This window comes from Mesocricetus auratus, unplaced genomic scaffold (genome assembly GCF_017639785.1).
Source record: "Mesocricetus auratus isolate SY011 unplaced genomic scaffold, BCM_Maur_2.0 Super-Scaffold_100023, whole genome shotgun sequence".
Taxonomy (NCBI): domain Eukaryota; kingdom Metazoa; phylum Chordata; class Mammalia; order Rodentia; family Cricetidae; genus Mesocricetus; species Mesocricetus auratus.
Window position 1 is genome coordinate 23,523,415 of NW_024429204.1, and position 144,179 is coordinate 23,667,593.

The following is a 144,179-nucleotide window of genomic DNA, read 5'->3' on the forward strand; positions in this document are numbered from 1 at the left end:
TTTTCCTTAAACTGCAACTCGAGTTTTTGGAATTTTTGTCTGTTTGTTTTGCTATTGTTTTTAGAGTTTCTTGTCCATTGATGCATTAAAACATTCTGTTCAAGAACAACTTAGGAAAAGAAAGGATTAATTTAAACTTACACATTATGGTTCATGGTTGAAGGAAGTTGGGGCAAGAACTCAAGAAGATTTTTTGAAGCAGAAATCATAGAGAAATGGTGTTTCCCAGCTCACTCAACAGATTCCTTCTTAGCTAGCTTTCTTATACAACCCAGGACCATCTGCCTAGGGAATATTGCTGGTCTGGATCCTCCTACATTAATTAACAATCATGACAATCCCTCAAAGAAGTACTTATAGATAAATCTTATTTGAGTAATCCCTCAAGTGAGACCCCTTTCTCAGGAAACTCTGGGTTGTGTCTAATTGACAGTTAAAACTAACTAGGACATGGGAGAAATGATGAGTTATCACAGGCAGCCATTAACAGCAAGTGTTGGGCAGATTTTTAATGAATCACCTATGAGATTGAGACTATGTCTCATTCTTAGCTTAGAGATAGGACTTTGTCCCTCATCTCCAAACATACATTTACAGTTTGATGTATGTCTATGCAATGTCACCTGTCAACAATGGTAACTGAGAAAGGAGAAAATTACTGAGATTGCTTTGTGTCAACATAGCATCTACATATAGCATATGCAAAAATACATTGTCAATTCTTTGTGTAAAGGACAAATTTTAAGAATAATTTATAAGGTTTTTTTTGTAGTATTGAGCTCAAATTCATCTCGGTAGATAAGGATTATTTTTCCATAACACTCAAGTCCTAACTAGTTAATCATCTCTTCGTGTTCACACTTGGCACTTGAACAAGCAGGAAAAAGTTTCTGTCTTCTAAGCTGGAGCAGCTGGCCAGGAGGAATTCGTATAGAAAGGAGAAATGCAAAGCTATGCTCTGGTCCCCTGCAGTCCTTCTCTGTGGAAGACTGAAGGGTGAGCTATGAAGAGTATTATCAAGCCAGGTGGTTTTGGCGCATGCCTTTTATCCCAACAATCGGGAGGCAGAGGCAGGCTGATCTCTGTGAGTTCACAGCCAGCCTGGTCTACAGAGTGAGTTCTAGGACTGGCTGGCACCATAGATCCTGATGAGAAACCCAAAAACAAAGTGGAGTATCAACAGTTGAATTCAAAGCATTAGTGGTATGAATGTTAAGAAAGTCTTTAATAACAAATAGTTATTGCTAGAACATTTGTTGATCCTTGAGAATAAATTTTAACATCATGTTGGTCTAAGTTTCCATAGTAGAATCTAGTAGTATTGGTAGCAAAATTTGATTATAGAGGAATATAAGTATTTTTGATTAGCCTGTATCTGGTAGTTAGTCAGAGATAATAGAATTTTAATTTTAAACTTCTTTTAATTGCTCTTAACTATTATTCCTAGTGAAATGAAGAGTTTCACATAAAGGTATGACATTTGTGCATATGTAACTACATACATTTTCCTATTATTAAAATATGGAAGTTGAGTTATAAAATTAAAATTTATATTTTAGAACTCAAAATTTAAAATGTATGTATGCTAGCCTTCACAGATAACCATGAATGAATGAATGAATGTGTGTGTAACTGCACAAATTATTGTCTAATGGAGTTGAATACAAGTGACACCCTTATTGCCACCTGGTGGCAGCATACCCTAATTGAAAATTGATTTTTTGAGTGAAGCGAAACACCTACATCTATAAAATGATAGAAGTCACACTAGGAGATACACAACAGGAGATAGCAGATGGTCCCAAACCCACTGGGACTTGAAGGAAATATCTGAATTGTCGCTGTCCATATCAAACAAAGAAGAGAAACACAAGTTTGGGCTTCATCAAGAAATATGCTTTAGTTCTAGACATACTTCCTGCAGGATATACCAAAAAGTATTTATTTAGTTAGTCACAAATGCATTTTTCTCCTAAGGTAGTAGGACCATATCCAGTTAACAAACTGACTAAAATGGTAAGAAAAGATTCTGTGTTGTTTCCTGTTTGTGGTTATAGTGTATTGGAAACAATGGGTATTGGTGTACACCAGCAGTGTGTTCTATGGTTAACGACCTTACCCTCTAAAATTCTCTTATCTCAATTGATTCGTGTAATATTTTATTAAATTGATCTCATCAAAATAACTACGATGCAGGCTAAGTCCTTGAGAATCTCTGGAGATGGAAACATCCTTGATATTTTCATTACACGTTTCCCATGGTTGACCGTGTGTGGCCAATGTTAAAAAGCCAATGAACTAGAGGATAGAGAAAGTTAAAGTGTATGCAATGGAAAAAATGGTTTTCCTATTTAAAAATCAGTCAGATCCATAGCAAATAAATCTACATGGAAAATTCGAGCATACCTGAATATACACAACTAAGACATCAAGATGGCATCACCATGTAGTCTCCAAAATTGTTGAGAATCGCTGTACAAGTGAGCTAGTTTTAACTGATACCTTCATGAACAAATGCTTCCTGGACACATTTTATTTAGCATACATTCATGTGCTAAGTCACTTTATTGTCTCTCTGCTATTTATGGTTTCACAAACTTAGCCAAAGAGTGATTCACGAGCATCAGATCATGTGAGTTGTAAGCAGCACAGCATGATTTAAGCCTAAGCTTGTCTGACTTCAATACCTAAGGATGTGTCTTAGACACATCTCCAAGTTCAAGTTTCAAATTAAAATGGCTATCAGATTTTCAGGTCTTTTAAAATTCATGAGCAACTACTGTTAGTATTGAGGCATCTGCACTGGCCTGCCCTTGGGGTTCTGACAGGATACGTCCTCAGCTGCAGCCACTAAGAGCACCACCTGTGCACATTCACTGTTACCTTTTAAAAGGGCCCAACCACCTCCCATCCTTCTGCCTCTCTCTCTTTCTCTCTGTCTGTTCCCCCTCTCTCTTTCTCCCTCTTTCCTCTCTCTCACCCTTTTTCTTTCTCCTTTGCTCTGCTGCTCCTGTCTCTGGAGCCTGGTCTCCCTTGTTCCCTTTCCCATTTTTTTATGGTCCCTTTACATAATTAAAAAAAAACACTCTGCTTGAAACCTGTCACAGGGTGCCTTTCTTTCACACACCACTTTTCTTAAATTACAACAACTACTTTTCATCCTTGCAAACAGTTTGGCTAAAGACTTCCCACTTGTGACCTCACCAGGCTCCAAGCCAGTGGATATAAATGATTTGGCAACAAGAGTGCTTTTACTTTTCATTTACATGACCCCAGATGTGAGACCATTTAAAGATCCACCCACCTTTCCCTGTGTGTGCCTCCTTAGTGGCCAGCTAGCCTATTCAAGGAACTCCAATTCAAGAGTCAGGTCGGAAGAGGCTGCCAGCTGATTTGCAATCAAAGGTGTCAAAGACAGATTTTCAATGGAAAATTTTGGTAGGAAGAATGACTTTTTCAACAATGAACAGACTCCCTCCAAAGTTTCAGACTGGAGTGGACTGAGGTTTGTCCCTCTGAGCCTTCTGTTTACTTCCTTTGACTGGGCCATTTTACTTCCTTTGACTGGGATAACCTTGATGATCCAAACAGAGAAAATGATAAAATAGAGTCTGCTGAGTTTCTGCCATATGTGCCACGTAGATTCTTTGAAAGCATTGCATTGCATATGAAATAATGAGTTTGCTGAACTCAAAGTCATCTACACACACAACCAAGTTTAATCAGTTCACTTTCTAACCTAATTTGTCTCCAGTGTCTTTCTCTTTTACTTTGCCTAATTTGGGCCCATTTTTCCCCCTCTAAACCAGGGGTTCTCAACCTGTGGGTCATGGCCCCCTTTGATGTCACATAACAAGTATTTACATTATGATTTATAACAATGGCAACATTAAAGTCATGAAGTAGCAATGAAATAATCTTCTTGTTGGTGGTCACCACGATGTGAGGAACTGTATTAAAGGGTTGCAGCATTAGGAAGGTTGAGATCACTACTAAACCATTACATATTATCATTTCCCTAACCTTCTTTTCTTCTAATGTCTTCCTCATTCTCAGTCTCAGCTCCTATAATTCCCTTGGTCTAGCAATAAATAATTTCCATGTAATAGATTGCTATTAAACATCAATCATGAGGGCCAGATTCTGTGGGCTGCCCTTAGTCCAACTGGGTTTTCTGTTATCACTTTCATAGTGCCAGGGTTCTGGGTTGGGGATACATGAGTGAAAATGGGCATGCTCATTAGGGCAAGCCCTAAACTACTGAGACTCCATCAGATGGCAATACTCTTTGAGAACACCGATTTTTCATCCACTGAGAGGTTAGACTAGACTTCTTTGCCTGGTATAAAACCTTCCAGGAGAACCAGAGAAGTTTACTCTGCTTTCCCAGTCAACAGAAGTTACAAGGAGAGTCAGGAGAGTCCAGACTCCATGATAGAGAAACTGGCTCTCTTCTTACTGTTTTCCTGGTTGTGTTCTACTTGTCATACCAGCTGACTGTTAATCATGATCCAGATGTTGGTTCTCATATCTCCATTGTACCAGCACATGTGATCAGGTTTTGTATGACAGACTCTCAAATCCCCTCTCCTTGTGGCACCCATTCTGATTTGTAAGAACTATTTGTTCATTTTGTTATTTCAATAAGATGGTTGAAATGGAAGGATCACAAATTCAAGACCATCCTGGTCTTTGACAGAGTGAAACTCTATCAAAGAAAAACATCCACTTTCCTTCTGAACTATGATCTCCAGGAAGCAGGGACATGGTTTATAACTTGTGTCTTTGGTGATTATCATACAGCCTGGCCAAGGGCACCTTTCAGTGCACTGGACACATGAAAATGACAGCAAAATGATTTAGAAAATGGAACTAAACATATCACTTCCTAGCTCTGTAATGGACATTGAGCTGCTTTACCACTTCACCTACATGCAATTTCTATAATAGAAAACCGATTGTCCCTACATAGTAGGTAGGTGCCAGTAAGTGTTATCCAAAGCAATATGAGAGAACATAAATATACATTTCTTCCTCATATATTTTATTGTGTGACGAAAAGTCATATTAAAATCAGGTGTTAACTTCTACATTGATTAATATAGACACATTTATAAACATTTATATAATCTTATGTCATCTATGTTTGAACAAGAAGTTGAGGCCATAGGAACAATTGACAGTCCCATAACCACCCAGTTAAAATGGTCCTTTTTTCCATCAGGTAGAAAATTTCCCAAGGCACTTCAATGTCTTCAAAGGCACTCATGATTCGTCAGTTAAGTCCCTGATATTTTTAGTACTGGAAAAATCTGTCAAAATGACCAAAAGGACTCATATCTCGTAGACTATGAGAAACAAAACCATGGGGGTAGACTGAAATGAAACACAGCATTGGATAGCACCTTTTAGGTCAACTTCTCTGTTAAAAATAAGAGAGAGAGAAAAAAAAAGAACCAAACATGTTTTTTTAAGGTTTTCATGACAATCATCAGGGGCCCTCTTTACTTTGTACTCTTTGAGAGTCAAAAATATACCTACCCATTTCCTGCTGTTGTATTTGACATACAACTTTTGACATATGTGAGTTACTCACCAGGCTGACTTCTTAAAGAAAGTTTATGAATTTAAAATAGTTGAATTTTTAAATTCAGTGTTCTGTTACACATGACAGAACCTCATATATTCCCCAATGGAAAAGACAGTGTTTTGAAAATCCTGATCTAACAATTACTTTTTCTTCTTCTCTGATGGTTTCTCTCTCTCTCTCTCTCTCTCTCTCTCTCTCTCTCTCTCTCTCTCTCTCTCTCTCTCTCTCTCTCTCTCTCTCAAGGCGTACACAGAAGGACTCCAAATGCCCTGCATAGACAAAAGATGCTTCAAGGACTATGACAGTCATATCAAAGAGAAATCTGCCAGTGTAGATTTTGGTATACATACTCTTAATTTCAGCATGAAGCAGATTAAAAAAATACTACTTGAGGATAAAGCTGGATAACAAATACACTCTAACTAATGAGTGGTCAGCACAGTGGTTCCATTGTATCAGTATGTATTATCCCAAGAAGGCTGTCAATAATGTTTGTGTTGGACTAGGGCACTTTGCCACACAGGAACTAAGGAGTCTGAGCTGGTAGGAATTCAATAATCAGAAACATGTGAGTCCTGTGTACAGTCATATACAAGTGACAAGCATGTAGAGAAATCCACGTGGGAGCTGTCCAGAACAACCATGCCAGCCCATTCATTCATTCCCAAGTCCACAATTAATGGCAAGAGGAGCTGGGGACTGTCATGTCTATAACAAAGGAAGAAGATGAAAGTGGAATGGGACTAAGAAGCTCTAAAACCAGAAGAATCTTGGAGTTCAGTAAGAGGACATCATTCATCCAGATTGTAGTCTATCATTTTGTTAAGTAGGGTTCTCTTTCCCACTAGACCTCCTTTCTCACTGTCTCCATCTGCTCTTCCTGTCTCCAGTTTCCTCCATCTCTCTCTTCTTTGGTCTGTGTGGTGGTCAGGACCACAATTCTAATAACGTTCTTCAACAACCATGTTTGTCCTATGGTGAAGTAGTGTGACAGTCAGTGTGCAAATTCCTCCCTAATTCAATCCTCAGACTCTATGAAGTAGAGCTTAGAAACACAACTCTACTGCCAGAGTGTCTGTTACGTACATTTTGTTTTCCCAGTTACTGATTATCTTATACCGAGAAAGAGATAGATGCCTTTAAGAAAGTTCCTTATTTATAAAATGAGTATACTAATGTCTATTTACTGAAATATATATGTGAATTATTATTAATTCTGTAAACTTATCTTACATGACACTATTGGATGCATCCTCATTCTGATCCATAAAGTATCAAAAGCAGCAGCAGCAGCAGCAGCAGCCACAAGGAAATTGCAGCCATGTAAAAATCAAGTTTTATGGGCCAGAAATTTTATGATAATAAATATCTCAAGCCACTGAAGTTGGGTTTGTTACAAAGAAATTGATAAATTTGGGGGAAAGTTGTGTCTAGCTTAACCTTTGTAGTTTCTTAGAATTTTTTTAATTTATAAAGTAGTGGCAATTTCTGCTTGACGCAATTGTTATAAAAATTGCATCAAAGCATCATATTAGATTAAATTGTATGTTACAAGAGATAGAAGATATTTAATATCATTTCTGGTACATAGCAGATTTTCAGTGAGCATCCACATAGTCTTTGCACCAGCATAGATCACTGTAGCTCTCTCCTCACTACGAGCTTGGATTTCTAGCAATAAAATTACTACCTTTTATGCATCATTACACATAATTATCAGATCCTTTATAGCCAGTATCTGAAAAATTTGGGGATGGGGAAACGATTTTGTAGACCAATGCTCAACACGCCTCAACAGCTGAGGGAGGAGGCTTGCCTCCCATCTCCTGTCACACCCCAGGATTTTAATGTCTCTTGTCTAAGAAACCATTCCAAACTGCAGCAAATGCCTAAGGATTTGGTACATTAACAACAAAGGAGATGCAACTGAAATGTGCGAACTCAGGAAGAGTGAAAACTTGAGCTAATAAGGGACTTGAGATTGTCATGAAATGGTCCAGGGGTTCCCATGGGCAGCGTTTAAGAGGGTATGCAGAAGTAAATGCACAGAGCAGTGTACTGTGTGGGTTTCTCGGGGTGACTTTTGTTTTGTAACTGGGAGGGAGAAGATCCTTGATGTAATGACCTATACTTCAAAGCTTCAATAACAAACATTGGGGTGATTCAGTCAATTCATAATTGACTTTGTGACTTGAACAATTGGGACTGGCTAGTTTGGAAGGTATGGATGGGGTAGAGAAGTGGGGAGAATAAAATGAAAAAATGAGGGAACTGGAGCACAGAGAATTAAACACTTTGACCAAGACTGGGAATAAAGGGATTGGGTAGCCATCGCTCTGGCTTGGGCATTCTCATCTAAGCCCAGCCTCATTATCCAAAATAGCATATATTTAAAAATTCAGTAGCTTGGAGTGGGAGTTAAAAGCCAAAACACCAAAAGCACTCATAGCAGATAATGTTTCTTTTCAGTGTTCTGTCTCCTATTCTGAGATGACACTTCATAGTTGGAGAAACAGATGAGAAGAGACTGAACATCTTGACTAACATCAGTGTATGAAGTGTGAGGTTTAGGAACCATGCCAGCCATCGAACTTGCCATGCTGGGGGAGTTACTTCACCTACTAAACTCCTCTAAACCAATATCTTAATCTACAAAACTTCTGAGCATAAAAATTGTTCTGCCTAAATGTCAGTTGTTAGACCATCAAATGAGGTTAATCCATAAACACTTAACATTTTTGTGATTTTAACAAGGACTTATCATTAAAATGCTGATATTTTTTCCATACTGGAAAGCTAGAGTAAATAACTCTTCAACTGAATTTTGTCTAAAGCACATTACCTACTCAAGTATACTGAGAAATGCTTTGTGCCCACTTTCTTTAGATGCATACCCATATAGGGTCTATAATGCTAGACTTTGCTAGACTTTGAAGGAAGGAAACCTAACCAGAATCTGGGGAAGTTGAAAGGAGAAGTTGCACTTTATAAGCACTTTTCTTCTTCCTCAGAGGTGAGTGCCAAATGATTTGTGTGTGTTCACATATGCCTAAGCAGTGCTCAAAATTAAAATTCTTAGAAGGAGCCATTGAAAAGCAATCATTCAAAAAGCTTTAGAAATGACACCTTGAAGAGCTCCTCCAAGCTAATTCATCAACGGCTCTGTTGTGATCGTTCATTCAGATTTCTTTCCCTCTCAGCGTTAAGTGCCACAAAGGTTCTGCAGTATGGCAATGAGTGGAGTTGGCAGGGTGAGCAAGTAGCAGAACTCCACCATGAAGCATCCCAGTTTTCTTAAACAAGGTAACAAGCAAAGATCCCGGTGTCTGGGGAAGAACCACTATCCATCTGACTTCTCTCCCAACAGAAAGCTGCACAAAATTTATGGCGAATCTTCCCGTATCACTTCACAGAGTACTTCCACCCTCACTACCTCACCTTACAGAGTACTTCTGCCCTCACTAACTCACCTTACAGCGTACTTCCGCCCTCACTACCTCACTTCACAGAGTACTTCCGCCCTCATTATCTCACTTCACAGAGTACTTCTGCCTCACTACCCCATGTTACAGAGTACTCCCCCCTCACTAACTCACCTTACAGAGTACTTCTGCCCTCACTAACTCACCTTACAGAGTACTTCTGCCCTCACTAACTCACCTTACAGAATACTTTTGCCCTCACTACCTCACTTCACAGAGTACTTCCGCCCTCACTATCTCACGTCACAGAGTACTTCTGCCTCACTACCTCATGTTACAGAGTACTCCCTCCTCACTAACTCACCTTACAGAGTACTTCTGCCCTCACTAACTCACCTTACAGAGTACTTCTGCCCTCACTACCTCTCCCTGCTCTTCCCCCATGCTGTTCCTACATTCCTATTTTATACATGTAGGACTTAACCCAAAAGATTTACTGTGAGAAGAAAGAGCAAAATCGCCTTGCTTCTACACCTTTAACATATCCAATTCTTTACACAGTCCTTAGTACCTAAAGCATGTTTAAAGTTAATTATTAAAAAAAAGTTAAATAAGAGATAACAGGGAAAAGATTAATTATAACCTACCAATAGAAAATAAATATCCTCACATGAAGTCTAAGGATCTTCACTTGGGCCCATCTATTTATAAAATAAAATAAAGAGGTTCAAGCAACACTTTGCATTGGACATATTCTGAAAACAGTCCAGAGGTTGATATGAAATATGAGGCCCTGTCTTTGCTCATAGGAACAAAATACATAACAAAGTTAAAGTGGCAAATATAAATCTAAGGATAAATAAATAATGGTGTATGGAAATTAGTCATGACTAATTAAGTCCAACTTTTTCCTAACACACAAGCTGCCTTTCTAGTGCTTCTGGGTTTTAATTGTTGCTTTATCTACACAAGTTAGTATAAGAAGAGTGCTGTGTGATAGGATGGCATTCTATGAAGGAAAAGTCATCCCCTTGTAGAAATCACAACATGCAATAGTTCATCCCAAGTCTAAAGTCATTGCAAAACCCTCAAATTTATAGTTCATGGATATAGGCTCTTTCACATAATGAAAGTGTGCAGAGAAAATCCTGAGACCAAGTGCTACACAGTTGTAATCTCAGTAATTTGGGAGAGGGAGGAGGCAGGAGGATTGTAAATTTCATTATAGGTTGCAGAGTGAGATACTGTCTCAAGAAACAAGCAAAGAAAAACCATAAAGATTAAAAAAAAACGAGAAAGACAATTTGTGAAGCCTCAATGGGAAATGCTAAAATGTTCTTCTAGGACACTAGCTTTTTTTTAAAATAATATTCGTGAATGATTGGAAATAGTATCACAATTACATACACATAGTTAATTTGATTCTAATAATGAGAAAGAAACTACATCTGAAGGGAGAAAAAGAAAAATGGAATGTAAAGAAGCATTTAGAGAGCCCATTGTGAACACACTTCTTTATGTATTTGAGAAACAAAGACATCTATTGGTGTGACTTTGAGCATGTATTTATCAGAAGGCATTTCAAAGACAGGAGAAATGTCTGCAATATCCAGTAAGAACTATCCTTTATGTGCATGAAACAAGCTAGTAGTAGTAGTAGCAGCAGCAGCGGTGGCAGTAGTGGGATTTTCTTAGAGATGAGGAGAAAAAACATATAAGTAGGGCTACTGTCTGATTAAAGTATCAGTGAGTAGGGCGAACAGCAATAAAAGGTCTGCACTTACTTTTGTAAAATGCATAGAGGCACAGGGCAGTTCTGATTAGCCTTGGTCTCCTGGCTTCATTCAGCCCCTCCAGTACATAATCTCCAGGGAGACACAACATTGTCTACTCATTAATGCTGTTCTCTTGGTGCTTAATACTGTGTGTACAATGGGGTATGTCCTAACTGAATTCATTGTACATGAAGCATGGATGCTTGATGTATGGTTTCTCACTGTAACCTTTTCCCTTGGGGTTTTCAGTTCATTAGTCCGATTTTCCTCAAGGCTATAGAATGACTGCTATTAGTTTTGTTTAACTAAGCATTTTCCTTCTCACACCTGTGAGAGACAGACTACTTTTTCTCTAAATACCATTTTTTTCCTTCCTCAAAGGCACTAAGCACATCTATATTACCAGTCTATCTTACAATTAGGTACCTAGGCACTGTGTTCTAGCCTGTGAGAATGGGCACAATGGAGATAGCTAACTTCATGCCCGGCACATAAGGGCTCTCAGACAATGTCTGTGCTCTTCCTTTGACCTGCTTTATGCAGTGAATACAAAATCCCTGGTAGCTAAAGCTTGCTGTTAGCAGAGGTACTGTGTTTACATCACTGAACAGGTGGAGTTTGGTTGTCATTGGAGTAGCTTCTGTTTCTGTTGCTAAACCACCTTACTTTACCTTACCTATTAATAAAATTGCATTAGAAAATGGGACGGTAGATTATATATTAGAAAACATTGTACTGAATTCATGCAGAGCAAATATTTTGAAATTCAGTTCATTTACACTAGTGTAGCCTGTTTCAGAAAGGAGGGAAAGGAGTGGTACCTTCTGATCTGCCATAGATGCCAGAAGTTAAAGGCAATATGTGGAAAGGGAACTTACGTTCAGTCTCATTCTGTATGCACCCCTCCTTGTGCTCAAAATTAAACACGGGAGTTGCTTTGTGTTAAAACTGGATGATATGCTACAAAGTCAACCCTGGGTTTGAGTCTCTGCTTCCCTTGAACCTCATAGGTATCCAAGCAGAAACCAAATAGTATTGGCAAGAAGAGAAAGTCTTAGAACTGCAGCTGCAGATTTCTATTGCATTGGCAAGCTCCAAGTCAGAAAGAGTATTGCATCAAGGAATTTGAACGGTATTTGATAGGCCGTTGAAGGTTGTTGGCATATTTTTAAGCGAAAGTGTAACATTGTCATATTTCTCAATTATAAAAAGGATTTGCATAGACAAAATTGTATAGAATAGTAAAGTAACAGTTATGCACTGCCTATTATGCTCAATCTAATGTCATGCTTCATTCAAAGTTTCTTTGAAGTAGGGAAATTATCTATATATAGCCAAAACATCCTATGTTTTTCACTCCTAATATATTCCTCTCTTTCCAAATGCAGCTTCTTTCTCAATTTGTACAATTATCATTTGTGAGCAAACTTTAATACTATCTCTGAGCTTAAGTAAATGTTAATAATACATAGAACATTCATGTTTTCCCTTATATTAAATGATGCCAAATAACTCAAAGATTTTTTCCCTGCAACTTCTTCTATCTGAAAACCAAGCATCCAAGTTTTCAGATTTTGACAGCGCTCAGTTTGATTTGAATGTTGTTTTTCATTTGGTGAATATGACACAGCCCATTTGCATTCCCCCATAAATGATCATGTGTATTGTTTGCATGTTTTTACTGTTAATAACAATGCCATTCAGAACATTCTTGCATGTGACTCATTGTGTGAATGTGCAGAAATTTCTCAAGTGTGTTCCAGTGTGTGTTTCCAGCACTAATGTCAGTCCAAGTAATCGACTGCCTGCATAGTATCAAGTCAGATATGTATTACCAGTATGCATGTATCCATTGCCATGCATGCTGTAGATTCACCTTCACGTGGAACATAGAGTAGTATGAGCTGGGTTGACTAGTAATTCCCAAAGCCCTTGCAAAAAAAGATTAGGCTTACAGATACATAGACAAGAAAACAAAGTGAGAGAGGAATGGATCTAACATATTGGGCAAGAAAATTCATAGGGTAAAATGACTGAGCATGAAGAAATAGGTAAGGAACCAATAATGGCTCTAAATTTCTATCTAGAATACAAAGAGAAGACATTGTGTTGTAAGATCATGATTTGGTGAGCAACATATGGAAACCAGAACTACCATAGCCTGGGTATGTGGATGTTTTGGACTGGGAAACAGATGAAGGTAAAATGAAAATTATAGATCCTGTAGCTCTTACACAGGCAAAGTATGATGAATTGGAACAGGAAAAGTACTTACAATCAGAAGAGATGTGAGATGAAAAGACATTTCTGTGAGGTGACAATAGTCAAAGAAATACAAAAGGAAAAGGAGGTTGTGTAGGGAGACAGAGAGTAAAAGAGAAGCCAAAATGTGTCATATTGTGGAAGATGGAAGAGTAGAGTTTCCGGTAGCAAGAGAACAGTATTCAATGACAGGTGATGCAGCAAGAAGTCATGTGATAAACCAAAGGAAGTTCAGTATTGGTGGTTTGTTATGATACCTACTGAAGATGGATTCAATGGAATAGTATCACGATGAGTTAAGGAATACCATAGAATCACAAATGTTGGTAAGTATTTTTTCAGTAGTTGTAATTTCTGGAAAAGTGCGATGAGATGCAACATGATACGGTGTTTCATGGAATTCAACACATGCAGAAGCAAGGAGAAGGACTACAGGAAATTTGGCCCTAAAATCTACAAATTTAAACATTAACATCCCAACTCTCTGTTCTGACGAGGAAAGTGTAGAGTTTACTCTGGATCACTAGAGTTCAACTGATCAAATCCACTCATTAGTTTGTTCTGGCAACATCAATAAGGAAACTGAAAGGTTAAGAGAATAAAGAACACAAAGGAAATGTCATAGTCACACACTCTCACTTAGAAATGTCTGAAGTGTCTTGTTTCTGCAAATGGAGCCATGACTGTGTGCCTTTGTAAGACCTGTGATGTACTTATGAACTCTGTTAGAGGAACTGAGACAAGACTGGACTTAAAACAGAGATCGATCATGTCATATTCCATATTTTTATAGGATTGTCATGAAATTAAACTAAATTAACATTCCATCAGATTCCAGTTCACCAAAGTCAAGCTGATACACAATGGCATGCATTATGGTAGTTCTGAGTCTCCTTACTTATCAAGGATTCCAGGAGAGGAGCAAGGCTGCCATGAAGATCACTAAATGCTGGCCCAAGAAAACAGAAATGAATCTGGGAAAGATGTGTTGTGTCTAAAAGAAAGCATAATTAACTTTTGTCAACTTTCTGAGTTTTAAAATTGAAAGCTTAACTTGGCTATCAAGGGGCATGCCAGTTGCTAGCTGGGCCCCCCAGGAGGAAGTCAACTATCTCCCACCACATCTAAAAGCACCTACTGCTTGCAGCCCTTCCCCTAACAGTTTCAAACTTGGCTCTTACATGTTCTAACTGAGGGAGGATGAATGGGTAAAAACAGGAAATTATTTTCCTTCCTTCCTAAGGATGAAGTCACTGGATACATTATACAATGTCACACAGTCATTGCTTGTATATGTTGTGCAATAACATTATTCCCAATAGACAGATGAGGACATCAGAGTTCAACAGTTACTCCAGACTTGATGTTTGGTAGGTAAGAAACCAGAAATCAAGGTCATATCTGCTTGAATCTCACATCCCTGTTCTCTAGGAAGTAAATAGTCTGGATTGGACAAGTGCTGTCTCTTGGATCATATTTCCCCAGGAATCCCCCCTCATGGTTCTCCGTTTTATGTGCAGTTTTTATGTTCAACTCATGCCTGGGTTTTCCTCTAGAAGTTTGCAGTTTATGAGCAGAACTGGATCTGAAGAAACAATGTCAGATGGTAAATACAGTGCTGAAGTAATAGATGGCTGAATGTGAAGCACAGAGAACAAGTGTTAACGAAACTCAACAAGAGGGGCTATTGCAACTTTCTGAGGATGGCTTCGAGTTCAGAGTGCAAGAAGCATCCAGCCAAACGAAAAGTAGGAGTATTCCAGAGAAAAGAGACAGTGAGAACAAAGGCAAAAGGGCGTGACTGAAGCTAGACTCTTTGGAGAATTACAGACCGTTTGCCTCAATAAATAAGAAAGCATGAGGTGAACAGAGGAGAAATGAAGTCAAAGAGAAATAAAGGATTGATCTCCTCAGGGTCTCAAATAGACCAAATTCCAAACAGTACCATCAAAATATAGGGAAAGTAACTGTTAGACATAAATATCTAGCATCAACAAAACACAAAGCATACTACTCCCCATGGGATACTAATGAGGAAAATTGAATTATACACTAGTTCAGCATGTTTTGCAGAACAATATAACGGGGAAGGAGGATGCGAAATGTTACAGAAGATATTGCCACATTCATCGTATATTTCCAAAGGTTTTGTTGAAAATGTGATACCCAAGCACACTGTCGAAGGTGATATTGGAGTTGGTTTAGCAGAAAAATATTCCAGGATCAAGGACTGCTCAGGTAAAAACAGAGCAGGGAGGCATATTTCAGAGTGTCAAAGAGGCCAGTATGGCTAGATCAGTATCATCAAAGAAAGGGATGATAGGGAATAAATTCAGAGAACTGTAAAGGATGGGTGCTTTTTAGGTCACTTAGGTTTTCCTTGAGAGGGACAGAAGCCACTGGAAGGATCTGAGTAATGTGTGATCCCACTTAGACTGTAACTGAACTATTTCCCAACGTTAGTAGACCAAGAAACCAGAAGGAGATGGCAATTATCTTCACAAGTGCACAGTAGTAGCCTGGTGTCTTAGTCTTAGAAGTGGTATGTTTTGTCTGGAAGAGTGACTAATCTCAGTACACGAGGAAAGGTGAGGAGAAGGGAATAATGTCAAGGATGATGCTGGCTTTCAGCCTAGACAACTGAAGAGAAGACAGGGGAGTCTATCATGAATTCACTTATTCTCTTTGCAGTTTTGCTTTGATGCCTTTTAAAACTACTTGGAAGATCTATACCTTTTAACTTTACTAATTTTTCCTACACGTTCTTATGTTTCTCTTAGTTCCACAGAAAGAGTTAAGAACTGAGGCTTCCTTGATATTACACACTGTAGATATTTTATTGGCACTGACTGACTTTTTAGTTCTTCAATGTTCTTTTCCATTTTAAACAATACATCTATTTTTCAGGTCTCAGATAGGCTACTGAAAACCTCCTGATGCTCATCAGTGTGGCTACAATTCTCTGCCCAGCCTATCTTCACAGAATCTACAGTTTAAGGCTTTCAAAATATAAATCAAACCAAAAATATACATTTTCAAGTAACATAGTTTGAGTAATAAATCTTACACCAATCATTTCATTTAATCTTTATAACCCTGAAACGTAGGCATTGCCGACACAGGAATGCTTCCATGGATTTGTCTCTGATCACAGCTCTGTAGTAAGTCAGCCAAGATTTGAACACATTATTCCACCCCCAATGTATTATTGTACTCTCTTCACCAAATCTGGTGACTTTAGAAACACCTGCGAATTTTAGGGAGTGCTTGGCCCACCTATGTGCCTGTAGAACACCATTGTCAACAGGGAAAGGACAAGGAGGGTAAACATTTTCAAGTCAATTAAGCTATTTCACAATGAGTAACTGTCCTGATTAAGGCTGAAGTGAAGCCACCTCTACAGTTCTGCTTGGTTTTGCTTTGGTTTGTGTTTTTTTTTCCATTTTCACCACATGTAGTGATGAAGAAACTGAGAGTTCTTTGGACTTTATCATCATATATCTTTGTTTCTGCTCTTTGTATCCCAGGTGGCTACTGCCAAGAGCTGGCTGTAGGAGTCAGATCCCACTGCTTGGGTTTTAGTTGAGACTCTGGACTGCCCTGATGTCAGCAGGAAATACTGCTCAGTGTGAGTGGAGAGCAGATTAACACACGATAATATTTTTCTTTAAATTGATCTGGCAAAAATATGTACACAACATGTAAAACCAATAAATAAAACATTTTAGAAGATTTCTGAATGAACATTTGGTACCAAGTCAAAGAGCAAGAGGTGAAAGCCCCTGGGGCAAGACAAAACTCTAATAAAGGTATTCTTCTAGGTTATGAAAGGTTAAGGTCACACATGTAGTGGATGGACCGTTCTGAACCTACTGCCTGGTCATGTTCTTAGCCTGTCTAGGGACTCCATTGTGTCTCCTTCATAAATGATGTGTCAGAAAACCCCATTTGTAATCCTAGTTTGGTCATGTGAGTGTCAGTGATGTGTATCTAGTTACATATTTCTCTGAGTTTCAGCCACTGTATCTCTGAATACAGGAAATTTCAACGCTGAAGCCTCTTCTATTTCCTCCAGTCATTGGTGTCATATTTGCTTTGTACATATTTGATGGGAGATGTCATTCTGAAATCTGTCTCTTATTGGTTGTTGAATAAAGCACTGTTGGCCAATAGGGATGCAAGATAGGTGGGACTAGGAGTCGAGGAGAATTCTGGAAATGAGGAAGGAGAAACACAGGAAGTCATGATGTAGCTGCCAGAGGGATAAGAAGTCTGGACCCTTTCTTCAGTAAGAGAAATACTTAGATTAACAATTATGGAGTAAATACTTAAGTCAGAGATAGCCAGTAAGAAACCAAACAAACGGCCATCAGCTTCATAATTAATATAGCCTCCTGTGTGTTTATTTGGGACTGATGCAGCTCTGGAACCAGGCTGGCAGGAAGGCTTTACCCAACACATATTTTTATTCTATCCTAGGAAAACTGTAGGCAGGTGTTTCTGCCCTGAAAGCCGCTCCCAAGTAACCACACAGAGGTTTAATACTAATTAGAAATGCTTGGCCAATGGCTCAGGCTTTTCACTAGCTAACCCTTACCTTTAAATGAGCCAAACATTCTTATCTATGCTTTGCCTGCCTTTTCTCAGCACGACATGCCCATCTTGCTTCTCTCTGTATCTGTGACTCATCCAACTCTGTCCTTCTTCCTCCCTGCATCCTCAGTTTGTCTCTCCCACCTAACCTTTTTTCCTGTTCAGCTATTGGCCGGACAGCTTCTTCATGGAACCAATTGCAATGTAAAGGAATATTCCACGGAAGACAAATTATCTTGTACTTACATTGTTGCTGAACCTGTTGCCTTTAACTCTCTGGGCTGCTTCACTTTACAAGGTCTACCAGATGTATTAGGAAGGTTCCGGCACTTCCCCAATGTCTTCCACTCTTAGATCTGTAGGAGGAAGTCTGTATGCAGCCATTAAACATGTGACTTATTAGAGGCGCATACAGATGAGGTAATAAAAGGGCGGTTTACCACACCGCTAACCACACCCACTTTAGGCAGGACTAAAGACGTATACGGCTGGACGTAAAGACGTATACGTACGTAGGCAGAACTACGTCACTAGCCAGGCCCACTTTTGGGCATGGCTAGGGGGCGTTACGGGGGAAGGTATAAAAGACAGCACACAGGAAGTCTTGGTCTCTTTTCCTGGAGTTCGGCTTCCGGTTCGGCAGCTGAAAACTGCTTCGCTCATCTGGGTTACTTGTTTGGTATCTTGTGAGTAATTTCTACAATAAATACTTAGTTTTACTTTCAGTAATTGTGTGTCGCTTATTGTTACAGCATCCGTTGGAGCTTACATTAGATCCACTGGGCATCTGAAGTTGTGGAACTGTCTGCCACCCTATGCCAATTTCATTGGGCCCAGATAAAGTGTAACTTTAATGAGATGGGACCAAAATACAAAAGAAAAATCATCTTTATTTGCTCAGTTTGGCCTGTGTTTCAGCCTGAACTTAGCCACTTACTGCTTGTGTAGCACTGCTGACCCCGGGCCTTTCTCAACCAGGCCTGCCAAGGCCTCCATACCCACTGGGTTTGCATCAGTGATAAAATCTGTCATAGTTGATGTCTATCAGTATATAGTAGGATATGTAGCATGTTCATTGAGAGAGGATATTGAATTACAGATGTTTGAATGTAAAATCACTTAATTTTTTCCTGTTTCAAGCTTAGCTATCAATGCTGTGATAATATAAAGTTCTCATGCCAAAAGCAGGGAAAGGATGTCAAGTACTCTCCAAATGACCAGACACCACTGCAATGTTAGACAGCACAGCTACACTCTGAAGTGAGGTAAAGAGCACATCACACTCCCATACAAGGCCATTCCCTAGCTTCAAACCTGATGTCAGAAGGGGGAACGGAGGAAGGCCTGGAGCTTGAAAGCCCCTGAGGTATTCCAATATCTGTGTGCAATGGAATGATACACCTTGTTGAATGTCTGATTGGAAGCCTGAGTCTCCAGAGGAGGGAAACAAGGTCCTGTAACAGCAAGGCTCATTGATGCTACCTTGAGGGTGCTTTGTTCTTTTTTTTCTGTGCTGGAACCTTGGGGCCATTGCTGTGAGAAGAGAAAAGTTGCTGATACCCATCAGTGCTGAGAGCTAGAAGATGGCCTCTTCCGCTCCAAAGCTGGCTTCACTGCTGTTGACTTGCCGTGAGCAGACAACACCCACAGAATGGAGAAGATGAATCTGCAGATTGCCACGCACAGATACGCATCTAGGAGAGGTGGCACCCACTGCTGATGTGGCTCCCCCATCTTTGCAGAATGGTCATGTCTTCCTAAGAAGGGGCTGTTGCCAGCCAGAGGCTACAGGGCCCTGACCCACCACGGCACAGACACAGGCCAGGCAGCTGTCCCTCCAATGAGCAAGTCAGTGGTGGAGAGGAAGAGAAACAGAGAAGTGGCCTGGTTTTGCACTATGGAGAGAAGCGGGACTAGAGATGGGATGGTGGTATGGTTCCTCCTGATTTGAGAGGTTGCACTGCCACTTGAGGCCAAGGTGATGTCTATGCCTGTGCTGCGACTGAGGGGCATGTGGTTCCATGACCTATACAGCAGCAGGGGTCTATGTTGATGTCAATGGCCATGTTAGCATCAACAGTCAAGTGCTCTGTGCTGCACCCTAAGGACATATTGATGACCCAATGCTGTGCTGAGCTGGCCCCACTTCCTCACTGACCACTCCATGGTAGCTCCAGCAGTGAGGTGAGCATGGGAGAGCTGTCCCTGCCCTTCACCTGGGCAGTTGGGGAGAACTCTTCCCTGGTGGCCCTAGTGCAGGAGAGATGGCAGGCTGATCAACTCAGCTACCACCCAGGCCCAGAACCAGGGCTTTGAGCTGGCTCACCCCAAAACCTACCCTACCCATGAGGTACTAGAATGTGTGAAGGGGATGGTCGTGAAGAACCAAACCTGCGGGATCTCCACAACTCAGAGCAACAGCAGGATGTCCAAGAGGAGTCTCAGGGTTGATGTAGCAGAAGCCAAGGGGCCTCACACCAGACCAATGACTCTTAGCAACAAATGTTTGCAAGAAAAGCTGTTTGAACAAAAGGCATATACTGTGTAACACAACTGTGCTTCCACAGATAGATTTATTATGATGATTACTATTATTATTATTTATTAGGTTCTATTTACTTTATTTTTTTCTTTAATTTTAAATTTTTGATTTTTTTATTTTCTTTGGGGAGGAGTTTACAAGGGTTGAGGGCAGACATGGAAGGACGGCCAAGTGAGTAGGATTGGGATGCCTGATGTGAAATTCATGAAGAGTCCATTTAAAATTCGGCGAAAAAGAAGTGACGGTGATAGAGCATCTCTGAGGGGAAGGGTTCTTCCGATGACACCTCGAGTCAGTCAGATCCAAATGCATCTTCAGACTGGTTGCCAGCTCCTTAGAGTCCAGCCAGTGCTCTCACTTGCCAAGAGGCCACAACATCTCACACATCTCTTTTCATTCATTGAGCAAGCTGTCAGCAGATACCTGTTTAATAGATCATGGGCTAGTCAAGATACGGGGATACAAAATATGATTGCTGTGAATGCCTACCATCAAATGATCAGACTTGCGAAAAAGAAAATTGTGTGGGTAATTAATAGATTTAACACCAAGTTTAAAAATGTGTATATGTGTGTTCATATACATATAGGTATGTATATGCAGAACACAAACTTTATGTACACACACCATGCTAGTGGTCTCAAAGGAAAGGGTAAATAAACTCTTGTGTCTTTGGGAGGAGGTGAAAATATTTGAGTGGGATTTAAATTGGTGCTGGAATTTGTCACATAGAATAGGCACAAGAGAGTATATGAGGCAGAGAGAATGTTCCAGGGCAGAGAGTCATTCAGTTGCATGGTATGATTCCTATCGCGGATGTACTGGATAAGTTTTCAGGGGATTCTCAAGGAATGCTTTCTACCTCAGAAGAGATAAGTACAAGATGGAATGCTGTTGTCCTTCCTTCCTTAAATATACTTTGGGGGAGGGAGGCTTTACAATGTAACAGTGGCAGGAGTATTAAGATCAGAACTCAGTGGCCCGAGGGTGACTGACAAGAACGACAGAAAACCTTTGGGTCTTCAATAGCATTTTTTGCTGCCATAATCCTAAAATTAAATACCTTGAAGCTTGTTGGGAGGTGGTGGCACACGCCTTTAATCCCAGCATTTGGGAGGCAGAGGCAGGCAGATCTCTGTGAGTTCCAGGACAGCCTGGTCTACACACTGAGTTCCAGGACAGGCTCCAGAGCTACAGAGAAACCCTGTATTGAAGGACCAAAACAAAAGGTATAGGGAGGTACCTGGTCTCTCCCTACAATCTTCCCACTTACCATGCCCCAAGGGGGTGTGGTCAGCTGCTGGTACCTGGTCTCTCCCTACAAAAGTAATCCCATCGAGCTTCTAGTTAAATGAGAAACTTACATAGATTTTAAAAATTATCACACACATATATGTTTGCCTGTAATTGGGTATGTACATGGGAGTGTAGGTGTCCTCAAAGCCCAGAGGTTTCTGATTCCTCTGGAGATAGAGTTACAGGAGGTTATAAGCCAGCGTGTATGAGTGCTGCGAAATGAACCCTGGTGTTCTGCAAGAGTGAACTCTAGCTGAAAGAATTGTGCTGGTTTCAGAGGATTCTGGAGGGAAGGTACTTCATGGTCTGATCGTGAAGTCACAGTCACAGGGCACTGGGGAAAACCCTGACAGAATAACTAACTCAGCCTTGGGTAATAGAGATGTTTTAATGCAACCACAGGTTCTAAAACCAAAGCAAAAGCCTTCCCTAGAGAAAGATTCCTTTCCCCTTACCTCAATTATAGAATCAAAGAATGTGGGTTTGGTTCCTTCTCTTGCAGTATTTTTCATTCTATTTTCCTTTCATGAAAACTCGATTTTCCTTATCATCATTTGTCATTAATTTATGCAAATTGTGCTAAGTCAATAAGACAAGGAAAAAATAACAGGCATACAGTTTAAGAGGAATAAAACTCTCTTATTAGCTACCATCTTGTTGTATAAAAAGAAAATCCTCAAGAGTTTATAAAGTATCAGAACACATAAGTAAATTTGAAAAACTCATTGAATATAGTGCTTATATGAAAAACTAATGGATAGTGGGATCACAGGATCATTAATGCAGCACACACTTATTGGCACAAGAATAGACTAACCACCTGACAGAATTGAAGACTCCAGAAACAAAATGGCATATGCCAGGTCATCTGATTTACTACAACAATACCACAGTAATTCAGAAGGGAGCAATAAATTTCTATATCCACAGAGCTCTTGGGTAGCTGAATGAGAAAAAATAACTCTCAGCTTTATTTCATATGCTATATAGAAATTAAGCTCAGGTGGATTATGTATCAAATATAGTAGGTAACATATCTTCTTAGAAAAAAAAGATGTAATTTCACACATTGAGATATACAGGGTGTCTTTTCTTTTTGCTTAAGTTTTTCAGTTTGATTGTGTGTGTGTGTGTGTATATGTATGGGGAGTGATGATCATGTAAATGCAGGTTCCAGGGGAGGACAGAGGTGTGGGATTTCCCTGAGGTAATTGTGAGCTACCTGATATAGATGCTGGAAATCAAATTCAGGCCTTTTCTAAGATTAGTCCATGCTCTCAACTGCTGAGCCATCTCTCCTGCCTGTAGATACAAGGTACTTCTTAAAGGACATAAAAAGTAAAAAGGTAAGTCATGGCTCCAGAGGAGGCTTTTGCCATCCTGTATGTACTTGTTGGATTAAGGATTCATACTAAGAATGCATTAAGGACTCTTAGAAATTAAGAGGATAAATAACCACTTTAAATATGACAACAAAAGCTGACATTATGTGTAGATCACTGGTCATGAAAATGGGTTATAAAACTACCGTGATTTTCTGGGTGTGGTGGCTTACTCCTATAATCCCAGGACACAAGAGGCTGGGCCTTGAAGATTGCTAAAAGGTAAAGGCCAGGAGAGACTTCATAGTGAACTCTTGCTTCAAACACCAAATCAAAATCATGTCTGGTGTTCTGGTGTGAGAAAGCTAGCCAACTACCCAGGGCTAGTGAAGTAATGGATCTTGGAAACGAACTTCCAACCATCATTTTACTAAACCAGGATAACCCTTAACTACATTCTAAGTATTTGTCCTTATATTCACCGATAAGTGTTGTCCTCACCCTGTGCCAATGACCCTTCCCTTTGTAACAGCCCTAGACCACTAGAACAACAAACACAACCACCCAAAAGACAGACTTGTGGATCCGTCTCAATGGACGCATCTATAATATAACTCTCACATTTAAGTCTTGCATTCAAGGCCCAGGAAACATCTCAGAAGAGGGGGTAGAAATAATATGAGAGCCACAGGATCAGGGAGTTTCCTCTGGGCTTTGTTTCTTGGTCATGTTAGAAGCCACACCCATAACATCTTGTCAACATGACTGCATAAACATGATCTGAACAAGGGCAGCAATAATAGACATACCAAAGTGGACAAGGGGAAGATCATGAGGCCTCAACCAGACACAGAGAGCTATAGAAATCCTAGGTGTGTTGAGAGTGCTCTTCCCCAGGGACAAGCATACCAACAACTGCTATCTAATTCAGTGACCAGCCTTAAAAACAGACACACAAGTAACATTACACAGAGTGGGGAAGTTGTACTCATGTATTTAGGTGAAAAAAATGCATATGTGACAACAATTAATGAAAAAAGATGTCATTAGTTTTAAAAAGAGAAAAGAGGGGTATATGGATGGGTTTAGAAAGAAAGGGAGGAGGAAATAATTATAAGTTCAAAAAATAAAAGAAAGAGGTTTTAACCACATATTTATAAGATTTGCTAAATTTTTTAAATGGTTGAGAGCTAGTAAATACGAAATGTAACTGGGTCTCATAACTAATTGTGCATTGTGTGTGAACTGGTTTCATTCCTTTGAAAACACCTAGAGATGGCCCATTGCAGTTAAATATTTGCCTATGTTATTACGTCGAAACTCCATTCCTGGGCATATACTGATAATAAATGTATTAAAAGTCATGGCAATATGTTCATGACTACTTTTATTTTAAAAACTTAGCTGAAAGCCTTTCAAATATTTATAAACTTGGAAAGGACAAATGATTATGGTCTATTTAAACAAACTGTCTTACTAGTTTGGATACGGATTTGAGAGGGAGCTGTAGCAGAGAAGAGCTTGCCAGCAGTGAATGCTCATCCAGGCTGCTTTTGTGATTCAATTCTGCTTATACCTGACTCTAGGCTGAGCCTGTGGCCCTGAGGATCTCTGAGTCTTTACAGAGACAAGAAGTGACTGAAATAACAGCAAAAATTAATCATATCTATCATGAGTGACACTATCAAAATTAGATGAAATCAGCCACCACAATTAGGAAATATTTCGGTTAACACTTTTCTCCAAGGGAAGGCAGAGTGAGATAGGGACAAGTGAAATGGTTAGTGGTGGTACCCTTGTAACTTTGCTTAAAGTCTTAGTGAGAGCAGTCAGGAAATACTGATTATGAGCACTGTGCAAATCCTTGCAATCTGAGTCATGCGTGTGTGCTTAAACAACGTCTAAGGACCCAACTATGAAAAGTGTCCATATACAGACCTTCTATTAGGGAAAATTATGTTCTGTGATGCCTTCACAATTTATAATAATGTTACACCAGGGAATGGGAATTTTTTAAAGGCCAGACAAACTCTCAGTCTCAAGTTCCAGGAATAGTTATTTTCAAAGAAAAAGTAGAGGAGGAGGAAGGAATAGGAGGAGGAGGAGGAATAGGAGGAGGAGGAAAGGCTGATGAATATTTTATAAATATTTTGTCTTCTTCTAATGCCATCCAATAAATCTCCATTCACACTTTTATGTAGATCATGCCTTCTGAAGACCACATACCCTATATCAAGGATTGTAATGCAAGTGCATCTCCATTTTGCCACTCACTTGATGGAGGGAGCACCTCCATACAAAAGTAATAGAAAGAGATTAAAAGGGGGGACACAAGCAGCTATAGCCAGCAGGACCTCCTGTTTCTTTCAAAAAACGAAAAATCTACTTATACGTATATGGACGTCTAGATATTTTGAGTCTATTTCCCAATCCACAAGAGGAAAAGACATATCACTAAGTGCATAGAGAATTCCATAGGTGTCTATTTGGTCTTATACATGTACATATAGATGGGTTTCCTAATGTTTGGCATGCAAGGATGCAGATATGTATGTGTGTGCGTTTATAGGAAGGCATCCCAGACTTTACCTTACTCTAAAAGCTAAGTAGTATCAAAGTATGAGTCAGAAAGTATAAGGGTTAACCACTTCATGAATAAGGAATTCATTCAAAAGACTGGTTTATAACCGGTGAGAGGAAGTTTTGAACAATTTCTCGTAAAGTTACAATAGCCCAAACTGCAAAGGAAACCCTGCCTAGCTTGGAATTCCAGAGTGTTTTCTAGAGTTTGAAAGGTGGCCAAAAAATGACCAAGCATTTAAAAGAGAATGGGGAACCTGGAATCAAGGGTATTAATTCACCTTCCTTTCTCCTCCTCTGGTCCTCTCTCTGCCCATCAGAGTTTAAGATGTTCATTACTCTGTTAAGGAAGCCAGTGGACCTCTGCTGTGTATACTCGTTTCTTTCAAGCCCTCTCTTTCGTTGTGGCCCCACGCTTGGTTCTCGAGAAGGCTTTAATCCCAGACCGTCTTCATTTCTCCTCATTTAGTCATTTGTCTGCTCTGTCAAATGGGTATATTGTCTGTTCTCCTAAAGCAGTGGCTATGAGCATTCAACAGCAATGACCTAATAGGGTTATTTAAGGCTCTGAGTTCTATGGAAATAGGAAACATGCCTGGATTTTCAGTCTTCCTTTATGTGACACAGCATGCTTGCTACCCAAAATATTGTTTCGTGAAGAAACATATAAAAGGGAGGAAACTTCTAAGTAAATGTTTAAATGCTAATATAAACTATTTTGTGATAAAAGGAAAATAGGTCAGGAGGGATTTCTTTCATGTGAGCTCCACACAGATTCCAAGGAAGGGTAAAGAAAAGCCACCGGATGGAGTGGGTGGGAGCCGAGGGCCAGAAACGGCAAGACGGCAAGAGAACAATCGTGATGTAGAGGACAGCTGCCCCTTCATCTTTCTGCATCTCAGTCACAACCCAGCTCCCCTTTTAAGACCTAAAGCCTCTGTGTGTTCCTGCAAGCCTGAAGAGGGCACCAGATCTCATTATAGATGTCTGTGAGCCACCATGTGGTTGCTGGGAATTGAACTCAGGATCTCTGAAAGACCAGTCAGTGCTCTTAACTTCTGAGCCACCTCTCCAGTCCCAGACCAAAGCAAGCACAAGTCCTGTAGTGACCAACAGGGGGCGCCCCTCCTATGAACTTGATGTTGTTATTGTGCTCAACCTACACAGAGAAAAACAGACTACCAGTGAGGCAAGCATAGTCTTATCTTCTTACCACAGATTTGGTAACCATGAGACCTCAATTGGTAAACTTATGGTGAATTTGCCACTGTTTATTTGTTACAGTTGTTTTGAAACAGATTCTCACATTGCCCAGGCCTCAGACTCTACATATCTGGGGGCAGCCATGAACTTCTGATCTTTCTTCCTTCATGTCCCAAGAACTGAGGTTACAGGTCTGAGTCACCTCTCTCTCCTTGTTTTGATTCTTGTTTACACTAAAGACAACTGCATTCTCCGTGTATGTTTTGACTTTCAAGCCACTTAATGACTTTAAAATACAATCAGATCAGTGCCCCCAAAGTCCTTCAAAGAGCTCCTCTTCACATCTACAATCAGTCTGGCATGTTTTCAGCCAGAGAAGCAGGGTTGACCAGAACTCTGGATCCCAGAGGACCCAGGGAAATGGAAATGTAGGGAAATGAGGACACAGGCATATGGATGACCTTTGCTAGGTTCCTGATACTTGACAGGAAATGCAGTCATCTTCACTAGCTTGTCACGACCTGTGAAGCAGGGTTTGAGATAACATCTTGTTTTGTTTTGCTTTGTTTCGTTTTTGTGGGTTTTAAGACAAGGTCACCCTCTGGTGTCTTGGAACTCACTATGTATCCCAAGGTGGCTTTGCATTCTGGGTGAGTTTCTGGCCTCCACCTCTCAAGTGCTGACACTACAAGTGTCAGCTTCCAAACCTTACTAAGAAAATTGGAGTCATTGGATTCCAGGTGTGGAGGGATCTTAAGAAGTCACAGGCACTGAGATTATAGACACTGAAGCTGCCCATCACATCATGTTTGTGTGGAAAAGATGCAGTCATTGTTAGACATTGCTTTCCTTTTCATGTTCTCTATGAAGATTATGTAGTTTCAGCTTTCTTACCTGCCACATTATGTGATTGCAGAGAAATGACTGTCCACGACACCCTGAAAACCAATGTTAAGCACACAAGAATGCTGCCTGTACCTGGCTGGTAAATTATTACATGAAAAGATCTGTAGTTGTCCCCACTTATGTCATCTCCATATGTTCAGCTCTTGGGAGTCAACGTCCCCTGTCCCAGCTCCCCCCATGAAATCCCCGTCGAAAACAGAAACTAGAACTACGAACTAAAGTGAAAAATATCTATTTGAATTTTTCTTCTGGTGAACTGACTTAGCTATTTTAGGATGCTTTCTTGGTAGGTGAAGCATAGCAAGCAGATTTATGTTTCTTTCCCATAGAGACCAAATGTCTTCGAATAATCTATGAAAGGGCACATGTTTCAGGGAATTTACCACAAGATACCAAAACTACTACAGGGAGTGAGACTTGGGGAGCTGGGAGAGGTAGAGGAAGCATCTCTCTGGGGAGGTCGTTCTCATGAGTTGTCAGGTGGCCGCAGAGGCTCATGTGTGGGAGAGTGGGATCTCTTTCCCATGCTAGCCTGTGACTTCTGGAAATGGGGTTGGAGTAAACACAGGAAACACTGAATGTTACCACCTTGAACTGCAGGCCTGATTTTGTGAGAGTCAGGGTATTTCAGGCAGTGAGGAACTACGCAATGTTCCTCACTAATGAGCTATCTGATTCCTACAGGGAGCTGCACTGCAGGCCCGGAGGACAGATGAGACAGCTTTGACCAACCTCAGTTGATGGCTTGGTATAAACCATGCATTTGGAAGACTAGGAAACTATGGCTCAAAGGGTCTAGGCATCCTCTCACTGTCCAAAAGCTACTTCCAGGGGCAAGCTTCAGATCATCGTCTGTGGGAATGAATCTTTTTTCCATCATCTCACATGCCTCCTCCCCTCATGTGTAAGGGATGTGACGTGTATTATGGCCAACCCTGCATAAGGTGTGGAAAACACAGGGATTCCCCAGCCACTCAGCCACCTTCGAGAGGCACTGCTCTGAAACTGCAACAGACCATTACCCTCTGGGACTTTGCTTTGGGACTTCCTAATTCTCAGAGAAATGTAAGCAAAGCAACACACTTTGCATGGCTGAACTCGGGGCAGAGTGAAGTCAGAACACCATGTCCAGTTTCCTCTGTAGCCATGTATTTTTAACTACTTCTTTTATACTCAACATTGAAATGAAACATAACTATAAACAAAATGAAAGACAAATATATCGTTTCTTTAAAGAAATATATGATTCTACAAATGCAAAAATTACCACCAGTATTCTCAAACAAGCCAGATGACACATGTGTTAGTCTTTGGGGCCTGCGGTCTCTCGGGACACTTTTCAATTCTTTTTTTCTGGCATGAAAGTCTCCGTAACTGACACATCAAAATGAGAGTGGCTCTCAAAGCAGGTGACAAAGTTGGGGTTGGCCTGTGGACCACTGTTTGCCATTTCCCAATGTAAAGAATTAAATTGTTTTCTGTATGTATAATATCAGATGGACAATAGCATATTATGTCTTTTTATCTTCATGTTAGATCATATCTATTCTTCAATTTATTCCGGGCTCCCATGAGGGAAACTTTTTTGTTGTCCATCCCCACAAGGACACCAAATGCCTCCACTTTGCACTATAGGGTTGATTTGATAAGATCCAGGGTGTTTCAGCATTGGGAAGCTGAGCACAGGGTCCTCAGGTCCCGGAGCCCCCGTATCTGTCAATTCCTCAGGCCAGATGGCCCTCCTCACCACTCCCAACTCGGACCCAGCTCCAAGCACAAGGCCGAGAGTGGAACCCATTATCTGTCGCCCTGCTGCTCCTCTCTTCCTGCACTCCTCTCATCTGGATGGAATGCGAAGCCCCTGACTTCCTGCTCCTGTGCTTACAGAAGGCCGCATTTGTCCATTTTAACTCCCGTCACGTTTGTGCTTTTTCTTTCCCGTTGCGTCCCCCTCACTTTTAGTCCAGAACTTTGCCTGATAACGTTTTATTAGGTAAACATGAGTTTTATTGGGCACTGCTTATTTAAAACTTCCCGTCCTGTGTGTCTTTCTTTGTCACCTGCTCGGAGGCAGGCCATTTTACAGGAACATAAAAGAAGCCAGAAGCTTTGTGGGTAATAGGGAAAGATGAGCGTCTGTGGTTCAGACTCTCAAATTCAACAACTAACCATGCAAAGAAGGTAGTAATAGGTTAGTATAGATTAAGCCTGTTTAGTATCTTTGCCTTGCCTGCATCCAGTTAATTTGTCACTTCCATCCAGTGCAGTTTTTGTATTTTTCCCAGATACACGAGCCATCAGATTAGGCTCAAATTATGGCTGTGTAGCTCAGAATAAGACCTAGAGGATACCATTACCTTTTGTAAACCTCTACCTCATCTGTAAAATAGAACTAACGATTTTTTATGGGTCTAAGAAATAGGATTCTGAGTGCTCTCTCTCTCTCTCTCTCTCTCTCTCTCTCTCTCTCTGTTTCCCTCTCCCTCTCTCTTCCCCTCTCCGTCTCCCTCCCCCCTCACTGCCACAGACTTAACTCGGACTGAAACTCTTCTATCTTAAGTCCTCTCGTGTTGTCTCCCACTGACAGGTACCCCAGGACTTCACAGAAAGCCATTTAAAGTCCTTCATTGCGTCTTCACTCTGCCAACTGTAAAAGCAACCCACCTCTAGCTCTTACTTGTGGTCTTCATATTTTTCTCAGCTGTCTTTTCATCTCTCAGAATTGTCTCTGAAATGCCCCCCCCTCCAAACATCATTCTAACAGCCATTCAGTGAATAGTCCTTTCCCCATGACTGCCCTGGGGTACTTCAGTCTTTGGAGTAGTTTAGATAGTCAGGATCCCCAAACACTGGATGGCCAGTGTATACTGATAATGGGGAATGGAATAATCTCTGGGAGATAGGGGTCTAGTCAGGGGAAAAATTAGGTCACTGGGGCAGGTTCTTGAGGAGGATAATGAGTTCTCGTTCATTCCTCTCTCTGTTTTACTTCTTAGGTACTGTGAGATGAGCAGTTTTCCTTCCACCCATACTGTGACCACCATTCCAAGCAACCAGGCCAAGTGATCATGGATCAAAACCTCTGAAAGCATGAACAAAAAGATACCATTCTTCCTTGTACGCTGATTTTGTTCGATATATTTTCACAGCAGCAGAAAGCTGACTAGCCTAGGCCGCTAGTAAATGCTACTGGATTGGCTTACTAGTGCATTAGGAGCTGGGTTAGACACTTGGGAACAACCTGGATCAAACAAAACCAGCCATTCTTCTATGGTAACTTACAATCTAGCTTCTGATTTGGACCTTTCTATTCATTGGCAGCCGGGGGCTCTACTCCTAGATTAAATACCTTGAGCGCATCTCTGAGCCTTATATGGGACACAGATCAGCAGCAGAAAGGGCATTATTGTGGAATGACTACATGTTGGGATTCCTACAGGAAGCAAGGTCCTCCTTGAGGACAGATAACATCCGGTTTATGAGTATACCCCATGTGCAGCTTATAGAGAGTTTAATACCATAAAACCCAAGGAAAGGAATATGGCAGGAAACTGACCTGCTTTGCCTAATGACCCTCCATCCACAGCTTTTCCTTAATTCTCACCAAAGACAACAGAATTCAGCAGCAGCAAGGTAATCAGCAGACGGTAGGAAAACTTGAATATCACTATGAGTGAGGAATATTCTAGTCTATTTCCTGAAAGAACTGAGGTCACAAGTTACTAACATTGGTGTGTTTTAGCAATGATTAATAATAGCCACCACTGCGGAAAGCCTGTTCACATACTCATCATCTGTCAACTGAGGAAACTTGGGGGAGGAGAGTAAACACTTCTGAGGCTCAGTTTCCTTTTCAGTAGAACACAGCACACATTTCATATCGAGGGCAGCTAAATTAAGTAAAGAGCACCTCGATTCAGTATGTAAGAAGTGACAGGCTTTCTTCTTCTGTAATTCTTCCAATAATCCAGTATGATAACAATAGTAAATCTTCTTTAATTACAGTGTCTATTTTCCGTCTAGTTAAAAATCACAGTTTCTCATTTTAACAGTGGCATACCTCAAGGAATTCTGAGCTCTCTCGATGCATATTCTGATATGTAATAGGGGACTGAGGGATGCTACTTAAGAATGCTAATTAATATGTGATAAGTACTCCTTGGTAGGATTTTTTTTCATTGACCAATATTTATATAGGCTGGCCACATACCATATTGAAGAAGGGATATGTCAGTGATCAAATCTCTGCCTTCATGGAGCTGGGGTTCTACTGAAGGAAAATAACTGAGTGAAAAATGGAAGAAAGCATACACATGAAATGAAAGGGAAAATGATGGAGGGAGTAGAGAGGAGGTAGCATGCTAAGAGGCGATGGTAAGCTGTGCTGGACCACGCTATCCATCTGCTCCAGACTCTCTAGTGCTGAGATTGAGCTCTATGCCACATCAGCTGGTCGCTTGCTGCTTTCCTTTCTGTAATCTGTGAAAATTTTCATATAGGCATGCAATGTATCCTGGTTACTGATTGAGAATTTAAAACCTGAGTCTAGTGTGTTTTGATTAAAGCCACTCCCTGCTCTCAACATTTCCCTTCCAACTTCATGTACCTTTTTAAATCCACTGCATCTGGTTAGTGACTCCAGTGGAGTGCACGGGTGTAGGACCAACATTTTGAGTTGGCAACAGCAGAACACTCAGCAAACTGAGAGACCTGTAAGTAGCAACATCCTGTACATCATCAACATACATTGGACTCCAGTCCTGATCTTGAACAAGTTATTTGGCATTTCTCTGCCTCAGTTTTCAGGTGGAAAGGGACTGCACACTCAGAAAAAACTTTTTAAAATAATGTTTTGACATGTAGTATTGACTGGGTGGTCTGGTGCTCTTACATGTCAAGGATGTCTTCCAAAACATGTCTCAGCCTCTAGGGTGCTGGGATTATAGGCCTGTATCACTGAAGCATCTGACCAGAAAAGGGATCTATGCAAGCCGTAGTTCCTGTGTTGAGAAGTATAAAATGCCATTTTTGTACCAAAATACTTTGAATTAAGAGATGGTCATCTAAGCCACATGGAGTCCTAAAAGTGGAAGGTTTGCTCAAGCTTGAAGAACCTTTTATAATCTAATAGAGTCTAAAAGTTGTATATATGTGTATACAAGTATCTAGGATGGCATTCCTTCTTTGAGAAGCAACCTAGAGAAATTATTTTAAAGTTGTTTGCCACTGTTCATAAGGGTTAGGGGCCATTGACTTGAAATGAAGGTAAAAACAACAATTACTTCTAGGGAAGCAATAATATTAACTTATATATTATAAATCTCTTTCTATTTGTGACACGGCCATAATCCATCTCATTTGGGCTCAAAACAAGCAGCTACAGTAGGCAGAGTACAGCCCAGTGTAACTCACTAACACTGTGCTTTGAGCCCTTACCATTGGAGGGCATTACTGTTTGCTGTCTCCACTTCAAGTGCACAAATCAAGGGCAAGGACCAAAGCCTGACCTTAAACTATTCAACTCCACTTAATTACCCATTGTAGTGGAAGCACATAAATACAGGATGTCCCTTAGCTCTGCCATTCTGCTTTGCATCATTATCAGAAAGACAAATGCAATTCATGTCCAATTACTCACTCACCGCAAGGTCAGAATATTTATTTTTATCGTACTTGTGATTTTTAGGATTAGCGATATCAGTATTTATTCATGGCTAACCTAAACCAAACATCCTGTTGATATCTATGAATTGCCATATAGTTATTGTCGCAGGTATGCTGAGTCACAGAGCAAATAAGAAGTTTATGAGTTGACAGGGAAAAGGCTGCAAGGAGGTAAAGATAAGCTTCCCCTGGTAATCACTAGTGTCTTATGAAATAGACGCATTGTTTATTTATATTGTCCATTTATTGAACATTGGGTGCTTGGGAAACTGAAACTATCCCAGCGAGTGAGGATTAAACAAATTTCACACTATTAATTTCAAAGTGTGTTGCTGGGGCATTTTGGTTCAGTTTATGAATGGCTTGTTTTAGCAATCATTTTTCTCCCACTAGTAGAGAAGAGCTTCATCTAGCTCTCAGACAATGACAGAAGTAGAAGAGGTGGAAAAATAAAGGAAACTCTTGTGGGCAGGATTAATTTGCTCAGAAATCTGGAGGAGCATTAATGGGTGTCCTACCAGATTGCTCATCATCAGTTCCTGAAATTTCTTTAGAGTGACAGCTTTGAAAAAGAGAACCAAAACCATCTGCTGTGGCAATATACACTTGGTTCATTTCTTTTTTAATTCACATCCAGCCAATCAAATACATTTTATTAACTTTGGTCATCGTCATCAAGACAGTCTTATCTAACTGCCTGAAGATTTCACTAATCCTTAATCTTCACATACAGCATTGTTATAGGTTGCGCCTGCTATTCAGGTCATTTGATTTTTCTAGCTGTTTGTGATAACAGAGTGAACAGGCATGGGTATATGTTCGTGTGTGTTTATGTATATTTCCCTTAACTGGTTTCCTTGTTTCTCTTAGTGTCTTCATACATATCAGTAGTCTGCAAGACAGCCTTCTAGTCGAGGCTCATGATGAGAAAGTAGCTATTATAATTGCACAGTGCTTTTTCTCTGAGCAAGTGTTCTTGCACATATGAAAAGAGGACATAAAACAACTGGTTCTGTAGTTCCTTCCCATTCACCCGTCTACAATCCACTAAGATTCTACTTCAAGAGGGTGCGCTGCCATTAACTAATGTGCAAGGCAGCTCTCTCTCCTTATCAGTATGATAAACCTAAAATTGGTGCAATGTGAATAAAATTTTAAGAATCATTGTTTGAGAGAAAATGAAATAAGAATCCTTGATGCAACATTGTCTCCAAAGGACTAAATTTGATGTTTGAATGCTTATATGACAATGCATTAGGCTTTAGGTCTCTATTCTCATAGACCAAAAGGCATTGAGGAGTTAGGAGAGTGACTCCAAGGATAGAGTACCTGGTACACAACCTGCTGACATGAGCTTGGAGAGTTCACATCCACCGGAAGATGATCAGGGAAGTAAGTGTCTCTAAACTAGCTGTGGGATTTGGGAGGGATGTAGACAAGAGGACTCCAGGGAATTGCTGACCAACCAGTCAAAGCTACACCGTGGGTTCCAGATTCAGCAAGAGACCCTATATCAGAAAATAAACTGAACAGTTTTGTACAAAAGAAGACATATAGTCATTAGGTGAGCACACACCAAGCTAGGAGAGGGCTTACAGCTAATGGGAAAAAATTAAAGGAAATCTTTACTTTACGATGCCTGCCTTTGAAATTAAAAAAAATTTACATGAAAAGGATACAATACTTCTGTATATGTTAAAATAAAAAGATGTAGTAGTGGTAAGAGTTGAGAACACCCCTGAACTGGACATTTTTTTAAAATTTAAATTAGAAACAAGGTTGCTTCACATATCAGTCCCAGCTCTCTCTCCCTTCCCTCCTCCCATGCCCTCCCACCCCACCCAGCCCCCCACCTAATGCACACTTCCTTCCCCAGGGAGGGTGAGGCCCTCCATGGGCAATATACATAGTCTGTCATTTCGTTCATGGCAGGGCCTAGAGTCTAGGCTGAGAGAACATCCTTCATTGTGGGATGGGCACCAAAGTCCATTTGTACACCAGGGATAAATACTGATCTACTACCCAAGGCCCCATAGATTGCCTAGGCCTCCTCGCTGACACCCACATCAGGGGGTCTGGATCAGTCCCCTGCTGGCTTCCCAGCCATCAGTCTGGGGTCCAAGAGCTCCCCCTTGTTCATATCAGCTTTTTCTGTGGGTTAAACAAGCCCAGTATTGACCCTTTTGCTCATCAGTCCTCCCTCTCTGTCACTGGGTTCCAGGAGTTCACTGAACTGAGGATTCTTAACTCTGTATGAGGAAGTCCTTCATAGACGGTGCTATGGAAAATTTGATTGGGCCGTACCAGCTGGTGTGACATGCCCTTGACAGAATGCTCGCCTGGGAGCTGACAAGTGACTCAAGCAGCACAGAGTGGTGGGTGTCACCGGGGGTTTTGTGTTACCCAGAGGACATCTGGTAATGACTGCAAGAATATTTGGTTTTCACAGTTCCCAGAGGCCAGAGGGTCCTCTGATGCATGAGAGAGTTCCTCACTAGAAAGTAACAGGGCAAAACATGTCAAAGTTGAGAAACTCTGAAAAGTTTGGTAAAGATGTTTAACTCTTCACAGCATTAGGGCTGCAGGGAGAATTTGAAATTAACCTAGGCAAACAAGGACTGTATAAGGAATTGCCCTTCAAATAACATTATCAAAGAAATTCACCAGCAACGGGGTTGGGGGATCAAGGGAGTAGAAAAGAGAGGTGATTAAAAAACAGCATTAATGTTACATATACATGGAAATGCCAAAATAAATCCATTATCTTGTGTGGTAACCTAAAAAAATTAAAGAGAATTAAATGACTCTTAATGGCTTGTCAAAATATAAATTTAAGGAAAAGCAATACTAAATGTGTATGAAAAAGAATAAGCATATCAATGCATTATAATTGTATGGATATATAAGAGTGGTTATAAGATCAGTGAATCTACTTTTGTTTTGCTTTACTTTATAAGTTTGAAGTTATTTTTTCTTTATTTACTCAACAATTTCAGCCTATAGGTAGTATTTTTAAATTCAGAAGCAGAAAATAAATCTAAGTTGAATTTTTAAAACCTGCTGCTCTTGAGGACTGAAGGGCACATGATAATGAGAACAACAGTGTTAACGTCAGTTTAGCCAGCAAGCATAAGGAGAGACAGACCTACTCACTCACTCCCAGGAAGAATGGATATTGTTATGACCTCTTTCAAAGACAATTTAGCAGTACAACAGCAGAGCCTTAAAAATATTCATAGCCTAGGACCCACTCATTCTAACTCTGAGAAACTAGCCTAAGGAAATAATAAAATAATAGGCACAAAGATGTTCATTTAAGCATAATCTACAGTGGTCAAAAATTGTGTTATAATGACCATGGATAGAAATAATCCCAAGTGACTAGAAATAGTTGAATGCTATATTAAATTGTGCTAATTCCATACAATCCAATACAAGGTCACCGAAGATAACACCTATAGTGATTGTTGTGCGATATGAAATTTACGATACACAGCTACCTTTATAAAAGGGCCTAAATACGTGAACTGGCATATGATGGATGCAAAACAAATAAGCTTATTAAAGAACCTAGAAACTTGGAAAGACATATGGTAAAATTTTAACAGAATGCAAACATCTTTTGAATACAAAATGTTAGTAGCTTTTCCCCTTTCTTTACATCTTACACCTTATCTAATTATATTGAATGTAAAGCACAATTCTTACATGAATAAAAAGTACAATTCTTACAGTCAGACAAAAGCACTGGATAGGCATAACAATTCTAAATCTCAGTCAGATACATTTATCCATTTGGGGAATACCACCTCATTTAAGCCAGCAATCATTTTGAAGAGATAAAACATCAAGATCATTTTGAAAGGTGAAAAGAAAATCCCAGGCCTGATGGTCTGCCTTTGTTTACTTCATATGTCCTCTCTAGCCATATGCTTTCTCTGAGTTCCATCATGTTTTTGTGCATGGTGTATGCCAAAAATTATTTGTACACTAAATGAATGAATAGATAAATGAGTATTTTATCTAAGATGAGCAGTGGAGTCATCCTGGTAGGTTCAACTTCCAAGCCGGTGCTGACAGTGACTGTTCCAGATAAAATGTAGCAAAGGCCAAAGTCCATCCCTCAGCACTTGGGCAGTGTCTAGCCTGGAAGTTATATATTTATCCAGCCGTAGAGGTGTGAGTGCCTTCAAAGAACAGCATGCGGCTTTGTCTGTGAACAGTTTTTCAGTGTTCAACATAGCAGCTGGTGCCAATTATGACTGCTGTTTTCCTTTGAATTTCCTATTTGTTTACTCACCAAGGCATCACTACTCTGGAATAAGGGAGTGGATGAGGAACTCCATTTGTAAAAGGGAGAGCAGATATTGACAAGAATCTGAGCTCCATGTAGGTGATAGCGTTTCTACGAGGTTCTGTTCAGTTGGGATGATTTAAAAGGAAGCCTTGGCTGGCTGGCCATAAAAGGGGGCAGATTATAGAGGGGATTTATGCAGCCATTACCACGGTCTTTGCCAGTGGGTTACAATGCTCTAGTGGTCCCTGGATATTTAAGATTAATTTCTGAATCAGCAGTGTTATTGTTACAAGATACCTAGGTGATTGGAGTCATTCGATATGGGAATTTTTAGCCCCTTCAGAATGTAAAACAGTCTGCAAGAACACCATATGACCATTGCTTGAAGCTGCTCTCAAAATAGGTTGAACATCACGTTAATTAGATTTTTTTTTACCTTTGACAGCTGGGATGTATAAATCAGTATGGAGACACCTTCTCTCACCTAGCTAACTTGACCAAAATGGGGATTAAGCACATCTATTCATTCATTCAGAAATGAGAAACTAAAAAATCACCAACCTAGAGGAAAGCAAATAATCACAGAGAATCTACTTTGTAAATGACTTCTTCTTCAATCAAGGATGCAATTAAGGGATTTTCTACATACTAGAAAAACAGTTCTACAGTGTTCTATGCAAACGGTGTGTTTCTTCCTACATGCTTCTATTGGGATCGGTGATAGATTAAGGAAGTGAGGGATTCACTTCTAAGCCTGTACCAAATTAACTTGGTTAATCAGAAACTCCAGTAATCACATGAGGATGGTGTGAAGAAGGAAGACAAAATGATTCTTCTAGTGAGAATGTTTTTCAGTCCAAGACAAGATTAAATGGTGGATATGTAGAAACGCAAAATTCTCCTCAAAGGAAATGGTCAAGGTGGGCCTATTAATAAAATAATTTTGAAAACAAAGCAGTCCAGGCAATAGGATCAATGTCTTAATTCTTCTTCCTTAAAATCTGAAAGATGAAATCATAGTCCCATTTCATCAGAGACAATACAAGGATCCAGATATGGGGAGGAGGAGGATGGTTGTCTCAAATATCCCAAATGACCACATGGAACATCAAGGAATTCATTAAGACAAAAACTCCCTCTTGAGGATATTATTGAAATTGGGAGGCTATTATAGACTGTTGGGATGTTTAGCCATGAAAATGTGCCAGAGAGTAAAGAAATCATGTATGTCATCTCAGTTGTTGTTAGACCTCATGCAAAACAGACAGGACTACTATATGAAACTTCTTTAATTCTCCAGACAGACAGTTTTCTCTTAAAGGAGAGAAAAGATTATCAGAAGAAGGGGGTAGTATATCCCCTGGAGCCGATTAGAGTAGTGTAAGTCGTGAGAGATGGGTGTTGCCAATTCAGGTCCACTAAAAGACCAGCAGCCTCTCTTTCCCACTGAGCCTTTTCTTCAGCTGTGGATATTGCCATTTTGAAAGTAATAGCCACATTTACCCAGAAACTAAGTAAACCCTTATGGCTCTACCTCTGTGGAACCAAGTGGCATCCTAAACCTTGAATGCCTAAGTCAATCCTTCTCCCTAGTGAGAATTGACAGACCAGAAGAATAATGTGGGGATTAAAATTCTAGGTACCAAGAATTAAAATTGGCACCAGGCCAATGTCACAAGTTCAGAAAGACAAGCATAAGTGAAGATATAGATGACCTGATGGATTATTATTACATCATCATATAGACATTTGCAAATCATGACAGATAGTGCTAGGTTTCATATTTGGTAAAGAGTCAGGAAGATATCTGTGGCCCAAGCAGATTATAAAATAGAACTCCAAAGGAAGGATATAAAAACAGTTCCCAAGTTGTAAATGCAAAGTGGAAAGAAGTAAAGCATAAAACACTACAACATTTCTTCAGCATTTACAAATACAAATTAAAGGTTATGATAGTGTTTGGAACAAGAAGCATAATCATAGCCAAAAAGTTAATTTATTGTCTCTGCAGAAAGAGCCTTACACTTGACATTCAATCTCATCCTCATAAATGGGAGTGGTCAGCAACACGAAGTGATTAATTTAAGATTGCTAGCCAAACAGAGCAAAAACTAGCAAGAGGAAAAACCATTTGTCATCAAGCCCTGTTACAAGCACTTGGTGTATCTGCTAAGTCGGGGTGACATTTTGCTGGGTGGAAAGGTTAGAATTTTGGCAAGTGTCTGGGGTCGCCTGTGTCTTAGAATAGTAATTTTGAAATCCACTGGGTCTACCAGATATTGTGGTACATGCCTATAGGTCCAGAACTTGAGCAGTTGAAGTTGATGCAAGAAGAACACAAACTCAACAGCAGGCCTATAAAGGGAGATCTGTCTCAAAAAGGAGGGTTACACCCATGCTTCATTATTCACTTGCCTGTTCTCTCTCTCTCTCTCTCTCTCTCTCTCTCTCTCTCTCTCTCTCTCTCTCTCTCTCTCTCTGTGTGTGTGTGTGTGTGTGTGTGTGTGTGTGTGTATGTGTGTGTGTGTGTGTGTGCCTGTCTCTGTCTCTCTCTCTCTCCAACATTCCAGAAATAGGGATATATACAGATATACAGTCTAATTTGCCTGGTATGAAATGGATGTTACTGAATTTCCTATGGTGTATACTTTAATGTATAATAAGTATAATTAACCACATCTTAGAGACAAGAATGCTGAAGCTTGGAGAGAAACATTCTGTATCCTGAAAGTGGTCATGCTGTATTTGAACTCAGCTGACCAAAGGCTGTCCTGTCAATGATTGCCTCATCCTCCCTTCCAAGCACTCACCCAGGTCAAAGACTAGCTGAGTAACGCAGGTTATCTGCTTGTCCCTCAACGACACACTGCTTGGTAGCAGCCTTTGGTCACAAATGAAGCTGGACATGACCTTCATGAGTGAAGGTCTACATTCCTTTACTGAGATTTCACAAGAGGAAATGATGAGGCATTTTTGTGAGTGTTGAAACTGGTCTCTTTGTCCATGAACATCGGCACCGACCAAAGGAATGCTTTGAGAAATTCCTCAAAGGTAAAAGGTAGGCTTTCTTCTTCTGAATTTCTGATGTAGTCCCAAAAGGAAAGAGAAGCTTGCGTAATTCAGGCCCAGGTGACCCTTCTGTCTGTCTTAACTGCAAATCTGGGCCACATATTTTTTCTTTACTAATTAGTTAAATACTTAAGCTTCTGAGTCACTTGGTCGTCTACCAGTCGCTGCTTGTTCTCACTCTTCCACCCTCCAGTGGAACTTGTAAGGAATTAGGCCCTCCAAAGATCCCACATTCAAGTGGTGAAAATGAGCCAACATTGAAATCAATCACCACGGAGAAGGGTGGACAAGTGAGAGCCTTAGGAACTACTAATGCTGAGTCAGGACCCTCGGGGAGGCTGCCAACAGACAGAAGACAGGAGAGCTTCACATGTTCATTTGTAAATGTAACAATTCATCTGCCAAAAGTCCAGATGTCACCCCGGTAAGATTCTGCATTTGTTGTTGCATTACGAAGCACAGCTGCGCTTAACCTGCTCTTTGGGAATGCAGCCAGATTACTCTAGGCACTGATGGAGCCAAACACCAAGCCAGGTATGTTTTCTAGGTGGTTAATGGAGAAAACAGAAATTGTCAAAACCTGGTAGCCACTGAGAATCAACCATACAGTCCTGGAGGTAACACTGGACTTGAGCTATAAGGGCACTCAGAAGGTGGGTCACTGCTATGTCTAGACAAGCACTGTCTGCAACATAGACTGTTTCCTCTTCACAGTACTCAGAATCATGCTTAGTCCCAAGCTCACTTCATAACTGTCATGTCGATCTCAGGATAAAACTTAGGTCTGCTAATGAGAGAGAGAGAGAGAGACAGAGACAGAGACAGAGACAGAGACAGAGAGACAGAGAGACAGAGAGAGACAGAGACAGAAAGACAGACACAGAGAGAGACACAAAGAGAGAATAGATGGATAGAGGATAGGATAGATAGACAGATGATAGGTAGGTGTATATATATATATACATATATATATATATATATATATATAGGTTATAGGTAACTGATTTATATTATCTTACTTTAGAAACAAAAAATGGTGAAAGCCAGGAAGAGATATGTAAACAAAGGTGACAAATTAATAGTTATGCCACAGATAGTGGTGACAGGCCCTTCATTCCATGGAAGAATGAGGAATTTAGTTAGGGGGCTTGCCTAAGAAACAAGCATAAGCTGAGCTTCTCCATTGTGCACCCAAAACTTATTTTCAGGTACACAACAGGCAGGTGCTGTGTCCCTGGCAGCTGTCACCATACTTGTAGAACATTGACACTTTGGTTAAGGGTGACTAAGAGAGAATGCCTGTGTTGGTTAAAAATTAGTCAGATGGCATTTCCTTAAGCTTTGCTTTCATTTCTCAGTGAAAGGTTGATGCATTTGGTTTTCCTGTCGTATCACTTCAGTAATCACCTGTGGTTAAAGCATAGTTTCTAGGAGCCGTTAACACAGAACTATGTAATGAACACTGGAATGTAAGTGGCAGGCCTTCCATATGGGTTATTAGGAAATCTCCTTATGAGTCCTAGGTATTGACTTTATTCCATGTGAAATGGGGACTTTGACTAAGTATGCCCTGTGCACCCACTCTACCCAGAATTCTGAAAGTCTCTATGTCCTCTTGTATCTTTCTGTGAACCCATTCCTCGACTGTCTCTGGTGTACTTGGCCTTGAAGTTTCAGTAGTCTAATAACTAAAAACCTAGTGTTCCAAGTTACAAGGACCCAATTATCCAGACCAATAAGATCACAAGCCTGTTTTTGTTCTTATCATCATGGAATTATTAACTAGTGGAAAACACAAATGATAAATCTTTGGACGACACATGTCACAGATGTTACCAATGATTATAAATGTAGTGTAAACATCAGAGTATAGGAAGTTTAAAAAACGACAATAACAACAAAAAACACAGGGTGTTGGTTGACTCATCTAGAATGCTCTTTATGTCTTAAAAGGAGGCTTCTGAGATGGGAGTTAAAGGCATGAAAAGGAAAAAATAGCTACCCAACTGTATGAAGATTATAGAGATCCTCACAGAGAAAATGAATAAATTCCTTATAGGAATCATGGAAAACATAAGCAAACAACTGTAGGAAACAAATAAACCCCTTAAATAAAGCCAAGAAAATGCAAGCAAACAGTTGAAGGAAATAAATGAAACTTTTCAAGACCTGAAAATGGAAATTGAAGCAATAAAGAAAAGGTACACACACATACGCCATGTCCTCCACCACCACCAACAACAAATAACAGGAATTGGTAATTATTGGTCATTGTATCTCTCAATACCAAGAGTCTCAATTCCCTAATAAAAAGACATAGAATAACCGAATTGATTTGGAAATAGGACCTATCCTTCTACTCCATTCAAGAAACACACCAGAACATGAAGAATAACTACCTCTGGGCAAAGAATTTGAAAAATATATAATAAGTAAATGAACCTTAGAATCAAACTGATGTGGCCATTTTAATATCTAACAATATAGACTACTGCCAAAACTAATAAAGAGATAGGGAAGGATGCCATATATTCACCAAAGAAAAATACCACCAATATGACATTTAAAATCTTAACATCTATGCTCCAAACCAAGGGCACCCAAGTTTATAAAAAGATAAATAAAACAAAACACTACAGTTTAAATCACATATTGAGCCTCACACACTGATAGTAGAGAGATTCCAATATCCCACTTGTTAGTACTTAGGCTTCTGTATACTGGCCTGTCCTTGGGATTCTGACAGGATACAACCTCAGCTGCAACCTCTAAGAACACCACCTGTGCACATTCACTACAATCTTTTTAAAAGGGTTCTTCCCATCCTCCCTCTGTCTCTGTCTCTCTCTGTCTCTCAGTCTCTCTCTCTTTCTCTGCTTCTATGCCTGTCTCTATGTCTCCCCCATTCTCTGCCTCCCTTTCTCTTCTACTGCTCCTGTCTCCAGAGGCCAGTCTCCCCCATCCCCCTCCTCCTTTTTCCATTCCGATTTTTCCTAATAAAAAATCCCCCCATGTGAGCTCTATCACATGATCTCTGTCTCTCTTGTGACACTTTATAAATTACAACATCACTCACACCAATTGACAGGCCATCCAGACAAAAGCTAAACAGAAACATACTGGATCTAACAAACATTATAAGCCAAATGGAACTAAAAGATTACAGGACATTTCACCAAGACACAAAGGAATATAGCTTCTTCTCAGCACCTTACAGAACTTTCTCCAAAATTGGCCACATTCTCAGACACATAGCAAGACTCACTAGACAGAAGAAAATTGGAATAACCCTGGCATCCTATCAGACACCATAGATTACTGCTGGATGTCAACAACAACAAAAACAGCAGTGAGTTTACAAGCTTGGGGAAACTGAGCAACTCTCTGGTGAACCAAAAATGGGTCAGGACAGAAAAGAATAAAGAAATTAAACGCTTCCTAGAATTGAATAAAAACGAATACGCAGCAAACCTAGACTAATGGAACACAATGAAAGTGGTCCTAGGAGGGTAGTTCATAGCACTCAGCGCCTTCATGAAGAATTTGGTGAGATCTCACAATAGCAACTTCACAGTACACCTGAAGTCTAAAGCAAAAAGCAGTGAGCACACCCAAAAAGAGTAGACGCCAGGAAAAAAAGTCAAACTGAGGGCTGAAATCAGTAAAATAGGAAAAAATGAGAACAAGATGAAGAATCAGTGAGACAAAGAATTGGTTCTTTGAGAAAATCAGCAAAACAGACAAACCCTCATCCAAATAACTAAATGATAGAAAGAGAATATTCAAAATTAACAAAATCAGAAACCAAAAAAGGGGGGACAGACACTGAGAAATACCCAGCGAATCATAGAGACATGCAAAATAAAAAATAGATAATTTTCTCACTTACTAAAGCTAAATAAAGATCAGATAAACAATTTAAATAGACCCATTGTCCCTCATGAAATAGCAGTCATTAAAAGCTTCCCAACCTAAAGGTTTTAGTACAGAATTCTGCCAGACATTCAAAGAAGAGGTAATGCCAATACTTCTCATTGTTTTTTACAAAACAGAAGGAACATTGCTCAATTAACTATATGAGGCCACTGTTAGTCTAATACTCAAACCACATAAAGTTGCAATAAAGAAAGAAAATTATAGACCAATTTCTCTTAGGAACATAAATGCAAAAATACTCAATAAACTACATGCAAATCATCATTAAGTGGGATTCATCCCAGAGAGGCAGGAATGGTTCAAAATATGAAAATCAGTAAATGTAACCTACCATATAAACAAACTGAAAGAAAAATAGCTACATGATTGTCTCATTAGATACATAAAAGCTCTTTGACAAAATCCAATATTTCTTCGAAACAAAAATCCTAGAGATAGTAAGGATACAAGGAACACACCTAAACATAATAAAGACAATTTACAATAAGCCTATAGCCAGGTCATATGACAGTATACATTTATGAACCTAAAAATTCCACTAGGGGATTCCTACAGCTGATAAACACTTGTGTCATGATACAAGATTCACTGCAAAACATCAGTAGCCCTTCTGTACACACATGATAAATGGGATGAGAAGGAAATTAGGTAAACAACACCCTTTAGCAATAGCCTCAAATAATATAACATATCTTGGGTTAACTCTAACCAAGCAAGTGGAAGATTTGTATGTTAAAATATTTTAAGACATTGCAGAGACAAATTGAAAGATATCAGAAGTTAGAAAAAACGCCCATGATCTCGGATCAGTAGGATTAACATAGCAATAATGGCCACCCTACCAACAACAATCTACAGATTCATTGAAATTCCCATCCAAATTCCAACCCAGTTCTTTATTGACTAATGCTCAACTGTAGATGGAAAAACAACAACAGGATAGCTAAAACAATTGGGAACAGTAGAAGAATGAATTGAGGTATCACCATCTCTGAGTTCTAGGTGTACTCCAGGGATATAATTGTAAAAATCCCATGGTAATAAGATAAAAATAGACATGTATAGGCACCTGTTCCTGATAAAGAAGCCAGAAATACACACTGAAATAAAGAAATCATCTTCAACAAATGTTGAAGGTCAAACTGAAGTCTGCATGTAGAAAAATGCAAATAGATCCATATGTATAACCCTGCACAAAACTTAGGTACAAGTAGATCAAAGACCTCAACATAAAATCAGATACACTGAATCTGACATTAGAGAAAGTGGAAAATAGTCTTGAACACATTAGCACAGTAGACAACTTCCTGAATAGATCACCAATAGTACAGGCATGAAGATCAACAATTAATTAATGGGACCTCATGAAACTAAAAAGCTTCTGTAAAGCAAAGGAAAACACCAATTGGACAATTCAGCAGCCTACATAATAGGAAAAGATGTTTACCAACACCACATTTAATAGAGGACTAACATCCAAAACATATATTAAAAAACAAAACAAAACATATAAGAAACTGGGTGTCAAAAATCCAAACAATTTAATTTTAAAATGAGGTACATATTGAAACAGAATTCTTGATAGAGGCATATCAAATGACTGAGAAACACTTAAGGAAATACTTAGCATACTTTGCCATCGGGGAAATGCAAATCAAAATGACTCTGAGATTCCATCTTGCACCTGTTAGAATGGTTAAGATCAACAATACAAGTGACAGCTCATGTTGGTGAGGATGTGGAACAAGAGGAACACTCCTTCATTGCTAATGGGAGTGCAAATATCTACAACTGCTGTGGAAATCCATGTGGAGGTTCCTCAGAAAACTGGGAATTGATTTACCTCAAGATCCAGGTATATCACTCTTGGGCATATATCCAAACAATGCACCATCCTGCCACAAGAGCACTTGTTTAATCATGTTCTTTGTGGCTTTATTCATAATAGACAGGAACTGGAAATCACCTAGACATCCCTCAATAGAGGAATGGATAAGCAAAATGTGCTGCATTTACACAATGGCATATTACTCAGCTAAAAATAAAAAAAAAGACACCATGAAATTTGAAGGCCAATGAATGGATATAGAAAAGAATAATCCTGGATGAAGTAACCCAGACCCAGAAAGATAATTATGGTATATTGACTTGTAAGTGAACATTAGCCATTAAGTAAGATAACCAAGATACAGTCAATAGGCCCAGAGAGGTTAAATAAAGATGAGGGCATTAACTTGAGACAGTTAACTGTTGTGTGGTATTTTGATCACATTCTGACAATAAAACTTGCTTTGAATCAGAGGGTAGAGATAGTTACTAGTTGACCAAAATTAACCATAGGGGTTTGGGAAGACTGAGGACAGATAGAGAGATAGGAAGTAGTAAGGCAGGACTTAGAGAGGGTTTCCGTCCTTTTGGATAGAGGAATGGAAACTATAGGAGGTTACTGGTTGTTTTTCGACAGCTTCTCTGATCATTCAGGTTTTTACCCAATACCTGACTCCCTATCTTTCATTGACAAAAGATAATTAGATAATTGCATTAGTGACCCCAGCACCTCTGAGTTGGCCCTGGTGGTGTAGGTGAGTCAGCCATTTGGACTTGAGTTTTGTGAGAGTGTTAGAGCAGGAGAACTACCCTAGCCTTCCCCTGCTGCTTGCTGCACAGGGATGCTGTAGAGATCACCCCGGTATTGAGGATGAGGAAGACCTGGCAAGCTGACCAACCCAGCAGCCAACCAGGCCCAGAACCAGGGCTATGCGTTGGGACATCCCAACAGTCATCCCATCTATGAGCTGCTGGAGCATATGAAGGGGGCCGGTCCTGCAGACCCAAAGTTGAATGGTTCCTAAGACACAGAACAACAACAGGATATACAAGAGGAGCCCCAGTGAGTGCCCAGTATGAATAGTGAGGCAGACACCAGTGACCTCGATCGAACCAGACCACTGGTTCATTGCAATGAATACTTTCAAGTAAGATATAGAGACTAAAGGGTATACTCTATGACGTACTGTGTCACACTACAGCTTTCATGAGATTTTTCTTTCAAATTTTATTTTGTTTTATCTTGAGGAGGAGACTGCAAGGGCAGATGGTGGATGAGAAAGGACAGGTAGATGAATGGGATCAAGATGAACCAAAAATATCAATAAAAAGTTGAAAGAAGATGAGGGTTCTGCGGGGGACTCACGACTCTCCCTGGGAAAGGGAAATGGAATAGATTTTATGGGTGGACAGAGAATGATGGGAATGGGAATGGGATAGCTCAGGCTGGGGTAGAGACAGGGTACAAGGGGAGAATGTGGGGAAAAACCACTGAAATTGGGAAGCATTTAGGGATTTGTGTGGAAACCCAAAGCGTTGGAAACTTCCTGGAATCTCTGAAGGTTATCCTAACAAGGACTCCTAATAAATAGGGATATGTAACCTCAGGTGGCCATCTTCTGTAGCCAGACAAGGGTTCCAGTGGAGGGATTTGATTGCATTCAGTTGACTTGCTGGCCTGGAGAGTTCCATGAAAATCCCCCAGCAACCAAGGCTGATGCGAATTCAAAGGGTTGCTTTCAACAAGCTGGCAGCAGGGCCCTATTGCTGGGGACAACATTCACACAAGTCACTGACTGAGAATGAGTGGACACTGACTCTTGTGACTGTTCTCAGGACTCTTCTCCTCCTGCTGGGTTGCTGTACCAACTTTAATATGATAGTTTTTTGCTTCATCTTATTATATTTTATTTTAGCATGCTTAGTTGTTTTCCCTTAGAAACCTACTCTTTTCTAATGAGAGAGAGAAATTGAGTAGATCAGAAAGAGAGGGGGTGTGGGGAGGAACTGAGAGGAATAGAGTGAGGGAAAACGATAATCAGGATGTATTATGTGAGAAAATAATCTGGTTTTAATAAATGGAAACAAACAGCAAATGGAAAGTCCAAATTCCTGCTATTAGATAAATAAAAATATGTAAAAAAATAAAAAGCTTAAATTTTTAAAACACCTGAATTTTTATTTTCAAGGATATATTTTGGTGTATGGGAATTAGTTTTTTCATTTCTATATTTTTTGAAATATTCCTTTTATAAAATAACTAGAATAAATTATCTCTTACAAGCTTAAAAAAGAATGCATGCTAGATTTAGGAACCATGAGTATGGGTGAATTTGTAAAACAGTGTGGAAGAAAAAGGTATTTGATAATGTAAGTTGAAGCCATATCTTGGGGGAGTCAAAATATTGTGGAGGACCAGGGCTTATTAAGAATAAAAGAGAAATATAATCAACTGAACAATGATAAAAAATTATTCTGTGAATAAGAAGCAAGTAGATGTAGGGTTAACCCAATTGCAAAGTGATTTGCAATTGCAATTGCTTACACATGACTCTGGAAAACCCTGTTATTGAGATATGATGAGGTAGTACACAAGACTTTTCCCATACCTGCATTCTTAACTACACTAACAATGAAATGAGGAGACAAATTAATGCCAAACAATAACAGAGCACTTGTCTGTGTCTGGTATTCCTTCAAATGCTTTGTGAATACTAACTGACTTTCTCCTAACAACTGTATTTTGAGGAGTGACAACACAGGAATTTGAAATACATTGATTTGAGGTCACAGCTCATACCATGACATTTTTATAACTCCGGACAAATGTGAGATGAAAATAATACCTTCACTCTGGAAAACATTACATTGGGGAATGGGTTTATTATACCTATGAGCATGTAGACTTTCCAAGTTAACTCCCAGAAGTAAGAAAATGTGTTATGCCTTGGGCACAGTATAATATCCCAATGAAGGCCATTTCACAAAAAAATTTCCATAGCCCAAAATAAGAATGAGTACGTGCTGTCTATGAGCATGCCGCCTGTGGGTAGGTAGTAGATCTTGAGAAGACTAGGTTGTATTTGTTTCCATTCTCATCCCACACTCCTAGACCATTTTAAGTATTCAGGGAAATGAGTAAAGGGTAGGAGCAGGAGTGGGAATGTGATAGATTTTCCACATGGAAAGGAAAGCCAGGAGAAAAGGAGGCCGATCCTTTCCCAGAGCATCTGTCATCCACCAAGACTGGCTGACGTAAGAATATGTCATGGGTTGATGCCACAAGGAATGATATGCTTAGGACTGAAATTATGTCAAAGGAAAAATCAGCCTTTATGATGTTTTCGGTTCAGATTAATTGCTATAATCTTTAGAGCCACCATTACAAACAGTCACTATCTTCTGTTAAATCGTAGATTTCCCTCTTTAAAAAATCCTGTACAATTATCACCAAACAAATTTATTATTTGTATTTGTTTTGGTATAGTCATCAAAACCTAAGGCATACATGAAGTAACATTCATGTTTTTGTTTGTCAAAAAATATCATTTAATATGTGGTCATGTTATGTAATTTCAATATTATTCACTATCTACTAACTAATATTAACCAAGTTAATTTTTATATTTTTAGTATTCAACTTTTAGCATTTTTTTGGTTTTATGAGACAGGGTTTCTCTGTATTGTTTTCGAGGCTGTCGGTCCAGCCCAGCCTCGAACTCACAGAGATCCACCTGCCTCTGCCTCCGAGTGCTGGGATTAAAGGTATGTGCCACCACCACCCGGCTATTATACATATATAAAATCTTTAATATAAACTAGTTATTATGTAAGCTATTCAGTTATCTACTTAAGAAAAAAGCAGAATTGAAATGGAATTATCTGTGCAATACTCTATAAATACTTGCAGTTCATATGTACTACAAAATGTAAATGTTAAGGATCAAGGAAATTTTAGAGTCTTCCTTTTCCTCTTCTTCTCCTGAAGATCAGGAAGTTACCAAAACAAGCAAACCAAAATTGACCTAATGGCAACTGGTGCTTTTATACTAAAGAATCAAAGGAAATTTAATAATGCATGGAAATAAAATAAGCCTCTGGTGCCATACAGCCTACATATTGGACTAGAAATATGGCTATACAATAAACCCTAGCAGCAGGATTTTAATGTTCAGTGACATTGATTACAAAATAACTAAAATACAGAAGTTTAAAATTCTTCCAATACAAGATTTCTCTGTGGAGCCCTGCCTGTCCTGGAACGTACTCTGTAGATCAGGCTGACCTCAAACTCAGAGATGTTCCTGCCTCTTTCTCTTGAGTGCTGGGATTAAAGGCATACACCACCACATCCCACCTCACTTTTTGAAACTGTAATGGAAACAGTCCTCTGAGAGTCACTCTCAAACACGTGGTATTTGGTATAGTTAATCAAGAAATTCCCCTTATGCTTCTGATGTTGATGGAAATGAGATGACACAAGAGGGTGCTTCATTTAGCCCTTTACAGGGAGTATGGTTTAATTCTGCCACCATACATCATAGTACTTGTTATTGATAGGAGCTAGACATTGATAGCAATCACTAGCCAAAATGATGAACTCTTCCTTCTATAAGTTGATTTCAGTCATGGCATGTCATCACACCAACAAAAAGTAACTAATACATAACCCTTCTAGCATGTGTCATTGAGGGAGTGGAGCTTTGTGTTATGCATTGGGTGACCAACTGTCGTGGATCTCAGATAGAATGGGTCTCTGGTGATGTAGCATCAGTTCTAGGGGCTGCATGATTTAGAGGAGACACCAATGGATGTGACCTGCAGCTTTCTGTGTCTCTTACCAATGCTAGATCTGTGCTTCTTTGTGTGTGTGCACACGTGTGTGTAGGAGGTAGAGACAGAATAATTGTCCCTGTCGTATCTGTATTCCCCTTTTCCTGATAGTAGACTATCGTTTTCAGCCTTTGGTTGAGAAACACTGCTGCCAGTTACTTCCCAATCGTGAACATTATACATTAAACAGTTTAACACTGTATCTTATTAATAATTGTGCCTCTACCACTTAGTAAATACGTTATTTTGACAAAGTTACTTCATCCATTTCAAGTCTGCCATTGGAATAAGAGGCTAAGACCTATCATTTAAGGATTAGGTAAAGAATAAATGAAATAATCATTGTGAAAAATCTTGACATCAAATAAGGTCATATGGTATACATTCCTCCATCTCATCATAGTGTTTTTGGAAAACAACCATAAGTAAGATACCATCCAAGTTTTCACGCATTGCATTGCTTTCTCTCTGAAATATGTGTATTGGAGGATGATGATAAAGAATTAGAATGCATTTATAGGAGGGTACTTATGTTATTTACACACTCTGTTTCTTGACAGGGAGCATGAGGACACTTAAGAATTTTCTGTGCATAGTCACTTCTTTGATATTTGGTTGATTTCACATTTGTTAGAGTTTTTACAGCATATATGATTTGGCAGATGTTTAGAGTAGTAGGTGTGCCTGGCTTTTGATGTCTTTGAGAACACAGAGGCCTTCAGGGCTGGGATGATGTCTTTCTGTGGGTCATGCTCTTCAATTAATCTCAGTGCAATTCATGAGCATTAAACAGTGTCACTCAAAGTTATATAAGAGCCAATCAAACAGGAAGCAAGATAGTCAGTGTGAGGGGAAAATGGCACACTCCATATGTTTCTTGTTCAAGACCACTTTGTGAGGGCCAAAAGTAGCTGAGGGATTCTTAGGAAACTTCCAAATACATCTGTGGATGCCCATTATACTTAGAAAGGGTGCTGAAATAAGTAATTCCTTGCTAAACTGGTGATGGTGACCTAAGTCTGATAAGGATGGTTCAGCAAACATGGAAATGTACCAGAATCAGGTGAGTATAAGCAAATCCAAGGCTTTCATTGAGTCTTACAGCTCACAATCTTCTGAATTTTTATTGTCTTTTCAGTTAGTGCCCTGAATGCTAAAATCATACGCAACATTTTATTTCCACTGATCAATTTTTAATCCTTCTTGGGCTGAATACGAATTTGCACATGCTCATCTAAATTTGTCTCTCACTTTCACAAAGCGTAGAGCCTCGAGTACTGTTTCACACAGGTCAAAAGAGAAACATGAGCACTCAGGAAAGTGGTCCTGAAGCACAGTAGAGCTGACCCTGTTGGCAGAGTAGAGCTCACCCTATGGGCACAGGCACCAATCAGCTGGCTCTGGGAGTGTGAAAGTGGGGTAGCTGGCCACACCCACATCATCTGCTGCGTGGTAGTGAGGAAGGTGGGAAGATGCCCTCTTCCTTTGCACTCACCACCTGTGGTGTGTGAGCCATCAGACCCTGCCCCCCCCCCCCCCTTATCAGCTACAGTATTCAGGGAAACATGCCCAGCACAGCACCCGGGCAGCACAGCAGAGTTGAGCCTACTGACACGGTGTGAGTGAACAGCTACCGAGAATGTGAACATGGGAGACCTGACCAACCCCCCCCCCCCCACGATTTGCCGTATGGTAGTCTGTATAGTTGGACTTTCCTTTGGGCCACCAGCTCCCAAATAATGACACGGAGACTTATTATTAATTAGGAAAGCTCAACCTTAGTTTAGGCTTATCCCATTATATCTTATAACTTAAATTAACCTGCTGTTATTAATCTGTGTTTCTACCATGTGCCTTTTCAACCTGTCTTTCATCCTGTGTGCCCGACTCCCTCCGTATCTCATCGGCATCTTCTCTGTGCCTGAATATCTACTCCCACTTCCTCTCTCTGTTCAGAAGTCCCGCCTATAAAACCTCCTGCCTCTACCTATTGGCCACTCTGCTTTTTTATTACACCAATCACAACAATATACCTTCATCCGCTGTACAAACAGCCCACAAGTGTGGGCTGGGGAGAAATGCTCTCTCCCTGCCACTGCCACCCCTCCGTCCCCGTGGCAGGTGGGAGAGCTGGCCCTGAGTTGTTAAGAGTGGCTTTCACCAGCTTCAGCACTTGGTAGAGTGGCGTCTGCACCTCACCCGGCAAACACAGCAGAGCTGGCCCTGATGGTGTAGGCATCCGATAGCTGACCCTGAGGGCATGAAAGCAAGAGAACTGGCCCCGCCCCTTGCTCATCTCTGCAAGGAGTGCATCAGCCAGGGTAATACTGGAGAGCTCAGCCTAGTGGTGAAGACTAGGGAGAAGAGGTGGGCTGACCAACGCTGCAGCAATCCAGGCCCAGAACCAAGGTTGAGTTGACTCACTTCAACATCCACCCCATCTATGATCTGTCGGAGTGCATGGAGGGGCCAGTCCTGCATACCCAAGGCTGCGGGATACCCATGACATAGGGCAACAACAGGATATCCAGTAGGAGTCCCAGTGAGGGCCCAGCATTAGTAGCATAGCAGAAACCAGAGGCCTCGAGCAAGAACGATGACGCTTGGCAATGAACACTTGCAATTAAAGGTATGTGAACAAAACGGTTTCCTGCGGGACTCACTGTGTCACACCACAGCTTCCATGACGATATTTATTCTTTCTCTAAAATTTTATCTTATTTTGTGTTGGGGGGAGGTTGCAAGGGTAGAGGGAGCACAGATAAGGAAGTGAATGGGCTCGAGATAGTAAAGCTTCCAGAGGAGAGCATGTCGTAGACAGGGCAGGAGTCTCATTGATTACAGGTCTGCATACCAGAGTCCAATGAGTGTTGTATGTGGCCATAGGGAATAGCCTGTTTGGGCTGCATGACCTCATTTTCCATGAATGGCCCTGCTAACTGCACTGTGATCCGTCCTGTGTTGGCAAAGACCCTGGAAGTCCAGACGCTTAGTAACATTTGATGGCATAGTGTGAGTGGGATGCGTTTCCAGTCATCTGCGGGAAACACAAGTTCAGAATCCTTTTCTAATTAGCTGGACCCTCAAACCTCAGGTCCAGAGCTGTTAACTGGGGTGGGGGGGCAAGAGGGCCATGTGCCAGCTGACTCTCCATCCCAGGTAGATTCCATTTGAACAGACTGGGAACGCGTCTCTCCATCTCCACCCTCCAGGGTTTCTGGGGAAACTGGGCCCAAGTGGCTTAAGCCATGGCAAGGTTTAGGAGCTGCAATTCTAAGCACAGAGGAAGAAGCCTTCTGGGGTGGTTTGAAGGAGAGAGGACCAGAGAGGCTCATATATTTGAATGTTTGGTTCCTAGTTGGTGCAGTAGTTTTAGTGAGGACTAGGTGTGGTCTTTGTTGGAGACGGTGTATAGAGCCGTGGGTGAAGTTTCAAAATGCCAGGCCCAGCTGTGTGCTCTCTCCTCCAACCCGCATGTGACATACAAGAACTCAGTGACCGCTCCAACCCCATTCCACCGTGGTGGTCAGGGGCTCACTCTCTGCAACTGTACGCAAGGCCCCCAACTAAATGCTGTCTTTCGTAGGTTGCCTTGATCAGAATATCTCTTCACTGCAGCAGAAAAGTGACTAAGACACCTTCCATTCACATTACGGCCAAATGCCCTCTCTGGTACCTCCCTGCTTGTGAACACGAGAGTTCCCTGCCTCTCTTCTGTCTACCCCTGTTACATAAACCACTCCTACTCCTTCTTGTGTTTTAGAGCCTAGGTCAGACCCACCCTTTTTCCAGGAAGCCTTCCTGGATTCCTCTACCCGGTCTTGTGCTTCTGTCTCCCATTTCTTGACTACAGACCTTTGAATTCTTCCAGTCTGAACTCTTCAAACATTCTGGTATATTCTGCTCTAGAGTGTGGCCCTGGCAATAACACGCACAAGGCATTCAGTTATATGTGGTAGATATATGTTAGGGGATAAGTGTTTTCAATATACTGTGACCATTGCTAATAAAATAAAGTGACTTTTGCCATCATAATCAAAACATGCCATAAAACCAATACTATTATCAACACCATGACTTTTCGAATACAAAATCTGATGCTCTGAGAAACTAGTAATTTGGAAAAACAATCCCAAGATCATGTTGAAGGTGAAGTATTCAAAGTGAAATACCACGTTCTTCTGAAACCAAATCTCATCTCATGTTATGCTCCTTTGCTTAGTTTTGGGTCATACGAATAGCTTGTCTCCTGTGTTTAGATCTGTTTTGGTGGTTGAATCTGCCAAATGCCCAATACATTTTCCCATTGTCTTGATCGAAATCTTTAGGTACTATGGTGCACAATGCAGATCCTCTTGTACAATCAAGGCACTGACTTTCTCAGCTGCCTGGAGCATGGGCTGCTGATTGGTTTTGTTCTACTAGAAGGCAGCTATTTTGGCAAAGTTATATTCCTGCCTTGAGGTCAGCGAGCTAAGCATGAGAAAATGTAAAGACACAAAAATGTGGTCCTGTCCTTGAATTCAGGAAAATTCTCCAGGCATTTCTTTTCTAGAACTCCCATGAAGTAGGCTAAGCCTCAACTGTACCTGCATGGCAGTCCAACTTCTCCCTCTGCCAAATCTTGTTTCCCTTACAGGCATTGTTTCTAAGGTCCCTATTATGTGGATTTCCTGCATGCAAATCTCTGTCTCCAAGTGAGTTTCTTAGGAAACCAACCCACAGATCAGAGAATAAGCCCCTGACTCAAAATTACTAAGTCAGTAAAAATCTGCAAGAAGCTATTTTGCATAGTTAAAGACAAGACACATAGTTCAGGAAGGCTGGAAGTTTCTCCAAGGGCATCCTCTGTCCCATAATGCAGGGTCATATGACTAGAGATACAACCTGTTTTGAGATAACCAATCAGATCTTTTGCTTCATTAACATGTATTCACTGTGACTTGGTCTAGATTTGAAACTTTCCAAAGTCTCCATTCTGCATGAACTTCACTGTACCATCAGGCAAGCCTTGCAGGTTCATCTTAGAGTCAGGAAAGCAGATCCCTAGTGTCTTACCATCCCTGTACATCCAGTTATCCCTTTTAATGGGATTGGGGTTTTGGTAGCAATTCCTGCTTAAGAGAAATTAATATCATTTTCTCAGTGGAGTAAGGCACTGTTACAGAGGGTAGGAAAGCTTTAAGTAAGTGTATATTTTGTTGAAACAATGCTCAGATAAAAGCAGCCAAATGTGACCAAGCCCAAGTCATGCTGTAGATATTAAGCTCATATATTTCCCTACTTTCTCTGGCAATAGTCATTTCAAATGCCATACCTCAGTTTTATAGTCATGGTGGTATTATACTGAAAATAGAAAGGGCATTAAGAGAGGTGTTATCCTAGGAATGAAAGCACAAAAACATAAAAACTTTAACTACTCATGTAGACCTCTCAGAAGGGCCTGAAATTAATACCTTATTGATGGAATTTCTGTTCTGCCTGGTCCTGCAGCTGTTTAGTCCCAAATAAACATACAGAGGCTCATATTAATTTTAAGCTATTTGGCCTGTGTCTCAGGCTTCATATTGGATAGCTCTCACCTAATTATTAACCCATTTTATTAATATATATATATACACATATATACATATAATCTTGGCTTATCAGAGAACGCTCCGTGTTTTAACGTCCCAGTAGCTACATGGCATCTCCCTGTTGATGGTTTCTCTGCCTTTTCCCTTTGTAGAATTCTCCTAGTCTGGTAGCCTCAACTATACTTCCTGCCTGGCTAATAGCCAATCAGCATTTAGTCATCGACCAATAAGATAAACATATATTCACAGCATAAAGAAGGACATCCTCCATAATACCTGAGAAAGCATGAGTTGCCTAGGACTATAAAATTTCCTTATGGATGCTAGCAAGTTCTAGACATGTGCTGTACAATGCAGAACCTACAACTCCCAACATGATTTATGTACTACGATAATTTCAGAGAGTGCATGTTGAGAACTTTTAAATATACATTTTCATTATAATATAATTGCACCACTTCCCCCCCTTCCCTTTTATCCCTCCCACCCTTCCCATTGCTATTTGCTCCAGACCCTCTTATGTCCCTGCTACTCAAGTTGAGAATTCTTATTACCAACACAAATAGTCAGATTCCCCCCCCCAAAATTCAAGGAGTTTGTACAAACTTGTATTCCCTTGATTAGTGTGATGACTTCATGAATGCATGCACATGTGAAGACTCACAGTTTATAAGATTTGGACCAGTCATACACCAAGAAAGTATCAAAAACACTTGTTCTCTTAGTTCTGTAAATTTTCATTGGGTATCACCAAGTACACTGAGCATTCTGAGGTCATAATGCATATGTCCAAAGAGCTACACTCAGTAGGTTCCCCTTCTCTGCATTTTAAGGCTTACATTGTTTAATAGCCTCATTTTCACCTACACAGCCAATAAATATTTGAGTACATTTCAAACGCTGGTCTCTGATAATTAAAAAAATATCCTATAGGCTTATTTTATTTTTTACATTCATTTTACTATGGATGTTTACTATGGATTATTTTGTTGAGACTCTATGAAATTATTTTATTTATGTGTCAGGTATGCATGTATGTGTACATGTGTATGAGGGAGTGCTCAGCCAGACACATATGTACATATGAAGCCAAAGGAGTACCCTGAATGTCTTCTTCTACCACCCTCACCTTATTTCTTGCTGAATTTGTAGGTCACCAGTTTTTCTCCTTTTTGTACTCTGTGATTGTAGGCTGACACAAGTATGCACTGATGCTTATGTGAGTTAGAGGAATGCAAACTTAGATCTTCAAACTTGCACCTCAAACACCCTTACCACTGAACAATATTTTACTCACTTTTAATAAACATTTCCTTATTTTCGTTTGCATTTTTGATTCTGGTGAGACCCTCCAATATGAGATCCACCTTAAGTGGATCCTTATAAGTACCATGTAGTGCAGCAAGTATCTAGGGCTTATTTACCTTAAGAATAATTTCGACCTCTCTTATTAGTTCATATTTTCCTTCTTCCATGTCAGTACCTGGGAAACTGCCATCTACCATCCCAACATTTTAGCCTATGGTTTTGAATATTGCAGACACATCCATAATATAGTCATTGCCACTCTATGTTGACTCATTTTCCTTAACATAATGACTTCGATGTTTCCCTATGTTGTCATGTATTATAGCATTTCCTGCATTTTATAGCTACATTGTAGACCACTGTTGCATGTGTGTATGTATGCATACATGTTTTCATGTGAGTGGGTGCATGTTCCACTCATATTTTTTTATCTGTATATCTGTCAACATACACTTCGTTGTTTTTACATCTTGACTTCTGAGAATAATATGAAATGAACATTGGAATATATATTCAGGATTTCTGATTTCAGATCTCTTGAGTAAATGTGGAATTCGTGGATCGTGAGGACATATTTTCAATTTTCTGGGTAGCTCCAACACTGCTTTCAACTATATTTACCAACCTGAATTTCTACCAACAGTGTTGTAGTTCATTACTAGGGAAAGTTTGTAGTGGTTTTTAATTTAATTTCCTTGACAATGTTGAGATGCTTTCAGATACAACTTTGGGTCATATATATGTTCAACCTTAGTTACCACACAAGTACATGCAGCCTGTATTACATAACTTTCCACATCTCTAATGGGATGGTATTTGGAAGGCAGATAAAGTTTGACCTACATACCTTTACTGAGTAGTCTTATATTAAATTAGAAAAAATGCAAGATAATTACACAGAGGCTTAAAATAATTGTACTCCGCAGGGTGAATTCAGGCTCATAGAAACCGAAAATCCAAGGAAAGATGAATACAGATGCCCATATCCGGTGGCATGCTTTCTTCTGTGAACTTCAATGTGAGGTTCTGATGGATATGAGAAGACACTCTAACAAGAACGTCTGGGCTTACCAACATTCACTTCAGCAATTCCAACGGAGGGAATATTTGCTCTTTCCTAATTGCCTTAGAAAAACTCCATGATTGCAACTGAATAAACTGACTTTGATCGTACACCCACCTCCAAGCCAGTTGCTACAAGATGTTTTGTAATATTGACCCAGAGTGTGTAGTGTGCTCATTCCATGGTAGGCCCAGATCCTTCCAAATCCCCCAAGGAAAGATTAATAACAGTAGAGGGATTCTGAAAGTGCAAAGTAGTGGGTGACCTTTGAAGTAAATAATAGATTCTCACATTGTGTATCACACCTTCTTGGAGCTCTACATGTATCCCCAGGCTGTGGTTACACCTATTTTGTAAGACTAGCCTTTAACACCATAGTCTTTTCCCAGAAAACAGCAATGTGTTTACACGTATGATACAGGTCACCAGTCACTGCCTATTTCTAGCACGGGAACTAACTCCTCAACCTGGATTGTATATTCAGGTAAATACATACCTCAACTCTTTCAACATCCAAATTTGATAATTCTGAGAACTCTGGTTACCAGAAGAATTGGTCCCCACTTATTTGAACCAATAATTTGATTTAAAAATAGAGACTGTATCTATTTCCTTCCATCCTTTGTGCCAATTCCCCATCTGTCTTTCTTGCATACTAGAACAGCTTTCCAAATAGTATCTTGTGCTTAAATTAGTAATTAATACGCCAGAAACAGAAAGGAAGGAAGAAGGGAGGGAAGGAAGGAAGGAAGGAAGGAAGGAAGGAAGGAAGGAAGGAAGGAAAAGAAAGAGAAATAAACTACAAGGTTTTTAGAAGCATTTGATTTTAAATGCAAGAACAATTTTGGAGGAGATTCAGGAATACAGTGACAGTATTGGAGAATCCAAATGTAACCTGGAAGTGTCTTTTATTGCTGAGTTAAATGATCAAGTTTGGATTGGAAACCTCACCTGTACAGAAAGGAGAATTGTAAACTGCTGCTTGAGATTCTGAAATGTGTAGATGGAGACAACACAGAGTTCTCTGCAGAAGATAGATCATTCACCTTTTCTTTTGGAGTAATGCATTCCTATAAAATGAAGTTCTTTGGTTTCATCCTTCCGTTGCTTGCGGAGAACTCAAGGTTACAAAAGCACATTATCTCCTTGGACCTGAGTAAATGTCAACACTTAGCATCCACCAGGTCACAAAAAGAAAAAGCCTTCATAAGAGAACCCAATAAAGCAGAGAAGCACAGGGCTGCCATGAAGTAGGTGAGAGGGTGTCGTCATCTGAAGCTCTTTGTGTCGGTTTGGATGCACGCCCAGTACACAGAAGTGTAAAGGAAGTGATTTCTCTCAAAATAAACACATCAATCAAGAAAGATAAAGAAAATAACTATTTCGTCCTTTGATGTGTGAAAGAAAGCATGTCATGTGGCGTTTGTTCCCATGTGGTGTCTTTATTTCCCCAAAATACTAAAAATGAACAAAACTGGTTAAGTGAGAATTATGTGCTCTGTACTGTATAAACTACTTCACTTAAATTATGGCATTGATTCATGATATCTACTGACCCAAGCGTGAGATCCACACAGGATTTTATAATTAAAGTAATTCAAGCTAAAAGAGGTTAAATAGGCTCACTTTCCCTTACACCCTGCTGCAAGGCAGGTTCCCTGGCTCCAGTGGTGAGTAACAGCTTTGTAACAAACACACCCAACTCAATGTTTAAAACAATGAACCTCTAGATTCCTCACAAATCTATAGAGCACTTGGGTAATTTTTTCTGGTGTCAGTTGAGCTTGCTAATGCCTATACAGGTAGTCACAGGTTGGGTAAATTGTGCTTGAACTCACTCATGTGGTTTAGGATCAACTAACAACTGACTGACCTATGATGGTCTTAGTTGAGTCAACTGGATGAGCTTCCAAGAGTGAAGACCACTTAAAATCCAAACCATAAGTTAACTGCAACCCAAAGACAAACATCTCTGTTTCCCCCAGAGGTCAGCATCCAGCTACCAGTTACAGGAATGAGAGCTTACCACTTTGTGGAGCAGCCTGATGCATTATTTTTCTATTACTAATCCAACACATCTTCCCTTGAGTTGTTTTTCATGTTCTCTGGAGCAAGTTAAAATAAAAGTGATTTATTTTATAAGAGAATGTTTTTATACCCCAGATAACCCATTAGTATCTTGATTTTTTTATTGTTTTCTAAACCAATTATTCAAGTGTTCCTCACATGATATCAATATAAGGATATTTTATTGTATATATACATGTTGTCAATGTTCTTCCCATTTCTGGAATCCAGAACCATTTATATACTCTGAAATCTGCTTCACTTGTGAGGATGTCAGTGTTTCCCAAGCTCCAGTGATCCAGGCATTCTGTTTCTGTTAATACAGCCAAATCTATCGTGTCTCTTCTTTTCCCTTTGAAATTTCACTTCCTTATTATTTCATTAGACTGAGCTTAGTTTCTTGTTCCCAGTAAATGAATTGGAATATGACATTCATGTCCATAATAGTATGTTTGTTTGGGAGACAAAAGACAGCTAAACAGCTATGTGTCTGCCTTTATCCCTCTATCATTTTCTTTGTAAGTACAGTCCTATCTTTATAGCATGTGGTAGCAAGCAGGGCAGTCATTTAGCCTACTTATTCATCATCCCAATGTCCTCTATTGAGACATTTTTTTCAGGGCTAGGCTCTGTGCAGCCGAATGAGGTATAAGGATACATTATCTCCATCCAACATTTGAGTTTGAAGATTCTGCAGGATCCTGGATGAAGCTGTGGCTTGCAACAGTCTCTTTCAGGTAAACTCTGACTTCTGTGGTTTTCTCTTATAAACCTTTATTGAATCCTAGAGGCTCTCTAGAACTGAGAAAGAATCTGTGAAGTCTAGGAGCATTTGGATTCCATGTCATCATTTATTTCAGACTTCCTTGACTAGCAGATGTCATTTGCAGACTTCCGCATCCTTGCCCACAACCTCAGGTGCTGCTGAGACCTCCCACCCTTAGGTCCTCATTTCAGAGGATGCAACTTGACTCTAAGCCATCTGTAGCTTTCCTTGTTCTTTTGGACCAGTGACAATGCAACACAGCCCTCTCCGCCCTAGGTAGCAATGTGTGAAAGGAAGAGTAAGCCACCTTTATTTCTCTGATGCTCCTAGCTACATATTGAGTTCTAGTCTATAGGGTAGGGGGAGAACATGCTTACAGATCACACTTTGTCCAAAGATGCAGACAGCCAAGTTCTGATGCTTAGATTCTCCCAAACCAGATTAGAATAGACCTTGTAAGAAAACATTCAACATCAATGGATAAGGCAGAGCTCAAGTAGACCTATAGTGCCCGTTATGCCTCCAGGTTTGGTTCCTAAATTCTTTCCCAATATTCTAATAGCCCTAGGAGCCATGTCTGAATGGCTCTGTATCCATCCCAGCCCTCTCACTAATCTACAATCAGAACTGTGAACAAACAACCACATCCACTTTGATATGTCATCCAGCCTCCTTTTTATGAATTTTGTTTTCCCTCTGTTGACTTTTAGCAGATCAAATCAATGCACTTTTATAACATCGTCTCAATGTATTTTAAAAGAAATATGTGTTCTAGAACTAAAACACTCAGTTGTCTTTAAACTGGCTACCTTCTTAAATAAAGACAATGGCCATTGGTTATATTTTTGAGAGGTAGAAGAGTGAGGGAAAAATGAATTCAGAAATCAGGGCTTTCAGATGAGCCAGGAATGGCAAATGTCTTCTTTCAACACATATATTGACAATTTGAATGTCTGAGACATAATGGAGCATTTGCATGCTAAGAAAGTTTTCAGATGAAGATAATATGTGAGTCAAATGCTCCCTGTCTCCACAAGGCCCCATCATCTTCTTTCGTTATCCTTGATAATCTCTTGGGATACAGTAAATGGGTAAAGGTGAAACACATGCACGAATTTATTTGACTCTTATATTACTACATATGAAATGTACACTCAGTATAATATCTAATCTTATATACAAAAAATTCAAATTTATGTAATAAAAACTGCAGAAACTTCATTTGCTATTAAACTTCTTAAGACAGTCTGCATACCAAAATGACAAAAAGGTCTAGAGGCATCACAGTGACTTGATTAGACATGAGTGGGAGGTATTACTAGTGTTGCTTCATTTTCTCTTCTCTCTATTATCAAAAATCTTATAACAAAAAAGATTGTTTTCCATGATTCAATTCAGTGAGAAAGGAAGAGAAGGGAGATGATGGTAGTAAAAGAGAATGGAGAAAAGAGGAGAGGAGGATAAAGCAAAAAGGGAAAGTAAGATTCATAGACAACCAATGGAAGATTAAGAACCTAACATGAAGTGCTAAAAACAGTTGTTGTTGTTGTTGTTGTTGTTTGAGGGGATGGGGTGGTAATCATAAAACGATTTCTGCCTTAAAATCAGAAAGTTTAATATAGTATAACTACTGAGAGACAGGAAAGAACACGGAGTCAAGAGTAGAACACTATGTCATCTCACTGGACTAAAGGAGGTGCTCTGAGCATCCCAGATAGAGGCAATGCACAAACGAATGTCAAAAACAAGTCAAAACTGCATCTTGTATCTTGAATGACATCTTTTCTCCCTTGCTATGTGTCTTCCCATCTATAGAGTATAAAAAAAAGCCTGTAGATTGCTTCATCTGATAACAGATAGCAAGTGACATAAGCCTTTTCCCACAGTGAGAATGCCGTTGGAACACAAATAGACAACTATCCCTACCCCAGTAACATTTCCTTACAGATGGAAGAGCTACCTAGTGCTTTGTTATTGATACATCCCATGGAAATGATTAAAGTGGCATCCTACTCCATTTTGTACTACTATGAGGGAGTTACAATGGGTAATCTATAAAGAGGATGGGGTTTAAGTATGACAGGTCTAAGGCTGGAAGTCTAAGAACAAGGGTGTTCTGGAGCGTGTTTTTAGCATGTATAGTCCCAGCATAGAAGGTTGGAGGCCAAGACAGCACAAATGAGAGAAAAGTGATGAAATCAGGTTTATAATAAACTACACCTCCTGGAGAATTGATTTTTCTCCTGAGACAATGATATTAATTGATTTAACTATACATTCACAGTCACCTCTCTTCACATAGGCCTTACATTTCAACATGGGCACATTTGGTATTGGGCTTCTAACACATTAACTTTAGGAACTCACTTAAGCCCTTTAACAGCAGGTAAAAGAGATAAAGGCTGATCTTGGGATGTGGTTTGCAAAATAAAAATAAAGAATGGAAAACATCTCTGGCTGGTGTCATTCTGACAGTGACCTGAAGAAAGTGATAGACATTTGACACAAGAATGCTCTAAGCAGAAGAATCAGGAAGTAGGAGTCTCTGGAGGCCATACTTTCAGACTGATGGGCTCTACATGAACAGAATATAGAAATATATAATATAGAAAGAAACCTATTAAGAAACGATGGTGGCTTAGGTCCCAGGTCAATGGAACCCTGGGAAAGGGGGTTCCTGGATATATTCTGCTTGTAGAATCAGCAGAATTTTCTAATGAATTAAAAGTGAAATGTTAATAAAGGGGATGATGTTGACTTCAAATTATTAAAGAAGTGAAGTTATTGTTTATTAAGGTGGGAAGGGCTGGAACAAAGGATCCTAAATATATATATATATATATATATATATATATATATATATTTAATAGGAAATGTCAAACTAATGATGCATATAACCCTGTGGTATTTGCAAGGGAGGTACAAACTTGGCATGTAAATTTGTGAGTCATCAATTCTAGTCCTGGATCCTATAATATGTCAAAATTTAGTGTTCAGAGAGTTAAAAAGTAATTGAGGTAGATACAGTACATGGATGACATCCTGGAAGAAATGAGAACAGCTTTGCATCCAGAGTGGGTTGCCATCTAGTCAATTAAGACGTGGAACAAGATTTATGACATGTAATCCTTTGGAGACATTGGCAAGACATTTTTATGACGAATGGAGTGAGTTCCAGAAAGAAAAAGGGATGGATAGGATTACTAGAAGAATAAGTATGTCCTTGGAAAAGTTAGACAAAACAAGGAATCAGAAAAAGGGGGTGGCAGCAGGAAAGGAAATTGGCACTGAAGAAAGGGGGTTTGAAGATGAGAAAAAAATCACACACCCACTTCATTTTCTAGAACAAACAATTGTGTTGGTGATAAAGGTTTGCTCCCTGGTGCAACAGCTTGAGTAGATAAGAGGATTGGGCTCTGGTGCAAATTCGCAGAGGTTGGTCTTGGCCACAGACATGGAACTTTTATTAATACTAACTGGGAGAAAGTTGAGCATATGGGGCAGATGCATACAAGGTGGTAGTGACACAGGAAATACCAGAAAATTGTGTTCTGCTTTCTCTTTTTTGTTTTTGTTTTTTCAAGTAAAATATGGAATGACAAAATGATATTTTAGGTCACTGTAATACCAAAAGATTCAAGTTACAACAGCATGGTTGTAACCGAGTGGAATGCACGCAACAGATAAACGATTGTTTTAACACGAAGGTGTGGAAAGGAGAAAGAAAAGACAAATGAATGAGACCAGGCTATTGGAAGGGTTGGACTCCTCGAGCATGTGTACTGATTAGTTTTTGGTCAAGTTGAGACAGATAGAGTCATTCGGGAAGCGAGAGCCTTAGTTGTGAAATCTCCCCCACCAGAGTGGCCTGGGGACAAGCTGTAGGACTTCTAATTGATTAATGATTAATTTGGTACAGCCCTACCCATTAGAGGGAGTGCCCCAGAGAAGTTAGTTCTGGATAGTATAAGAAATCAGACTGAGCAAGCCATGGCGAATCAGCCACTAAGGAGCATTCTTTCCTGATTTCTGCTTCAGGTTCTCATTCCAGGTTCAGCCTTGAGCTCCTGTCCTGAATTCTCTCAGTTTTGGAGTATGACTTGGGTGATATTAAAGGAAATAAACCCTTTGCTTGCTCACCAAATTGCTTTTGGTCATGGTATTTTATCCCAGCAGCATAAACCCTAACTAAGATAGAGTGACATTACCACTTGATAAAAGAATAAGAGCTGAAAAAGAGTAGTGGGCTATAAATCATAAGCTGGTAGATGCCTGAAATGAGGAGGAATAATTGATGATATATATTAATGATATAAGCACAAGGTAGATTTTGATTAAGGAATAAGGGAGAATAGTCTGGACACTATAATGATTAGCCTGGGACTTATCCCATGTTCAGGGTAATGGGAGAGGGACAGAAAGAAAATGTAAATTAAATGGCCTCCCTGGGGAGACAGAGTTCCTAGTTTGGGTTACAGCAAGAAGATGTAAAGGAATTTGTAAATGATGAGTAGATAATAAGGCAATATCTTCCAAGATTCATCTGAATTGCACAAAATTCAAAGGGAAGACTTAAGAATTAGAAAGTTGCCAGGAGGCGGTGGCACACACCTTTAGCGACAGCACTCTGGAGGCACAGGCAGGTGGATCTCTGTGAGCTTGAGGTCAGTCTGTCTATAGAGTGAGTTTCCAGATAGTCAGTTTCACCGAGAAACTCCGTGTGGGAAAACAAACAAACAAACAAATAAATAAAAATTAGAAAGTGGAGGAGATGAATGAGATTGGTTGTGGTATGTAGAGGTAGACTCTATGAAAATCTGGGGAGAAAAGATAATCTGACTTTGTCTGGTTTACAGTATCTGATGGGGGTGAGGATCAAGTCAGATTAGTGGTAGAAATAGAATGCTGGTTGATAGGGAAGTAGGGTATATGGACTCTGAAGCACTAGGGCTCTCTCTCTCTTTCTCTCTCTCTCTCTTTCTCTCTCTCTCTCTCTCCCCTTTCCTTTCCTCCCTCCCTTCTTTTCAATGGCTTAATTACTTTCCCCAAAAGGAATTCTTTCTGTGTCTCTATCTCGAAGATAGACATTATTTTCCCCCATTATTCTATACCATCTATGGTGATTTGAATGACAATGTCACCCATAGACTACGGCAGTGGTTCTCAACCTTCCTAATACTGCAAACCTGCAATACAGTTCCTCATGTTGTGGTGACCCCCAAACCATAAAGTTATTTTTGTTGTTAACTTCATGATTTTAATCTTGCTGCTGTTATGAATCATATTATAAATGAATTCTGCTCTTAAATTACCACTATGAAAGGGCCATTCATTCCCTGCAGGGGTCATGACCCACATGTGGAGAACCACTATACTATGGTATCTAAACACAAAGTTGATATTAGGTGGTGCAGTTTATGGAGGTTTAGGTGGAGGAAGTGTGTCACTGGGGTGAGCATTGGGGTTGTAAGGCTACACTCTATTTCCAGTTCACTTTCTCTATTTCATATTAACCCACAAGGATGTCAACTCTCAGCTTCCTGCTGTGGGTGGCTGCCATGATGTATTCCTATCCTCTGGAACTGTAATACAAGCAAGCACTTTTTCTTTCCTAAGTTTCTTTCGGTCATGTGGTTTTGTCACATGAACATAGAAGTAACTAATCCATCCCTCCAGGGGAAGCTTGGTTATCTTAATTTGAACTACCTAAAGAAGAGAGAAGATCTGAGCTTCATGGGAAACAATCATGAGCAAGATGACTAAAGAAAAGAGGTGATATGGACAAAAGACATGCCAAGAATCTGAGAAGAGAGGGAAATAGAAATGTTTGCTGAATATTGACAAGTGTTTGTCTACTGCCTTAATTACTGTTCTATTGCTGGGGGAAAACACCATGACCAGTTTATAAAATAAAATATTTAATTGGAGGCTTGCTTACTGTTTCAGAAGGTCAGTCCAGGACCTACATGGCAGCAGACAGGTGAGCAAGACAGTATATGACAACTTACATCTGGGGCACAAACAAGAGACAGAGAGAGCCCATTGGGAACAGCGTGACCCCTAGAAACCTCAAATTCCATCCCTAGTAGCATACCTCCTCTGTCAAACCTACACTTCCTAATACTTCCTAAAGAGTCCCACCAAAAGCAGACCAATTGGCCTACAGGGGGCAATTGCATCCAAACCAGTACACTGGATTCTGGGGACTCTCTTACATCCCTGTGGCTGTTGTGAGTTTAAAAGACAGCATGTGTTCTCCCAAAGAAGGGTGAAAGAAAGGCAGGGTGTGAGGTCAAGGTGTGCGCAGAGTCAGTTCATTTGCAGGGAAAAGGGAACTCACCTGTTTCGTGTCGAGCAGCTACCATGCTAGCTGGCTACCCTAGGCTCATAGAGGTGACATCCAAATTTCTACTTCACTCTTCACATGATGTCTATCTTTATCTCTCTGTGACAAAAAAATCTCACTCCTTATGAGGGCATTGGACACCAGATTAACTCCCCCACCTTGTTATGGCATGATTATACACTAACTTGATTCTGTCTGCAGAGACCCCGGTTCACAAAAATAGTCATATTCACAGATGGTAGATGGATATTAATTTGAGGGAGAGAGCATTTAGCCCATCAAAGGGTTAAAAAGGGAAATTGTCTCAAAATCACTTTTTAAAAGCCCCATTGAAACGAATAGTATCTACACAGTTTAGATGCTGCTTAGTTGGAGTGTTTCAAAAAAGTGATGTTTCATTATATTGGGGACATTCTTTATTATGTAGCATAACTGTTTGGTCATGTTTTCTGCCAGATTATCACATTTTTTCTAGGTCAGTGGTTACCAAGCTTGTTAAAACAGATGCTGTTTTGAGCCCAGCATCTCTGATTCAGTATCTGGAGGGTGTGGTCCCACAATTATGTTTTTAAAAACTTCCCAGGTAATATTGGTGTTGACACCCCTGGCCTCAGAGCACACTTCAAGAAACCTCCTCATCTCAAAGAAACTGACTTTCTCCAATTCCAACTGAAGGAAAGAATTTGTAGACAAGACATTGATTTCTGTTTCCTGCCCATAACTGATGGCTGCTGGGTTTGTGAGAAGAGCCTATGACATGAAATTACTTTTTCTGGGGTTGTTACTCGTTAACTCCTGCTCTGTCAAGTGTGCTATCCCAAGTCCTCTGTGACAAAGCTTTTGATTCAGTGATGAATGTCATATGTTATTTCATTTAACCCAGGAAAACAGAAATTCTATTGTGTTAATTTCTTATAAAAACATCATCAGCAACTGATGATAGGTGATGTGTGGTAAATCCCAGCTCTTTTATTCAAGGGCCAGCACAATCTGGTCTACTCAACAGAAGGAGATTCTGAACCTGAGTTTCTGTACAAACTATCTGGTTGGTGCCCTGTGGAGGATGGTTTAGAGCTCATACAACACATGGGTTTGTTCTCGTTCACCTTTTTCTACCAGCTGCAAGCCTCAGTGTTGATGTTGCTGTCTCTTGTTCTCCTCCAATCTTAGCAAAACGCTTATCAATCAAATTCATCACAGCTCTTGCTTCTACGTTCTCTCTCTGTCCAAATGCAAGTTTTGTACATGCTAATTCACGCTTTCTAATACAAGATCGTTTCTGTTAATTGGTCCGTGACTCTTCCTTCTGAGGAACTGGGGCAGGTAAATTCAGTGCCTGCTCTCTTACGCATTGTTTGTCTCTACCTCTAACACTTCCTGTCTTCCACATTCCGCATCTGGCAAACTGTCTGTTGAGATTTGAATCTGTGCAGCCTGTCTTCAAACCAGCTCTTCTCTAGTCTGCCCCGCCCCCCTTGCCACCCACTAGGTACCTTTTTCTTTTGCATCAGACACTTGCTGAGCTTTTCAAAGTGACACCAAAGTTGTTCAACCAACTACATCACAAGTTTGTACTTTTCTGTCTGTCCCAGGAAGTAGCACTTCTATCTCGCCTCCCGCGTCCATGCTGTTAGCTCATATTCACTTACAGACTATAAGTCTCTGATCTCCACGTACGCGCTGTTGCAGGTGATCACACACACACACACACACACACACGCACGTGCGCACTCATGCCCTAAATAAACAAAGAAATGAATTAATGCTAAATTAATAAAAAATATCATGAAAATATAATACTCTGACCCAAGTAACCCTGGGTATGCTTTCCACTTTTTCCCTTAGCATGTAATTTTGACCGATTCACAAACTGCTTTCAGGCTTCATTTCTTCATCTACAAATGCTCACAGTACTGAGTTTCCATGGTTGCTTTATTAGTTGACAGTTTGTGTAGGACCACATGCTCGTCAGAGCTTTCACTGCTGGTGTCATATTATTGTCCCGCCTGCTACCCCAATCCACTCCTTCCTGAGTAAATCGTGCTGAAACTCTCACCTCTGTCTTTTGTCGTAGAAGATACCTCAGCCAGTTCTTCTGTGATTTGTATGACATGTTATGGTACACATACACAACAAAGATGCTGCTGATGCCTTCCCCTACCCCGCATTGTTTTTGCAGACAATAAGAGGCTCTTTACAGCAATGATGTCTGCAGTTTTGCCCTTGGACTTGGTTAAAAAATGTTTGCAAGTTATTTACTACATGTAATAACCACACCTATATCAGATGACACTTGTACATGCCTAGATGCTATAGATCCAGGGATGTCCTTCTCCCTCATCCCTGCTTCATCATCCCTAAACCATCCTCCTCCCTCTTAATCACAGGAGACAGGGAAGGTGCTCCCAAACAGTCAACACACTGTGTTGTGTTTTTGGTTTGTTTGTCTTTCTTAACCAAGCCAGGAGCCCATGGAGGACAGGGTCTGGATGCTACTCACCCTGTCACTATAGTCCGTGATATACAATTAGCTCTCATTTCTAGTTTACTGAGAATCTACTTACTTTGTGTTAGGAACTTTCGGGTGCCATTCTATTTAACCCAGTATCTTCAAATAGTGTTTTATACATTATTATTTTTAAAAATTCAAAGACAACAGTGGGCACACAGGTGAGTATCATTGTGCATTGACTTCGTCTTATGAATGGAGTTGGGAGAGACTCTCCTGATGAAAGGGTCTAACCCTGGAAGGAAGGCTGCAAGGGTGACTAAGCCATGTCAAGAGGCACTTAGGAAATGTCCTGGCTTTGTCCTTGCTGCCATCACCCCTCTTGCTTCCATTCAAGAACTCCTTTGAGGTAAGAGGAAAACTTGCCTCCAGGGTTTAGAAGAATAGGGTGTGAGCAAACCTCTCATTGGGATTATCAACTTCATATGATCATTAGTGATTGGCTCCAAATCAAGGTATCTTGCCAGGAAGTGTCTTTTCATTTGCATGGCTTTCCAGTAAGGCACAAACAAATAATTGGGGCTTATCACTTCCAGACATCGCCCTTTTCTTCCAATCAACCTTTGGAACATCACAATCGTGGACACTCAGCTTCTGTTTCCTCTGCCCCTCCTGGGGAAGTTGCTACTGTGATGCCCCCAAATAAAATCACACCGTGTAGTCCTTGACCAAAACTCCCCAGATCCCAGACAGCCTTATGATACTATCTTTTAACATGGTTCCTTCTGGATTTTCACATTTTAAGTCTTCAGCGTTCTCTGATGCTATAGGATGTGAAAACACACTGGTGTTTCTGCTTCTGTGACTGTTGCTGAGGTATCAGGGCCCAGTACCAGGCACTGGTATGACACTATAGGCTAGTACATTCAAAAATCACCTCACTCTAAGACACTAGTCAGTGTTGACTAAATTGCCAGGAAGTAAAGATTCAGTAATATTTTCAGAGAAGAAAAAAAATAGTTGCCTGGGACAATAGATTGAATCAGATGTTAATTAGTGATATTCATTAAACAGGCCCTGGGGAAATTCAAAAAACAAAACAGTGAAGGAAATGATGCCTGTTCTGCCTGTGAATTCACATGGGAAGTTGAGGCACTGGTCCGGCCCACTTATCAACCTGGAGAAAGACAAAACTTCCTGCTTGTATGATTGTGAAACAAAGAGGGCCCAGAAAAGGACAGTTCTTGTTTATCTGGAGCCTCTGCTCTGTGCATTCAAACAATACCTCTGATCAAAATCATCCTTATGAAGACCTATTGGGAACATTTGTGCACTTCTTGAAATTGTTCTCACCAATATAATACAATAGCTACTTACATAGCCATCACATCGCCTTAGGTATGAGACCTGATCTAAAGATCACTTAAATTTAACAGAAGGATTTACATATTTTGGATGTAAATGGCATGTAGTTTACACACAGGTCTCAAGCACTTAAGCACTTGTAGATTTGGAGGTGTGTGTGTGTGTGTGTGTGTGTGTGTGTGTGTGTGTGCATGGACATAGGCAGGCACACATGTGTAAAGGTGTGTGTGGCTATAGAGGCTAGAAATATACTTAGGATTTAATCCTTAAATACCCTTGTGAGACCAAAATGAGAAAAATAGACCTTGAAGGTTAGAGTTCTGTTGTCAGTTAAGAATGAGCTCTCTTTTGTCCTATGGTGGTTTGGTCCATCTACACTTGCTGTGCCTGAGCACATGTACTCAGGAAGTACATGAGCCGAAAGTACACCAGGATGTACGCTTGTCCCTGATTGGGCCTAATGGGAAATGTGAATTGTAGGTTTTGCCTTTCTAATTTCCTTCAAATGTGACTCGTGGACATGTTCTGGGACCCCAGAGATGGGGTTCACCAGAGTCCATCCTGGTCAAGATTTAATTAAAAGGTACTTCAAATCTGGCTTTATATTGTGGTAGTGGTCCTATTCTCCACATCTTAACTTTGGTTTTGAGACAGGGTCTCTCCCTGGCCTGGGACTCATCCATTAGGGTAGGTTGGCTGATGTAGGTTAGCTCCAGGAATTGGTCTATCTCTGCTTGACCAGCTCTTGGGTTACAGGTACATGCAATCACACTCAAGATTATATGTGGGTTGGGATAAGTGAACTCAAATCCTCATGCTTACGCAGCACTTCATGAACTAAGTCATCTCCTCTGCCGTCATGCTTCAGATTTCTATATTCATTGGGTTTACCTTGGAATATCCTCTCTAGAGAGATCAAGAGACGACTGTACTAACATTCAGTGTTTTGTTTTGTTTTTTATGAGAGGACATCTTTGTGGTTTTTGCTCAAGAATATTTCAGTGTTCTGCAAGAAGTGATCCAAATTCTATGCATGGTCATTTTCCTCGTACTACATTGTCCCTTTGTTTTGTTTATTGAGCATATACAAATTACTATTGGAAACTTCTGGTCAGCAGACAGAATCAAACAGTAATTGTAGGTTGAAGGAATTTAACGTTGAGGTTAATTTATAAAGTGTTCATATAAATTAAGGTGCCATTTCTTTCTGGCTCTTTCAAGTACTGAGAACATCCCAAGCCATTGCCTTGCCTAAGCTCAAGGTCACCTGTTCTTCAGTTCCTCCAGGTGCAGAAAGTATGGAGCCAGGCAGATGGGACATTTGCTTAGATGGTTAAGCTAGCTCTTTGGTTCTTAGGGAATACTTAGTTTTGACATCATACACTTGACTTGTTTATGTTGCTGTACTTAACTGGTGTGGAGAGGATTTCAAGAGCTGGTAAAATGATGTAGCCATGAAATACCATTGCCTCTTACCAGCAATTAAGTTCTTTTCTTGGTATTAAATGTCATACAACAGCTTATGACACTACAAGACTTCTGCTACACACTCTTCCCTTGGCCAGCATCACCAGAGAGTATTTTTGAATTAAGATTATTAAGATGTTAAAGATACCTAGGATGGGCTATATCCTCAGACAGAGGATGTGAAACCTGTTGTTTTTACCAATAACCATTTCAAAATCTGCACTTATCCTCTTCACTGCAAAAGAAACTACAGTCTAACAGCCAAACGTGGATACCTGGGTTGAGCCATGCCTGAACTCACCATGCTTTTAATTGGCAATTACAAGAATGGTGTTCCCCCCCAAATTTGTTTCATATTGTCTTCTTCCATTCACTTATCATAGGATATTAATATGGTACCAATTATGAATAAGGATGGTTGACTAATAAATGGTAGTTGAAAATTTCTAACCTAAACCGATTCTCAATAATGGGCAGATTATTTTGAATGATAGCTCCTAATTTAATTTCCCGTGCTTTATACAGTTTAAGGTAAGTGAAATAAACACCTTAAATTTTTACATTACTTCTAAATTTTGAAAATCCTTACATAAATTGTATTTTATTTTGTCTATGCTTACTTTTCTACCATTTACAACTTTTACCCAGTCTGTTAAAAATGTAGCCAAAGAGGATGAATGATGAAATTTGGAACACACCACACCACACACGCACACATACACACACACACACACACACACACAGAGAGAGAGAGAGAGAGAGAGAGAGACAGAGACAGAGACAGAGACAGAGACAAAGACAGAGACAGAGAGAGTTTCTTCCCAACTCCAAATAGGTCACTACCTATCAAAATACATTTGCTGAGCATCCGGGGCTATAAAGCTATACTGTTTTGAATAAGGAGACAAGATCTTTGGTTCAAGGGGAAATAAGTGGACAAAGAATCCAGTCTCATTTCATAAGGACTAGTGAGAACGGCAGACAATCAAGAGTCATTTAACTCGTTAGACCCTCTCCAAATCAGCATAATCAATAACGCATGATTACAGTGGTATGGATTTTAGGCAGGATGTCTTAAACACACTACTAACCCTCTGTTAGATTTGGGACATGCAGCTTACTTTTTTTTTTTTTTGGTTCCTGAACCTCCAAATGTAAAATCTCTGTCAGGATTCATGGGAGGATTGAGGGACATAAGCATGTTGACTGAAGGATGGAAGGAGGGATTGGATTTCCCTAATGATATCTAATTGGGACAGTACATATGAATCTTCATGAAATACATTTATAACTCAGTACTTGCCCCCAGTATTTTTGTCTAGGTTATCTTCTTCCCTTGACCATAGGGACAAATGACACTTGAGAAGATAGAATTTGCATGGCGTTAACATTCTGAATGTGAATGTATGGCATGAACAGGTTCTGCGTTACAGACTACATTTTGTCTAGCCATAGCACACTATTCAAGGATTGTTTTTAAGATAGAGGCTTCCACTTACCCAGCACTCACCAATGTGCACACCATAACAAAATAAATCTTTGTGCAGAAAAAAAGGAAGTCTTTTGAAACATAAATCCACAAATAGGTTTCTAGGACTACAGGATGGATTTTAGTCTTCCAATATAAACACACAAATAGGTTTCTAGGACTACAGACTGGATTGTAGCAACCTGTCTCTTAGATTTGATGCAAAATATCATCTGAATTATCAGCATTCCTTGAAGAACTTAGGGAGCATGGGGGGTAGGGGTTATTGTGGAGTGTGACATGATTGTGTGCATGGAGCGCTGGGTTTAGCTTGGAATGGCTTTGGTGATGGGTCTCTTGGGAGTCTAGGTGGAGTGAGAATTGGTTGTGGAGGAGATGAAAAAGAATTGCCAGCATTACTGTGGAGCAGTAAGGCTTTGTTCCATTTGAGAATAACTGTAACTTCACAGTGTGATTAGGTTGTATTAGGAAAAAGTATGATTTGTCATGCAAAGTGGTTGTACTGTAGAGTTTAATGTGTGGTGGCTTGAACGAGTCTGTTTCCCATAGACTCATGTGCTGACCTGTTAGATTCCATTTGGTGGGACTGTGGTGCAGGTCTAGAAGGTATGGTCTTGCTGAAGGAAGCACATCGTTGGAAGCACTGCCGGGTAGACATTGAGCTTTCAAAGTCTCGTTCCAATCCCAGGGATCTCTCTGATTTTTGGCTCTGGTTCAGGGTGTGAACTCTCAACTTTCTGCTGCAGGCACCACACCTGCTGATTGCTTCTGTCTCTGCCTGCCCTGCCGTGATGAACTTTTACTCCTATGGAACCATAATCCCAAGTAAACTCTTTCTTCCACAAGTTGTCCTGGGCATATTGTTTCATCACAGCAACGGAATACAGTGTGAATGGTATGCATCATGGTTAGAGGCTTGTTGTGGGGTGCAATGCCTTTGTCAGGGGATCGTGGATAGCTGTGAGGCTAAAATGAGAATTGCATTTATTTATTAGGGTGTGATTACTAAAAGGATGATAAAGACTATTAGATTGAGAATTTCCTGGGAGTGTGAATGGTTGGAGAGAAAGACAAGACTAAAATGGAATGCAAAGAGAATGTGGGAGATGAGAATGGTACTTTCTGTGAAGGGTAACTCACAGTGGAAGGAAAACTGGAAATGACTAGAGAGATAGATGCAGCTATGGCAAGGGAGGGGGGAGAAATGGATGTGGATTATAAAGGAAAGGGTATGAGAGATCATAGTTTCTCGGGCAATCTGAGGGAGTTGTGGGAGGATGATTGTTGCTTGATGTTGACTCTGAAATGGCAAGAGTATCTATTGTGGAAAGAGGATGGGAGCTCCTCATGACAATAAGAAGAGCATCTCTGAGGGAGAGCATTAGTGCAGTTAGTGGACATGGTCATGGAGGAAGTGAGGACTTTTCTGGCCAGTGCATGTGTTATAGAGTATGGGACAGAGAGATGGTGAACACGACAAGACAACTGAAGTATTCCAGAATGCTAGGCTTTTTGGCAGGAGTTTGGGGTTCATTGGGATGTGTGGTACAGTTGTTGACGAACTGGGGTTTTCTTGTAGTAGGAGGAATTGAAGGAACAGACAAGTGAGATAACCACAAAATATCCTGTGGATGGTGGTTACAATTTACTACAAGGTATAAAGGGGTTGCAGGTATGGAAGCTTGGGGAACTGCCTGTAGAGAGGGAGAATTGTGGTTATCTGTGGAATGTGAGTCGATTTTGAGTGGGTAACACTGTGTCTTGTTGAGGAAAACAAAATTGAGATTGGAGAAATGAATTTAGTGGTGGCAGAAGGAAGGTGCCATTTACCTCGGGATATAGGGTGTAGGGAAGTGGATTGGGCTTATTGAATCATGGGGTGATTGTGGCAATTAATTAAGTATAGCTTAATTGGGAATGAGGTAAAGTCTTTTGAGTTATTTTTTATCTGTTTTTCTTTCCTCTTTGTATTTCCACACAAGATCTCCAAAGCTGACCAAATATCTTTCTCTGTGGTAACAGTGTAGAATCAAAAGAGTACTTCCATGTGCCCTATGTCCCTGAGTATGTAAGACAAACCACACATTGTCTCGGATCAAAGGGTAAAGTCCAAATTTGGTGCTCTTAAAGATCTCAATCTAAACACAAATCAGAGTCTTACATCCAACAATCCAGGATCAGAGACTTGGGTCTGCTCTGAACCCAAAAGGAGTAGGTTAAGGGTACCATTCAGTATCCGTCTCAAATATTGGTTACAATTGTTCAGATAGAAACTATGCTGGGCATCTGAGTCAAATATGCCTTTATGGATGATGAGTTTGTTCCTAGAATCAGTTCTTAGTTTTTGGATCATGAACGGAGCATATGAGATGTCGTATGCATCTGGTAGCATGGAATAACACACTGAGTACCAAGGAGCCCAGAGTTGGCTTGATCTGGGATCAACTTACAGCTCTACCATGGTGACAGGCATCAGGTGTACACCCTTTGTGAATATTACGTCTATCTGCATTTTGATAATTCTCCACAGTGTGAATCTCACCATTCCATTCTAACATGGAAATCAATTTCAATAGAACATCTGGGTAACACAGAATCCATTTCTCTCATTTCTGTAAAACATCTGGCTGGCAACTGTTCATCAGGTCTACGCTACAAGATATGTATATTGGTGGGACAACGAAGTTCAGGATAAACTAATCAAGATCCAAGAATCTACCCGTTAGAAGTAGCTTAATGCAGATGTAGCTTGGTTCTGAAGTCCTCAGCTAGCATGGCAGTTCCAGGATCATAGTGTTAGAATAACAATGAAAGCCCATTAAAAACACAATCTCCTTGTGGTCAAGAGACCAGTCTCTGGCCTGGGTGGTGACTTAATAATTTAGTTGAGCCAGATCAATGACCTGACCAAAGGACCTACCCTAGGAAGGTGAGTTCACCTTAGACTAAGCTGAAGAAATGGGTGCAATAACTATTCTTTTGGTGGCATACTGGCTTTTTCCTCCCAGAACTGTAGTCCTACAGTGCAGTCCCTATGAGTTGTGAAGTCAGGAGTTTGGAACTAGTCCTCCAAACCTCATGAAGATCTATCTTTGTCCTTTCCTCTTTTCTCTCTTTCTTTTGGATGCTGGGTGAATCCAAGCATGTTTTTTTCTGATATTTTCTGCTCCCTTACTCTTTTTCTATAGCCACCACGCTCCCACCACTTGGCCGCTTGCCTACCATGTGTCTGACCTCCATTGCTGCTTAAGCAATGTGACTTTTCCTCCTTCCCTCCCCCATTCTCCTCCTTTGCGCAGCTGCTGAGATGTATAGGCTGCCATCCCTGAAGTGCTTATTCTGCTAAAACAAGATTTCACTTGAATTTTCTTTTGAGTTCATTCTTAAATTCTTTCATTCATAGACTAAGAATGCTGATTTCCCCTGGAACAATACTATTCTGAGCATGGAAGGGTCAACCTCTCTCTGGGTGGATTAGTTTCAAGGCATGGCTCTGGGAATCATTCCCCAAAGCGTAGTTAACATATCACCAGACCTCTTTATCAGTTTGGAGAGTTGTCTTCATTTTTCATAATAGTGTAATGGCATTATCTATACTGAAGAAACATGACAGTTATAATGACCAATGAGCTTTGAAAGCTTGAGCAAATGGACTACACAAATCCCTTAGCCACCGGGGCAAGGAGGTTTAATTGTTTAGGACATGTGTTTGAGAGTAGGAATACCTGACTGAATTGGAGTCCTCACTCTAAAACAGGTCGTGTGAGCTTGGATGTGTAATTCCGGATTCCCTTTGGTTTCTGTTTTCTAATCTATGGACTGAATATCAGGTTGCTGTGAAAATTAAACAGTTCATAATAGGCATATAGAAAACACTAGAACATTTGAAATGAAGATTAATTACAGCTCTTTTGGAATCTCTGGTTCCATTCACAAACTTGAAATAATATTTATCTCATAAGGTTAATTATAGTTACAGGTTTTAATAATGCATTTAATCATTTTCTCTCCCTTTCTTCTTTTCCCTCACTTTCTGTTTCTTTTCCTTTCTTCATAAATTTCCCAAGTCCCTTTCTCCTTTTCTTCCTTCTTTTTTCGACTCCACTTACTGCCCTTCTTTCTAGAGATGAGAGAAAATATTAACAGAAACTCAAGGACAATTTAAGGTGAACTTGAACTACTTGTCCATTTTGAATTGTTCATTCTCCCTTGGGCCTTCTAGAATTAGAACTACACCCAAGAATGTATAACTTGAGAAGAGAGAGAAGCAAGTATCTAAGCATGTTCACTAAATTAAGTTTACCCAAACACCAAAACAGTTAACACTTATATAAGTTCTCACTGAGAAAAGAACTTTGAAATAGAAATTTTTTGCCTTTTGATTTTGTATTTATCTGACTTTTGTACGTTTTTCATATATGTTTTTAAAATTATTGCCATCATTTCCCATCCCACACCTTGAATAGAACTGCTTAATTGTATAGAAACAATTATCCCTTACACCATATCAGTATGCTTTGTGGTAAGGAAAGCAGAGCGATTAGAACACGAGTCCTTCTGAGACAGTTACTACAGCTGTTTCAAGGCACTCAGGAATTTTTAGAAAATGAAGAAAGGCTTCAAATCAGCAAAGTAATTGATAGTTGGTAGGTAGGCTTCTTTTCCTCATGAGAATTTTTCTCTCAACATTAATTAGATTTCCTTTCATTGCAAGCTATAGAAAAGCAGACTCATGTTGGCATGCGGCCAAGGGGAAGTTGGCACAAGTGATGGATTCATCCAGGCTTGAAGCGGCACTGCTCTCTTTAATTTTGGCATTCCGAGGCAAGTCACACGGAAGCTAGTAGCTACAGGTCTGTTTCTCCTAGGTTGACAGCCAATAGAAAAGAAAGTTTATTTCCTTTCTGTACAAAATTAAAGCTACAAGATTCTTCCTGAGGTCTAAAGTTTAACCATTAGTGGACTAGTTTGGGGCAACACCATCGGTTTTGATCACTCACTATCAGAAGATTAATACTGTCTTCATAACAGAGACCTGTGTCACATGTCCATGTACAGCAGGTGGATGGAGAGTTGGAAGGAAAATAAGATAATGTCACCAAAATAAAGGACAATGGATCCTACACAATTACCCCAACTAATTGACTAGCGCAGCCCTGTCCAGACTACAAAAACAAACAGCAATATTTGCTTTAAAGGGAATATCCACATTCCCCTGGTTGCAGGATGCAACTATTGGATTTCTACCCATGCTGGTGACCAGGGTTATAATCCCAAGATTGCAAAGGTACATTCCAAATCAGTGATGTTTAACTAGGCATAATATATCAAACAAGGTGGGGATGAGGAAAAACACAACTACATGATGATGAGACTAGGGTTTCATATAGCTTGGATCTCATACTTAATATATAAGTACCTGTCTGTCAAACTGAAATCAAAGCTTTGCTTTTTATAAGAAACCACAAGAGGAAGAGAAACGTCATAAACTTCCTTAGCTAATGGGGGAAGAGCAGAAGAAACACTTTACAAATTAGATCCTATACTTGTTCCATCATCAGGAGGAAAGCTCTCACATGAGAAAAGCCCGGCATCATTGTATGAAGGATGGATCATTTGATGTTTGCTAAAATGTCCTCGATAAGGGGTCTTTATTCTGACCACATATTCCAGTGTGTGCCTCCAAGAACTGTTCTCTGCATGCCTTTCAGAGTTTTTAACACGGGTAGGAGTTTTTTCTGTGCTGTGTCTTCTCTGTCTTTCCCATTAGACCAAGCATTCCTTCAGTACAAAAATTATTTTAAATTTCAAAGCCTACCTAGTTCTTTTTGAGAAAGGAGGAACATTTTTTAGTCAGGAGAGGACAGGTTCTGTTTCCATAACAACAACAATAACAACAACAACAAAAACTCCTTTTAATTTCGATGACTTAGAAACATAAAGTTGATTTCTCAGTCACACAGTGCACTTTTTTCAGTTTGAACATTTCTCCATTGTCTTGTAATTATACCACCTACAACATATATCCATTATGGTCTCCATAGCAGAGAGAGTGGGAAAGGGGAATTGATTTATTTTTTTACTTTTATTGAGTCTTCGTGCATTTCACATCATGCATTCTAGTCCCACTCATCTTCCCCTGTCTTTTTGTCTGCCCTCTGCCCTTGCAACCACCCCCACCCCAAATCAAAGCCAAATTTAAAAGAAAAACCAAAACCAAACAAAACAAAGAAGCAAAACAAAAAGAAGAATAATCTCATCGTGGAAGCTGTAACATGGACCACTGAGTCACACAGTTAACCCTTTAGTCCACCGTCTTTACTTTCAAGTGTTCATTCCCATGAGTCATTAATCTGGCTCAGAAGTTTTTAATTCATTTAGTCTACACACATGGAGTGTGCTGAAGTCCATTGGCCAGATTAGATCTCATGCCCTTGATCCAACAACCAAGTGGACTGAGATGCATAAATGGGTGGCAGATGTTAGAAAGATGGCTGTTGGCTCTACTGCAACCATTCTTGACATTCCATGTTTCTGGGCCATGCCTCACGCCATTTATTTGGAAGCGGGGATGACTTGGTTCCTAATGCAGTTGGAAGCAGAATCTAAGCTTATTGACATAAGCAGTCCATTTGGGAGTCTTGGAGTGTCCCTGAGAGCGTGGATTGTGATTTCATGCTGCAAGCTTCCCAGAGAAGTAGAGGCCCATCTGCAGCTGGTGGGAGACTCTGTTGTATGAGCTGTATTTGGAGAGTGGTTGAAGAAATTGCTTGTGTTTTGAAGTTTGAGTGTCTTAGGAAAGTCATTAGTGCTGTTCCCTGGAGTTTTAAGCCTTTGCAGGGTTTCTCTACAGAGGTAGTGACAGTCTGTTCTCCATCTGCCTAACTTTAGTGTCCTTCTCTCCATTGGATCAAAACTAGGGCAGGGATTAAGAGTTTATAGATAGACCTGGATCCCTCCACTAGTTTGTCAGGCACCAACAAACGTTAAATGAGTAGATGAACTCAAAGGACATTTGAAAAATCCTGGAGTCCAGTTTACACTTACAAATACAATAAGTAAAATTAAGATGGGTGATTGGATTGATGAAAACTAGCCTGTCTTGACAACAGATGCCCAACTCCTTGCTCTAGCCCATCTGTGCTACTAACAGCAAGCTCTCACAGTAGGGTAGCAGCAGTGTCTACTACAGGGCCCTTGCCCTCTAATTCAGAGATTTTCTCCCAAGATGGTAGAGAAGTTGAAAAGGAAGAGAAGGAAGGGGAGGCAGATGAAGAAACAAGAGAGGGAGGGGGAGCCTACCTCAAACACCTCTGACTAAATAACACTCAGTTCTTTTCAAGCAGCTGGGGGTCACTTCCTTGCCTCTCTCCACTCACACCTTACAAGCTACCGAATACCTTCGAGTGACTCATTCTCAATCTGAACCGACTATTGCCACTGCAGCCTTTCTTCCCCTGACCATAAAAACGCAGCAGCTTGTTAATCATACAACTATTTAACTGAGTCCCTCCCTAGCCCTACAACTGAGCTCCAAGCCCATAATGTATAATCTACCCACCCACACATATTGAAATGAGATTATTGTTCCCACAGAAAAGCACCCCGCCGTTGCACAAGTCCCAACTTTGTTCCACGGGGCGATAAAAAGGAGTAAGAAAAGGCCAGGGGTTGTTTGATAGGCTTCTAAGGAAGGCACAACAAGGATGAAAGATTACCCTCCCAGGTATAGCCTGAAACAGCATGCAGGCAAACACTCTCCTGAGCACACTCCCTATGCCTTTGATGTAGAAGCCATCATGAATTCCTGATAGTTGCGGAAGTAGCCAGAGTGGATGCACTTATCGCCAACAAAAAGTCATAGCTTCCAGGTAGGAAAAAGATCCACAGAATACAGAGGAATTTGAGAATCAGGCTAGGGAGTAGCTAACCACAGCCAAGAGGAAGTGGGGTAATGAAGATGGATCTGGGTCCAATTTCTAGCTTGTTTCCTAATAGTTATGTGAAAGGAAAATACAGCTACCAAGGCAGTTACCTCTATGTGCCAGGAGGTACATTACAGGTACCCATACAATATCCTCAGTACATACCATCACTTGCCTTGACTGAGACCTTTCCCCATCTAATGCTATGAAGATATAGAAAGCATAGAGTCCATGCATGGCTCAGAGTTAGCAAGCAGCCCCCAGCAATTCTGGCTCTTCCTTGTCTATGCACAGAGAAGAAGAGTTTGTTGTATTGTATTTATTCATTGACTGATCAGAGCAAGAGAAAAATCTGTAATCAGCAGTTCAGCTTGGCTTCCAATTCCTTTTTTTTTTTTTTTTTTTGGTATTTACGAGACAGGGTTTCTCTGTTTTGGAGGCTGTCGGTCCAGCGTGGCCTCGAACTCACAGAGATCCACCTGCCTCTGCCTCCCGAGTGCTGGGATTAAAGGCATGCACCACCACCGCCCGACCGGCTTCCAATTCTTTAACCTTCTTGGATACTGGAGAAGCCCTCGGATTAAAATGGCTCATCAAAGGAGACAGTATTTGAGAAAGTTAAAATTAATTTGAACATTGTAGTATTGAAATATGCTTCTAATGCCTCCTGTTCCTTTATCTTTCTTAGACATTCTGTCCACCGTCTTCCTAATGGTGTTTACTTCACATGGGGATACTAGGTATGTACTCTATGAAAGTCCTGTGTGGTAACAAAGTCCAGTGGTAAAGAGAAAACTGTTTTGAGCTAGACTACACCGCCTAGCTGTATAACTAACTGGGTAGCACTGTCTAAGCCCTTTGCTGACTCCAAACCATAGCTGATAATGTTAACCAGTCACTTAGCTGCTGGAAAGAATAAATGAATAAATAATAAATGAATAAATAAATGCAAAGCACATAGGAGAGTACCTGGCGCATAGTGAGTGCTCCGTGACGGTTGTTATCATTGCATTTACACAGCTGTGTCTTACAATACTAGGGGACCTCAGGAAAGTGATCAGATCACTCCAGACTCCTACCACACAGCTCTGACAATTGATGTCTGTATGCTCTTGTTAAATAAATAGGAAATGTCGTTATAGAAGTAAATAATGATCTTTTTGTGTCTAATAGTCCACAGTAAATTAACATGACTTTGGATTGTGACATTATACCCCCATGTTTATACTGCAATTCACAAGTTCTTTGTGTATTAATATGGGGTAAGTTTAGGGCATGTTCTAGAGACAACATTAATAAGAAAGAGAAGCTTCCAAGGAACCCAGGTGCCTCAGAAAAAGAGCAGAACAGACAAAATTAGGGAAACAGAGGCTACAAAGATGGGCGTGGTCAATCTGAAATTTTCTTGGCTCTCCAGGTGTTTCATGGTTGATTCTGCACTGGCACTACTGTAGAAAAGTCACATTCTTTTTCATTCAGCTGTGGCTGATCCTTCTCCCCAGAATGAAAATGGAAACAGGGAAGGAAACCAGTGCCTGATAGTACCTAGTGAATAAGAAAAACCTAAGCAACTCCTATCTGATTGTCACTGATGTTGTCATGCTTCTGTATTATCTGCTGTATGCAAATGGAAAAATGAAGACACAGGTGTGTCCACACAGAGTGATGCTTTTCTCTAACACTCAGTTATAACCTTACCTCCTTGCAATAAACAGAGATGGCTTTCATGGGACTTTCTTCCAAGAAGTGATGCATAACCAGCTTTGTATTTTGGCTTTCCAAGCGAGCCAGAAAAGAAGACCATCTATCCCCTTTAAATCCCATCCATAAAGCTGACAACACCCAGACAGAGTCATTAGTCTGTGTTTCTCTTTGGTACCACAGATAGAAACAGGGAGAAGCAGAGGTGCTCAAACAAGTAAAAATAAGCCCTGCAGTGAGCAGGTGGGAACTTGCATGGAGAGGGAGCAAAGCCTGCTGAACCCTGTGTTGGAAAGAGTCCAGGCCAGCTGAGTATCAGAGACAGCATCCAAAGGGTTACGTAAATATTCTTTCCATCACCAGCTTCCACCTTCATTGCGAGATGAGAAAAGGAAAAGACATTTTACAAGTATTTTTCACTTCTTATTTGTGGTGAACTGTGTTCTAGTTGTCCCAAGGGCTGAAATTGTATTCAAGGTGGTGCCTGGGATGGTTTTGTATTTTTCTGAGGAAAGGCTCAAAAGCATGCCTAACATGTAGGTTGTTTAGACACGTGAATCATCCATATCCTAAGGTAAAACCTTGGAATTATTTTTGATTTTTGCCTCCAACTATTTCATAACATAAATCTGTTCTGATGACCTCATACGCTGTCATCCTTTAATGGAGAAACTATATGTTGACAGTAATTTACTTTCCCATTATATAGGAAAGAAAAACTGCAAAACTAGTCTAGACAAATAAAAGACTCATAGAAAGACAAAGAAGAAGAAAAGAAATTCAAGCAAGAAGCAAGACTTGTTTGCAGACCTCAGAGTCCTGGATTGATGTTCCATCGAATGCTGCTGTTAGCACAGGGATCCTCTCCAAGGCCACTTAGATCCTCATCAATACATTCAAGGGAGACAAGATATTTGCACTATCTGTGGGGATCTGTATTTAAAAGAAAGTTATTCCATATGAGCAAAGCAAATGCCTGGACATAACTGAGCAGGCTAGGGATCACTGGAATCTCTCTGCAAAGTAAAACTAATCCTAGCTGGTTTATAATCACAGTATGATCACAGTCTACTAAGTTTAAGAATTTGTTTCTTCTGTAAGTGTTGCATATGTGGCCAAATCCAATACGTCTTGTTGATGTTACAAAATTTGATTTCCCAATTTTAACCTTCCTATAGGACAGAGTTGGCATTTGCTGAATATTTGTTACATGGTAAATATTTATGCCATTCTCATTTGACTTTTTTTCTATTTTTATTTAAATTAGAAACAAGATTGTTTTACATGTCAATGCCAGTTCCCTCTCCCTACCCTCTTCCTCTATCCCCCACTAACTCCCTATCCCATTCCAATTCTGCTCCCCAGGGAAGGTGAGGCCTTCCATGGGGGATCTTCAAAGTCTATCATATCCTTTTGGACTCCCCCCATGTGTCTAGGCTGAGAGAGTATCCCTCTATGTGGAATGGATTCCCAAAGTCCACTCGTATACTAGGGATAAATACTGATCATCTATCAGAGGGCCCATAGATTGCTGAGGCCTCCTCACTGACACCCACGTTCAGGGGGTCTGGACTCAGTCCTATGCTGGTTTCCCAGCAATCAGTCTGGGGTCCATGAGCATACCCTTTGTTCAGGTCAGCTGTTTCTGTGGGTTTCAACAGCCTGGTCTTGACTCCTTTGCTCATCACTCCTCCTTCTCTGCAAATGGATTCCAGGAGTCTCATCTGTCTTAACAGTCACTCTAAAAGGGGTAATTGTCTTTATCTTGTAAGTGAAGAAAATGAGGGCTAACCCTTTTCCTTGGTGAAGAATGTAGGTGACCGAAGAAGACACTAACACCAGGTGCATTCTGTGGGCATTGCATTAGAAATCTTCAGTAGGCAGTAGCTTCATCTATGCCAGCTGATGGCAGGGTGTCATTTGACCTTCGACTTGAATATGAGTAAAAGAGAAGACAGATTTTCAGAGGAGAGAAAGAGCGTGAAGGCACAAGGCCTTGGAAGAAATTAGGCTCTCAGCGCTAGTTGTAATGGTAGTTCGCCTGGTATTGGGGTCAAAACCTCTTCCTATATGCTTGCTAAGAGAAAGTGTCTGTGTATTCTTGCTGGTTGGGTTTGTTGTTTATATGTTTTACTTTACAGTGTTTGCACCTGCTCATGAGACTCCTCAGATGCCAAAGGCCAGGTTAACTATGAATTCCCTGTTCCCTTGATGCCATGGCAACAGGGATGCTATCAGCTCACAGGCAGGGGAGTCCATTTCACAAGTGAGCATTAGGTAAATGGAACACACTCTAGCTTCTTAGGTCCCTTCTTAAGAAATGGAATACTTTATTTTCCGTTTAGTGACATCTTCCACAGTAAATGGAAGATTTTCTTTTCCTTAAGGCTATGACCAGCTTCACACAACAATAGGTTGTGAGTCAATCCTTGGGGAATCATTCCTCTTCAAAAGAAATTCTCATTTAAATAATCACACGTTGGCCTCAGGGGTTAATGCAAATTGAGGAAATGTACTACCAGGACTTTTACTGGGGACACATGAGACATTATTTACAGTAAGTGCTGTGCCTGCTGTGATTAACCCATTCTTAGCTTTAAGGGAGTCAACTGTGGACCCAAGCCTTCCTGAGGGTTTGATACTGAGTCAAATGAAAGGAAAATAAATCATCATTTTTTTAAAAAAAGGAGGCATGGATGCTTTAAAGCGGAAGTTCTCTTCGTGTTTTAGGCTCATTGCTTAACAATGGCAATCTACTTACAGGTAGATTGCATTAGTTACATTTCTCCTTTCTTCAGCAAAATGGAAGACAAAAGAAACCGAAAGAAGGAGAGTTTCCTTTGGGTGGTCTTGGTCCATCATGGCAGGGAAGGGATAGACAATGAGAGCAGAAGGGTCCACAGCAACAGCGATGCTAGGCGGCTGTTCACACTGTCCCTAACCCAGCAGGGCGAGATGGATGCGTGCTGGTGCTCAGCTCACATTCACGTTGGTTCCTTCATATTGGGTATGGGTCCCCATCCTATGGGATAGAGACACAAAGGCACACTGTGGAAGTGATGTCTTCCTTCCTTAGGCTAACCTTTCTGGAAATATTCTGGATATTTCCAGATGGGTTAACAGTTTGTTTCTTGGTGATCCCAAATCAAGGCTGATCACAACAGCCTCTTAAGTGGTCTCTGAGGTAGACATCAATTATTCCTATCGTTTCTCTCTCTCTTGATACTCAAATATTCTCTGAGGAAATGCCTTCTCCCATATATGTGTGTGTGTGTGTGTGTGTGTGTGTGTGTGAGTGCGTGCGTGCGTGCGTGCGTGCGTGCATGTGTGTGTGTGTGTGTGTGTGTGTGTGTGTGTGTGTGTGTGTGTGATTGGCCTCCGTTCATATCCAGGGTGGTTCCTGGTTCTCTCAGGTCACTCTTTGGGGGTAATATTCTTCACGGATTATGACTGGTTCAAAGTGAATACTGGTCCCCCCTCATCCAATCAGACTGATCTTTGGAAAGCAGGCTAGAAGAGCTGGATGCTAACACCTGCTTTTTTGTTGGAACAGATGAAGGCCTGGAACTGATGGCATTAGCAGTTCTAGCCTGAGGCCCAAACTGGAACACGGAACAGATTCATGAGAAATGTAAAGAAATGACTTCTAACGTAAATATAATTAACCCACTGGATCAACCTGTACCAAAAGCCATTGCCTCTGGAGTTCTTAGTCATGTAAATAAATAATTGTCTTTCATGTCTGGCCTACTTGTGTAGGATTTTTATTTTCTTTAGAATGAAAGCAATTTTTAAAAGTTCAATATGTACCGTGTATAAAAAAACTGAGTTCAATACACAGAAATGAAGTTGGGAAAGTTGAGGTCTCCAGTTGTCCAAAATGATCTGCTGAGGGACACCACAGTGTAATCCTTGTATTGTAAAGAGGAACAAACCATATTCCAAAACAAAGTGTTAAAACATTAACAGCAGATAGGAAAAAAGTAAAACAAGGTTTGGTTTTAGCTTTCTTTTAGTAACAATTTCCAGAAAATTAGGTAAGGTGTGCAGTTTCTATCTAAAAAATTAGAAATTTTGTTATATAAAGGAACCATGATTTTGCAGAATTTCACTCATATGCAATCGCCCATGTAGTACAAGACTATCTCACAACATCTATAAAAATTATGAACTCCCATTGTTCTAAAGACAGGTAGATTGCTACACTTCAAAACTGTTATGATTTGGGTGTACCTGCTTACAACCCGGACTATAATTTACAAATATGCTGAGGAAATTTCTGGCACACATCGGTAAACTTTGAAAATTTACTTTGTATGGTGACATTTGTGTTAACTTTTAATTCCATAGTTACATAGCCCATTATGCTGTGATGTCTTCTACCACAACCTCAGCTTCCTCCTCGGGAGACATCATAGTCACAAGCTCTCCTCTGTTTTTTTTAACATTCCTTATGGGTTCTATGGGAATTTCACATCACACTCCCCAGTCCTACTTACCTCCTAGTCCCTCTGTGTCTGCCCCTCACCCCTGAAGTGTGTGACCCAAATTAATTAAACACAAAATAAAACAAAACAAAGAAAAGTCCCACCTCTCTCCTCCATCTTTCCAACACCTCTTCATTCATCCTAGTGATATCAACTTTTGTCCGGTCAGCCTCACCTGAAAAATGTTCCTTGCAATGTGAGTTATTGGTCTGGTCTATCATCATCACTGTGCCATCATTGACTATTCTATGGTGAGCCATAGAGACTCTGTGAGTATCCTTCTACACGACCACTACCTTAAGGCACCTAAGGAAATCATAGATGTGTAGATGTTAGGGTGAGCAACCCCAAGGCCCGGGATGTGGGTCTGGGTGGTAGTTGAGCCGGTCAGTCCTGGCCACTGGGGCCATCCTCTCAGGCTACGGGCCAAGCCAGCTCTCCTGTACCCATGCTGTGTGGGCTAGTTCTCCCACACCTGTAGTGAAGGATGAAACCATCTCCCTAGTGTGGGACCAGCTCTCCAATGAAGAGGATGGAGCCCGCTCTCCTGCTTCAGTGTCCAGCAAGGGGCAGGGCCTGCTGCCTCAGGGCCAGTGAGGTCCTGCTCATTATGGCCCTCACATTTCAGCATGCATGTCTCTTATTAACCACCACCACCCCACCCCACCCCCGCCTATGGTAGCACGTGCCATGGACGTTATCACAGACCCCATCTGTATCAGGAACGCAGACATGCCCTCGGTAGCAGCTTGGGCCCTGGCATGGCCATAGCCCCAGTAGCAGCACAGACCACCTAGACCAGTATGGCCCCATGGGCAGCAAGGCCTTTGGATACCAACATGGTCTCAGGTGGCTGTGCAGACTCCAGGCATCCCCCAGTGCCAACAGAAGCAATGGCCATCAACCCAGATCCTGGCTGCTGCTGGGCCACAGACAAGCTTTACTCTTACGATAAAGTAAAATTACTCAGATCCAAATTTGGTGCCTCTATATGAAAGACCCATTATAGACAATTGTGTCACAGGAAACCGCCATAACACCATGAAATATGAAGGCTGGCGAAGTTCACATAGTTAACTAGGGAGAAGGGGAAGTAGCATCCACATGTCTCTAGGAAACTAATAATTGGGTCATGTCCCTCTTAGTTTGAATATAGTTATCTTGATAGAGAGCTTGATTTTCCAAATGTGTCCCTTGTCTTTTCTTTGAATGAGCAAATAACTCCAGGGGCTAAACAGAATTGAAACCAAAAATTGAAACAATGTTACATGTTTCTACTTTAGTAAAGATTGATCACATGTGACCCCTTTTGAAACTTTAAGAACCATTTTATAGAAATGTATATGATCAATAATATGAAACACAGCTTTTCATTCTTTCACTTGACAGAATGGATGTAATATTTGGTATAGCTCGTACATTCTGATTAAAAGGAATTCATTTGGGGTGGTGCATATGATCCCTCTCTGGGTTTTGTTTGGTTTGTTTTCATCTGTAATTTTTGAGTCAAGGATGGTCTTTAAGAACTTCATTTGTGGCTGCAGCGATTGCTCAGCGGGTAAGGCAGCTTGCAACCATGCTGACTGTATGACTTGGTTAGTCAGGACTCACCAGGTAGAAGAAGAGAACTGATTCCTTCAAGTCTTCTGATTTCCACGTGTGTGATGTTGCACGGACAAGTACAAACACACATGTATGCACATGCTCACACACAGACACACAAAATAAAACATAAATAAATAAATAGCTTTGAAAAGAGAACTTCAGCGAGGCAGTGTTACCACTCCCCTTTAATCCCAGCACTCAGGAGGCAGTGGCAGGAAGAACTCTGTAAGTTCGAGGCCAGTTTTGTCTACACAGCAAGTTCCAGACAAACTATTACACAGAGGGAAACCCTGTTTTGAAAGAAACAAAACAAAACAAACATAGGACTTCATTTGCTGTTGGTGCCAAAGTCCTATTTTTCTGAGACTGAGAAGAGATACTTATGGATCTTCATCCAATGATGGTATGTTGAAGGCTTATCTGTCTGAGTTCCTGCCTCTGTCTGTCACAGATTAGTTGGGAACGCTGTACAAATTACTCATTTTTCCCTTGGCGGCTTTGTTTCTGCATCTGTGAACTATGCAGAGTCTTCACAGGGTTATTTATAAACACTAGACTGGAGAGGGCTGGAGACAATGTAGCTTAGTGGGAGACCACGTGTTTAATGCGCTTGTGTGTGTGTGTGTGTGTGTGTGAAGTCCTGATCTAATCTCCAGAAAATAAAAAAGTGAGATATATTAACAGACAGATGTTATAAGCTCTTCGTATGATTGCTAGCCTAGGACAAACACTCAGTATTAGTATTTATCAGCATATTTGTCTAGTGAACTGATGCAATTAGGCATTCTGTACCATGAATGGTTTTACTCAGAAAACAATGAACACACACACACACACACACACACACACACACACACATCCCCTCCCTCTAATCTTATGTCTTTTGGGGGTGATTGTGATGGAGAGAATTCTAAGATGCTCCCCAAATCCCCACTGCCTTACGTTCAGACTTCTAATTATCTCTTCCCACTAAATGTAAGCAGAACATTGGAGCATGAGAACAGACTTCAGAGGAAGCCACTTGGCAAGGAACTGAAGTCATGTATAGGAATTGAGCATAGCTCTGGCCTGCAGCCAGCAACAGGATGGGGCCTCAATCCTATCTTGGCAAGTAATAGAATTCCATACTGAAAAATGTTCCCTCTCCCCAGAAGAGATTGTAGATACCTCGACTTAGCCTTTGGGACCTGCTGAACAGAGAACCCAGTTAGCTGTATGAGAACTCCCACCCTGCAGTACTATAACAAACTGCTGTGTTATACCTCTACGCTTGTGGTTATTTGCCATAAAACACTAAAAACCTAATGCATTGCCAATGACCTGAAGTTGCAGCTCACCTACATGTCCTTCAAGACAAAAAGGAAAGAGAATCATCGGGATTCTTCCTTGTGTGCACCAGAAGGCAAACACAACTCGAGGAATTTTGTAACCCACAGGATGGCTGGGTTCATGTGAGCCTGCCTCCTGTGGGCAGGTTATAGGCTTCAAATGCCTGAGTATGACACCTGGAAAATTCTTTCAATGAAATCTCGTCAAGTGCTAGGCTTCATTTTTATTGAAAGCGTAGGAAGCTCCCTAACCACTCAACCTTCCTTTAGTTCCACCCCTGAAAGTTACTTTAGCACCATCATCAGTGGCCTGTTGACTATATTGTCAGTTTGTTGGATGCTTTTTGAGAGAAGGCACTATGAGGACTTTGTTTTTCTCGTGGCTACATGGCTACAGAAGCTGGGCAAATATAGGAAAGCGTTGCAGGCAGCCAGTTTGCCAGAATACACACACACACACACACACACACACACACACACACACACACACACACGATATGTCCCTGTGCATTGGGCGTTCATTCACACCTTTCTTAAAAGGGTTTTGCACACTTGTGCATAACCTTGTTGCAGGATTATTGAGAGCAGTTTGTAACATCCTTGAAAGAAGTGCTGATATTCCCATATCTTTGACCCCTTAGGACCAAACCCAGTGGTCAATGCATAACAGATGCTCAAAACGTGCTTATAGTCTATAATGGAAACCGACAGGGAAGTTGTAAAAATGAAATTGTTCTCAATATGGCTATATATTAGATTCAGTGTAATTCTTTTTTATTTGATGAGTTATAAAAAATTTCCCCTTTTCTTGCTGTCTTGGTTTCTAGCCCAACAAAGTTGATTTTAAAAGTCTAACCTTTAGAATTCTAAGATAAAACATTTTTGTTTTTGTAAGTCTTTTAGCTCCTGGTCATTTGTTACAGCAGTAATCTGAAACTAAGTATAAACGCTGAGGGGCAGAGCTGACTCAGACATCTCCTGTTTTGTAGGGATAGGATTACTTTTCTGGACCTATAGTCAATGGTGTTGGGCTCTGCCAAGAACGAGATCCACTGATTTTACCAGTGATAAAGCTGCTTCAATAATCTCCCAGCCTCCTCCTCAGCCCTGTGCCAGTGTGTGATGTGGAAAATCAGAAAGACAATAGGTTTCAGCATCAGAGACACAAAATCAAATCCTACTTCCTCCACATAACAATGAAAGCAACCCCACTTCTGTGGTTATGATTCTTCATCTCATACAAAGGCTGGAAAACGGAGTCATCATAGTGAGATGATGCGATTGATAGCCAATGAGGCCTTCCACACTAGTTTTTCTGCTCTGGCCATCTAAAGCCTTCCATAGTGGCAGAGCTCTGGATAGCTGGACTCCTGATGAGAACCTGGTGTTGGAGAAGAACAGTAGAAAACAACAGAGATTGGGCAAGACAAAAAAAAAGAGGAGACAAGTGAGGGACAGAGGCAGGAATTTCGGTGGCTTTCCCTGAAACTTTCAAACCCTCAAGACCATTTCTAAATGTATGTATTCTTAAGGGTGTATTTTATGGAAACTTGTATAAAGGCTAACTCCTAAAACCATTTTGACTTACAATGAGACACTATGCAGTTTCAGATAGGAGGCAACCAGGAGATGATACATCTAGTAATTAATAAAGTCAAGAAATGTCACTGGACTTCCACAGCAAGAGACCAAGCCTAGCCACTTCCTAGGGAGCAAAGGAATATCTGACATTTAAACAACAAAAGGCTTCAACTGAGGGATGCTCTATATGCCTTTACCTTTCATTAGAAGCACATCCACACCCCCCTTTGTCCAGACAGAGTCATAGAAAGAAGAAAAGATGCTGGGAATCTGATTTAGTAGGAAAACCATGAGGTTAGCAGATTAGTTAACCACAGTCCATTAGTAGCTTCAGAACCCAGAATTACTTTCACTTTGGCAACACATTTTTGCTAACATAAAATAATTCCTCTTATTTATCCCCTTCATTCTCTATCACCCACTTCTGCCTTCTGGCCCAATGATGTCTGTTGGAGACATTTTTAAAAAGACAGCACATTGCATCACAGTTTCTATTTGGGTAGTGAAGTAGAATGGTCCTCTGCCTAAAGCCCAGGCTAAGTAAGGATCCATTGAGCCTCTTGCCGCTGGAAGTTGACAACTGTGTGGAAGTATGTACGCGAAGGTAAGGTCTGAATTACCGTTGTAACAATCTACTTGTTCATAGAGGTTTCTGTGTTTTTTTAAACTGTGCTAAGAGTTCCCCAGATTCTGTGATCACAACAGGGGAAGCTAAAATGTTTATATTGTAGTTAGGCCACCATCTATCTCTTCAAGCTTTGTGTAGTTTCGCAAGAACTCCCCTTTGCCTCCGATGAACCACTGTGGGATTAGGTTGAAAGGAGATAACTAAAGGCTAACAATATAAGATGAGACCTCCTCCCCCCACCCCCGGCACCCTACTTTCCTCTAGAGACAGTGAAAGAATTGCAGTCTGGGGGCAGAGAGGCATTTAATAGCAGAGGGTCTGACAGTTTCATTGGACAGGAAATGTGGCCATTAACACACGGTCTGACGTACAAACATAATGTATATGTTTATGTGCCTTCTCTTGACTGTGGACACTGAATGGGAGGGGAAGCTAGCACAGGAAGGAAATCCTTCTTCCTTTTGGCAAGACACAGAAAGAAATTCATGGCTTGACCTGCATCTGTTGTCTCAAGGAGGAAGGCTCACTTCCTCTGTGCTGGATGTCACAGAGAGTTCAAAAGACACCGTCATCTTCACCACTGCCATTCATGCAAAAGCCACTTTCTGAGGGCTGATGATAGATAGGGGTGTCATTAAATTAGGTACCCCAGTGCAATGATAAGCAGAATGCCAATGCCCTTCGCCTATTTGGGGGAGTTCTTGTCCAGTAATTGCTGGGGTTCACTTTGTAAACACCCTTATCACACTGTGACCATCCCTCTTGTTATCTCTCAGGCAACATTTTAATTGTGTTGGTAAAGAACCTGAAGGTAATAATAATAAAAAAATCGAAACAACAACAACAAAAAACTCAATGTTTAAATGGGAAATAACGAAGATTCATCTGGAGATTTTGTTAAAAGGCAAATGGCCATTTGCTCAGTTCTGAATTAGCAAATCATAGAGTGAATCCCGGGACTCAACATTTTCGGAATAATCCAGATGCCGCTGATGGGGGCTTTGAGTGGTGCACATTTTACAAACACAGGCTAGTGTTGCAGTGCTTTGTACATTTTCTCTCTGTTCGCTGCTTTATAGATGTCCCCATGGCTCCATAAGGTGCACAGAATGGAGAGATCACCTCCAATGTATTCACGGAAGAAAAAATGAATGCGCAAAATTGTCTATCACATCTAATTTAAACTAGCTGGCATCTGATCTGTTCAGACCCCTGCGAGACCGGCTGAGAGTAAGTTTAATGGGTTTGTATTGGATGAAAGAGAGAGAAAGGCATGCCAGGCGCTTCCTACTCTCACTCACCTGCAATTTAGAGAATATCAGTAACTACATGCACATAAACAGACTGTGTTAGACCTAATCTAACCCTTAAAGGGGGTAAGTTGACTCATTCACCACGTCCATTCATTTACATCACATTTATCAGGTAACCATGGTTTGCCTGGCATTGTTCTTTCTGTTTTGAAAACAGTAGTAGACACAACACATTTTTAAAAAATGCCTTCCTAGGCGAGGCGTGTTAGTTGGAAAACAGAAATTAGGAGACCACTTCACAGAGTAATTGGTTCTTGTTTGAAGGGATTCAGAAGCCCATGCTCTGCATCTGGTATTTCAAGTGGTTAAAGTTAGCCCAGCCCCCATCAGCACCGCGGGTGGGGGGGCAGGTATACAGGCAGCTCAGGTAAAATCCTAGCTTAAATGGTACCAGAAGTGACTCACTGGTATGGTGAGGGATACTTAGGACGTGTGGCTGATGAAGGAGAGTATAAGAGAACGCTACAATTGCACAAATGAAGCAGAAAACTGTGACAAACCTGGAAACCTCGCATATTTGGCATAGCCATGTCTGTAATTCTGTTCAACCCCCCATCCCCCACACACATACTTAAGGGAGGCCTCCGACACCTCGTCACTCTGAAGGACTAGCTGACACTATATGTGTATCAAACTGAGTGGTGTATAAACTGGGCTTAGAGGAGAAATGGATAAGCAGGGCAGCATTCACCTTACGGGAGGTGTAGAGGCAGGGTGGCAGGGGCCTGATGCTAACAAATTTTGATGCAAAAGCTCTCTTTTAGCAGAAGCATTCCTTTCGAAAATAAAATTGTTGGCAGCAAATTCCCCAAATTCACCTACTTGTCATTGTCATGGCCCATTGCTTGCCAGAATGATCTAATAGTTGAGCAGCCAAACTGCTGTATCAAATTGTCTTATTTAATTCCTCACAATGATGCTAAAATGTGGATAATCTTACTATCTCCACTTCCTAGAGCCCACTTTTCAGGCTGACGGGAGATACATTAATTTACCTGCTGTGTGATCGGGTAGGAAGAAGCACACCAAGATTTAAGTGGTTGATGAACAAAGTTTGGACCACTTTGACCTCCTCGTCCTCATTTAAGAAGATTCTGCTGTCATTAAGTCATCCTTCGGCATTTTCCAGTGCACTTGAAGGTGATCCAGTCCTTTTAACATTGCAACATGGAGTTGTCACATACAGACTTTACACTTGAGAACCACATAATATTTTAAAATCTCCTGGTATTTAAAATGTACGGTTTTATGCTGGGCCACACCTGTAACTATCCTAAAGTGCATGTGTCCCACAGCCTGCAGATTGGACACCCTGTTGAGTCCACCATTTGCTGTCATATCAGCCAACATTGTCTTTGTGCTTCTTCTCAAAATTTCTGTCTGTCAAGTGACAATTTCAATTTCCACTAACACAGAGCTCTTTGGAACTTGTGATGGCCACTTTTTTATCTTTGTGAAATCATGTCTTCCCAGTATAACTAACTGAGAATTTCAAATTGAGTATTATTTTTTTCTACAGTAACCAAGTACCCCATAGTATGTGCTATGATGCAGTGCCCGCAAAAGATACCTAGTCTTTGCTTCTTTCACAGATAAATCTTAACCGTGCACATTAAAAACCAGAAAAGAATTAGATGTCTAGTAAGCATTTCATCCTGAAGGAGTCTCACAGGACTCTGGGTAATATGGTACACATTACTTTCAGATAAAACAGAAAATCATTGAGACTTTTATTTTTAATTTAAAGATGTTAATCCTATGAGCTCTTATTTTGGCATTCTTCTTAACAGAAAGATTAGAGGTCTTGAAACAAGAGTTTTATTTTTAAAATGTCCAGTGATGCACAGAGAAGTCTGAGTCAGCAATAAGGTTATCTGAGGCCAGCCTAGGGAAATAGCTGTGGAGGGAGGTTTTATGTAGAATTCGAAGGACTGACCATAATACAAAATGCACAAGTGGAAAAGTACACAGACCTTTACAAATTACATTTTTTCCTTCGATTATAAACAGGCTAAAGGAGGAGGTAGTGGATGTACCATATGTTAAGTTAAAAGGGAAGGATTTAAATAGTTCAGGACTTGCTTTAGGGGGAAAATGCCCACTCTTCTTATATTGTCTCTTTAGACTCCATGCACACTTCTCTCTGGCGGTAATTAAAGCTGACCAACTTTCTGAAAAATCTATGACTTTGTTGGTTAGTCATGGGAAACATGTTCAAGATTCACAGCACTTAGTCTATGCATGTGTACAGTTGAGTACCTCCTCCCAATGTGGATCCTCAGCTGAGCATTCACAGTGAGTTTCATTCATGTGCAGAGTTCTTTGATATTTTATTACCTGTCTTTAAGCTCAGTGCAAACTTGCCATATTCCAGGTACATATATTAGGAAAGAATGAAGTTATCTGAAATTTTGGTCACAGTCAATATTCGAAATGTGGTACAATTGCACAATGTAATTCTGAGAAACAACCTTGTGACCTTCAACCAACTTCTAGGTCAAAAAAAAAACCTGTTATTAAAAACCTTTAGAAAGAGGTGTCGTGTGACAAAACACATGCATATAAGCACCTGGGACTGGCAGATGTGGAGATTTTGTGGTAAAGACATTGATTTTGAAGTCATACACTCTGATGGGCTGCACCATTTTGAGTTGATTTAGTGCACATAACTTGGCTATGTCTTCATCTTCTCTAAACATGGAATTGATTATGATTGTGACATCTCAGCTAATCAGAATTAAACAAGATGATATACCAGCAAATTCCTGGCACACACAGTGGTGCATAAATGACCATATCCTCCCTGTATCTTTTCTTGCCTCTCTTATGGGTATGCATCTATTTCTACGCTGTTCCCTGTGGTGGCTGTGATAAACAGGCAAACTGTACCTGATCTCAGGGACAACTTTGTTAGAGGAACTAAGAGTTCTTAAGTGTAGTTCACAGTGCAGACAATAAAAGAATGTGCATACTTTATATGCAGAAATAGAAGGAGCGGCATTTGAAAACAGCTGTTGATTTATCTCTTGAGTGTTATACTAATAGCATGTGACCAGCAAGAGTTGGATATAAGATATATCTAGTTAATAAGGCCATGTCAGATAAGTTATGCTACATTGAAAAGAAGTCCAAGCACTCCACACACACACACACACACATACACACACTGCCTGAGAATCTACGATGGACAACAAGGGACAAGAGGACAGACCAAGCATATACTGAAGGTCAAGACAAGTCAAAGAGCTAATCTCGACACTAAAGGGAGAAGCCAGAATAACACAAAAGAGCAGTATAGCCCAAGCTTCAGGACCTCCTTGTTTTTGGAATTTGTTACACACATGCTCAGTACACACGGGGGGGGGGTGCTAAGCACAAAACAAATAAAGAGTGACTCGCCTGCTTCTGCAACCTGCCCTAAAGGAGTATATCAAACACTCGGCTAGTATCCATGATGCCCAGATCCAGATCCCATTCAAGATATAGATGTTATAATGTAGGCAAGTAGACTTTTCCAATGTCCCAGATATACAGAGGGGAAGGTGCTTTTTCTCTTGTGATAATTGTTTTAGAAGCAATGACATTTAAAGAGCATGGGTCACCAAGAGAGGACAGAGCGTTCCTTGATTACAGTACCAGGTCTACAAGGCAGAGTGACACCCAGTCTTGAAAAAAGTAACCATTCCTCAGTGTTCTCTTCCAGAAAACAGGGCAGCAATATGCTTTCCCCACAGAGTTGCTACAAGGGCTAAGTGATACCAGCAACAAGTGGAGTGTTTACAACAAAGCCAGATAATGTAAACATCCCGGAAAGGAAATGTGAACTATAATTATGAATGGGAACGTGGTTGTGAACAGGTAATGTGGGAAGCATGGAACTTGGCTTCAGAATGAGACAAACTTAAGCTCTGGTTGAAAAGCCACCATTATGAGTTGGATGCTTTGAGTGGAATTACTTAACTCATCTTAATAGTATGGTTCTTTTTTTTAAAAAACTTGCAAACCAGGCATGTTAACTCATTGTTCAAAGTGTTCTTATGAAAATGTGAAACAATCTGAGAAGCAAGCAGAATAAGGTATATGTTTAGTGAATGGCAATTACGTGTAATTACAGGATGACAGGCATATCCAGAATGGCTTCCCATTAGAATTCATATTACTTTACATTCTTTATTAAGCAGAACAATTGGCCTGTTACATGCTAAGACTGTGACATTCTTGAGTCAACATGGGTGAAGAGAGCCCATGTAGGTGAAAGTCAAGAACCATTTCATATGCTTCTTTTGCTAAGGAAACCCCTATCCAAGAGGATTGATTGACATAGTTCATCTGTCCCCTGTGGCTTACATTCATAGTGGCCCTTTGCCCAGCACTTTCTTACCTCTGGTCCCACGTGCCGGTGAAACTATCGCAGAGGATGGGAAAATATCCTGGGAACAAAATGCCACAGGTAGCCTGAGGACATGAGCTCTGGGTCCCATGGGTCTCTAACTTCAACAATGAGGCCACTGTCCTCCCCGGAAAGGCTAGAATGTGGATGAGTGCCAGTTGGATGCAAGTACCATCATCAGAGACCAAAGGGCTACAAGCGGGCCAGAAGAGGGCTGGGGAAAAGTGTTTGAGAATGCAGCTGCTGATGCACTCTCACTGAGCTCTTCAAAGGCTTGGATCCTCCCCAGCTCCCAGCATGCCAGATACTCAGAAGAGGAAGCAACTCACTTGGGATTCCCAGTGAAAGTTGGGGCCCAGGGCATCCAGCAAGAGAGAGGTGAAGCAAAGCTTGAGATGTTGGTACCTGGCAGGTATCCTAGACTGACCCCATTTGATCACCAGCATCCTTGTATCACATTTTGTAACTGTGAGCCTTCAACATAGTTTAGTTTGGGCAGTTACTATTGTCATCTTCCTATCACAAATGAAGAAGAGGCTCTTGGTTTTAAAGTCACTCGCACCTAATCATCTGCTTAGTAAGTAGCAAAAATGAGATTCAGACTCTGAGGTGCCCTTTAACGTGTTTCTCAAATGGAAGGGATGCCTCGCAACAGCTCAGAGCAGCGTAGGCGGACGCTGAGCCATCACGATGCCAGTATCTACAGCGCTCCATGAACACTTCACTTAGTAGCATGTTATGAATTGAGTCATGATTCAAACTGAGGAAAATCCACTTTTTTGCTTAGTAAATACTGTCCTAACATTTTCTGGTGCCATTCTGGGAAGCAGCTATTGGATTAAATAACAAAGAAAAGAAGTTCAGAAGACAGAAAGAAAATGGCTCTAGACTCCTAGCATTCCCACTCCCTTCCACACATATGAACCAAAGAGCCTCTGTGCCAGAACTTATTTCAGGAACTATAGATACCAGACTCAGACAAAGCTGTTTGAGATAAGAGCCAAGACAAACATGTCTGCCACATGTACATGTTTTTGGTATGTATTTTTAATAGTTAATGCCCACCCCCAGAATACTAACATCACTGGGAAATGTTGATGTCTAGATGTAGGTGACAAAAATCAACATCATTTTAACTTTAAATATTTAATATATATCCAAATAGGAATGTACTATCAGTTTAATTTCCAGGTTTTCTTGATGAACAAACTCATCAACTTATTTAAAATCAATGTCATACATGTGTCCCCTTTAGTTAGAGGGATTATCATGTTTGATTATGTTTCTTGAGCAAGCGATGACTTTACAAAATGATTAATGAAGTTTCGCTCATAAACCCTTCACTAATTGAGCACAGTATGTTCAACATGAAATGTTTGCCCTAATTTTGAATTTTTAAAGATATCAAGTGGAGATACTACTCATCATCTTTATATTTTTATATCATCTGCCTCCCTCGTCCAGTCCCGTATCCAGACAGATTGCTCACCCAGTAGACCCACTATGCAAATATAAAGAGAAACAGCATTTCAATAGGGCAGAACCTTTGTTCTCCAGCTTCCACGACCCAGTGGGAGACTGAACCAAGGAGACACATATTAGCTAGTGTGTCCTGGGCCATTGTTAAGTCCTGTTCTAAGTATTTCATGTGGATAAATTTGCTTAGTCTTTTAACTATCTTAAATAGATTTTAACTCTTTTCAATAGACACTGATGGTTATTTGCTTTCGCAAATAAACACATTAATTAGCCATGGGGTGATTAGAAAACTAGCCCATGGTGCCATGACATAAGAATTAGGACCTAGATTATACTGGCTCCTCTGTATGAATTCATTGCTAGTCTGTAGGCTGACACAAGTGTTTGTGGCTCTTAATTTAGAGTCACCTTCTCTGCAGGAAGATCAAGACTAAGCACAACATTGGGTCAACATGTGACTTTAAACCTAAATGGTAAAAAATAAAATAAAAGAACACATAAAATAACTAAGGATATTTTAAACTCATTAGATAACCTACCCTCTGATAATTTTGCATCTTGCTCCCAAAAGAATGGTCTTCTATCCGTAAGTCATATACTTCTCATTCCTAGGGTAGAGAATAGTGATCTCTCTGCACATGTCTAAATTACTGAGAGAGTTCCCTTAGGGTGACAAACTGTATATGAACCATCACAATTAGTAGCCACACAACATCTACTATATCATGTCTTGGTCTCTTACCTATTCCATCTCAGTCTGTGAGGGACCAGCGGTTAATCACCAACTATGGGTTAATTTCATTTTAAACACAGTACAAAATGGCTTTCGAAGCATCAGTCCAGAAGTGACTCCGAATTTGCGCTAACACAGGAAGCAATGCCCCCTTATAAAAGACTATATATAACTCACATCTGGATGGCAGTGCAAGCTGTATGAAGTGCTTTCACGTGCGTTACTTCATCTGCAGTTCATTCTCTCGAAGGAACATCTCCCGGGATAACTGAAATTAAAATAACACCAATTTCCAATACTCTAATTAAAGAAACCTAAAATTGTGAGCATTTGCTATAAACTGTTACTCCACTGAGGAAATGAGTGTGGAAAAAAAAAAGCAGGTCATACATAACGCTTCCCTGATTAAGGAGAGACGACAAAGCGCTGAAGCTCAGCTACAGAGCATGGCGGTGACGTCAGGTCCAGTCGTCAAACTGCGCTGCGCCTTCTGTACCAAAAATGCATGCATTCAGTCACCTGCCAGCTCGCGTGTCTCTGAGAACCGACAAGGAGTCCCTCAGTACAAAGATTGTTGAGTTTTTCATTTCTGTGGCTGTTCTGTGTAGGACAGGCGTTGTTGTGTCGGAGTCGTGCGACACTAGTGGAGAAGTGAGCAGATGCAATGATGAATGGTGGTCAGGGGAGCAATGGATAGACAAACAATTCACTACCCACGCCGGCTTCGTCTGCTCTCGGTCCTGTCCGTAAATTTGCCCTGCTCGTGCAATACTGGAATTTGTGTAAGGCCTCTGCGCCTGCGTAGCACAGCTCACTACCTTCCTCGGGCTGCTTGTCTCTTGAACTTTACCTCAAATAGGTACACACTGGTTGTTCCTTAATTCAGTCTACTAAGACAAAGACAGCTTTCATCTCTCACCTTACCCTTATATCTTCAAAGCTCTTACTAGACTTTCTTAGACTCAATTTTATGAGTTTATATGTATGCTTTCTGTTTCCCCTACTAAATGTAAACTCTGTTAAGGTAGGGAATCAAATTCTAGCACTATGAAACACTCTGTCTATAATACAGGGTTAGGAGTGCATACTGGTTACACACACTAAATCTTTGTAGAATTAGTGACTTAACTATAATCCCTTTTTACTTATTTCCTGGATGTTGAGTCATTGGGCTTCATGTCCATGGCCTCTTCCTCTTTTCCCCGTCTGACTCCTCACTTTGGAACTTGATAGCATATGATAGTGTATGCTGTGATTCTGTTGTCTACCTTTAGCCAATGTTCTAAAACTAAGAGTTTTCTCTTCCCTCCTCTGCACAAAAATATTACTAGTCGAGCTGACTCCTCCTAGGTTTTCCGTTAAGAAGAGAACTAGAAACAGATAGATGGATGTATGGGAGGACAGATAAATAAGTCATAAATTTAATAATTCTCTCAAAATTTATGATAATTTTATCCAGATACTTGCAAATGATCTTTGTTTCCTTTATGAAGCCTTCTTCGATGAAAAAGAAATGCCATTATGCCAAGACTCTAACCCATGTTCTCTAATGACTTTCACAAGTGCCTCGAGTCACCATTTTGACAGTCTACAGTGTATGCACAAGCTATATGTTGTACATTGAGTTGAGTTTGAGAGTGACTGAGATGAAAAATGCAAAACAAATAGTGCATTTGAAAATACAAATATCTGCTTCACTGTTTTGGCTAAGAAAGTGTGATATGGATGTTTCATGTCCTTAGGATTCCTTTCAATTACCTACTGCTGTGTGATAGCCACGCAAAAATGGCAATGTAAAACAATAATTATTTATTTCATTCATAAGACTTCAACTTTAAGCATGCTTCACAAAGAACGTCTACTTGGTGTGGCATCAGCTTGAGAATGGGGACTAGGACTGAAAATTCGCATCAAGATAGTTCTTTGGACAATGGTTAGCTCAATCCTAGTTGTTGCTGGGAGTGTCAGAGAGCCTGTCCGTTGTGTCTCAAACAGTTATAATTTAGGGCTAGATTCTATAAGCAAGCACTCTGGGATAACAAAAAGGAGAGAGCACATAACATATTTTATGTCCTAGTCTTGAAAGTAAAAATACGTAAAATGTCTACGAGATGGGAGTTGTCATTGGCGCTAGCCTTTGGAAAACAAAGTCTGTCCTAGGCTTCCTAAAACCCACCCCACAGGGACACACATACCCACCTGGTCATATAATCAAAGGCAGCTTCAGCAAAGTCACACAGGTGCCCCTGGGAACAACTTCTATGTCCCTTTTTCTTCCTTCCTCCTAAAATAATGGAAGGACAGATTATTACTTGTTAATCCAGATTTTTCTCCCTTTAACCAAATTCTATCTAGTGATTGCAATTTGCCACCCATTTTGAAGTTCTACATATTAAAATAAAGAATAGTTTTATCAATCTTGAAAGGGGAACAAAGACACGTTATGTACTTATTTTAGGATTATAAACAATGAACCAAAGGAGAAAGGGGGTGGAGACAGCGGAAGGAAGAAAGTTGTCCAAAGCACAGATGCTCACTTCCAAATAAAAGAGTATGGCTCTTATCATCTTCTCAAACTTTTATGGAGAATGGTAAGCTTGAAGGACCACTATCTAAGGCTTGAAGTACCATCTGTAAAAGGAGGACACGAGAAACACAAATGCAGAGCTGTAGCTTAAAGACTCAGTACAATGTAAAGCAGAGAAAAATCTTAATCGTGCCTTGAATAGCATCATAGAAATGAGACAATCAAGTTTAATACATCATACACACTCAATGTATGTGTTAACATACACTCATAAAAAGAGAATGACTCTCTCTCTTATCCAACGCAGCACTTCCCATTCTTAAAAATCTTCAGTTATACTTAAAGGTGTTGTTAGTTCACATCAGTCTTGTGCTGGGTGGCCAGGTGCCATAACGAACATGGCAGACATCATCCCTTTTCTTCTACATCTTAAAATTCAGTGACAGACAGGTGTTCTACAACTAAACAAGCTTTTGCTTTTCCTAACTCTTGTTCTTTATGTTTGACTTGTCATAAAATCCATTAACAGTGACAAGGCGTGTTATGAGGAGGGTGGGAAATCCCTCAAGAGGTTCCCAGTAGGCTTTTTGGGAGGCAACTCTGGGTTTCTGCTAAGTGACAGGTTTTATATCACAATAGCCAGTAGTTTACAAACCATTCCTGTCTTCCCTCTTTAATATTACATAGACAAGCTGCAGATGCTGGATTCTCACTCTGAAAGCCTTCTCTACAATGAGGGAAGGCCCACCTGAGAAGGTACACACTATTTTCTCGGGCCTCTCTTTGCTTCCTGAATTTCAGTTCAGCTGGTCATGGGAAATTGGCCATTCTGAGACCATGAATGAAAGGAAAGGAGAATTACATCAGAATTGGCTGGCTTCGTTCCCTGATAGTCTTGAGCCACTGAATAAGACACACTAACCATCTTGCTATGTATAAGAATTGTATCTTAACTATTTTCACTTGGCTATTGTGCTACTTGGGTACTTATATGTAACCTTGGTGGCCAGTTTTTAATGGTGATTGATGGTCCTGATGACGTCCTGATGATGGCCAAGTGGTACTGTTGAGTCTTGAATCAGAAGGGTGAGCACTGAACTATATGAGTGACATCAGTTTGATAAACAGGGACTACTGGGTAGCAACATTAATTTCCACTCTACATAGGAGTCTGCAGAAAGTCTTTCCTTGACAGACATGAGAGGCAGAGGCAACCGGAGTTTTGTCCTCCTCTCTGGGGTCCTTCTAGCTGATGTTCTAAAGATTTCATTGCTCCAGGACTTACATTTTCACAGGAATTAAGCAATGACTATGAAAGAAAAGAGATAAACAGTCACACCCAGAATGACTTCCCACTCCTCATTGTCTCATGCAAAGAAAAGAAATTCTTTGGATGAGTTCCTTCCAAAGCAAACATCCTGGGCACCTAAGCATCCAACTTGTAGATCTCAGTAGCCAGCAGGTTGACTCACTTACATTCATGCAACTCCCTAGTGCCAGTGAATTACACCGAGAAAATTCTAGACAACCACAGTACTGGGGCTGGAAGAGGTGGGAAAGTAGGGGTTGCCCAAGTGGGTCACTTTCTAGAAAGTGAGTTCTGAGAATGTTTCGCGATATACCAAGAACTGGAATCTCATTATTCTATAGGATATTTTCCACCAACAGTCGGAGCTTCTGGATGGAGAGAATTAAAATGCAGTGTGTTTAGTTGAAAGTTCATTGCACTGAAGTCTGCAAAACTAGGTACTTTCCAAGCTTATTTACCCTTCACTGTATTTAAACTACCTCCCTTCTGCCTTTGTTCTGTAAATAACTCTTCTACAATCCTACTGCCTACTGAACAACAGGCCAATGATTCAGTTAATAATTATAAATCTTAGCAATTCTGCAAGCAGCTACTTACAGAGGAGCTAGATATCACTTGTCTGAATATTTGACAGCCAGGCAAGACAGAAAATGGGGCTCCTGCAACAAGAGTCGTGTTGGGAACTGTTGGGGAAGGGGCAGGGTGGGGTGGATTGTTGGGTTTTGAATGAAACTTTGACTTAACAATTCCAGTCCAATCTTTCCCACACAGGCTCAAGCCCACATCTCACAGAAGCATTCTATCTGTTAACTTCCTTGTACTTCGCTCCAAGAATTAGTGAGTCATGGTTTAAGCACAAGTTCTTAAGATAGGTGCTGCAAGGGAACAAAGGAAAACAGAACGCCTCATTCTTTTATTTATTCTTTAAGAGGAAACTCATGGTGGAAGCATTTGGGTAGCATTCCTTTTATATAACAGCAGGGATGGCAGCTGAAGGGAAAACAGTGCAGCTGGGGAAGGGGCAGGTGTGAGTCGTCTCTTCACTCATCTGTGCCCTCTCCTAGCCTTCAATGAGTCCATAATGCAATACCACAGGTCCTGGGCCACCGAGGAAATACAAAGGTGCAGAGTGGTGATTGGACAGCAGCAGTGTGAGCGGGATACAGGAGAGGCAGCATCCTTGCCCATTTAGGAAATAATGGCACTGGCTCCTTAAATCCTCTTTTGCTGTTCATTGGCTATGTGACTCTGGCAGTCAGGGTAATAGCAAGAGCCATTTACTAGATAATTTATGTTCAACTGTGTCTGATACACAGAGATAGAGGTCACTGAACCCCGTGGAGTCGAGTCCAGTTCTAATGTCTCCTGCAAGACCAGAACCTGACTCTCTGTGTTCTAGGTTTTTGTTTGTTTCTCTTGTTGCTGTTGTTTACTTGTTTGTTTTCATTTTGGCAAAGAGACAAGAGACGATTTTACAGGAAGGCTCCAGAAACAGGAGAAATGAATATGTCTCAACCATATATCACTCATGAGACCCCAGAGCTAACTGAGGTTAACTCAGTTAACCACTACGCATGAACTGCCTTGTGGCAAGAAAGGGAAAGGAAAGAAAACAAAAGACAAGACAAGGAATGGAAAGGAAGAAAAAGAAAAGGCTGCAAGTCATCTAACAATATTTCTATCTCAGAACATGGGAAGTTCTCCTGCATTGTCTTAGATAGCATCTATTAGTCTATCAATGCCCTGGATTTGGTGGTTGCTATTGGGAACAATTTCACAGTGGTGGTGTATTGGGCAGAACTCCAAAATGCAGACGGGCAGTGCTTCAATGGAAGTTGCTCCACTTCCCCCAAAACAGCACTCCTCCTCCGTGGCGCCTTTCAGCAAGATTGCTATGGCTAATTTTATTCATTGGCCTTTGTGGAGAGCAGCCTTGGTCCTCGCTGCCATTTCCTCTGTGTCTGTGTCAGAGCTCTCACTGTTGGCGAGCATCTGTTCTCTTGTGTTTCCTCCCGTTTTGCTTTGGAACTTATTCTCTGAGTCTCAATTGCAATCATCCGTTTACTTGCTATGAGATGTTTTTTTCTAATAATATCAGAAGCTGCATCCATAAACCCTCACCAACTTGGCCGATGAAATGCGAGATGAGCAAGGATGACACCAATGGACTTCCAACATGGACAGAGAACACTCCATGTCTCCATCCTGTACAAAGCACTATAGGCAATGAGAAATGATGGGAGTAGGAGGGGTATTCTTTCCCAAGGAATAGCACACCGGTGGTTATCCAATACCAACTTATCAGCCCTGAAAATACACACACCACTAACATGATACCAACTATACAGGTAATATTTAGGAATATATGTGTATGTAAGTATATGTACATATACATATATGTGCATATATGCATACACATATCTTCATGCAACAACAATTAGTGAAATAAGAGGCCATGAATTTAAAGGAGAGTGGGGAGGGATGGATGGGAAGATTTAGAGGAAGGAAAGAGAGAGAAGAATGGTTATAATTATATTATAATATCAAAAAATCTCCAAATGTAATATTAATACATAGGAAAAGTACAGAAAAGACATTCTTACACTATAAGTTTCTCTGTTGTACATTTGTACCCAATAGATTCAGTAGCAATCAATTGTCTGTTCACTTATTTTTAGATTTCTTTTATATTTTTAATTTATTATTGCTCTCAAGTGTATATCAAAGAACATCCACATTTTCCCAATGGTTAGAATTTTTAAAAACCTTCTTACTTTATTTACTGGACGTCTAGTTCTTGATTTCAGGGTTTACAGAAAACAATAGCATTAAAATTCTCTACCTAGGAGAACTTTCCAAGTGGTTGTTTTTGTTTTGTGACCAAACACCAGAGCGTTACAACTGTCTGTTTGACAAAAGACAATGCCGTGCATCCAGATGTTCCTTACACATTAAGAAAATGTATTCGTTTATTTATGGTGTACATGTATGTTAATGTGTGCATGTTGCATATGCATGTACAGTATATACATGTTCAAGTGTGTGAGTGTGTGTGTGCGCGTGTGTGTGTGTGTGCGTGTGTGTGTGTGTGTGTGTGTGTGCGTGTGTGCGCACACATGCTGCAAAATGCTTGCAGAGATCAGAGGACAACTTTAAGTATTGTCCTTTCCCTTCCACTCAGTTTGGAAGTTTACACCCTGTAGCTCACCCGTAGGTGTGTCAGACTAATAGCCTGCAAACCCCTAGGATTATACTATGTCCATCTCCTATTTCATTGTAGGAACACTGGCATTAATCATGCATGTTACCATTCCCAGCTCTGTATAGACTCAGGGGACTGAAATTCAGGTCCTCAAACCTGCATGACAAGTGCCTTCAACACTGACTGAGCCACCTCCTGAGTCCCACACAGCCTTAGTTAATATCACTCAAGTCACCTTCATCTTTTAAACATTTGTCAGGTTTCTGCCATATTCTGATTCAGGCATCTGTGCAGCTTTTCCTTAAACCGATAGGATTGAGTTGTTTATCTTACCATTATATAACAGGCTTTGAATAAGGGCTTTAGATTTTGAATTTTTCCTTTCTTAGTTGCTTTACTCCCTAAGCTTTCCTGTCCACTTCCATAAAATAGCAGCTGTCTTGCCTGTAGAGTTATGGAAATGTATAATGAGAATATGGAATTATATAGTGTATAAAAAAGGCAGCATAGTGGCTTCTAAACAGTAGACAATAAGCCATTCTAGTGATCTTCCTTCCTTCCCACTAAGCTGTCATGCCCCAGTCCCAAGAGTACAAGGTCGGGCATGGACAACCGTTGCCCTGATTGCTATTTACGGAACTTCCAGATCAGATCCCTGATGTTCTTCTGTATCGTTGACCACTGACCTGTGCATTCGAAAGAAGCTCTAGATATATAAGATTATGTCTAGAGATATAAGACAGTAACAGCACTGCTTGAGCTTGAGAAATCTGGATGGGAGGAACTCAATCCCTCAGTGTTGAGATGGAACAGTTTCAAGAGTACATTAGTTTATGGGACTCTGCCTTGTGAGTGGATTAATGCCTTTATTGCAGGAGTGACTTAGTCATTCAGGGAGGGGTTCCTAAAGAAAGACTGACTGAGTTTGGATCCTTTCCTTCTCTCACATGTTTTTGCTCCTTCTCAGGGGCTTCCACTTTTTGCCTTGGGATAATACAGCAAGCAGACCCTCACCAGATGTAAGCTTCTTGACTTCAGACATCCCGACCTACTGGAGTATAAGCAATGAGTGTCTGTCACTTCTAAGTCCCCAGTCTCAGGCATTCCACTAGGGCAGTACAAAGTGGAATAAAACAAATACAACTGTAGGCAACTAGTTCCAAGCTGGATCAAAGGGTATCTTGTGAAATAATGTAGGCATTGTTCTCTTAGCTTTGCTGCAATAAAGCCAAAGACGCAGTGATGTATCAGGGGTAGGTATGGATCCGTGGATTTCCCCTTTTACACAAAGGAGATGACACAGGTATGAAGTTCCAGGCACCAGGCCCATCTTTTGTAATCTGTTCTTCTTTTGTCTCTGATGCTGACTTCAGATTCAACCTCTGCCATCCTCTGGCTTAAAGCACCGATGCTTCCTCAAGTCTCCCTCTTCAAATGTGTCAGAAGCTGTGACCTTTCTAAGGATATAAGAGTCAGTGTTCTGGAAAATGAACTAAACACACACACACACAACTTATTAATATCTGAGAAATTCTTTTGGATAGCTCATTTAGTGTATTCATTTTCATATTTTCAGTTATAACCCATGCTCAGCTGTTAGTTCTTTTGTCCCTCCTTTCCTCATAAATGGCTAACACAATATTTTTTGTTCTTATGAGCTTAAATGGCTCTGTGATGGTGGCTCATTTTTGAAAAAGGATTGTTGCTTAGTAGCAAACAAGTTCATATAATGTAAATATTAAAGGAATCACCGTCACCCTTAGCAAAAAAGAAAGCCCAATAAGAAGACATCATATGCACTTTTCTGGAGACAAACCATCATCTCAGAGAACTCATCTACATAGGCATATATATATATATATATATTCTTTTTCTTTGCCCATCCCATATTCTTTCCATTTGACCATATGATTCCCTTATAAGACTTAGGTTTTTATACAAGTGTAATACATATATGGTTTCTTCACATTAGAATTGTCAAATCAGGTCACTTCTCAGCAGTATTCAAAACAAACAAAAATGTGTCCCAAAAGTGTTCGTGCTTCTCATAACAAGAATTAGCCGTGTCAGAATGCTCACAGGGTCCAAATGGACATTGTGGTCCCGTCTGTTCTGTGCCAGATTCAACAGTCTTCCGAGGTAAGACATGCTACAGATTGCTGCTGTTCTTGAGCAAAGTGAAAGATACTTGGAAAATATAAAAGCTTCTAAAGATGACACCGTCAATTTCTCCCATTCCTATGCGCACACATGCTACTCGACTCACCAAAGCAATCTTTCTGGCTTCTTGAATCTGGAGTGGCTCCTTCCCTTAGTTTTATCTATTAGAGAGTTGAGGCCATGCTAGTCAGTTTCAGGGTTAGTTTTAAAGGAGTCTGACAGAATCTTTCCCTAGAGTCTCGAAGCCAAGTAGCTCATAAGAAACTTGATTGTGCTGATGTGAGCCTGGTGTAAAGGATCACAAGCTAACTCCATGAGAAACATAAAGAGAGGAAAGAATGATGGACATATATGTGATTTAAGTTTGCTCTGATTTTCAAAGACAATCAGGGTGGAGAGAAAGTAACTCACCTCATACTCCTTGGAGCCAAGAGTCCATTGTTGATTGAAGTCAACCTGAAGAATGGTGAAAAGGGTTATCTTTTGGTTTTTTAATTCATTAAGCTATGTGGTGTTTAATTACATAGCAATGGATGCTCCAAACAAAACAGACAAAAACAAAAACAAAAACCTACCTTCCTCATATCCCATATGTAACCAGCTTCCATATCAGTCAAGAATTTGCAACTCTTAGTGAGCATCAGTCACCTGGAAAGTTTTCTAAACTAAGTGTGCTCCATGGAGATCATCAAAATGCAAAACCCTTAGGCCTACACATTTGCATATTTAAATCTCTGAATAAGTAGAATGAGAAAACCATTGTAGTAACCCACAAAAGTAAAGACTCCTTTGCCTAAAGAAGCTCTTCTTTTAAAATGTAAATTCCTTCTGGGAGTGATAAATCAAGCAGATGGTTTTAGGATTACATCGGTAATCAGATTCCTTCCCTAACTCCTGGTTATGTGGAGTAAAAACTGAGGGCAAAAGCATGGAATTGGAGCAGGCATGTACCTGAACTGGGAATTGTTGACAGAGGACCACAAACTATGTCATTTGATCAGTCTAGAGCCAGCCCAGGTGAATGGGTGCCTGGAAGCGGGAAGAGTGGTTTGAGGAGGACAGTGGGAAGTTGAGAAAGACTGGTTATACACACTCTGATGGAAAAGCACTTGAGGAATTTGCCCTTGGAGCTCGTTAGCTAGGGGCTTGAGAAATGATTATAGTAACAACACCAAGGGGCAGCATGAAGCTCAAACAAGGTGACAATATCCGCCTTAGAAAGCCAGACTATGAAATTGAACGTTATTAAATAAAAGGAATGTGTCTAAAGGTAAGGACCAGGAAGGCTTACGTAATGAGGTCATGCAAAGGTGGAGAGGTTCCCATGATTCTTAGCTTTGTTTTCCCAGCAGCCCTCAGCATCATCCCCCACACAGCCTCCCAGCTTGGTTGATTCTCCCTGAGGAGCTGTGAGTCAGGTCCCTCTGAGAACTTCTCGCTTTCACTCTTTCTTTCCCTCTGTCCCAGAACTGAGACCCACCTGGGGGTTTCACGCCACCTAAAGAGAGGAAGCGAAAGGGACTGTGTTTTCTGCAAGGCTTAACTTTCCTCCTAGAAGCGAAAGGACTGAGACCTCTATGCCTCCAGAAACCGCTTTACTTCCTGTGGTGCTGAGTCAGTGAGGAGAGAGTAAGGACTTAGTGTGCAGTGCAAGAAAAGCATGTGACCTACATCATCCTTTCGAACCTGCGTCTCGGGGCCACTTTCTGGAGATGGATTTAATGATCTGAGACAAAGACTTGGCAGCAACTTGAAAAAAAAAAATCACATGATCGAGGGTTGAGAAATAATGGAGACCGAAAGTACACTCAGACTAGTTGAGTCCTCCGTTCCTTTTCCCTCTTTGTTTTGTTTTTTTTATTTGGTTTTTTGAGACAGGATTTCTCATTGTAGTCCTGGAAATTGCTCTGTAGACCAAGCTGGCCTCAAACTCACAGAGATCTGCCTGCCTCTGTCTTGAGTGCTGGGACTAAAGGCGTGCATCACCACCCAGAAAGCCCTCAACTTCTAATCAGCAAAATATTTCTGCCAATATTTTTTAAATTATCTTTCCAGGTTAGGGTTGTGGAATTTTTGGCAGGTCCATTTGGTTCCTTACAGATGCTGCCTGACCACCTGCCCTCCCAGAGAAGCAGGGTACAGACACAGCAAACTCAACGGGGAGAAAGTGCTTTTGTCACGCCACAGGTGATAACCACTGGCCAAATTGACATGACAATGAACTTATTCAAAATGTGCCATCTCAGGCTACTGAATTGGCCTGCGCCATTTAGGAAGATCCTTGGGTAGCTCAGTGAGTTCATTCAAATATCAGAAGCATTGGCTAAATTAATGTGTTCCAGTTATACAAATCTGGAATCACACTGAACTGAACCCAGAATCTCAGTACTGTGCTATGCACATACTTGAATTCCCAAAGCCCTCAGAACTCTCAACAAAAGGTCTTTGAAATGTGAGAGACAAAAATATAGGTCTTGGACATGCCAGTACATTTGTGGTAGACTCAAGTTTAAATGAGTCCTTGCCTAACACCCAATGCTTGCCATTTGAACAATATGCTGAGGCAAGTTCTTTACTGTCCAGACACCTTGATAGGTTCTGAGGAACATTCTATGGTAAAAGAACAAGCATGACCTTCAGGGGACTTCAGAGGAGGCAGGTAACTCCACAATGACAGGACCAGCCGTGTAGGGACATGGACCAGGAAGACGACCTGTGATCACCAGGAGAGACACCTGAGTCCTCTGGATTCCCTGACCCACGCACCACCACTTTCACGACAGATTGGGTGCAATACTGGTGTTCCACCCCATCCCTGCCACCGCAATGCTTCATTTTCCTCCCTCTTCATTTTTCTCTACCCATCATCCCCCTTGTCTGTTTTCTCTTGGCACAAACCACTTCCACTGAAATTTCCTAGTATCTTTCTAGGCTTTTCCCACCTGCCCACCCTAATGCACACATTCTCGATTCTTACAACATCTACTCCTCTTGTTCACTAGCAGTTTCTAACTCTGACTGTAGAGCAAAACTCAGCAGAGAAATGTTAAAACCGAAAGAAACAAACGCCCTTGCCAACCCACCCTTCCCGTCAACTCTGCAGAGGAGACCAAAAGTTCTGTTAATTATCCCACTCTGCTCCATGTGGTTCTCAGACAAAGCCAGAGCTAGGATGAGAACCTGTCATACCACTTCCCTGACACCTGATGCTAGCAGAGATGGGCGTGGGGGTACGTACTTTGTAAACTGCTTCCAACCTGCATGACTGTCATCTTATTTGACCAGCCTGTCAGTCCCGTAAAATGGAAAATCCACAAGAAAGAGATGTTTAGTCCCTGACAGGTAAGAAAACAGCCTGAGAGAGGCGAAGCCACAAGCCCACACGGAAAGGTCTTGGAACACATCTCCTGGCTTGCTCCGTGCTGGTTGGAATGGGCGTGTATCTGGAGCGGGATGAAAGCCAGGGCAAGCTTTGCTTGGTCCACTCCAAGCTCCTTGCCAACCTAACAGGTGGGGACTATTTAGCCACAGGTCACGGTTTCACTGGAAGTCCTGTGTAGGGGATGTGCCAGGTTCTCCCACCTGACAAAGAGGAACTAGGAGTGGGCGTAACTCAGATCCATGTGACCAGATACACTTGAGCAAACTCTGTGAGAAAAAGGAAGTCTACAAATAGCTCGAGGCACTAGAACTTTCCTCAAAACTCAGTCAGGAGTCACATTCTGATCAGAAGGGCACAGGGCAGGGTCATGAGGACAGAGATGTCCTGGGGTTTCATTCCTCTCCACCCAGCCACCTCATGCTGTCTTGGACGGGTGTGAATGGGCCCCTTCTTACCTGGGATTGCTTTAAAAGCAAACACGGAAACTCTGGTTGAGCTCCCTTGTCTCCCGTTTCTCAGAGCAGCCCAGGAAGTAAGGCTCACTACAAGAGGCCCCCTAGCAAACAAGGTAGACAGGAAGGGGTTCAAAGTGGGGGATGGGGGAAAGGCCTTTCTTCCTTTCTTAAAAAAAAAGAAAAGAAAAGAAATCTCATCACAGGGTTTCCTTTCTTGCATGGTCTACCTCAGAAATAAACCCATCTACTTGGTTATATGTCCCATGTATATTTCATTCCCCTCTTGGCAGAAATAATTTTCAGTTCTCAGGAACGAGCAAGGTAGGGAATGGCAAGGGGAGGGCTGAATGCCTCCTGCAGTGAGGAACGATATACAGATTGGGGTACACAGGAGGGCTGACATTACACAATCCACACATCAGCACTTCTGAGGCAGGCAGAAAGCTATTCCTGAGGGAAGCATGTTCTAAACTAGCGGAAAAATAAATGTTGCTTTGAAATTAAGCATCTCAGCCTATGACTTTGCTGCCAAACAATCTCTCTGGGGTTATTTCTCAGGGTGATGTGTATGGGCACACACAGGCTACTGCATAAAGGGATTGATTTCAAAAGGCACAGGGTCCTCGTTTTCATACATAAATAAATCCTCCCTGGCCATCGGAATACGATTATATTTGGAACAAAATTCCTAAATGTAGGGCCATTATCTGAAGCCATATGACCCACACCCATCCTGTGACCTAAGGTTGTCACTTAGAAAAACGCAAGATTGTGCACTGACTTGGGCTTGGATTTGCTTTCCCGGGAAACATCATGCTCTCCCTTTGCTGTTTGTAGCAAGTGAGGCCAAAAGACTTTCTCTCCATTAGACAAGCAAGTCTTCACACACACACACACACACACACACACACACACACACACACACACACACACATATGCATGCACGCGCGCGCGCACACACACACCTTTTCCTTGGTAACTACAACTGTTCCTGGATAAGACAAAGTGCTATTCTCAGGGGATCAAAGCATAAGCACATATCCTATTGTGGATGGAAAGATGAGTTTCTGTCACAGTGCTTTTGTTACTGACGCACTCTGCCCTCAACCTGACTATTTGGAATCAGAAGAGTGACATCAGCTACTATTCATTCATCAGGCACTGACCTCCTTATGTGGACCACATTTTATGGGCCACATCCTAGAGACATCTGCTCTCAGGGAGAGCTGTTTGCCTCGTTAAGAAAGAACCATGCTGCAAAGCCATCTAGAGTTCATGGAATAAATGCTGGAGAAAATATGGTGAAGACAGGTCTAGGACTTAGAGTTCCAGGTGAAGTTTTCTAAAATTGACTTTCAGAGAAAATGGCATTTTAGATGAGACTTGGGAAGTGAAGGGATGCCAAGGCAACTCTGAGGTCGGCTAAAGGAGTGTCCTTAGAGGATACCATGTCTATAGTGGCAGTGTGTGACAGGAACAGAGAGCAGGGAATACTGACACTGGAAAGGTCTGGGAACCACAACTGGGGCAGGTAAAAGGGAAAGAGCTTAATCAATTCCTGAGAAAGAACTGTCAAGGCCACAGAGGTGTCAGGGGTTTGTTGAAGCCAGGAAAAGTAGACAGAGCTTTTATGTGTGGTTAGGATCCTGGGCAGAGATCAGAAGCCACTGCATATAAGTAGAAAAAGTGAGAAACACTGGAAGGTAAACGGACAATTGGGGAACACAGAAAATTGTTGCTCCGAGGCCACACTTTCTAGAGAGACACACAGCAATTCTGCTGTAAAACCATGAAACACTCACACCTTGGACCTTCCTCTGTTGGACTTCATTTGATGAAGCGGGTAGCTGCAGGCTGGTTTTGTCAACCTCCATCCCAAACCATAAGCTGAATGTTCAGGGAAAAGGACACAGTGCACACTAAACATGGTGTTATTTTTCTCCCTCCCCCTTTCCTCCCTCCCTCCATCCTTTCTTCCTCCCCCTCCCTCCATCCTTCCCTTCCCTCCCATCTCTGCTTTTCCCTACTAAAGATAGTGTCCAGAGCCCTGATTAGGCTGGTGAAACATTCTAGCTAGCATTAACCTGTAGCCCAGCCCTTGTAGTGTCGTTCTCCTTTAGAAAAGAAGTAATCTAACAGAAAACAAAGTTCCTGATCATTTAAAATTGGTTTCTTGGGGTCAGAACTCATTCACTGATTTTTTATGAGTTCCTAGAATGTCTAACTTCATGCTAATGCCTAGAAAATGAACATAAGATGCTGGAATACCTGTCAGAACAAGACTAGTAGTGTGCCTACTAATTTATCCATCCATCCATCCATCCATCCATCCATCCAATCATCCAACCCATCCATCTAGTCAATAAGCAAGTAGTGAGTTTCTATCATTGGAAGACAAGTTGGCATATTCTGCAGAATCCCTTGGTGACTCAGCTCTGGCTCCTTCCTTCAAGTTGCCTACCTTTAGGAAAAGGAGACAACAGGTACTTTAACATCTAGTATCTGATAGTAGAGAGAAATGTGATGCCAGGAAAGGGGCTGATGGGGATGTGAGGGTGGTCGGAGCAAGATGACTTCCAGCTGGAAGCCATCAGAGTGGTTGACAAGATGACATCTAGGTTCCTGTTAACCCTTCAAAGTGACATATGAGTCCATGCAAAGATTACAAGCAGACTTAGAGAAAACAACGCTCTTTTGTATATGTCACCAGCCCTTAGGTCCCATCAGGGCAAGTTTTATAAATAGTTGGTGACTTCAAAAGTCTTAGAAATGGATTCTCTTTTCCACTGGGGGAGGGAGGAGGGGCCGGACTACCTTAATAGAACTTTGTATATTTTCTATAAATTTCTGTTTGTCAGCCTTTAATTTATGCACCAAAAGGAGTTGATAATACACAAATGAATAACACTGATTATTCTTGATACCTCCACAATTCAAAAGAAAGCAGTGTTGAATCTGTTTTGAAGATGAGATGATGCCAAAAAGGGAAACAAGCCTGTTACATATGTCTTCAGACTCTCCTCTCCTCTCCTCTCCTCTCCTCTCCTCTCCTCTCGTCTCCTCTCTCTTTTCCTCTTTCCCCTTCCTCTTCCTCTCTCTTCCCCTCCCATCCCCTCTTTCTTTTTTGTCTATCTCTCTCACTATCTCTCTGTTTATGTCTCTCTCTGCCCCCTGCCCCCCCAACCACCTTTATCTCTACAGTTTGCCTTTGCCACACAGTTCCCTGGCTTTACACTTTAACTCCTCATCTATCACCCCTATTCTGGCCAGCATTCTGCTCAATATTTCCCCGTGGCCTCTGGAAGTTCCCTTTCTGCTGATCTCCATGACAGCTCTATGCCAGGTCTGCCAACACTATTCTCTGTATCAAAAACATTCATCACCTGCTGACAGGGGTCTCCATGTATATGAACCACGACTGAGAGTCAGTCTTCTAACCCTTTCTTGGCCCGTTCAAATTTGCCAACTATCCACAAATAAGCACCTGCTTAGCAAACCTTAAAATACACTCATTGATTATCTATCTTGATTCGGGAATTTTGCTGGGTCCAGAAAAAGAAAAGTTAGAAATTCAAAGACAGTTTATTATTCATTTTATTTACATCATCAAGGCTGCAGAATAGAGTAGTTCCCTTTAAGTTGGTCATGAAGAGTCTGGAAAAGACAGACACATTCCAGATTCAAGAAGAAATAAAGATTGGTTTCCTAAAATCATTGACTGGCCACTACAAATGTCTGGGAAGCCAATGTTCTTTTATAATTCTTCTATGTACAAAGCCTACTCAACAAAAACCATCATTGGTTATGCTAATTAGATGTTTTCCTAAGTAGGAACAATCACTAGTAGGTAGGTTGACCTCTGGTAGGGTTTTCAGCAGCAATCACTTCATGATTGATTACAAATACCTGCAAATAGACGTGTCCAGAGAGACGATGAGGAAAGCATATTTTGTTGTTTGCACAAGGTGGCCATTTGTCCTTCCAGAACAGTTCTGAGGAGAGTGGCAGTGAGGAAATAAAATGGCCCAAGATTATTTGAAGGCTCGTCTGTGAGTGGATTCCACATTTGCAGGTTTGAGGGGATTGAGGTAGGATGATGGCTCATACTAATGACATGCTTTTCAAGAGGAAAGGACAAACAACAGATATCTTTAGGTCATTAAATTGACATTTAGTAGAAAGTGAAGAGAAAGAGAATTTAGTGTTACTAACTTTGAACTTCACCTTCCTGGGAAGGTGCTTCTGTAAGCAGACTCCATGTGCTGTGGTGAATCATAGCGATACCCTTGCTGTGACATTGGGGGACAGGGTGATCTGTACCTTCCTTGAGGTTTCAGTGCATTTGCCTGTGACATTAAGTGGGGAAATAAGAGAAAAGGGGAATACCCTCTCCTTTGTCACACTGCCAGGGAAGAAATCACTTTGGAGGTCATGATCTATGACAAACACATGCATGCAAATTCATCGCTGGCTCCAAGGGTCCATTTCTTTACCAACTATGTAGCTATGCAAAACAGAATGGGAAATAGTGCCTGGGGAGAAAGGAAAGAGCTGGGTTAGACACTGGCTGCCTTTATAGAAAGGAAACTCTTTGAGTCTGAAAGTATACTAATGAAATGAACCCACTTGAGTGACTGTGGCATTTTTCTGATACTGAAACACTCAAACTACAACTCTGGAATGTTGAGACTGGGAAAAACAGTCCTCCTGGGGGAGGGCCACATGAACTGGTTTCGAATACCAAATGGTCAGTCCTGAAGACATGCATGCAAATAACATTGCATAGACTGAGAAGGTATTCGTGTACATGTGTGTGCATGTCATATGCGTGTATGTGCATTTTGCATTATGCATTCATGTATACATAATATATATTTTCATACATGTATTTATGTGTATATGTATTTATATATGATATGTATATATCAACAAAGAAAAAGAGAAAAACAGAACATGATGCCCAAGACTCATCAAGTAGCAAAATTTTCTAGAGCTAACAGGAATGATATGAGGAAGTTCAGGTGGTAACCAAGGACCGGAAGCCTTTTGTTCTTTGAAATTTGTTTTTGTTTTTGTTAGTTTATAGCCCTTGAGCTGAACTCTATTTTCAGTGATGATTGAAGCCTGCCTGATATTTTTGATCCTGCATATTGACACACAAAATTTTAAATGTTTACTATTTAGACATTAAAGAAGATGTTTTTCACATCCGTGGTACAATGCATCTGTAGAGGACCTTGAGCCAAAGAAACCTGGACTGGAATTCTACTGAGATTTCTGCCTCATTCATTTAGTCTACAAATACCAAAATCTTCTGTTTTCACTGGGCTTCTGTATGCCACACTCCTGGATTCTCTCCTTCCCCACTTTCTGATTCCAGTACTCTCCTTTGCTGGTTAATTCTCATCCTCACTGATACCAGATCTAGGTCTCAGACCTGGAACCCCATCTCTTCTCCATCTGGTGCCCCACACATGCTTACAGGTCAGGTTTTTCTCTTCATTTATTGACATCTATGTTCTGGTAACTTCCACATTCATATCTCTAGCCCAGGCATTCCCCTTGGTGTCTTCTTAGCTGTCACCACTCCTTGTTGAAGAAACATCATCTGCTTGACTAATTTAAAATGAACCTGTTGGTCTCCATCCCCAAACCTGTTCTTCCAGAAGTTTCTTAAGTGGTGGTGAATGATAACGTTATCCTCCCTGTTGTAAGTGGTCATAGCACTTCTCTCAGAGTTAGTGTGAAACGTGAGGAAAGACGTGCTTCTCATAGTGCCTGCCACACAGAGTGAACAGAGTAAAGTTGGTCAACTATTTTCTCTTCATGGTCCATAGATCCCTCTTTCCTCATCTTTGAGATTCACATCATCTCACCCAGGGACCACAAACAACATCTTTTAAGTGGTATCTTCAGTCTAGTAAAATGGATGTTATTGCAAGTAGAGATGAGGGAAATCAAACCGTCAAGCTGCAGATATCTCACAGCTGAGCCAGTCCTGGGGCTGAGATAACAGCAGTAGCCAAATGAGAAACCAGGGCTCTCTAAGTTCCTCCTCCAGGGTGCAAATTCTGCCCATCTTACTTGGAAAGCAGATCCAAGGAGGTTTAACAAGATACCCAGGAGGGCAACAGGAGTACAGAAATCAAAAGCATGCATCAACAGAATTGAAATATAATCTTCAATGCAGACCTCTGAGCCTTGTACTGAAGCTTCGAGTTTCATTTTCTACAGATGAGACCAAGCACATATGAAAAAAGACAGCTTTAAATTATCATATTAGGCACCCCCATTGGTTTGTAAAGACCAATTTTGCGATATTTAATAACAATAAGTATTGTATTTTAAAACTCTCAAAGAGAAGCCAGGATCTGACATTCTAATATGTTAATGAGCAGTGATCATGAAACAAAACTCACAATAGAAGTGAAAACCTGAGTGTGGGATTTTACATTGGCAGACTTACTCATATTCAAATTAATGGAAACCTTTTTTTTTTTTTTTTTATGAGACAGGGTTTCTCTGTATTGTTTCGGAGGCTATCAGTCCAGCCCGGCCTTGAACTCACAGAGATCCGCCTGCCTCTGCCTCCCGAGTGCTGGGATTAAAGGCGTGCACCACCACCGCCGGGCAATGGAAACCTTTTAAAGTTTATTGGAATACCACTTTAAGGTTCTAAATTACCACAAGGTGTGTGTGTGTGTGTGTGTGTGTGTGTGTGTGTGTGTGTGTGTGTGTGTGTGTGTGTGTGTGAATGCTTAACACCTGTGGATACATAGTGAGACAATACTAAGAAAGGAAACATTGACACTATTAAGTTGAAAAGCAATTTGGTAGCATGTGTCAAAAAACAAACAAAATGGTTACAAAATGTCACCAGTCTTTCAATCATAAATCCCACTCCTATAATGACCAGGAATCAAATATTGTGTATGTGTGTGTGCTAATGTGTGTGTTTGGGCACTTAGTGTGTGTGTGTATGTGTGTGTGTGTGTGAGAGAGAGAGAGAGAGAGAGAGAGAGAGAGAGAGAGAGAGAGAGAGAGAGAGAGGACTATATATCAAATGGCTTACAAGACATTCACTAAGTGGGCAAATGATTTTCTTCCAATCAAATTTGTTCTTACATAAAGTAGATTCATTCTGCAACTAAGAATACAGTTCTCATTCTTTGAAGCCTCACTTGGCTTTCTGTGCTAGGGAAACATTTCTGTTAATTCAGAGCTAGGACAGGGGTTGTGGTGCATGGTTTCAATTTCTAGCACTCAGGATGCTGTCACGGGAGACCTTGAGTTTAAGGCATGGAGACTGCATAGTGAGCTCCAGACTGGTCTGCCCAACTAATGCAGTCCAACACAAAATACAACAAATACCACCCTCAAGCTCATACTGTAAACATGTGTATGTGTGTATAATATGTTGTCTGTAATATGCATTAGTCAATTAATATGATAGGCATCCATATATATGTATATATATGGAAATAAAACAAAAAGAATGTTGTAAAAGATATTTAACTCTATATAAGATGTAAAAAAGCCGGGCGGTGGTGGTGCATGCCTTTAATCCCAGCACTTGGGAGGCAGAGGCAGGTGAATCTCTGTGAGTTCGAGGCCAGGCTGGACTGACAGCCTCCAAAACAATACAGAGAAACCCTGTCTCGTAAAAACCAAAAAACAAAACAAAACAAAACAAAACAAAAAAACAAAGATGTAAAATAAAGAAAACTTAATCCTAAACATAACAAAATTTATTTTCTTCGTTATCAAACATTCTCAAGTTTACAACTTTTAAAAAATCAGAGAATAACAAACTTGCCTAAAATCAAAGGAAAGTTACACCATGATATAATATAATAACAAGATTAACTAGTGCTGAAGGCACCAGAAATTTTCTTTTTAGGAGAAAGGGAAAGGCTAGTAATGGGCTAGCATGAGGTTATACAAGACCTGGGAATCACAGCCATATGGGAATTTACAGTATTCACTGTATTTTCTTAACATACTCTGAGTTATGACCTTCACAGGGATGAATGGTGGAGATCCTAAAGCAGCAACAAAACACAAGCATACTTAGTGGTGGAGGCAAGGGAGGAAGACAGAGAGAGAGAGAAACACACACACACACACACATACACACACACACACACACAGAGAGAGAGAGAGAGACAGACAGAGACAGAGACAGAGACAGAGACAGAGACAGAGACAGAGACAGAGAGAGAGTTCCTCATAGATACAACCTTAAGAGAAGGAGACATGAAGCCCCACTAGGATGCTATAGCTCACCTTTCCTGTGGAACATAAGCTTTTCACTTAGGAGAAAATGACAGAAAGCAACACTGGCTTTAGATGAATGACAAAACCCTACTTTATGTAGGATCAAGGTACTGAGAATAAGTGATTTCTAATGGGTCATCTAAATCAATGTTCCCCATGCAAGACTCAGAGAACACCTCAGAAGGGGAAGTGGAAAGAATGGAAGAGACAGAGAATGGAAGAAGATTATGAAGAGACAGAGAACGGAAGAAGGCTTTGAAGAGACAGAGAAAGGGAGAAGACTATGAAGAAAGAAGAGCCAGAGAACAGAAGAAGACGTGATGTGGCTGTCACATGCATCAGCTCCCTGCAGCTCTGGTTGCTTGCTCAAGACCTACACAGGATGAGTCCAGTCGAAATTCCAGCATGCTTGTTGGCAGAGTGGGGGCACTCTGAGGATCTTGAGGATCTACATCTAGCAGAGAAGATATTGACAGCTGATAGCTACTGAGGGAGGGAAAGTCACTTTTCTTTGGGGATGTTTCCATTGGTAGGCTGCCCATGTCCAGTGGATGGCACTGAACCCAAGTACATATGGGTAGCATTAACTGGTTTCAGGGACAATTAGTAAGAACACCAACAATAATAAAGGGAACATGAAGTCATGAAGAAGGCAGGTTAAGGGTAGAGTTGGAGGGTAGTGGAGGACATATATGGTCAAAACACATTAAATGCAAGTATGAAACTATTAAAGAATAATTTTAAAATATTTTTAAAAGTTTGAAGGAAATATAGAAACATTGAATAAAATAAACCTTGGAAGGGGGAATATTACTAGTGATAAAAAGGAACATCACATGATGATAAAAGGATGGATTCTCCAAGGAGTTAAAACAGTACTAAACATCTAGGCACCCATCAGTAGGGCTTCCAAAAACATGAGATAAAAAATGTATAGAAATGAAAGAGAAAGAAAATGTAGTATTACATTTGTAGTCTTCAACACTTCTGTTTTATTATTTAGTAGAAATAATACCCAGGAAGTAAAGGTAGAGAGAAGATGAAAAGTATTCTTTGTGAAACTTATGCAGTGAACATTTACATAACATTCTTCCCAACAGAAGAATCCACTGTTTTTGGTGTATGTAGAAAAGTCAAGAGGAGCCGGGCGGTGGTGGCACATGCATTTAATCCCAGAGGCAGGCGGATCTCTGTGAGTTCGAGGCTGGGCTGGACCGACAGCCTCCAAAACAATACAGAGAAACCCTGTCTCATATAACCAAAAGAAAAAAAAAAAAGAAGAAAAGTCAAGAGGATTAAACCATATGTTTTCTGGGTTATCAAGAGAATGCCATGCGGTCTGTAAAGAACTTTATAAAGCATAGATATATTAGAAACTGGAGTCAACATCTCACCAAGTAATTAGTTCCCTAGAAGTGTGGATGTTGGAAGGACTCATGGTGATCACACCATTCCAACTGTTAGCACTGTCAACCATTACTCAAATTAAACCACAGAAGACGAAACTTCATAAGTGATAAATGTGGTGGTGGCAGGGGAAGCATAATTGATGTGACTTCTGAGTCTACATTGTGCTAAAATACGACCATGAGCTCTAGGGCACCACTGAACCCGATTTTAAGATGCCAGATAAGAAGGTATGAGTAGGTGGCCCATTAATTGTTGGTCCAACTCTGACATCTTCACCATCCCTCCCCTTCAGACTTATGGTGCCCTTATTTGGTTAAAATGTCTGTGGTCCTGCTCTGCAAACCAGGGTTGTTGTGAAATGGGTTCTGGAATAGATCTGTGTTGGATCCTTCTGTAAAATTCACAAAGTTGTAATCTTGGGCAACTTACATACCTCCCCACAGTCCCTGTTACAAAAATATGAAAACAGAGACCCTAATAGCCTCTACCACAAAGGATTTTCTTCAATGACAAAGAAGAGCTAATATGAGTGAGGCATTTTAGTGACTGACACGCAGCAAGAATTCCATAAATGTTGACATGGCTTTCACCAGGCACCAGAAGCACAGAGTCAAAACTATGGAAGGAGCTAGAAAGACGCTGATCCAAGCTCAGTATTGCCAATTAGTAGCTCTGAGAAAGTGAGCAACATGTCTCCAGCTCGTCACTTCTTTGTCCTCGTGATCTGTTCTGTAATCCTTAATTGAGCTCCTGCGATGTGCTTGGAAAATGTCCCAATTCTTTTCTTGTTCAAAACCAGGATAAAAAAAGGTTGAATAGAGTGAAAGGGTGCTTGAAAATGCCCTGGTAACAGTGAGCATGCTGAAGAAATTAATATTGCCTCATTGGTCTCCAGATGCCAGATCCAAGACACTAAACCATCCTCTCAAAATGCAGTGCTTTGTATGTTCTGGTATCTCCTGAGTTAGATAGAAAACTCAGAGCACTATTAGTATAAATGCTTGCTGAAAAAAAAGTAGCAATCATTCAATTTGTGATAGAACATACAGTCGCTGTGATGTTCTTCCTGGAACTCTTGAGTTGGGCACAACCATTTACAGCACAATGTTAGAGACCACCACATCTCAAACCTTAACAACACATCCCTATGGCTTCCAACCTATAGCAGCTCATCATTTGGACACATACTTGCCAGCAGAAGAGTTGAAAGAAAGTAGGAAATTTTAAAAAGTAAGGAAATATTTTTTTAAAAAGCATAGAACATAGAACCGGACCTACAGATAATGACTTCTTTGCCTCTCTTTATAACTTTCCAATTTGGTCACCTACTTTCTTCTCCACAAACTGGGACAAGACTATCACTGTAAAGTAGAGACAAGGATTACCCCAAGTGAATTTTCAAATAAAGCATCATATCCAAGACGCAGTTAGCAATGAACTGCTGGGTCTAAATCAAGACACTTCCATGTTTGTTGGTAACAATGAGTCTATCCATTTGTGATATCATTGAGTTCAGTGACTCCCCCAAACATGATGTTCGCTGCAGCCCTCTTCCCTCTTTAAATAAATGTTTGCTCACCTTGAGATCTCTCCTAGCCAGACAATTTGTTTGGGAGGGTTCCCAACTCCTGGTTATTTCTGATTATTTCTCATAAATTCAAGCCTGTTGTTACAAGTCTTTCAAATTTGCTAACATTGTGTTGTTTCCATTGTTACCTTGAGTTAGCTCCTGTTTCCAGTTTCAGCTCTTCTCCCAAGCACCCTACAGGCTCAGGTTGAGATGTTAGCTTATAATGGATTTTTTTGGACTCACTCTGAGTACTGTGCAATTCCCCAGAGTTGCCAAGGCTCTCTCGTTTCAGGACTGTTCAAATAATACTCTTCTTTACATGTCTTTCCCTGTCTCATTTGCCCTGGCTTGTGAACTTTATATAGGCATGTAGACAGAAGTTTCTGTTTCTCCTGCCACCTTCCAGCCCCAAATAAATACACAAAGACTTATATTAATTATAACCTGTTTGGCCAATGGCTCAGGCTTCTTATTGGCTACTTCTCTCTTAGTCATTAACCCATTTTTATTAATCTAAGTATTTCCATGTGGTCTCATCTTACTGGAGCATGCTCTAGCATGTGTGGCTACATGGTGTCCCTTGCCGGCTCTTCTCTGCCTTCCTCCTCCAAGAATTCTCCTCACCTCATAGGCCCACCAATACTCCCTGCCTGGCTACTGACAAATCAGTGTTTTATTCATCAACCAACAAGAGAAACATATACAGAAAGACATTCCCCATCATAGGCCTTATAATTTTGTCCAGGCAATGCCCCCTGTAAATATGTCCTGATTTCACGATGGGTGACACTTGTGACACCTGTGTCCTATACGTGACGTTTCTGGGCTGCTTTGTCAGTGATCTTCATCGTAAACACAGTGATGGTTCTTTGAACAAACTCATGTCCTAACTCTAAGAAACTGTGACTCTGTTACTTATTTGACAGACTGGCTTTGCTGATAGTATCATGGTGATGTTACCGAGATGCATCTAACCACAGGGACCTTACATCGGCAAGACAGAGCCAGACCTAAAGGAAACAGGGCTAGAGGGGTAAACTTTGAAGACGAAGGAAGCAGACATGGGATAAGGAATGCAAGAAGGTTCCAGAAGCTACAAACGACAAAGAGGCAGATTCCCCTCATAGCCTCGAAAGGAGCCCAACTGAAACCTACAACTCCACCAGCTCTGAAACCTACAACTCAGACCTCTGACCTCCAGAACTATAAGACAATGAATCTGTGTTGTTCTGAGCCAAGTGGATCATAATTCGCCATGGCCACATGAAGGACCAATGTGGTCATCAGAGGACTTAGTGGATTTTCCCGCATGATACAAAATGTCATTGTACTCATGACTATTACTAGTGCCTGGTAAAACAAGGCTGTTGTGAATTAATTGTGGACAATAAAATAAGCAAAAACAACAAACAAGCAAATAATAAGTGGACAACCCCCCCCCGAACAATTTGTAGAGCAACCCCATCAAGGTTGGGTGGCAGGAAGGACAGAATGGTAGCCTTGGTGTTGTTGGAACCTGGATCACAGCTTTAGCTCTGTCACCTGCAAGGGGATGAACATTTCATGTCTGAGATTCAATTTCTTTACCTACAGAAAGGAATCAGCATAATCGTTGGCACCTAAGGTGCCTTTAAACCATAAACCTCTATGACCAGTGGCCAAAACATATTTGGAAAGTATGCTTGACTTGGGTGGGAGATTTGGACTGATCACGCCTCTCAGCCCAAAAGGTCTCTGACAGGCACAGCAGGATGCATCTTGTGCAGAAAGCAACTCTAAGACAACTGCTTTTGCAGCATCTCCCACAGGGAGGGGAAGTCCTTCACAAGCAAACAAAGGCACCAGTAGCTTCAGGTCGAGCCCAACTTCAGACTCGGGCCAAAGGCAACAAGAATGCCACAAAGCACATCAAAGGGCAGAATCTGGCCGTGGAACAAGAAGACGGATGGAAGGGAAGTCATGATCTGCAGTAAAACAAATAAATAGCCTTTAAATTCACATCTGCAGACGGTCTAACGTCCTTAACTGCTTTGCAATAAGCTTTGCTGCAGAGCCTGTCTGGAAGGCTTCATAATAGATGGGGGCAGGAGTCGTGACCTGGCTATGACCCTGTGGCTGACCACTTGTGTGACCTTGGGTGCTCCGTTTCACCTTGCTGGTCCCTAAGTTCTTCATTTCCAAGAGGGGACCAAAGTGGACAGTTTCTTGCCACCCCTTTAGCCTCAAATCTTACTCCTTCCCCATTGATAACAAATGCTAAAAATAAAAAAAATTCAAATCCTGTAGCTGCTTTTGTTTTAAACAAGCAGACATTTGTCGGATTTTGCCAGGAACCAAAATTTAGATTTAAAACCTAGGATATTAAGGAGGAAGGAGATAGACAGGGATAGGGGAATGCAGTGGTAAAAGCTTTCTCTTTGTTCCCTCTCTCTTAGAACCATTTCCTTATCATTCCCCCTTGTTGATATAATGGCTTAAAATCTGAGATGACCACTGCCCTTTGAAATGATTGTGCACCATCCAGCTTGCAATGTAGAAATGAAGTTCAAGTTGCTGCTGTCTGGGCTTAAACACAGCTTCAAGCTTCGGCCTCCCAGGCATGAAACCCCAATCCCATGATAAGGCTGAGAACACTTAATCTTCCTTTGTCTTCAGCTTTGTAGTGTGGTTATCCCTCCAAATGGAGCCCGGGGCCATCTCCCAGATTTCCCATTTCAGGGCAAGCCTTGAAATAGTGTATGGAGTAGCTGTTTCCATCGCACTTACTGTCAACTTTCTCTTACCTAAGCCAAGTTGTTAGAGCAAGAAGATTTTGTCTTTTGAGGAAGCACCTCCCCCCAAAAACATCAAAAGGGAAGAAGAAAAGGTTTACATTTGCCAGGTGCTAAGAAGTGTTCTGAGTTTGAACTCTGACAAGTTTATAATTTAACCACACACAAACAATCTCCCACTTGTGTCTAGGAGATCTCTTTCATTTCTGAGACATAGGGATATATTTATCATAGGCAAATGGGGGGGTCATAATGACAATAACATGTGTTTGGACAGTTAATTGTAAACACTTTCTGTATTTGTGGGGTATCCTATTAAAGCAGCATTTTCCATGGAATGTACATATTTAGATTGTAGTAGCAACTTTGGTGAGACATGTATGAGATATTAATGTCCATATCATTCCCCAGTGGGCATCTCTGGTCACAGAATCTAACACAGTGAAGGACTCCTATGACTCTTAAAATTGAGAAGGCAAATGTTCCATCACTAACTCTCCTATATTATCTGCCCACTTTCAGTGGGTCAGCTTTGTATAATCTAATCTAAGGGGCAGTGTGCATCCCCTAAGTTCTGTCCAGTGTCCCTCACTCATCTTTCCTAGGCATCCCTTCCCTTAACTTACTCAACATATCCTCATTTCCAAACCGGCTTCATGCTCCCCCAATTTCCTCCAACCCCTCAGCCTTGATTCTTATAAAATACCGATATACTGAGCGTTTCATTAATTCCACTCCCTCTATCACAGCAATGCTGCACCGGCCATTCACTAAGATACTTCTCACACATCTTTCATCAATCTTCCTCCAAGGTTGGAGCTCTACTTCAGAGACTCAATCAGCTGCTTCGGGTCTTCTTATCCATTTTCATTCCACCGATTAGGAGCCTATTTGGGGATCCACTGCTCTGTAAAATTGGTATCCAAGCACAATAACCTGTTCTGTCTGCACATCTTCAGAGAACACATCCATCGAGCAAAGTTTTGTCTTCTGGGCTTGGTTCTTCCTATACGTGCCCTTATGTTTTTATGTCCCTTCTAATAAGCTTCTTTGCAAATACATTTCTTTCAGGAAGAGGAAAGTGAACTGAATTAAGAAAATATATGTAGGGAATACTAAACAATACAGCTAATGTGTAGACATGGTCAATATTTTGATGATTTAAATGAATGACAGCTAGACAAAGACTGTTTGAGAAGTGCAGATTTTTTATTTTTATTAACTTGTTTTTATGATATCCCATAATTTCAAAGACAATTGGAGCAATTAACCCACTGCTCAGACAAGGAAGCGATGCCTCAGCAGCTGTATGAAGAATTTACTTTCACACAGTCTGGGAGAAGTGGTATTGAAGCAGGAGCCCACTGACTCCAGGTACCATGTCCTTTGTCTTCCAAATGGTGACAATGCCCCATCCACACAAACTCTCATGCTTCAATATCCAAACACCATCTCAGAATACACAGAAGATATTACATTCCCTAGATGTTTGAGTCTGTTATAAAAATTTGTAGAGTATTTGCACCTAATTTATACACATGCTGCTATATGATTCAAATTATGTCAATATTTATAATACCCAATGCCACACAAATGCTATTTAAATAGTTGTTGTACTATGTTGTTTATGGATGATGACAAAGGAAAATTCCAAATCTGTCTATTATGGGCATTTTTTTACTAATAACTTCCATTTATATTTGATTCTTAAGTTCCTCCAAACAGGCTGGCAGTACTTAAATATAAATATGTCTCAAGATACAGTTCCAGGTATAGACCCCAGGGAAGGATATTTCCCAGAAGTAAAGAGATATTTTTAAAGAATCATTTTAGGTAGCTTTAACATGTCTCATATTAAGAATAGTCTGTAGTCAAAGCAAAGACAGTGTATCATCAAAGTGAAACAAGATTACCTCATGGAATGTCACAGAAATAGAGAGTACAGACATTACTCATGGAACATAATAAAAATCTCTTACATTTTCAAACATCAGATATTTAAAAAGAAAACTTGTTGAAAACTGAACATTGTGGGTTACAGATGGATTCTGCTTGCAGAGGTATGTTCACTCAACCCAAAGATCCCAGATATATATCAAGACAGTGGCCCCTGGCAGAAGGTAGGATTGAGATGAGGCATACATTGAGTAGATTGGAAGAACTGTGCAAGGAACTAGGAAAAGATGACCCAAAATTGGAATGCCCATAAACTAAGCATAATATTAAACCTGATGCCTATGCAGAGTCCCCAGAACATCATGAGGACATGTGCATCTATCTGCTTGAGTAAATAAATAAATATTTAAAAGTCACTGTGACATATATATGGGCTTACGTCAAACTGACCTAGTGTAATCTCAACCCTATCATGTACTTGCTGTTTGAGAGCAGCAATGAGTCTAACAAGCCCAAGGCTCATCTCTTTACTTTTCAGAGATGAGAACAGCAGAACCCAACTCCTAGAGCTATGGATAGGGTTGAGTGAGGTAGCTCTTCCAAGAATATTAGGAAGAAAATGTCCAGTGATTTATGGCATTTTGACTGATCTGTTTTCTATGTTTTCACCTTATTCCTTTAACCAAAGCAATACAATAAATGTAAGTGGAAAAAAAACCCACAAAGATGTCAACTATAATTACCAAAAGGCATCAAAGGAAATGGCACCAATAAGAGGCTGTCAAGCAAATCCTTAATGACAGGGAACAGAAGGATGGTAGTTGCCAGCTGAGCACACCAACATAGGCTACAGGCAGATACCTCAGTCCCTAACGAAATGTCAAAAGCTGTTTAAAATAAAAAAGACAGAGAAGCATGTAGCCTGCTGTCTGCACATACATTTTAAGGGCAGAAAAGTAGCAGATTATTGAAAATACCTGCGAGGAGAAGTTAGCCTAACAATGATTCCCCTAACTAGAAAAACACAAGGCATTTATTATCTTTAGATGTCTCAAAATACTAGGACATAGAGACACCGGACCTGGGTGAGGTACGAGAAATTGACTGCCAAGTTCCAATACTAGAATAGAGACCAACAGTCTTCTGGAAAATTACGAGTTTTGAAGCCCACACAGCTAGGTCTTGGAACTATGGGCGAGAGTAGAGGGAGATTTAAAAAGACAGACACAAGTAAGTCAATGCTGGGAGCAGGTGGGCTGTGCACTCAGATGGAGACACGACAGCAACCAGGATTCTAGCTGAGCTTATTGTATGTGATCCTCACATGTTAGGATATCTCAGTAGAAGGTCTTTACAGAAGAGCAGTCTCCGCAGGAATTGATCATGCAGTCATCTGGGTCAAGGATGCTGTTTGTAGCTAAAATTCAACATTTTGTCAGCAACTATGCTACAACCAAGTCAAGGATTTGGCATTTCTCTGAGTCTGATCTGGGGAAGACCTTTCCATTTCCACAACGCTGATATCCTTGTTATGGCCATGCTTATGTCAATAATATATGTTTAGGATTTCATCTACTCTCCACACACACACAGACACCCAGAAAATTGTACTCATCTAGAACTGAGTACATGCAACACTGAACCAAGAGATTAGCAATAAATGTTTTAAGTCAACCCAAAGTGCCCTAGGTTGACTACCTTTCCATCTCCTCATATTCCATCCTGCATTATTCACCCTTAGTAAGGACACCATGATACTCATGTCCTGACAACAACCTAAATGACCATTTTCATTCCTGTATTCCCTTCTTCTAATTTGTTTCCGCAACAGATTGCTCTTAACTCTTTCTTGCAAGCTAGAGGTGTAAAAGCGAGTGAGATGGTAGCAAGACATTTCCCTTCCCGTGCCCTTCTGGACACCCAAAGCTGTGGTTCACAGTACAGTCCTCTGACTTCACAGTTGTTTGCTGCTCTTTATTCCTCCTTGGTGTAGGTTTCATCTCTCCATTGCCACCGACCAGTAAACGCCAACACAGTCTCTCTGTCTCGGCTTCTATGTCTTTGCCTCTGGCAAGCAATTTTTGAGTTTCATCTCTCCTAGGCATTTCTTCTCATATGCGTAGCTACAGTTCTTACACATCTCTCTAAGGCCCTACCACGAGCTGGTTCCCACTAACTTTGACACTCATTTCCGACCACTCTCTCTCCACCCAGCTCACACTTGCCTCCTTTCGTTTCTCCAGTGCCATCAACCTTTCTGAGGCCTCAGATCACTGACTCATGCTATTGTCTCCTCCCTCACATGTGGTCTCCATTACCCTGACTTACCTTTCACCTCTCAGCTTAAATATCACTTCCCCAGAAAGAGCTTTGTTGAGTACAATGTGGAACCATTTCGCTCTCCATGTACTTTAGCTTATATCCAAAGCTCTTCACCACGTTTTAACTCCACTGGGCATTTTATTATTTCATTCGTATGTTTGTTCTACAAATTTTAGGAAGCACATATAACATGCCACAAACAGTTCCAAAGGTGGGTGTAATTATAGAATGATTATCTTCTCGCTATGGAAAGATATACACAATCCACAAATTGAGAAGTAAATTAATTAGATCATTTTGAGCAAACACTGGTGTAATGTTTAGTCTTCCCGCCACCTGCCTGGGCCCTGCCGAGCTGTCTGAGTCCCCAAGTAACACACAGGACACTATAATAATTATGAAGCTGTTGGCCATTTGCTTGGTTTCTTATCGGCTAGCTCTGATTTGATTACTACTAGCCCGTAATTACTAATATATAAGTAGTATAAGAAATTATCTTTTTGAGGACACACTCCTGAGTGCCTGTTGGCCCAGGAGATCACATGGCAAGAGCTCTCCTCACTGCAATTCCTAGAATCCTTCTAGACTCCTAGTCCCACCTGTTTTGTTTCCCTATTGGCCAACAGGGCTTTATTCAAACCAATCAGACACATATTTACAGAATGACATCTCCCAACACACTGGTGTATATGTTGTAATAGAGACTGAAAGTAACAGGAAAGAAAATGATATTGTAGCAGAGGGAAGAGCTAACTAGAGAGACAAACAGCTCTACCCTGAGCACAGAGCATTTTTGCGGGGTTTTCTTGTCCCGCCAGGTCCAGCCACCCTTCTCTGTCCCAAATAAACACACGGATGCTATATTAATTATAAAACTGTTGGCAGAAGGCTAGGTTCCTTATTATATAGTTCTGTCTTAATTATTAACCCATTTCTATAAATCTAGAATTTGCCCCGACCTGTTTCTCCTTTGGCCTCTACATGTCATCTGTCCCTGGTGGACTCTCTCTGCCTACCTTTCCCAGAATTCTCTTTGTCCTAGTCCCACCTATCTTCCTGCCTCATTGGCCAAGCAGTGTTTTATTCATTAACCAACAAGAGAAACATATATACAGCTCATTCCCCATCAGACCATCGTGAACAAAATATCTAAGGACTGGAATGAGTCAGAACATTCAACAAATAAAAGGAGGATCAGTGTTTCTGAACCCGGGATGAAAGAATGAGCAGGGAAAGAAGAGAGAATGGGGCCACAGGAGTGATCAGTCAGTCAGAGGCCAAGCCACACAAGATCTCAACAACAGTCCTTGAAGCAGTGAGAGAACCCCAGTGGGAAGAAGATTATCAGTACAAAGTGTAATGAATGATCTGCTAGAAGTCAGTTCAGTGATGCCAGATCTGAAGCTATTTTAAGAGCTCAAAAGATGGTGTTTATGTATAATGGTGCTATAACAGGAAAGACTGTGAGATGATCTACTTTAGACTATTTAGGAGAAGGGGATGGTTAGACTTACTCTGGACTGGATGTGAGCTATGAGAAATAAGAGACATTTGATCCAAAAAGCTGAGTAGATTTATTGTATTGTATCCAAATGGGGAAGCCTATGGAGTTCAGAGTCATTTGAGTGGATGAGAATATTGATACTACTTGTACCATGCAAGGTCCAAGATGCTGGCTAGATTTTTCCAAGTATATGTATCTCCCTCATCCAGACCTCAGAGTACAAGTCTGAACTGCATATATACATGCAAAAATCACAAACACTCAGAGTTCATGAAACAGGGTGAAGTCCTGAAACAAAGAGAAGAATAAGAAAAAATAGGAGTTAAGAGAGATTGTGAGGGTTCTATGAGGCATGCAAAACAAATCTGTTAGGTATAAGGAAGAGCAATGAGTAATGATCAGTAAAATACAAGAAAAAAGATTATTTTGTTAGGGATGTAGATCTGCAGCTAGAAGATGACGCTATCAGATTGCAGTCTAACAGAGAGTGTATAACACAGACACACTGGAAGCATTCATTTGCAAACTGTTTGCACATGAAGCTGTATGAAGGGCCTGGTATACCTGCAGGGTTGACACTGAAAACCTCTGTTGAGAAGGAGGGGTTAAATGAGAAATGGCCCAGATCCAAATTTCCCCTTTTCCATCAATTTCCCATAGTGGCTCTTATTCACTGAATCCAACCAGAATTCAGAGTGCAGAGAGCACATTGATTCAGACCCAACCTGGAGAAAGATTGAGTGGACCCAAAGGATCCTGAAAGATAACAAATGATAAGGCAAGTTTGAATGCCAATGGGATTGATTCCATAGATAGAGATTGATGTCAGAAAAAGAGGAGGTAAATGTAAGAATGGGTATTTCAAAGTATTGGAGGTATAAAACCCAAAGATCAGAGCAAATGGTTTGATTCAGGCAGAAGAGAGGGAGGTCTTCAATCATTACAGAAGGGAAGAAAACAAAGACAGGGTTGCGAAATCAGATCAAATAAATGTCTGAGATGCCTTATTTCATCTAATATTCCAGTAAAATATGAAATGAAAGGATCAAATAATGTGGAGGAGTTCCAGAGATACAAGGGAATGGGATGTGGTCATCACAGATAAGAGGAGAGTAAATTTACCATAGAAATGCGGGATTAGATAATATTTTCATATTCATTTGAATGTCATGATCACATATGTATGGAGAACCCTAGAATCAAGAGTCTAATTTGTTTTCAACCTCTCAGAAGCAAGCTTATGATTTAATGACTTTACTCAATTATTTCTTTAATCATGAATGGCAAGAAGAGAAAAAGACAAGGAAGACCAGATGCTTTTCTTAGCCAATCACAAAGCATAAATATAAGCTAGATGATGAGAGACACAAAAAAATAGAGAAGGATGTAGATAGAACCAAACTTGTAGAAGAGAGAATGAGCTTCAAGGTCAGTGACATCATTCTTTGGAAATCAAATGATAGAGTCAGTAAGCAGCAACTGAAATCACGGTTTTAGAGATACAGTAACTGCTGGAGACAGCAGCGTCTACAATATCAGCAGTGAGTAGGTGACGGAGGAGAGGTTGAGAAAGAAATGCTCAGAGCTAAAGAGGACAAAGGGCTGCAGGGTCAGTGTTATGAAGGTCCTATCGTGGATGCTGAACTGGCCAACTATGACATCAGGCAGAGAGTAGGATAGGAAGAAAAAACCAGATGCTCAAGTTATAAACAATTAATTACAACTAAAAATAGTGACAAGCATGGACATAGCACTTGCAGTACCTAATGTGGTACCTTCCTTCATCTTTGCATCTACGCTATCTTTACTCTAAAAATAAAGGGTGGGTAACAAAGACATTAATTAACATTTTCTACTCTCAATTGAACCTAAGTCATTTGAATTCACAGTCTATGCCCCTAAACCTGGGATTCCCTGACTTATCTACAAAACAAAAAATGATGAAATATATAATTAAAGCCAACAGTATGGAAGCAGTTCTTCTACACCAAGGCTTCTGGGTAATAAAGTCTAATGATGGGCTTCAAAGCAGCTGGGGCTTTTGAAGTGGAAACAGGACAGGAAAGGGAATAACCCATTGACCCTCAGGCCCTAAGTTATCTGGGATGTTGGAGATAAAAGAGTCACAGAAGAAGGGAAGATCTACAACAGGGCACTGAAAGTCTCCATTTAGATCAAGGAGACAGGCCCATTCAAAGTTTGCAACATAGTGAGGGCTATTCTTGGATCACTAGGAATTCCAGGGAAGAGCAGGGATTTTCCAAGGCAAGGAGAGAAGTGTAGAGTCAATTTTGCAAAGCCTTGGTAAAGGAATCATTGGCAATCTTGACCTCTATAGATGACCGACGGAGAAATGATGAGAGTCATCACTGTGAACGGAGAAGACCTATAGCAATCGGGGAACAATGGTGTTGAAAGTTCTGGGGAAAAGAGACCTTCCTCAGAAAGAGTGAGACCTGAGGAACTTGGTACTGTTGAAATATACTCACGATTTGGGGACATGATGCAAGTCTGGCCCATAGTATAACTGATCCGGTCTGAGAAATTGTTTTAAGAATTGTTATGCCATCGTGCTCAGCAGGGTCCCAAGCATACAAAGGAAGCCAGGTCCAGCATTCTCTTACTAGGAGCTAACAATCTTATTTCATCTTAAACTACTGTTGTATGGTCACACATATTCCCCACTGGACTTGATTAAATTCCATGAACCCACAAACCTTTTGGTACATTATAGTTAATGTAACTGATATTCCCACGCTGACCTCAACCTACTCCTCATATGTTTGATATTTTCCCATCATTCAAAGATCTACTCAAAAATCAGTTTTTAGATTTGACCTTGGTTTCTCTCTTCTTAGCCATCACAGTCCAGTCTCTGTCCAATTATCTTATTTTATTTCCTTCATTGCAATTCACAACAATCCCTTGTTAGCTTCTTCATGTGTACATTTCATGTTCTTTGCCCATATGCCCTAAAAATTCACAGAGACCGAAAACTAATATGTCTTATCTTCATGCCCTGGCATTTAAATTAGAAAATGAAACAATTATCAGGAAAAAAATAAATTAATGACTGTGAGAAAACAGCTGAAGCTGTAGACCATAAAAAGCATGATATATCAGACAAGCCTCCATAATTCATGAATAACCCTCTATATGCTTGCAAGGTTTGCAGCTGGCTGCATGTCCCCAAGCTAGCTCATTACTCCACATCTGCAACTAAATGTGTGGTTTCAGTGGCTGAAGCTGAGCATCTCACAAGGGGAGTAAGCAAATATTTGGCAGGCTCACTTGCCAAAAGAGTCATTGCTCCTGATTAAAAAGCAATTAATTATGGGAATCGGGGACTGAAAACAGCCTTCTTGTCCCTGGGCCACCCTTTTCTGAATGACTTGGGCAGCCCAGGGCAAGTCAGGACATTGAAGTCAAGCCATGCGCACTGAAGCCTTGTGGAAGTTTTGACAATAACGCCAATGAAAAGGAAGGCCACAGATAAGGGAACCTGCGTGCAGAAGACTCTAAGGAACATGCCTTTGAACTTGAGATGGAATAAAGGAAGACATGACTCTTATAATTAAAAGAAGTCATACTAACTAAAACAAAACAGCCTGCATGAAAGACAGATAAGATTTACTGCACTGGGAATACCAAAGGAGCCGGGGCAGAGAGCTATCAAGGGATGGAGCAATTGAGGTAAGGCCATGCCAGCTCCGAATAGAGGGCATGAGCTTGAAAACAAAGTGAGTTTTGCCTCTGCCACCCTGTCAGCTTGACTTCTATTTCCTTTTCAATGTGAACCTTGGGTTTTACTCTAGTGACTTTTGACCTAATTGTGGCACGGGCGCTCAAGGCTTTCTAAAACAACTTGTTTGACTGTACTGCTCAGACAATGCAAGGTGCCTTCACTTTGCCCTTATTTTCAAAAATGGATTCCCATCTCAATTAAACCAAATTAAAATTTCAAGTTCACAGCTGAGAATGGGAATGTTTCAGTAACTTCCAAAATTTAGGAGTGGGCTCAGCAGTCAGTCCCCAGCTTCTGGCACAATTCATGAGTGAGGAATGGTAAGCTCTAGAATGGTAGAAGATCTCTTCAGGGGCATAGCTATCTGATCCAGGACAAAGCAGAAAATGTAGGGACTGAGTCAGTATACCTTGTGTAAATCTCCCCTTCTATCCACTGGCTAGTTATGGTTTATGGTTTGAATGAGAATCTCCTCCCACAGGCTCATTTGTTTGAATGTTCTCCCAGCAGGTAGCTAGCTCTGGTTTCAAAGGACTGGGAACCTTTAGGAGATGGTGTTTAGGGACAGGAAGTGGATCACTATGCAGAGGGCCTTTAAAATGTAATCTAGGCCTTCTTCTGGCCCTCCTCCTACCTCTGCTCAGATGAGAGCATGCAGCTTCAAGAGGCTGCTACACAACAGCTAAGAATCACACCCATTGCTACACTCTCCCTGCCATGGTGGACTCCAATCCTTCAAACAGTGACCCACAATAAATTATTTGTCCTTCACATTGTACCTTTTAGGTATCATGTCACAGCAATGAAAAACTAGCTAACATACAATACAATAGTGGTTCTAACAACACAGATCAAAAATATCCTGGTCATAAAATTCTAGGTGCTTGTCTGTAGTGTGGTGAGAATTCTGCGAGGGTCATGGGCATGATCATGCACAAGCACTGAACACACTCAGTGCCAATTTAACAAAATGTACACATACAGACTCAACCTCTCAGTGGTGATGCACACCTTTAATCCCAGCACTGGGGAGGCAGAAGCAGGTGGATCTCTGAGTTCGAGGTCAGCTGGTGTACAGAGCGAGATCCAGGACAGGCTCCAAGGTTACACAGTTTTACCCTGTCTCAGTGAAAAAAAGTGTGCTTATATAAACTTATTATTGCCAATTAACAATTTGGTAACTCTCATTAGCTTACTAAAAGTAATTGGAGCCTGAGTAGAAAGTATGTGAGAAAAATGAAGAGGAATTTCTTCCTCACTTCCTAGGGTCATGAAAACACAATATTAAGGAGAAATGATGAACTTTGTCTATGCTATAGGCAGCCTCTGCTGCAGGAGCACTTGGCTTTGTTTCCGCTATGCTGTCCAGTGCCATGTATAGATGGCCTTCTGTGTTTTGGTAGGTGGTATTCTAAAACAATGGCTTCTATTACATGGGGAATTAATATAAACTTTGCAACACATTGCATGCCGTGACACAAACAGAACATTTGGGATGAACCAGAGCATGTTGTAGTCCAATACAAGAATTTGTGTTTTGTGAATAGAGACAGAACTCAGGCTTTTTTTGTGGTTTGCCCATATCCTGTTTGTCACAACTAGTAAGCTTTGCTATTATATCCAGGAGCAGCCATTGATAGCCTGGCCAAAAAAAAAAAAAAAAAAAGGCGTATGGCTTTGTCTCCTACTAAAACAGATTATGAGATAGAGCTGGCCCACTGACTGCTTACCTAGCACAAGTAAAATTTCTATAACTATTATTTTTAGATGCCAAATAAGTTAGCAAATATTTGCCAAGTACCTTCTAAATGGTCATTCCCATCCTTTGGAAGTTATGAGTAAGGGGACTTAGTCCCTACACTCAGTGAGCTCGGCTTCTTTCTAAATGTGTAGACATCAAACACGAAGAAAATAAATGTGGCTTTGCCATGAAGAACAATCAGTAAGGTCTTCTGATATAAAAATTCACATTCTAAGATTGCTTATAAACTACCTGATAAATGTGAAGTAATTCTATTGTTAGATTCTTCAGTTGTGCACAGAGCTGCACACATATTAGTCACCTTTCCTGAGAGCACATTGACTTTCATATAGTAGGAAATTTGGGTTGTCATGGAGACGGTTAAATATCTTTGTCTTTCACCCACTCTCCAAACCCTTTCTAGTTGTAGCTATAATGATAGTTGGCAGACTAATAAGCATGAGTAACTTTTCTTTGCAATATTAAATCAATATGATAAAACTCCAAATCATAACTGACCTGAGACAAAACGTGGATGACAAGTGGGAATATTTCCCAGGACTGTGTCTTAACCTAGATCACCCTTTGCCCAAAGTACAATCTGGGACAAGGACTTGCAGAAAAATTATGTTGGAGAAGTTACTCTAAAGAACAAGGATTATGAGAGTGAAACAGAATGTACAGATACACCATCAAACTGAAACCCCTGTAAGCAACAGGGACTTGGGATCTTCTGACGAGTCTAGTAAAATGCATGATGGAAGGACTACCTGAGGAATTAATGAGGGCATGAAAGACTTACTCACTACCTCCCATTTTCCATTAGTAAAGGGTCATTCCAGAAAATGGTGCCTTTTTCATACTTCTATCTGTATCAGAAAAGCTGAGAAAGCTCCAAATCAAAAAGCATTGTCACAGACAGTGCCCAGGGTTGGATGTTCTTGATTTGCTTTGTATGGTAACTCTTTATTGAAGTGATGGCTGGTTTAGAAAATATTGATCAAGAAATTATAATGACCACACTCTCTAGAGATAATGCCTATGTGTGCATAGTAGGTCACACCTTCCGTCATTTAGGGACTAAGCAAGTGTACTAAAGAAAGTTCTGTTTCTTATACAGAGAAAATATCCAACCATGAGATTACCACTCAATCTCATCTCAATGCCTCCTCTTGCAAATACAGTGATGAAAGCAGTTCACTTTTGTGTGCACTTGATAACTCCTGTAGAGATGTGTCTTTCATAGAGCTCTTATGAGATTAAGAAATTATTATCCCAGTCTTTCTACAGAAAATGAAATGGAGCTCAGCTAAGAAAAGTGAAATAACTGGGTTAGCAATCGCTGCTCAGCAAAACCAGCTGCCATGATGGAAACAGCTACTCAATGTCCACCTTGAGTCTGTGCGATATAGTCATCTGACTAAATAATTGCAGTCCTTGTTTTATTTACTTTACACAATGAATGACAAAGGAAAAAATCAGCTATATCTGCTTTAACATGAAGTTTGTAACTGTGCTCAAAATATTTTTCATTGTTGAAGGGCGGTGAAAGAAACGTGCTGACAAGGCAGCCTTATTTGCATACTTAGTTCTAAATTAAACGCTTCTTCTGTATTCCCGTTATCACCTGATTGTTTCCCAATCTTAACTGAAGAACTTCTCCAGAAATAGAACAGAATAACTAATGCAAGCTAAACTAGCAAAAATCTTCGTGGGAGCCAGGCAGACACAAAGGATAGATAATCCCCCTTCTCTCTCTCTCTCTCTCTCTCTCTCTCTCTCTCTCTCTCTCTCTCTCTCTCTCTCTCTCTCTCTCTCTCTCCTCTGTCTCTCATTTTTCAGTTTGCACCTGGTCACAAGACCATGCTGTACTTCCATGCTTGAAGCAAAAATGCCTCGCATACCTAAAATTACAGTAAGTACCTTGTGGAATGATGCCTCAGGTGTACTCAGGTGTAATTTGTGTTAGAAGATAGTGAGGGTATCTTTGACTAATGAGTGGAAGATCAGAGGGACTCAAAATCTTCTAAGACTGAAGTCTGGGACTTTTCACTTCATATCTTCCCACTTCCCGTTTCAAGTGTGGTAAGCATGTCAAATCCAAGTACATTCAATAAATGATTCAGGAGCTACTAACCTAGAGTACAATTGTTATTTAAATATTTATGTGCTGTTTGGCAGAAAAGAGGCATTTTAAATATAAAGACAGTAGTAGATCGTCTATCCTGAATTGTTAGAGGATGGGCATCTCATGTTCATGTATTTTTCAGAAAACTGGAGCTTAGTGTGAGCTTGAAAGCCTGAGGTTTCTAAAATCCTGCCCACTTTTACTGGGGAAATGCCTGAGAGAACGCTCCCATTTTCAAACAGAATATTTCAGATATGTTTACTCTTTCATCATCTCTTTACTCAATCATCCATTCATTCTTGCAACAAATGTAAAATAAATACTTCCCTCAGGTCAGTCTCTTTGCAAATTCTAAAATACAAGGTCAATTCCAGGGCAGTGTGTCTCCACAGAATTCTAATGTGGGCCATCCATTCGTATCATTTTTGGAATGTCTCAGACTTAGGTTTAAACACGGAGAAACTGGTGTGGCTCATTTTAATGATCTTTTTAAACTCAAGATAGCCTGGCTTTCATCATTTCTGCATGCCTTCAAATTTTGAAAATTGCTAATGAGATGTTTTGAATTACTTTTTGTACTTAGTCCTTGAAGTTCCTTCAGCAAATTGGCTCTTCAGCATATCTGAATTGAGATCAGCAACATCGTACAGACTCACTAGCCAAATCTGGCTCATAACTTCTGCATTGTACACCACAATTCCAGTGCAAAGTAATATTAATGATTAATTGCCTCTTCCCGCGACAGAAGCAAAAGTGTAAATATTTTATTGTCATGTGTCCGCTTCTTATGCACCGCGCTTCCCTGTCAGTCTCGGGCAGCATGGGTTCCTACACTGTTGTCACACACCTTCCATTGCGAGCGTTCACACTGCATCCTATCAAAACGACAAAATTGTTTTAATACTGTTCAAAACACTGTAATGAATTCTAAGGTTGAATCAGACAGTTTGGGAATAAACTACACAAGAATTCATGCAGAATGTTCCTATGGGGGCTTTGACTTCCCAGATCCCTTGGCTCCAGCTTTCGTCCCTTGAGTGGTAATTCTTTCGCTGTATCTTGTGGGAGAGTTAGCTGGGTACATCTCTTTCTGTGGTTGAAGTCCATCTGCTTCATCGAGTGGCATGAGTGATGCTCCCACCGGTCATGTTTGAGAAACATGGTTAAATTTCTGACTGCTATCTACATGAACTTGAGAAGAGTAAGTGTTCCTTTGGTTATTTATACAAATGACTTTTATAGTTAGTGGACTTCATTATGTCATTCTCCCATACAAATATCATTTTATCTTGTTCAAATGTGCCCCACATTGCCTTCCCCCATTCCTGATAGTGTCCTTGCTCGCCTGAAATAGTCTCTTTCTGCTATGATAAAGGTACAGAGAGAGAGAGAGAGAGAGAGAGACAGACAGACAGACAGACAGACAGACAGACAGACAGAGACGCAACATATAAGAGAAGATGCACCTCTTTTCTTTCCACTCACACCTTACCTCCCATACCCTTTGAAACTCTTCCTCCTTTACCTTAAGGTTCAATACTGGAGAAGTAGCAAAATCAACTCTCCATTTCAGTCTATTTCTTATCTGCAAAACACA

The 144,179-nt window shown here is 40.7% G+C and overlaps 1 long non-coding RNA gene across 1 annotated transcript; it reads right to left on the bottom strand.

Annotated features, from left to right (window-relative positions):
• Positions 1-20,261: 20,261 nt before the first annotated feature.
• On the bottom strand, positions 20,262-115,323 carry LOC110342556. Its single transcript, XR_002384661.2, has 5 exons — positions 115,219-115,323; positions 111,793-111,837; positions 104,383-104,467; positions 102,361-102,451; positions 20,262-20,607 (listed from the first exon to the last, which is right to left on the bottom strand). It is a non-coding gene; the product is annotated as an uncharacterized LOC110342556 (long non-coding RNA).
• Positions 115,324-144,179: the final 28,856 nt, after the last annotated feature.